This window comes from Bos taurus, chromosome 2 (genome assembly GCF_002263795.3).
Source record: "Bos taurus isolate L1 Dominette 01449 registration number 42190680 breed Hereford chromosome 2, ARS-UCD2.0, whole genome shotgun sequence".
Taxonomy (NCBI): domain Eukaryota; kingdom Metazoa; phylum Chordata; class Mammalia; order Artiodactyla; family Bovidae; genus Bos; species Bos taurus.
In genome coordinates this window covers 129,769,355-129,888,463 of record NC_037329.1, presented here as the reverse complement: position 1 = coordinate 129,888,463, position 119,109 = coordinate 129,769,355, and the positions used below count along the sequence as shown (strand labels likewise).

At 43.3% G+C, this 119,109-nt stretch overlaps 3 protein-coding genes across 4 annotated transcripts; 1 reads left to right on the top strand and 2 right to left on the bottom strand.

Annotated features, from left to right (window-relative positions):
* Nucleotides 1–9,313: 9,313 nt before the first annotated feature.
* LACTBL1 (lactamase beta like 1) lies at nt 9,314–27,436 on the bottom strand. The gene is made up of 8 exons (XM_002685780.6): nt 27,182–27,436; nt 26,667–26,738; nt 24,875–25,010; nt 22,286–22,395; nt 18,252–18,409; nt 16,549–16,787; nt 12,950–13,055; nt 9,314–11,442 (listed from the first exon to the last, which is right to left on the bottom strand). The coding sequence occupies exons 2-8, from the start codon at nt 26,685–26,687 to the stop codon at nt 10,461–10,463; spliced, it is 1,752 nt and encodes a 583-aa protein (XP_002685826.2). The 5' UTR covers nt 26,688–26,738; nt 27,182–27,436; the 3' UTR covers nt 9,314–10,460.
* Nucleotides 27,437–40,594: 13,158 nt separating this feature from the next.
* On the bottom strand, nt 40,595–44,793 carry TEX46 (testis expressed 46). The gene is made up of 2 exons (XM_024982737.2): nt 44,516–44,793; nt 40,595–42,312 (listed from the first exon to the last, which is right to left on the bottom strand). Exons 1-2 carry the CDS (start codon nt 44,705–44,707, stop codon nt 42,016–42,018), a joined length of 489 nt encoding a protein of 162 aa, XP_024838505.1. The 5' UTR covers nt 44,708–44,793; the 3' UTR covers nt 40,595–42,015.
* Nucleotides 44,794–52,183: 7,390 nt separating this feature from the next.
* On the top strand, nt 52,184–118,529 carry KDM1A (lysine demethylase 1A). Of its 2 annotated transcripts, XM_005203319.3 has the most exons (20): nt 52,184–52,666; nt 63,152–63,317; nt 77,652–77,711; nt 84,445–84,578; nt 87,725–87,803; nt 88,450–88,542; nt 89,800–89,906; nt 91,447–91,528; nt 94,602–94,696; nt 104,491–104,633; nt 105,011–105,101; nt 106,131–106,265; nt 106,956–107,029; nt 107,802–107,913; nt 112,005–112,137; nt 114,036–114,223; nt 114,554–114,668; nt 116,214–116,341; nt 117,008–117,154; nt 118,021–118,529. In XM_005203319.3, exons 1-20 carry the CDS (start codon nt 52,313–52,315, stop codon nt 118,204–118,206), a joined length of 2,622 nt encoding a protein of 873 aa, XP_005203376.1. In that variant the 5' UTR covers nt 52,184–52,312; the 3' UTR covers nt 118,207–118,529. The 2 variants fall into 2 exon arrangements, with proteins under 2 accessions (XP_005203376.1, XP_002685763.1); XM_002685717.5 differs by lacking the exon at nt 77,652–77,711.
* Nucleotides 118,530–119,109: the final 580 nt, after the last annotated feature.

Sequence of the window (119,109 nt, the reverse complement as noted above, 5' to 3'; positions counted from 1 at the left end):
CCATCTCATCCTCTTCCACTCCCTTCTCCTTTTGCCTTCCATCTTTCCCAGCATCAGGGTCTTTTCCAATGAGTCAGTTCTTCCCATCAAGTGGCCAAAGTATAGGCGTTTCAGCTTCAGCATCAGTCCTTCCAATGAATATTCAGGGTTGATTTCCTTTGGGATGGACTGGTTTGATCTCACTGCAGTCCAAGAGGTTCTCAAGAGTCTTTTGAAAGTGAAGTGAAATTGTCAGCCGCCCAGTCCTGTCTGACTCTTTGTGATCCCATGGACTGTAGCCCACCAGGCTCCTCTGTCCATAGAATCCTCCAGGCAAGAATATTGGAGTGGGTAGCCATTCCCTTCTCCAGGGGATCTTCCCATCCTAGGAATTGAACCCAGGTCTCCTGCATCGCAGGTGGATTCTTTACCATGGAGCACAAGGGGAGCATACAGGAGTCTTCTCAGTACCACAATTAGAAAGCATCAATTCTTTAGTGCCCTGCCTTCTTTATGATCCAACTCTCACATCCATACATGACTACTAGAAAAACCACAACTCTGACTATACAGACCTTATAAAATAAACAAGATACAAGGAAATAATATACAGCACAGAGAGTATAACCAACATTGTATAACAACATTAAATGGAGCATAACCTATAAACAGGGCTTCCCTGGTGGCTCAGAGGGTAAATCGTCTGCCTGCAATGCAGGAGACCCGGGTTTGATCCCTGAGTCGGGAAGATCCCCTGGAGAAGGAAATGGCAACCCACTTCAGTACTCTTGCCTGGAAAATCCCATGGATGGAGGAGCCTGGTAGGCTACAGTCCATGGGGTCGTAAAGAGTTGGACACAACTGAGCGACTTCATTTAACCTATAAAAACATGAAATCACTACCTTCCACACCTGAAAACAATATAACATTGAAAATCAACTATGTTTCCTTTCTTTAAGTGAAACAACAAAGGCTTATGTTAGAACTTTGCTTGCTCCACAAGGACATGGGCGACTTCTCTGCTGAATCAGGTAATAGTTTTCAAATACTGCAAGAATATTTCTTCAGTTTTTTTGTGCTATTATTCACCATGTCACATTTTTCAACTTAATCTGCATTAACATGTCATCCATTACTTTCTTAGGCCTAGACAATCAACAAACGATAAATAAATCAAGCCCTGATGTGTAGTAACGGCCATTTTCCACAGTATAAATGGCCAACAAGGTTTATTTCAAAGTGTGAGTCACCAAACAACAGACTTTGGAAGAGATGCTGGGCAGCATATCTTTTTTTTTTTTTGGCTTTTAAATAACAGAAATGTGTTTCTCACAGCTGCGGAGGCTGCAGGTCCAAGATGAGGGTGCCTGCACGGCCGTAGTTCTGCGGAGGGCCCTCTTCTGGGTTGCAGATTGCCCTGGCAGAGAACAGAGCTCATCAACACATGGTTACACAATGTTCCCAAAATTCAGATACGACAGATATAAACAAGCTCAAGAACACAGATAACAGTACACACAATAAAATAGCTAGAAAAGTGATTTGAGTGTATTGAATACATTTTATGCTATTGTAAATTTATATAATTTCATTTTTTAATGATGGCATCTAACAACAGCTTCACAAAATTCCTGAAAACGTAACAGCTGGCTCTTGCCAGCTGGTGGGAACTAGCTCCGGCACTACCCAGGGCCTTCTTCCTGTTTTACAACAGTGGAAATTGAGGCTCACAGAGACAGGGGTGTCTTAACTGCTCAAGGTCAAGATGAATGCAGCTTGGTGGGGTAGCACTCAGGTATATTTTACACTAAAACTGACTTTCAAACTCCCTCCTTGAGAAGACCTGGCATCTTCTCCGCCAGCTCTTTTCTGCATCCCTCTGGCACTTCAGCACAATTTACAGAATTTCTTCTTCCTCCTCCCCTCTCCTCAATATCAATCCTGAGACTGGACCCTTCCTTCCATTCCAGGAACACTAAACCCCGGAGCCTCTGATGCCGAAGAAGGAGCCCTCGGATCCAGGGGAGGGTGAGAGATACCCAGCCCAGCTAGCAAGTATTCGAGTGACCTGCCCCCCAAAAGCTCACCCTTGGTTCATATCTAAGTGGTAGGAAGAGCTGTGGCCCCTGCAGAGACTCGGTGGAGCCCCACTGATACATTTCTGACCTTGGGCAAGTCACTTCACTTCCTGGAGTCCATGGGCTATCTAATCTCTACCCTCAGGGTTGCCAGGACCATTATCTAACTGCTGCCTGCCTTCTCTCCCAGTTTCCTTAAATGGTGTGAGGGTGGATACCAGGGAGCCCCCTGATCAACCCTAAGCCTGCGATTCCATCCTGAAGGGTCTTACCTTGGGTTTCCAGCATTGCCCTCTTCCAACTGTTCTTTTTAATTCCATTAGGCTTGGAGGAACAGCTGATCAATTTAATCGTCAAGAAGGAGTTTGTTCGGGCTTCTTCCCTGAGACCCTGGGCTCTTCCCCTCTTCCCTCTTTCTTCTCCTGTAGGCAAGAAAGCTGTGGCCTAGCCTCCCCAGCCTGAGGCCCACAACCAGAGGCCCTGGCTTGGGTCTTCCCTTCATGAGTCTTGAGCTTGCTGGAAGGGAAACCCCACCATATTACCCGCAGTCACTCTGGGTTATTCTGAGAGGTTCATGGTTCTCTGCAACCAGCCCTTCATGTGCCTGACCAGTCCTGATCCCCCCTCAGCTGCCCACAGAGGTCACTGTAGCCAGACTGATGATGGAAGATGTCGGATGACTTGACCTTCATCCTGGCTCTGCCCTACATGCCCGAGTGACCTCGGCAAGTTGCTGACCCTCTGAGCCTCATTCTTCTGTCGGAAAACAGTTTCTGAGTGTATTTTTACACCAGGCACTGTGCTGGGCACAGGTTACACCCAGAAGCAGGAGAGACAAGGCCCCTGCCTTCATAAACTCTGCGGCCCTTACTGAAGCAAATAAATGGAATAAAGGCAAATTGTCACAAGTCCTGAGAAGGAAACCAGCAGATCTCCGTGACACCAGCCCAAGAGGGTGACAGACTTTAGACAGAGCAGCAGGGAAAGGGGAGAATCTGAGTAAAGAGCTAAGGAATGAGAAGGGGCAGTCATGTGAAAACCAAAGGAAACAGACATGCATAGGCCCCAGTTCCTCACCACGGAAGGAGACTTAAACACTGTACCTCACAATCCTGGGTTCCAAGGAGGTACCCAGTGGACCACGTACAGGAAAAAAGCGAGGACCTAAGCTTTGCCTCCCAACTCCACCTCCTCCAGAATAATTCTGCTTCTGTTTTAAAGATTGGATTTGGAGCTTCTCCGGTGGTCCAGTGGTTAAGAGTCCGCCTTGCAATGGAGGGATCACAGGTACTATCCCTAGTTCCGAAAGATCCCACATGCTGCACAGTATCTAAGCCCATGTGCCGCTGCTACTGAGCGAGTGCTCAAGAGCCTGTGCTCCACAAAAGAACCACCACCGTGAGAAGCCAGCGCACCACGAAGAGCAGCACCTGCTTGCTGCAACTAGGGAGAGCCTGCATGCAGCAACCAAGACCCATCACAGCCAATCAATAAATAAATAAATCTTAAAAAAAAAAAAAAGATTGGAATTGGATGTTTTCAAAACAAGAATGACAGCTGAAAGATGTTCAGAAACTACTAGAAACTCATCTCACTCACGATGAGATAATGGCTGAGGACTCTCTCCAGGCTTGGGATGTCCTCCATCTCTCCTCCCAGAGATGCTCACTTCCCACCCCACCTGGCACAGGCTGTGCCTTTAAGCATCTTCTGGTTTTCACTTACCAAAAGTCCCAGAGAGAGAAGAAAAATACTAAATCTCTGGATTCCTTTTGAAAACTGGAGAGAAAAACATGATGAGCACAAACATAAGTTAATTTTTAATATATTATCCAGCCCCACACTCATGTCCACAAAAACAGACAGAGGAGTACAAAGGCTCTGTGCAGTTTGTATCAGTGCGTTTTCAAACCATGGCCATGATTCAGTTTCCCTTGGGTGCCTCATGACTCACTGTTTCAGGTACCTCTTGCTGTGCAACAGAGGGCTCCAAAACTTAGTCACTTAAAATAATTATTTGATTTTTAATTAACAATTCACTGGTGAATATTATTTTATTGTAGTATTATGGATTCAATCAGTTATTCATTTTGTGAGTCAGGAATTCAGTCAGGGCTTTGCTGGTGTCACACAGCATAAAAGGGACTCATGCAGGGGTATTCAGCAGGTGGATCTGCCAGTTTGGACATCTAAAACAGATTCACTCACAGCTCTTTTGGAGTCCTGGCAGGGATGGCTGGGAGCCTGGGCTTGGCTGGAAGTCTGAGCTCTTCTGGGACTCTAAACCCTACGTGTCTACATGTAGCCCCCAGTATGGCAAGTCCTAGTCAGACTTTAAAAGCTCAAGGCCCCAAGAGAGAGTGTCCAAGAGAGGAAGAGGAAGCTGTTGGTGTCTCAAGCCTTGGTCCAGAAACTGGAATTTCATCACCTCTCTTACACTCTTCTGGGTTAAGCAGTCCCAGGGCCCACCTGGATACAAGAAGCAGAGACAGATCTCAGCTTCCAATAAAAAGAACAGCAAGGGATTCGTGCTCATCTTTTATTTGCTAACCTGACTTTTTTTTTATTAATGTAACAATTTAAAATGACAGGATTTAGGACTTCTCTAGTGGTCCAGTGGTGAAGAATATGCCTTCTAATGGAGGAGACACAGGTTCAATCCCTGGGCAGAGAACTAAGATCCCACAAGCCTCGGAGTAACTCAGCCTCAAACTGCAACTAGAGAGCCCACATGCCACAGTGAAGACCCAGTGTGGCCAATAAATACATAAATAACAGGATTCCCAACTTAGTCTATAGATTCAATGCAATCTAATCAAAATCCTGGCACATTATTTTGTGGCTATCAACAAACCGATTCTAAAGTTTACATGGAGAGGCAAAAACTCCTCAATAGCCAACTCAATATTGAAGGAGAGAGACAAAGTGGGGGGACTGACCCTGCCCAGCTTCAAGACTTAATGCAAAGCTACAGTCACCCAGACGCAGTGTGGTGCCGGCAAAGGGACAGACAAACAGATTAGTGGAATAGAATAAAGAGCCAAGAAACAAACCCACATACACACAGTCAGTGGATCTTTGACAAAGAAGCAAAGGAAATGCAATGAAGACAGTCTTTTCAACAAATGATGTTGGAACAGCTGGATACCCACATCCAAAAAAAAAGAATCTAGACACAGACCTTACTTATTTCACAAAAAAATAACTCAAAATGGATCACAAACTTAAATGTAAAATGCAAGATTAGAAAACTCCTAGAAAATTATATAGGAGAAAACCTAAATGACCTTGGATACGGTGATGACTTTCTTGATACAACACCAAAGGCACAATCCATGAAAGGAATAACTGATAAGCTAGACTTCATTAACATTTAAAACTTCTGCTCTGCAAAACACAATGTCAAGAAAATGAGAATGCAAGCCACAGACTGGGGGAAATATTTGCAAAAGACACATCTGATAGAGGACTGTTACCTAAAATACACAAAAACCGTTAAAACTCAACAATAAGAAAAGAAACAACCCAATTAAAAAAATGGGCCAAAGACTTTTAACAGACACCTCATCAAAGAAAGTATACAGATAGCAAGTAAGCATATGAAAAGATGACATCATATGTTATCAGGGAAATGCAAATTAAAATGACAATGAGATAGCACCATATAGTGGTTATCTATTAGAAAGGCCAGAATCTAGAACGCTAACATCATCAGATGCTGACAAGGACGGGGAGCCACAGGAACTCTCATTCACTGCTGGTGAGACTGCAAAGTGGCACAGCCATTCTGGAAGACAGCTGAGCAGTCTCTTACAAAACTAAACATACTCCTACCATACAATCCAGCAACTGCGCTCTTTGGTATTTACCCAAATGAGTTAAAAACATGTCCACGCAAAAACATGCACATGGATTTTTATAGCAGCTTCATTCAAAATCGCCAAAACCTGGAAGCAAGCAAGACGTCCTCATTAGATGAGTGGATAAACTGTGGTACACCCAAACAATGGGATATTACTCAGTGCTTTAAAAAACATCTACTGAGCTGCAAAAAAGACATGGGAGAAACTTAAATGTGTATTACTACGTGAAAGAAACCAATCTGAAATAGCTACACGCTATAAGATTCCAAATGTATTATGTTCGGAAAAAGGAAAAACTATGGAGACAGTAAAAAGGTAAGTGGCTGCCAGGATTTACGACAAGGGAGGAACGAATGGGCGAAGCACAGAGGAATGTTAGGGCAGGGAAGATACTCTGTACAACACTGTAATGATGGATGGCTGTCATTATATATGTGACTTTACCCACAGAACGTACAATACCAAGAGGGAAAATGGACTTTGGGTGACAATGATGTACCAAGGTAGGTTCATCAATTGTTCACAAATGGAGCACTCTGGCTGGGGATGTTGATCATGGAAGAGGCTATGCATGAGTAGGGGCGGGAAGTAAATGGGAAATCTCTGTTTCTCCCTCTCAATTTTGCTCCTCTAAAAAATTAAGTCTTAAGAAAAAATAAAAGAACCGAAAAGATTAAACTCCAGCTGCATGTGACAAGAGTAAACATTGTTGCATTAAAATTATTTCAGTTATATTATTGTGTATGTGCGGAAATAAAATCTATTTTCCATTGAGGGTGTAGGTCAAAAAAGTTGTAAAAACTGTGATCTAATCCGCATGTAGCATTCAAGCTAATGAGCACACATGAAAAGCTGCAAAACTATGCAAAATGAAAAATCACAAATCGAAAAGAGAAATAGACAAATTCACCATTGTAATTGGAGACTTCAATTTCCCTCTCTCAACAATGGACAGAACAGCTAGATGGAAAATCAGTGAGGGCAGAGAACTCAACACCACCAACAGGTCTAACTGACCTCTATATAACATTCCACCCGCAACAGCAGAATACACATCCTTTTCAAGTGCACTTGGAACAGCTATCAAAAGAGACTACATCCTGAGCCACACACACAAAAAAACTCAACAAATGTTTAAAAAAAAAAAACTGAAATCATACCAAGTGTGCTCTCTGACCAAAGTGGAATCAAATTAAAAATCAACAGCAGAGGGACTTCCCTGGTGGTTCGGTGGTTAAGAATCCACCTGTCAATGCAGGGGACACAGGTTCGATCCCTGGTCCAGGAAGACCCCACATGCCGTGGAACAACTAAGCCCCTGCATCACAACTACTGAAGCCCATGCGCCCTGGAGCCTGTGCTCACCAACAAGAAAGAGAAGCCATGGCAATGAGAAGCCCTGTGCACCACAACTAGAGAGTCAGCCCCCACTCGCCGCAACTAGAGAAAGCCCAGGCACAGCCAAAGGAAACCCAGTACAGCCAAAAATAAATAAATAAAAATTTTTTAAATATAAGTTAAAATAGAGACAATACCAATGCAAGCCAAAATGTGCAGAAACCAGATCACTCATCCAGTGCTGGCCAGAATATAAAATGGTACAACCACTCTGGAGAACACTTTGGCAATTAAAAAAAAAAAAAAAAAAAGGCATCATTCAACCTTCAGTTGCCCTCCTGGGCATTTATGCCAGAGAAATAGACTTACATGCAGACAAATACATGTAAACGAATGTTCCAAGCAGCTTTATTCCTAATAGATTAAAACTGGAAACAACCCAGACGTCCTTCACCAAGTGAATGGTTAAATAAACTGCGGTGCACCTATTCTATGCAAGCACCGCTCTGCGACACAAACAAACAAACTTTTGACACTTGCAACAGTTTGAATGAATCTCCAGAGAATTGGGCTGAGTGTGAAAAAGAATCCCCAAAGACTACATACTGTATGACTCGTCTCTGTGGAAATAATCAATAACCAACATGTAATAAGAGTAAAGGAGAGTTTTAATCAAGTCAAACTGAGAACCAAAGCCCAGGAGACAGCCTCACAGATCTGAGAAACTGCTCCAGAGAAGCATGTTTTCAGCACCACTTTTTTTTCTTGTCGGAACAAAGAACATCAAGCATGACAGGGGTACCTTCCTTCAAAGTATCCCCCAAAATACAGATTTGCACACAAAGAGCAGGTCAGTATGGCCTGGGCACCGAGGGAGGGAGACTTGCTGAAGTACTAGTGGCACTGACATTCCAGGAAGGGAGGCAAATATGTCTTCAAGACAGACATTTTTTAAACTTTCATTTATTTACTTACTATTTTGGCTTTGCTAGGTCTTCATTGTAGCACTCAGGCTCTCTAGTTGCCCCACGACGTGTGAGATCTTAGCTCCTCCACCAGGGATCAAACCCAGGTCTCTTGCACTGGAAGGCAGATTCTTAACCACTGGACCACCCAGGAAGTCCCCAAACGGGACGTTCTTAAGGTCTAGACAATGCACCCTTTTCTTCACCGCTTAGAGAAAAGCAACAGTGTATGTTAGGCCACAAGGCAACCTGTTCTAGTTAGCACAAAGTTCAAGCTAAACCAGGTAATAGAAGTAGAATGACTTCCCCATTCCTCAGTATGTGAAAATTTCTTCCATCGCTCCATTTATATAATATTCCTTGTTAAAATTTTTAATTGGAGGACAATTGCCTTACTGTGTTGCGTTAGTTTCTGCTGTACAACAATGTGAGTGAGCTGTAAGTCTACATAGACCCCCTCTCTCTTGAGCCTCCCTTCCATCACCCCCCCATCCCACCCCTCCCCTCTCTCCTGAGCCTCCCTTCCATCACCCCCCCATCCCACCCCTCCCCTCTCTCTTGAGCCTCCCTTCCATCACCCCACCCCCATCCCACCCTCTAGGTCATCACAGAGCACTGAGCAGAGCTCCCTGTGCTGTAAGCAGCAGCTTCCCACCAGCTAGTTCATACACGGTGGTGTATCTATGTCAATGCCCCTCTCTCAGTTTGTCCCACTCTCTCCTTCCCCTGCTGGGTCCACACTTCCATTCTCTACCTCTGCATCTCTATTTCCTGTTATATAATATTCCTGAGGTGACAAAATTACAGAAATGTTGCCGGGGTCGCCAGGCGTTAAGGGCAGGGTGCACTGGTAAACAAGTGGATGTGAGCAGAAACGGCAACAGGAGGGATTCTTGAGCTGATGGAAAGGCTCTGTATCTTGATGGCATCAATGTCAATACCTTGCATGTGATACTGAACCCTAGTTATGCCAGATGTTTCCATGGGAGAAAACTGGGTGAAGAGTACGCTGATTATTTCTTACAACTGCATGTGACTCTACAATTTTCTCAAAAGTAAATGCTTAATTGTTAAAAGGAAAGGCAAGCCCAGATTCTGTATGCATTCAGATTCATCAGGCATAAAATTTATTAAAATTTTATAACTTCTGCTCTTCAAAAGACATCATTAGGAAAAGGAAAACGCAAGCCAAAGACTGGGAGAAAATCTTTGCAATATTTGTATCTGACAAAGGACTTCTATCCACAACATTTAGAGAACTTTTACAATGTGATAAATACAATGCAATTAAAACTACGGTGAGAGAAGACTTCACAGCTACTACCACTAGCGTGACTAAGACTGAAAAGGCTGACAGTGCTAAGTGGTAGCAAAGATGTGGAGACATCGCCGGTGGGAACATAAAACGGTACCAGTGCTTTATAAAACTGCATGGCAGTCACACCTAGGTATTTACCCAAGAGATACGAAACCATGTATTCACAAAAACAGACTTATACAGGAATGCTGTTTCATAAAGCCCCAATCTAGAAACAACCCAAATACCCATCGAAAGATGAAAGGATAAACCAATTGTGGCGTATCTGTACAACCCAACACCATTCAGCAATGAAAAAAGCAAAATATTGATATACACAAAGACATGAATGAACCTCGAACACATCCTGCTGAGCGAAAGCAGGCAGACACGAAAGAGTACCCTCTGCGATTCCACTTACACGAAATTCCAGGCTAAAACTAATGTAAAGTGACAGAGTCGATCAGTAGTTGCCCAGGGCTGGGAGCAGGGAAGGAAGCTGGCTGCAAAGCAGCAGGAGGGATGTTTGGGCGAGTGATGAAAATTTTCTATTATCTTGACTGTGGGGAAGGGTATACATATCCGTCAAAATCAAACTGTGCCCTGGTAATGTGTTCATTTCCTTTTACATAAAAGTATAACTCTATAAGGTTGATTTTTAAAAGATACAATGATACTCTGTCTCAGATTCCACACACACACAAAAGTACTCTGTCAACTCGCTATTACAGTTTCTAAATGCTTACCTAACTCTTCCTCTCCCACGGATAACTTAACAGCTGGCGAGCGGCGGTGGTCCACGAACCACAACGTTGAGGGGCACTGCCCTACCCCACGCTGCCAACTCCTCGGGTTCTCCAGCAAACCTTCATGCAGCCTTACTTTGCAAAACTAGGTTGGACAGCTGGGAGGCAACAGCAGGGAAAACGGAGTCCAGGGTCACTGGGTCTTGAACACCGGCTTGTGCGACAGCCGCAACACCCTGTACGTGTTGAGGCCCGGCACGTCGAAGCCCGGGGACAGCCCGTGGCGGTCCAAGGGGTAGAAGTTGACCAGCTGCCCGTGCTGGGCCTCCAGGGACAGCCAGGAGTCGCCGAGCGGCAGGGCGCACGGGAACTCGCGGGCCACGTGCAGCTGGAAGACGCGGCCGCGCACGTGGCGCAGCGTGAGCGTGCGGAACGCGGCGGGCACCAGCGCCTCCACGCGGGGCCCGAACTGGCGCAGGCGCAGCTCGCCCGCCGGCCCGGGGCGCACGTCGTAGAAGGTCAAGTTAGAGAAGGTGAAGTAGCCGGTGAAGGGGCGCGTGCTGGGCGGCGGCGCCGGGCTGAGCTCGGCCCCCCGCAGGGCCCTCTCCATGGCCGGCAGCAGCACGTCGTAGGCCTGCGCCACGAGGTCAGGCCCGGGCGGCCGCGGCCCGGCCAGGAGCAGCGTGAGACCCAGGCGCAGCGGCGGCACCAGGGAGAAGGTGGCAGCGTAGCCGTCCAGCTCGCCGTCCTTGCGCACCACGCGGTAGCCGCGCTGCGCGTGGAACTCCCATGGCGTGCCCGTCTCGTTGGCGAAGTAGGCGCCCGGGCAGGCCAGCAGTGGCGCCAGCAGCGTCTTGGACGCGTCTGGCCGTAGGAGCCGCTGGGGCCCACCTCCCAGGAGCACCATGGCCAGCTTGGCCAGGTCAGCGGTGGTGGAGTACATCTGGCCCGACGGCCGGTACCAGCCCAGGTCGTACAGAGGTGCCAGCCGCCCACTGCCATAAAAGCCCACTGCCAACCGGGCACGCACAGGAGGCGTCAGGTCGAAGCCCGTGTCTGCCATTCCCAATGGCTCCAGCACCTTCTCCAAGATCCAGCGCTGGTAGTCACCCTGGACGGTGTGGGCTGCCAGGACGTGGGCCAGAAGCGAGAAGGCCAGCGTGCTATAGTGGCACCTGGAAGAGGAAGGGTGGAAGCTGGCCTGCAGCCTAGGATGGGCATCGTCAGGCCCCAGATAACCCCTTCCCACCTGCTCGGATTGTCTGAAAAGCCTTCCAAGTTTCATTTCATCGGGTGGACAGGAAAGGAACCCGCTTCACGGCATCGGAGATGGTCAGACCTAGCAGAGACTTCAGAGATCATTGAATACAGCTCAGTATTTATTCTTCCTTCCAGAAAGAGGAAGGCCCAGAGAGAGGCAGAGAATTGCCCAGGGTCACACAGCAGATTGGCAGAGACCTAGGCTTAGCAGTGCACCTGGGAAAGTGGTAAAACAAATCTACTTTACACATTAGTATAATTTACTTTATCAGGAAAATGAGCCTCGGATTGCTGGGATTGGGTGGCGCAAGTAACGATAGTGATCATGTAGCTCAAGGATAGCAACTAGGGGGCAAGATCTCACCGCCTTCTTCCCAGCCATGGCAGACACCAATAATCAATAAGGAGTCGCTTTTCTTTCCCAAAGGGCAACCCACTCCAGTATCCTTGTCTAGAAAATCCCAGGGACGGAGGAGCCTGGTGGGCTACAGTTCATGGGGTCACAAAGAGTCGGACACGACTGAACGACTTCACGTCACTTTCTTTCCCAGAGCAGATGCTGTTTCAGAATCTCTAAAACAGTGCCTCAGGAAGGCACAGGAATGGGTGAAAATGCACAGATACTATTAGACATTCCTGAACTCTAGTCCAGGCTCTTTTTTTTTTTGCAGATAAGAGAAGTGAAGTTCACAGAAGCAGATGCTTCCTCCAAGGTTGCTCAGGAAGTTAGTGTCAGAGCTGGAAGGAGGACTCTAGCCTACAGACGGCTAAGTCTTAGATCCTTTCTTCCGTAAGAGAGGTGGGCCCTGAGGTTCAGGATTTGGAGAAGCAGAGGGGCAAATTTGGAAAAAGGGCACTTGCCCAGGGTCCAGAAGGGGGCATCTGAGGCAGGCGAGTGCCCCCTGTCCTCTGTCCAGCTCACAGCCCCACTGCTCCAGGAGCCCAGCTTCTGTGTTCAGTGGCTATCCCAGCTTTCCACTCCCTATCCCATCAGCATCCCGTTTATTTTCCAGCACTTGGAAAAAGCTGTATTTATGTTGTTTATCTGTTTAGCAATAAGAATGTTCACTGGCAAAAATGCAAACTCCATGAGGAGGCACCAAGTGGATCCGTTCGCTGCTGTTTCTCAGGTTTGCACATTCTAAGCACAGAGTTGGTGCTCAATAAATGTTGAGTTGATTCATTGAAAGAATTTGAGATTCAAACAGAGCTGGATCTGGGCCCGGCTCCCCCACTGCCTTGCTCTGCCATCCGTCCATGGACCTCAGTCTCCCCAAATGTGGAACAGGAGTTGTCAGTCATCCCTGAGGTCTTTCCTGGCTCTGACCATCTAGGATATGGTTACACGGGCTGTCTCCCAGGACGAGTGTGTGCCCTTGTAAGGTTCCTGGCATTGGCGGGGCATCAGGGCTCACCCCTCACCTGGTTCCTGGATCCGCCACCAGCACATCGTCCTTGAGCAGGCTCAGGGCCTCCTGGGTGCTGCCCCTCCACAACAGCGAAGTGGAGCGGAGCCTTCGGGGCAGCCCTAGGGAGGAACCACGGTCAGATTTGCTGGGTCAGCTGAGGGTGGGATGGGGGGGCCCTGGGTGCACCCCTCCCCCACCTTCCATGGGTTGAAAGATAACGATAAAATTAGCTTTAAAAAAAAAAGCCTCTAGCATGGACTCTAATCCTGCCCGTGTTTTGTGTCCTTTGGGTTGTTGTTGTTGTTTCTGCACTATGCAGCATGTGGGATCCTTAGTTCCCCAACCAGGGATCGAACCTATGCCCCTGCAATGCAAGTATGGAGTCTTAACCACTGGACCACCAGGGAAGTCCCCTGCCAGTGTTTTGTTGGGCAAGCCACTTAACCTCTCTGAGCCAGAGTCCCCTCATCTGTAACAGAACGGAAATAATTCCCATCACGGGGCTGGTGTAAGGCTTCAGTGAAATAAAATGCTGAGCATGATTGTCATCAACCGTAGACCTTTGATTCCTTAAAGTGTTTGACGTTGCTGCCCAAATATGTCTTGTGGAACTGACTCCTCTGACCACTTGGGGTTTTCTATTTTGGATGTGACAATACGGGAAGGCTCGCAGGTTTAGGATTCTTCCCATCCATTCACTCAGCAATAGTGTTCAAGCATCTGCTCGGTGCCAAAGGCTGTTCTGGGTGCTGGGACTCGGGTGAGCCACACAAAGTCCCTGCCCATGCGGAGTCTGCATTCTAGCAGAGGAGACAGACTAGCAAATAATACTCGTGCTATGGAGGAAATAATTACATGTGTGAAAGGAGGGGTTGTTATTTTATACAAAGTGGTCAGAGGAAGGCATCACAGGGAAAGCAACCCTTGAGCAGGTGAGACCTGGAAGAGGTCTCACACACTTCATGAGGAAAGAATGTCTCAGGCAGAGGGAACGGCAGATGCAAAGGCCCTGAGGTGGGAATGTTTGAGGATCAGCAGGAAACAGCCAGTGTGGCTGGAGAGGAGTGAGAAAAAGGGAGGCTTTGGAGATAAGAGAGATTGGAGGTGCAGGCACCAGACCTGTAGGGTGCTATAGGATACTAGAAGGACTTGGTCTCTTCTCTAATTGGGACGGGGCTAAAGCGTTTGAGCAGAGCAATGATATAATCTGACATCTATGGGTAGCTTGACTGCTATGTGACAGCAGACTCTGGGGGGCGGAGGCGGGTGGGCAATGGCAAACAGAGAAACCTGTAAGGAGACTTGCAAAAGTCCATGTTTAAATGATGGTGGATTGGGCAAGTGAGTAGGGGTTGGGTTCTGAACATATTTTGATAGTGGAGCCAACAGAATTTGGTACTGGAAGGGATATAGAGGGTATGAGAGTGAGAGGTTCCAGGGATAACTAACTCCCAGGCTTTTGGCCTGAACAACTGGGGGCTGAAGTCCCAAGTCCTGGGTTTAAATGCTGACTCTAGCACTTCTTGCTGTGTGACCACAAACCGTGCGCTTTACCTCTCTGAGCCTCTATTTGCTCACTGTAAAGTGGGCTGAAGCACCTGCCTTGATCTCCCTGGGAGTTGTTGCAGGGCCTGACTAAGAATGCCTGAAAAGCTCAGAATGGAAGAAAGCTCCAGACTAGGGTGAAGGTCAATCATAAAAGACACTGGGAGCCTGTAAGTTATCCAGGCAGCCCTGTGGTCAGCTGGTCCCTTCGGGACTGAGAAAAGACATGTAGGGCGTTTTTAAAATGACCGCAAACATGGAGCCCTGTGCTCGGTTCCTTGGCTATAGATGAAGAATCCACAATGTACCCCTAGAGGGAGCCCTAGGTTCGGGTTATAACCAGGCGTGGATTTAACAGGAGGTTCATGGAGCAAAAGCCTGACCCCTTCCAAGGCCTGTATCTAAGTTTGAATTTATAATATTGTGAAAGTGAAAGTCGCTCAGTTGTGTCCCACTCTTCATGACCACATGGACTATACAGTCCAGGGATTTCTCCAGGCCAGAATACTGGAATTGGGTTAGACTTGTCCTTCTCCAGGGGATCTTCCCAACCCAGGGATCGAACCCAGGTCTCCCGCATTGCGGGCAGATTCTTTACCAGCCGAGCCTCAGGGGAAGCCCAAGCTTACTGGAGTGGGTAGCCTATCCCTTCTCCAGCAGATCTTCTTGACCCAGGAATCGAACCGGAGTCTCCTGCATTGCAGGCAGATTCTTTACCAACTGAGCTATCAGGAATATTTTTTAAAAGGACCCCCAAATTGCATCAGGCCCCAATAAACCTAGGTCTACCCCTGACTGTAATAACCAGAGCTACTTTGAAAAGTACCTGCTGTCAGCTAAGTGCTTGACATTCATTAGCACACTTAATTCCCCAAAATAGCACGAACTAGTCATTTTACAGAGGAGAAAAACAAGGCTCAGAGAGGTTACATGACTTGCCCTAGATCACACAGCTAGGAGGCAGAGTTGGAATTTCAGTGCTTGTCCCCTTAGCCACTGGGCCACCCTCCCCGATCCTCTCCTGCCTAGGCAATTTCAGGAGGTTCCATTCTCTGACTGAGCCTCAGGTTCACCCTCTGCTAATGGGAATGAAAACCAGCCATGTCCATAGATTGAGACCTCAGGCCTGAACACACTTTGTCAAATGATGAACTAGTAGGCACTTGTGATGCATTCCCACCATCTAGATGGGTTGATGCCTAAAAATCTGAACAATAGAAGGCATTTTGGGGTGGTTTAAGTGGTGCCTGCCTTCTCCCCTTGGCTGGGGCAGTCGCCACAGATCACAGACTCCCTCCCACCCATTCCTCCCCAATTCCTATCCACTGGCTTTTGTCTTCGAGCATCCCAGCCTGCCCTTGCCCTTCCACCGTAGAGACTTCATCTTGTCTTGTTAGGACATCTTTTATCATTATTCATTTTATGTAGTTTTTAATAAATAATTCATTTACATGATTCAAAATCCCAAAGACACCAAAGGGTATACAATGAAAAATGTCCCCCCCCCCCGCCTCTTCTCCCCAGCCACCAAGTTCCTCTCCCTGGAGGCAAACCAATGGTTTAATTTCTACTTTCCTTCCAAAGATACGTGATGCACATTCATATATATACATAGACACACACACATAATATATGTGTATATGTATATATGTTGTATGATATGTACATTACACGTGGAAACAGAGCAGAGAGTGGGCCCAGCCTGGCTGGGTGAGAACATGCTTCTTGGTGCCCCCACCTGAAATGGTTTGGGCTAAGCTAGATCATTGGAAAAGGCAATGGCAACTCTGCTCCAGTACTCTTGCCTGGAAAATCCCATGGACGGAGGAGCCTGGTAGGCTGTAGTCCACGGGGTCGCGAAGAGTCAGACACAACTAAGCGACTTCATTTTCACTTTTCACTTTTATGCATGGGAGAAGGAAATGGCAACCCACTCCAGTGTTCTTGCCTGGAGAATCCCAGGGACGGGGGAGCCTGGTGGGCTGCCATCTATGTGGTCACACAGAGTCGGACACTACTGAAGTGACTTAGCAGCAGCAGCAGCAGATCAAGTTCAGAGCCACTCACCTGACAGCTGGCTGGCCATCCTTCGGAGGGTGACGGGTGAAGGCCTTGGGGCTGGGCCCACCTCCTCCAGCCCATCCACCAGACTCCTTTGTTGGGAGGCTGATGCCATACCCAATGGGTTGTTAATGGTGAAAGCGCTGGCATACCGCTCCAGAGGGTCATCTAGAGAGGCCACGATGCCCTCTTCCCATAGGCGGTACAGCATCAGGACAGGAAAGATCTTGGAGACACTGGAGATTCTGGACAATGAGAGGCACAAGGGTTCAGTGGGCATCATTGGCTCCACAACCCACCTCCACCCTGTACCCGCAGCCTCCGACTTTCTGGTATAATCAGGAAAGCGTTGTGTGTATGTGAGCTCAGCCGCTTCAGTCGCATCTCTTTGTGACCCCATGGGCTGTAGCCTGCCAGGCTCCTCTCTCCATGGGATTCTCCAGGCAAGAATACTGGGGTGGGTTGCCATGCCCTCCACCAGGGGATCTTCCTGACCCAGGGATCAAACGTGTGTCTTCTGCATCTCCTGCGTTGCAGCCAGATTCTTTACCCACTGAGCCAGCTGACAAGCCCAGGAAAGCACTGAGCCCACTCTTATTCACCGTCTCAGGTGGAAATCCACAAGCCTCTGTGGAATGCCATCGAGATGCTTGAGAACATAGCACAGGCAATGAGGCAGGGCCAGATGGACACCATGAGCATCTCCCCGACACCAGGCCCTCACCAGGAACTCCCCACTCTGGGACAGACCCGGGTTGGGATCATACCTCTGTCTCTCGCCAGCTGAGTTGCCTTAGAAAAAAATACTAGACTTTTCTGAGATGTAATTTCATTGTCTTGTTTCATGGATTTTAGAAAGGTTTGAACAAGATTATGCATGCAAGGTACTTAGCAACATACCTGGCAGGTAGTAAGTGCCCAGTAGGTGATTTCTTTTTGTCTAGTCGCTCAGTCGTGTCCGACCTGCGACGCTATGGACTGTAACCCACTAGGCTCCTGTGTCCGTGGGATTTCCCAGACAAGAATACTGGAGTGGATTGCCATTTCCTTCTCAATGGGATCTTCCTGACCCAGGGACCAAACCCATGTCTTCTGCTTGGCAAGCAGATTCTTTATCACTAAGCTACAGAGAAGCCCTCAGTAGGTGATAGCAAATATAATTGTTGCCCCCTGGCTGGCACATAGCAGCTGCAGCCTGACTGGAACCCCTGGAACCCTCACAAGTATCCCTGGCAGCGAATGTATTCACTTCACACCGTGAGGGCCGAGGATCCCACAGGCAGCACTGGGTGGGGGGGAGACTGAGGGTGTGTCCCATGTTGCTTCCATCCGGGCCACTGCTGCTGGCTGTCGGAAACCTGGCTGGAGGACCCAGGAACTGGTTACAGCTCCTTTGTGTCGCATAGAGTGGGGTAGGGTGGAACACAAGGGGGTCTTTTCTAGTTTGGGAGCTTTGGGGCTAAGGACTCTCCAGAAGGGATTCCTTCCTGACCTGTTACCCTGTGGTGTGATGTTAGGCACTCACTGGTCCACTCTGGACCTCAGTCTCCTCATCTATGAAATTGCCAAGGCTTAAGAAAGGGCCCTGGTAGCTCAGATCCGCGCCCCCTCACCCAGTCATAATTCTCATGAGTCCTCCTGCCTCCCAAGTGCCCCTCGTCGTCCCATCCCTCGGCCCCGCCACAGACCCTGGTGGTCCCCCAGCTGACCGGTACATGGTGTACTCGTTGGGGGGCCCAGAAGCTGGGTCTGAACCATTCTTCTTCCCAAAGTTCCCAGTCCAGAGCACGGTGTCATTGTGGATGACAACTGCAGACATGGCAGCCAGGCCCGGGGCAGACAGGGCCTGGCGGAGGATCCGGCCCACCTGGGGAGAGAGGAGCGGGCGGCTTAGAGCACACGTGTCCTTCTCCCCACCGGGCCCTTCCACCCCCTGTACACAGCACGCCCTGTCTCGCTCCCCTCTGTTCTCCCTGCCAGTGGCTGGAAGGGAGCCCCAGTGAGCCTCCAGACCTCAGGCTGTCAAACTATGTCCCGTGGGGTTGGCCACCACTCAGCTGAAATCAGAGCAGATCCCCTGGAATCTGTTTTGTATGTAAAGTTTCCTCATAACATTTTCGTTCAAAGAAACATTTCCTTGGAAATATATAAGAGGAAGGAGGGGTTAAGACCACTGATCTAACCAAACCCTTGTCTGATGCCCTAGAAAGCCTTCAGTAGGCCTCATCCAGGGCTTTCCCTGGTGGCTCAGCAGTAAAGAATCTGCCTGCAGTGCAGGAGATGTGGGTTCGAGCCCTGGGTCAGAAAGATCCCCTGGAGAAGAAAATGGCAACCCACTCCAGTATTCTTGGGAAATCCCATGGACAGAGCAGTCCATGGAGTCACAAGGAGTCGGATACAACTCAGCAACTAAACAGCAGCAAAAGCCTCGTCTGACCCCTAGCATTGGAGAATTCAGTATTTGTAGAGGGCCCCTAATGCTCTCTTTGAACATTTGTTGGAAATATTAATACTTCATTATTTTCGGTGATGAAGTTTAATGATGATTAACTGCTAACACTTATTGGACATTTAGAATGTGTCAAGACACAATACAAAATGATGTTCATACCTTGTCTCGCTTAATCCTCACAGTAAGTCAGTGCTGATTTCCGCCCCACTTTACAGGTGAGAAAATCTGAGATATGAAGCGACTTGCCCCAGTGGCTCATGGCTGGGGGAAATCGGGATTGGAACCCCATGCTCATTCCAGCATCTCCTGGCCAAGAGATCTGACATCTCCTGAACTGAGTTCAGTCTACCTGTAGTTTCCACCCCTGGACTAACTTTTCCTCTAATTTATGTATTTTTGGCTGCACTGGGTCCCTGTGGTCGGGAGGGCTTTCTCTAGTTGCGGTGCTCCGGCTTCTCGCTGCGGCGGCCTCTCTAGTTGGGGAGGATGGGCTCTAGGTACATGGGCTCTGTTGCTCCCGGGCCTGTGGGGTCTTCCTGGACCACGTCTCCTGCATTGGCAGGCGGATTCTTAACCACTGGACCACCCGGGAACTCCACCTGTGCTAACTTTGCCGCAGTTTCCTCCTCTTTGGCTAGGGCTTCACAAGGAGATAACACAAAGGGAAGTTAGCATGCTGCAAGGCGTTTGCCAGGTTCTCAGGAGAAGGCAGCTACAGTTATTATTGTTGCTGTATTGTTTCTAATTAGTATCACCCCTGGGAGGCAAATAGCAGCCTTCTGCTCTGTCTCCCTCACGAAAGCTTCTTGTGTATTTGCAGGCAGGGATTGTGTCTCTCCGCGCTGGCCCACGCCTGCTCTTACATGAACACGTCACCCTCCTTTCCTTCATCTGTCCCACAGACCGAATTTCAAACCCTTCCCCATTGCCGCCACCCCCAGACTGCTGCATATACACTCCTTTTTTTAAAAAAAATTTATTAGGGTATAGTTGCTTTACAATGTTGGGTTAGTTTCTGCAGTACAGCAAAGTGAATCAGCCATACCTATACATGCTGCTGCTGCTAAGTCACTTCAGTCGTGTCCGACTCTGTGTGACCCCATAGACGGCAGCCCACCAGGCTCCCCCGTCCCTGGGATTCTCCAGGCAAGAACACTGGAGTGGGTTGCCATGTCCTTCTCCATATGTATACATATACTCCCTCTTTTTTGCATTTCCTTCCCATTTAGGTCACCGCAGAGCACTGAGTAGAGTTCCCTGTGCTATACAGTAGGTTTTCACTACTTATCTATTTTACACATAGTAGAGTATACATGCCAATGCCAGTCTCCCTGTTCATCCCATCCCCTTTATCCTCCTTGGTATCCATATGTTTGGTTTGTACTCAAAGTCTATGTCTCTATTTCTGCTTTGCAAATTAGTTCATCTGTATCATTTTTCTAGATTCCACTTTCTGATCTTTATGTCTGTTAAGGTGAGATCAAACTAGTCAATCGTAAAGGAAATCACTCCTGAATATTCGTCAGAAGGATGATGCTGAAGCTGAAGCTCCAATACTTTGGCCACCTGATGCGAAATGCTGACTCATTGGAAAATACCCTGATGCTGGGAAAGAATGAAGGGCAGGAGGAAAAGGGGACAACAGAGGATGAGATAGTTGGATGGCATCACCGACTGGATGGACATGAGTTTGAGCAAGCTCCGGGAGTTGGTGATGGACAGGGAGGCCTGGCGTGCTGCAGTCCATGGGGTCACAAAGAGCGGACACGACTGAGCAACTGAACTGACTGCTTGAAGATGTGTGACCCCAGTGAGTGGGGTCTCGAAGGCACAGACTAGACCTGACTGACAGCGCCCTCTAGTGTCGGCCATCCTGCAATGGTAAGTGTAATGTGGGGTTGTTCTTGTTCTTGTTCAGTTGCTGAGTTGTGTCCAACTCTTTACGACCCCAAGGACTGCAGCACACCAGGCTCCCCTGTCCTTCACTATCTCCCAGAGTTTGCTCAAATTCATGTCTATTGAGTCGGTGATGCTATCTATCTCATCCTCTGCCACCCCCTTCTCCTTTTGCCTTCCATCTTTCCCAGCATCAAGGTCTTTTCCAATGAGTTGGCTCTTCACATCAGGTGGCCAAAATATTGTAGCTTCAGCTTCAGCATCAGTCCTTCCAATGAGAATTCAGGGTTGATTTCCTTTAGGACCGACTGGTTTGATCTCCTTGCAGTCCAAGGAACTCTCAAGAGTCTTTTCCAGCCCCACAATTAGAAAGCATCAATTCTTTGGTGCTCAGACTTCTTTATGGTCCAACTCTCACATCTATACATGACTACTGGAAAAGCCATAGCTTTGACTAGATGGACCTTTGTCGGCAAAGCGACGTCTCTACTTTTTAATACACTGTCTAGGTTTGTCATCGGAGAAGGCAATGGCACCCCACTCCAGTACTTTTGCCTAGAAAATCCCATGGATGGAGGAGCCTGGTAGGTTTCAGTCCATGGGGTCGAGAAGAGTCAGACACGACTGAGCAACTTCACTTCCACTTTTCACTTTCATGCATTGGAGAAGGAAATGGCAACCCACTCCAGTGTTCTTGCCTGGAGAATCCCAGGGACAGGGAAGCCTGGTGGGCTGCCGTCTGTGGGGTCGCACAGAGTTGGACACAACTGAAGCGACTTAGCAGCAGCAGCAGGTTTGTCATAGCTTTTTTTCCAAGGAGCAAGCGTCTTTTAATTTCATGGAGCGTCTTTAATCATATTACAATGGCTCTGTGATCCTCCCCACCTCATCTTTCTCCACCGCCATGTATGGCCCCCAATAAACTGAATTTCCTCGTAATTCTCTACATGTGTCTCATACTGATTCTGCTGCCTCTGGGCCTTTGCACATGCTGTTCCCTCTATCTGGAGCACACCCTTCACACCCCCAAGCTCCCTTACTATATACACACATATCCTCTGGGTATCTCCTACCTGCTCAGCTCTCAGTTTAGACACCACTTCCTCCAGAAGCCTTCTGTGACTCCAAGTCCTGTGACCCCTAAACTTGCCCTGTCCTCACTCTTGCTCTTGTGATAAATGTTTATTATATTGACTGTTCTCCTCACTCCAGACTAGTAGCTCCTTCAGAGCAGGACAGTGTCTTCTTTCTGCCATAACACTGGTATGTAGGACAGAACGAGTGCTCGAGAATTGTATGTTGAATAATGGATGCAACCCCAGTGCAGAGGGTGTGCCCTCCCTCCCCAGCCTGGCCTAGCCCACACGGTCAGTTCTCTCCTGGGCCATCACTGACCTTTTCCAGGGCCTCCTTCAACACGGGGAGGGGGTGGGCCAGGGGCACAGGCTCAGGGTGCTGGGGACACATCCTCACGGGGGCAGAGGTCACCTCTGGTCCCAAGGAACCTGGAGGGAACATCACAAAATGAGTGAAGGACAGAGATCAGGAGTCTAGGGGTCATCGTTGAGGAGGGGGGAAGGTGGCAGCAAGTGTCAGGCAGGCTCATGCCCTAGGGCCAGCCCTCCAAGCTGGCACCCCCTCACCACAAGGTACCAGCACTGGGCAGTCAAGAGCAAAGGGCAGAGCCTGCCTGGGAGGAGACAGCACAGTCCCACACTCACCACCTGCGGCTTGGCCTTCGAGAGACAAGTCAGGCCACAGGTGCCCATTGGCAGCCCTTCTGTCTCATATGTCCAGCCTCCTCCCTCTGTATACTTAGGTCCCACCTCTGAGGGGCAGCCATAGCAACATCTCTATCTGTCCCCCTTTCTGCAGCTCTGATTATATATCTGAATGGAGAAGTGGATTCAGGTCCCTGCTGAGGCTCCAGGCTTAAACTACCTGGACTCATTCCATCCCCAGAGCAGTGCATCCGGGCATCTGGGTTTGAGTCCCATTCTGCTTTTGTCCTGGCGTATGCTTCCTTGCACCCTCAGAGGGAAGGTATGGAAGTTGGCAGGACAGGATTCAGGCTTGAGACCATCTCTACGGCCCCCAGACCTCCCCGCATCCTTTAAGGACGGTGTGGGGTGCTAAGATTGTGAGAACCCCCCAAGTGTATAAGAACCACCTTTTCCTAAACCTTCCAGGGACTTCCCTGGTGGTCCAGTGGTTAAGCTTGCACTTCCACTGCAGGGGGCGCAGGTTCGAGCCCTGATTGGGGAACGAAGATTCTGTAGACTGTGTAACGCAGCCAAAAACAATAAAAATTATTTTTTAAAAAATGTGCCAGCAGGTCTTGTGTCTGGTGAGGTGCTTCAAAAATAAAAAAGGTTCACTTAAATAAACCTTCCACTGCCTCCCAAGACCACCCAGAACTGGGAGAAGGCTCCCTGATGGAGGTTCACTGTGGCCACAAGCTCTTGAGACCCTCCCACTTCCTGAATCAGAGGGGCTGCGTGACTTGTTTTGGCCGAAAGAATGAGGTTGAATTGATTGTGCACCTCCCAAAGCTAGACCTTAATCCGCCTTTGCTGCTTTGGAACACTTCCCTCTCGTGGACAAGCCTGGGATAGCGACCTTGAGAGGGAAAATCCACATGGGGGAGAGGTCCACAGAACTTGCTTGCATTGGAGAACCCAGGTTAGACCAGCAGGAGAACTGCCAGCCAGCCCATAGAATCATGAGAAATGATCAATCACTCTGTTTGAAGCCAGTGGGTTTAGGTGGTTTGTTACCCAGCATCAGATGACAGGGTCCCAAGCAGGAAAATCACAAACCCTCAGAAGATCTCTCAACAACTTCATCCACATTGTTATTAATAACAACCTCTCAGGTGATGCCTATGTGAGGATGAGGACGCAGATCACTGTAGTTAGTGGACCCAGGAGAGTTCCATAAACTGTTTCCCATTTGTGACAAATTACGTACAAAATTGGAAAGAAAACATTTAGAAACTTTTATAGCAGTTTCTCAGAGTAATCTTGTGAATGTTGAAACTAATTACTGAAAACCTGGGCTTCTATTTTGCAGTCTTTCTTTTTCACTTATTTCCCTAATATAATTCATTTTTTAATTTATTTCATAAGGCTGGTCTGCCACAGATTGGTAGTTTGATAGTTTGAGAAGCACGGCCCTGGAGAACAGGCCAACCTACCCACTCGGGGACTGTTTGCTAGAGGGACTAAGAAGCCCTTGATAAAGGAATTTACTCTAGAAAGAAAGGGTTGGCTGGGAGAGGAAGAAGCTGGCAGGAAAATAAAAGGAGGCATTTCTGCAAAAATCTGCAGGATTCTGGGAGCCCAGGCCACCTTGTTGAGCCATTGGCATCTGTAACACAGGATGACTCAGAGAAACAGAGAGAGACATTCTCCCCAGCTGCAGCAGAGACCTGGGACTCTGGACCATCCGGGATCCCAGCAGGCCGATGGGCCCAGGGGTTGCTATAGCAACAGAGGGCCAGGGTGTTACCTGCCCTGGAGGTTCATTTGCTGAGCCTTAACCAGCCCAGGATGCAGAGTCAAGAAACGGCAGCTGCTGTCCCCGTACACCGGCACATGTTCCTCCCAGGGTCTTAGCTGAAGCTGGAGGAGTGCCTTTAAAGGGAGGTAGAGCCTGGAGATTCCACCCTGGGGGCTAAAGGCAGAGCAAGAGAAACTACACTTTATGGGAGGGCGGACCCTGAGTTTTATGCAGCCCCCCAGAGTCGGTGGCTTAAGAAAACCCCAGGGGCATTAGGATCCTCAGGTTACACAGAAGGGCATCGAGGCACAGAAGGAGCACAAGACCGGCCCAAAGGTGCACAGTTCGTGAGCGCTAGAGTCCGCATGGAGGCCAGAGCTCCTGAGTCTGAATCTGTGGTCCTCCCTCAGATCAGCAGTGGCGGCCCAAAGCCCACAGGGACCTCCAGGGATGGGGAGCAACTCAAGGAGGCTTGGCACTCACCGCTCTTCAGCTTCGGGAGGTAATACTGCCAAAGGAAGCAGCCAGTCATGAGCGCAGAGAGCACGAAGAAAAAGCTGCAGGAAGCCGGCAAGAGCCACTTCTTCTTCACCTTCAGCAGACTGAGCTGCCGGCCAGCCTGGAAAGGGAAGGGCAAATCAGGCCCACACAGGAGGTCAGCAACAGGGAGGAGAGAGGGACTCCCCCGGCCTGGCCCTTCCTATGCCTTCAGTTCAGTTCAGTTGCTCAGTCATGTCCGACTCTTTGCAACCCTGTGAACCACAGCGCGCCAGGCCTCCCTGTCCATCACCAACTCCCAGAGTCTACCGAAACTTACGTCCATTGAGTCAGTGATAGCATCCAGCTATCTCATCCTCTGTCGTCCCCTTCTCCTCCTGCCCTCAATCTTTCCCAGCATCAGGGTCTTTTCAAATGAGTCCTATACCTTAGGTCCACCCAGACATCAGGTGAGCCTACAGCTTGGGGTGAGTTTCGCACCTGTAAAACCAAGCACCTCCCCAGTTCGGCCCCTCCGACAGTTCTGCCCCACAGACCTCCATGCCTGTGCCTCGCCTGTTTCCTCTGCTGGGCATGCCCCCTCTCTCCTATGTATTTAGCGAGATATCTAAGACCAGCTGAAATGCCACCTCCTCCATGAAGCCTTCCCCAGCTCTCTTCACCCAGGTCCCTCCAAGGGCACTCAGCCTAAGCCTCCACTGCAGTGCAAATCCAGCTCTCTCTCTAGGACAGCAGTTGTTCTACGATTATCAGTGCGATAGGGTTCGATCCCTAGTTGGGGAACTAAATCCCACATGCCGCAACTGAAAGAACCTGTGTGCTGCAACTGAGACCCAGTGCAGCCAAATAAATAGAAATAAATATTTTTTAAAACGTTGCAGTGAAAAGGGACCTGCCTGGAGAGCTCAAGGAAGGGTGAGGGTCAGAGAAACAGGGGCCTTCCCCTCAGACAAGCGTGGGGGCCGAGACATGCTTGGGAGGTGGGCGAGGGCAGGACACAGGGGTTGTAAGATGAGACCAAGGCCTGAAGACACACAGAGGGTGAGGAAGAGGCCTGGTGGGGAGGTGGGAAGGAATCTAAGGAGTCACTGTGTGCAGTGACCAGGCCCCAGGAAGAGCTACATGTCCCTCAAGGCAAACTTAGTCTCCTGGAAACACTTCCAGTTAGTGCTGCAGGCACTGTGCCAAGCCTTTTCAGAGGCATATCGCACTGCCCTGTTGAGGCAGATGCCCTTAGTGCCCTGACATCACAGATGAGGCTCAGAGAAGTTAAGTGACTTGCCCAGAGTCACACAGCTAGGTGCAGAGCTACTCAACCAAAGTTCTTGACGAGCCTTCGCAAGCATTCGTTGAAACTTCTTAATTCCAGGTGGGCAAACTGCAGTTACAGGAAGGAAAGGACTCGTCTAAAAAATGGTAAACGTCGTAGCTGATGTTGTTATAATCATTCCTCCGGGAAAGAGATGTAAACAGATCATGCCACAGGGCTCTGGGGGCTCTGAGATGCCGCTGAGCTCGGCCTCAGGGTGGGAGCAGGAGGAAAGTTTCATTGAACAGGTGGTTGGGACTGAGTTGGGGACACTCCAGCCAGGGCCCCTGAGACAGGAAAAATAGGAGGCTCCATTTCTGGTTTGTTTTGAGAATTTGATAAGTTAATACCCAGAAAACATGTGAAACGGTTCCCGGCCTGCCGTGCAAACTCTAGAAATGTGAGTGATGACAAGGAAGGTGATGTAGGGGTGATTTATGAGCAAGGTTTTGTGGGGCTATGCCTCACCTGGTTCTTCAGTCTCTCCATGGCGTCAAAGATTCCAGCCCTTGAGGAGTCAGATCTATAGTCCAGGAGACCCTGTGAGTGGGGAAATTGAGTCAGTGGAGAGAAGAGAGTTCCTAGAGGCTGGAAAAGAGAAGAGGGAGCCGGAGGAATGCCAGAAGACGAGGAGGGAAGATGAAGACCCAGGAGCCCTCGCGGTTTCCAGACATGAATACTTCTCCCACGTTGTCTCCCCCGCCCACCAACACTACGAGGCTTTCCAGGGCAAGGACTGCGTCCCCATTTTATGAAGCTCCGCTTCAAAGGCAAGGGGAAACAAACTCAGGGAAAACCCTGGTTGCCTAGGCCTGCCCCGTCTGTCCTGATTTCAGCACGAAAGCCCCAAACCCCTTCCGTCCGGGGGGATCCGGGACAGTCGGTCGCTCTCCCTGCCACTGTCTCTACCTCCAGCTCCTCCTCCCGCTTCAAGCCTCAGAAACAAGCCTTGTCAGAGCCCTTGGGGCTTGCCCCCGACTCACCCTCTCCTGGCAGGCTCAGGAGGACGGGGCAGCTCCGACCTGCGCCTCCCGGAGCCCCCGTGTTCCTGGGTACGAGGGTGGCCCTGCACAAGCTCCCTGCCGGCTCCCCGGAGGCTGCCAGATGTGGCTCCGATTTCCCCGGCACTAATCCCTCCGTGTGTCACACGCCAAGGGGATTAGTTTCTGGGGTCCCCGAGCAGCGGGGAGGGGGGCACATCTGTCAGGGAGACTGCGTGGCACCACGTGACCCGAAATGCTCCGGGCCCAGGAATGCTCTCTCCAAGAGGAGTGTCTGCCCAGCCCCGTGTAGGGAGGAAAGCCGATGGGAACTGCCAGGAAACAGCCTCAACTCGACCCTAGGGCCTCCCAGAACTGCCATCACCCACACCAGCCCCTCCAGCGACCTCTGAGGAACCTTGGGCTCCGAGGAACACAGTTTGAAGACCACTGGGGTCAGCCTCGCTGTTACATATTCATTTGTGTGTATGTGTGCTCAGTCGCTCAGTTATGTCTGACTCTTGGCCACCCCATGGACTGTAGCACCGGGCTCCTCTGTCCATGGGATTTTCCAGGTAAGAATATTGGAGTGGGTTGTCATTTCCTTCTTCAGGAGATATTCTCAACCCAGGGGTCGAATCTCACCTCCTGCAATGGCAGGTGGATTCTTTATGGCTGAGTCACCTGCGAAGTCCATACATGTTCACATAACTCTGTTCAAATCCCAGTTCTGTAACTACCTTGGGGCCCTCTTTGTTTTTCCATCTATAAAATGGGTATGATGTCTATGTTATTGTGAGGATTAAACTGTAATATGTGTGTGCAAAGGAGGTAGCCCAGAACCTGGCCCCTAGGAAGGGTTCCGTCAAAGTTACTTTCTTTTTATAACTTGGCTTTTATGCCACACTTCCTACTCAGCACCTGTGGCAGACATAGATCTTCCCCAGTGAATATTCCAGAAAGTTGCTACTGTTGATTTTAGTTGACACAAAAGAGAGAATGCGTTTGCCTTCTTTACACTAGATATGGCTGCACATTGGAATTACTTGGAGAGCTTATAAAAACCACCAGTGTCTGGGTCCCACCCCCCACAGGTCCCCAGGGATACAGCCCAGGCATCACAGTTTTTGAAAAATCCTCATTGATTCTGCTGTGTGGTCAAGGTTGAGAACCATTACCCCAGAGCACTTTCCAATTCATTCTAGATGCAGGTAGGGAATCCAGTTAAACTGCAGGTGCTGAGTCAGTGGGTGGGGGTGGGACCTAAGGATCTCCATCTCTAACAAACTCCCAGATGACATTGCTGCTGGTCCGTGGACCACACTTTGAGGAGCAAGGCTCCTCTGCAGTTCATGGATTGCACCAGCTTTCACATCAGTATCTCAATAGAACATCATAATTGCCTCCCAATCACCCCACGACTGGACAGGACTTGAATTCTTCTGTTCGGCCAATGCTCAAGATCAAGTATGTGAATGGGTGGAGGCAAGCCTTCTGAATCTTCCTCTTTGGCGACTAGAATTCTGGGCTGACCCAGAAAAAGGGCTTGATAAATTAGAGTGAGAAGAGATCTGAGTTAATCTTGTCCAAGCTCCACGTTGTATGGCTGGTGAAACAGACAATGAGCAGGGAGGGAGCTGACTTGCTAAGGTCACATAGAGAACTCAGTGACAGCAAGGGACCTGGGACCCAGGATTTCTTTCCCCTTGTACCTGGCTGCTTTTTTTCGTCTTTATTGAGGCTCTGAGCAGGCTAGACACACAGGTGCTTAGTGTTTTCTGTGTTACATCCGTGGTCCTCACAGCAATCCCACAAGGCAGGTTTTATTCCCCAGTGAGGAAAATGAAGCTCTGAGAAGTGAAGTCTGCAGGAAATGGCAGGACTGGGATTCGAACCCAGGAGTCTTCGCTGTTTCCCAGACACTAATGCCTCTCCCATGCTATCTCCCCATCAGACTATGAGGTTTTCTAGGGTAAGGATCTGGGCTTCACAGGTGGCCCTAGTGGTAAAGAACCCACCTCCCAATGCAGGAGATGTAAGAGATGTGGGTTCGATTCCAGGGTTGGGAAGATCCCCTATAGGAGGTCATGGCAACCCAGCAGTCTTGCCTGGAAAATCCCATGAACAAAGGAACTTGGTGAGCTACAGGCCAGAGGGTCTCACAGAGTCGGACACAACTGAATCGACTTGGCACACACGCAGGGAAGGATCACTTCTCATTCTGGTTTGCGCCGGCAAACCAGGGCTCAATATCTTAGTTAATCCAGTATTCTTGGACTTCTCTTGCAGCTCAGCCGGTAAAGAACACACCTGCAATGTGGGAAACCTGGGTTTGATCCCTGGGTTGGGAAGATCCCCTGGAGAAGGGAAAGGCTACTCACTTCAGTATTCTGGCCTGGAGAATTCCATGGACTGTATAGTCCATGGGATCAAAAAGAGTCATACACACCTGAGCGACTTTCACTTCACTTCACTTTAATCCACTCCAGAGTTCTGCATTTCTGCTGATAAAGACCCTCACCCCCAGGACACCAGCTCCTCTCTGGGAGCTCTTCCCTTGCCCTTTTAGTTCAGTTCAGTCGCTCAATCGTGTCCAATTCTTTGCGGATCCCACAGAGTGCAGCACCCCAGGCCTTCCTGTCCATCACCAACTCCTGGAGTTAACTCAAAACTCATGCCCATTGAATCGGTGATGCCATCCAACCATCTCATCCTCTGTCATCCCCTTCTCCTCCAACCTTCAATCTTTCCCAGAATCAGGGTCTTTTCCAATGACTCAGTTCTTCGCATCAGGTGACCAAAGTATTGGAGTTTCAGCTTCAGCATCAGTTCTTACAATGAATATTCAGGACTGATCTCCTCTAGGATGGACTGGCTGGATCTCCTTGCAGTCCAAGGGACTCTCAAGAGTCTTCTCCAACACCACAGATCAAAAGCATCATTCTTCGGCGCTCAGCTTTCTTTATAGTCCAGCTCTCACATCCATACATGACTACTGGAAAAACTGTAGCCTTGACTAGACAGAACTTGGTTGACAAAATAATGTCTCTGCTTTTAATATGCTGTCTAGGTTGGTCATAAATTTCCTCCAAGGAGCAAGCATCTTTTAATTTCATGGCTGCAATCACCATCTGCAGTGATTTGGGAGCCCAAAAAACCAAAGTCAGCCACTGTTTCCACTGTTTCTCCATTTATTTGCCATGAAGTGATGGGACCCAATGCCATGATCTTTGATTTCTGAATGTTGAGTTTTAAGCCAAGTTTTTCACTCTCCTCTTTCACTTTCATCAAGAGGCTTTTTAGTTCCTCTTCACTTTCTGCCACAAGGGTGGTGTCGTCTGCATATCTGAGATTAATGATATTTCTTCTAGCAATCTTGATTCCAGCTTGTGCTTCCTCCAGCCCAGCATTTCTCATGATATACTCTGCATAGAAGTTAAATGATCAGGGTGACAATATACAGCCTTGACGTACTCCTTTTCCTATTTGGAACCAGTGTGTTGTTCCATATCCAGTTTTAACTATTGTTTCCTAACCTGCATACATATTTGTCCAGAGTTCTGTTCCCTTGCCCTTTGCCCCAGCCTTAAAGCAGTTTCTCCACCCAGACCAGGCCACCTCTACCAAATTTAGCCAGACCAGAATCCATATCATGTCATACAGCAAGATGACCACATGGTGGCAGCAGATGACCACCTGTTAACTCTTCCAGCCCAACCTGGGTGCCCCGCATCTCTCTCGGCATTTGTCCACCGGCTTCCCATCCATGAACCAAGATAATCTCCACAACAACCCGGGGCATTCATCCTCTTTATAGATGAGAGATCATATTAGTCCTTTGCTTAAATAACTTTTCATGGCTGCCCACTGCTCTCTGGAAAAATAAAAATTCTCAACGTGCAGTCTAAAAACCTGCCCAGTGGACCCTTGCATTAGACTGCTGGGGGCTCAGATCCCAGCTCCACCACTTATCATTTATGTCACCTTGGTCAGATTCCTTGGCTACTCTTGGATCTCAGTGAGCATATCTGTAAAACCAGGTAATGGAATAGAACCTAGTCCTTCGTGGTCCAGTTGAGGATTACATACGACATGCAGACAGCACACGGTTCTGTGCTGCACATAGCACATGCTCGGAAAATGATAACCACTCGTTACCATCAGACGGGGGGCTCCCCTCACGGTCCCTAGGGTCTCTTCTCTCTTTCCTTTTCTCCACTCTCCTTCTCCCCCCTTTTTTCTGTTCTTACTCTCTCCTATTCCTTTCCCTTTATTCTAGTAGGGGCAGCATATTAAACAGTATATTAGAAAGTGATAAACGCAGGACTTCTCTGGTGCTCCAGTGGCTCAGACTCCGCACTCCCAATGCAGGGGAGGGGGCCCAGGCTCAATCCCTGGTCAGGGAACTAGATCCCACATGCTGCAACTAAGAGCCAGTGCAGACAAATAAATAATTTTTTTTAAGTGATGCATGCTATGAAAAAGTAAGTAGAACCTAGTAAAAGGGGGTAGATTGTAGTATTAAACTGGGCAGTCAGGATGGCCTCCTTGAGAAAGAAACATTTGGCAAGTCACGGAAGGGGAGTAAGGGCCTATTGACAACAGGAAGAGAGGCCATGGCAGAGCCTTAGTAAGAGTGTGCAGAACAGCAAAGAGGCCAGTGGCTGAGCAGGTTAAGTGAGGCACAGAGTAGAGGCGAGGTCAGAAAGATAGAGGAGGGCGAGGTTATAGGGAACCTCACAGGCCGCGGGAGGGACTGTGATTCTCACTCTGAGTGAGATGGGAGTCATTGCAAAGTTTGGAGCAGAAGGGCGTGACCTGGCACTTTTTTCAAAAGCGTTTATTTTCGGCTACGCTGAGTCTTTGTTGTGTAGTTGCGTAGATCGGGCACTCCTCTTTGCTGTGGGGCACGGGCTTCAGCAGCTGCGGCACACAGGCTCAGAAACTGCAGCTCACAGGCTCTAGAGCGTGGGCTCAGTAACTGCGGCACACCAGCCTAGTTGCCCGCAGTGTCTGGGATCTTCCTGGACCAGGGGTCGTGCCTGTGTCCCCTGCATTGGGAGGTGGATTATTATCCACTGTGCCATCAGGGAATTCCAACCTGACACAATTTTAAGGAAGCAAGTATTCCGGCTTCTGTGTTGAGAGAGGACTAGAGGGGAAGGGCAGGGGCAGGAAGACCGTGGTCTCATTCAGATGAGAGATGGTGGTGGCATGGAGCTGCAGGGGAGGCGGTGAGAATAGAGACTCTAGATATGCTTGGAAAATGAAAGTGAAAGTCACTCAGTCATGTCCGACTCTTTGCGACCCCGTGGACTATACAGTCCACGGAATTCTCTAGGTCAGAATACTGGAGTGGGTAGCCTTTCCCTTCTCCAGGGGATCTTCCCAACCCAGGGATCAAACCCAGGTCTCTCGCATTGCAGGCAGATTCTTTACCAGCTGAGCCACCAAGCCTGAGAAAACTGGAGTGGGTAACCTATCTCCAACGGACCTTCCCAACCCAGGAGTTAAACCGCTTGGAAGGTAGAGCCAATAGCACTCGCTGATGAATTAGAGCTGGATGTGAGAGAAGGAGAGAGGAGTCAGGACCAGCTCCAAACTTTTCAGCCTGAGTAACTGGAAGCGGAGGGCTGACTTTTACGATGAGATGGGGAAGCCCGCACATGGTAGAGCGTTTAAGAGGAGGCAGAGTTCAGGATGGACTCTGGATTTTGAGATGTCCGAGTGAAGGTGTAGAAGCAGGCAGTTCAACATTAGAGTCTGGGACTTAGAGGTCTGTATCAAAGATACAGTTTAGAAAGTCACTGACATGTACCAGTAGATGATATTTATTTATTTGGCTGCAACGGGTCTTAGTTGCGGTGTACGAGATCTAGCTCCCTGACCAGAGATTGAACCCGGGCTCCCTGCATTGGGGGCGTGGAGTCTTAGCCACTAGCCCACAGAGAAGTCCCAGTAAAATGATATTTAAAACCACCAAGAGAGTGAGAAGGAGTAAAGAAACGATCTGAAGACTGAGCCCCAAGGTCCAGGAGATGTGAGTAGTGAAAGTGAAGTCACACAGCACAGAGGCAAATCCGGCTTTACTGGGGAAACTTGGAGGCATTGGGTCATCAGTCCAACCTCTTGTCTTTGTGGAGAGAGACATGGGGGACGAGATATAGCTGGAAACCTCCTAGAGTGTGCTGCGGGAGATGGACCCCTCACCCCCATCCCCTACTCTACATTATTTTTGGCAAATGAAAGATTAGTCTTGCAAGTAAAAAAAACATGATCTGAGCTCAGACCCCAGGGGAATTGTTTGCGGTGCTGAGGGTAGGAGCCGCCCGTGGGAAGTAGAGACTGTGTGGAATCATTTCTGCTTTGGGAAGGGAGGCCCCTCTGGAGCCCATCTGCTGCTAGAAACTTGGAGTGTGCCACTAGGGTCTTCTAGTACAGTCCAAATTGTTTTTCCAAGGCCCATCCTCTGGCCTAGGGGCTCATGAAACATAAGCCTACCAAATGGGAGTAGAAATCAATAAGTATAGGGACTTCGATGATGGACCAGTAGCTAAGAGTTTGCTCTCCCAGTGCAGGGAGTCCAGGCTCAATCCCCGGTCAGGGAACTAGATCCCACATGCCATAAATGAGAGTGTCCATGTTGCAATTTAAGCTGAAACTGAAGATTCTGGTTGCCGTAACTGGGACCCAGTGCAGCCAAACACATAAATACATATTACCAAAAAAAAAAAAAAAACAAGAGTAGATTCAACTGAGCTGATAAGTCACTTCCAAACAGGCAATGATGGATTAATGCTGGAGGGAGGCCTGGAGCAGTAATCGTGCAAAGCCCATCACAGAGGCCTGAGCCATCTGGCCATGGAGTCCATGCCAAGTCTAGAGAGAAAGCCCCAGGTTCAGATGGAGAAGTAGCCTGGGGACATTGGGCTTGCTGCCACAGTCACTGCATGGGCTTCTTGACTTGGCTCAAAGTGTTAACCCAGAAACAGCAGGAGATGTTGGCCGGTGTGGTTACTCCCCTAGCTGGCCAGCAAATCGTCCAAAGCTGTGTGGTTAGATCCTGAGCTATGGAGTGATGATAACCTTGACAGTGAGAGCCCTGGCTGTCCCCAGGGTGACTTTCTTCCAGAGAGGTTGTGGATCATTGGGCTCCAAAATCACTGCAGATGATGACTGTAGCCATGAAATTAAAAGACGCTTACTCCTTGGAAGGAAAGTTATGATCAACCTAGATAGCACATTCAAAAGCAGAGACGTTACTTTGCCAACAAAGGTCCATCTAGTCAAGGCTATGGTTTTTCCAGTGGTCATGTATGGATGTGAGAGTTGGACTGTGAAGAAGGTTGAGCGCTGAAGAATTGATGCTTTTGAACTGTGGTGTTGGAGAAGACTCTTGAGAGTCCCTTGGACTGCAAGGAGATCCAACCAGTCCATTCTGAAGATCAGCCCTGGGATTTCTTTGGAGGGAATGATGCTGAAGCTGAAACTCCAGTACTTTGGCCACCTGATGCGAAGAATTGACTCACTGGAAAAGACTCTGATGCTGGGAGGGATTGGGGGCAGGAGGAGAAGGGGACGGCAGAGGATGAGATGGCTGGATGGCATCACTGACTCGATGGACGTGAGTCTGAGTGAACTCCTTGAGTTTGTGATGGACAGGGAGGCCTGGCGTGCTGCCATTCATGGGGTCGCAAAGAGTCGGACACGACTGAACTGAACTGATGGGAGGGAAACCTGCATAAAATGGTGAAAGCCATGTACTTAATATCCGGGAACATGCTGTGTCAGTGGCACTGAGGTTGGTGCTGGAAAATGTTGCCTTGCCCACCAGTCTTGTGTGATCATGAAAGTTTGTATGCAGGTGCCATTAGGTCCAAGGAGAAAGCAAGGAAGGACCGATATCCAGAATGCAGGACAGTTTAGGGGTTACAAAGGGCACCACGGCTCAATATTCTTCTGGCAGGCCTCAGCATCATCCATGGGGGACTTCCCTGGTGGCCCAGTGGCTAAGTCTCCGAGCTCCCAATGCAGGGGGCCTGGGTTTGATCCCTGGTCAGGAAACTAGATCCCACATGCCTCAGCTAAAGATCCTGCATGCTGCAAATACGATCTGGTGCAGCCAAATACTCTTGCCTGGAAAATCCCATGGACAGAGGAGCCTGGTGGGCTGCAGTCCATGGGGTCACTAAGAGTTGGACACGACTGAGTGACTTCACTTTCACTTTTCACTTTCACACATTGAAGAAGGAAATGGCAACCCACCCCAGTGTTCTTGCCTGGAGAATCCCAGGGATGGGGAAGCCTGGTGGGCTGCCATCTATGGGGTCGCACAGAGTCGGACACGACTGAAGCAACTTAGCTGCAGCAGCAGCCAAATAAATAATTTTTAAAAAATCATCCACGAGGAGGATGAGAACATGGTTGTAAAGGCCCCAGGTACAGCAGGTACTAGTAGGCTGTGGGCTGCTGGGAGCAGGGCCCCTTGCCATCGTCAAAGAGTGAGACACCGATAAGGTTTCCCATAATTGAGCACGGTGAGAGCAGGTAGGAATGGTCTATTACTGTGACAGATTAATGCCCTGGCCCTGGCACGGGCAGCTGATTGAGGCTGTTTAGCATTGTCTGTTCAGGTCTGGAAGAAGAGGAGAGAGGGTATTTAGCCCTCTACCCCGGTCTATTTCCTGAGCTCACTGTGTATATTCTTCCTAGATTTGCCAGAGTTTGTCGTGTGCCTGGGATGAGGTAGTCGATCTGTCCTTTCCCGGAACCTTTACTTCCGTAAGCACCCAGGAGTCGTCACACTTGCCTGACCCATCAGGGGGGTTTGTCCACCTCCTCAGTGCCCACGGAGGATCTTGAGAGGATGGCTACTGTCATTGCTCCCCAAACCAGCCTTGCCAAGCCTCATTCATACCCCCCACCTGCAGGTAGCAAGTGTGGAAGAGCAAGTGAATTTCGTGTGGACAGCTGGAAGGAGTGCCATCGAGATCATTTCATCAGCAGACTGTATCATAGCAGGGAAGTCCTGCACGTGACTAAGGTACTCATCAGGGTCCTGAGAGTCTCGCTGCTGCCGGCTTGGTGGAAGAGAACAGCCACTCCATACACCTAAACCACGTTCACGGTGGTCAGAACCCAAGACAACCCCTTTGCCATTTGGTCAGATCCGGAGGCCACTGTGCCCCCTGGAGCCTCGGGTCAACGTTCCTGGCAAGTAATGCATATTCCCTGAGCACGAGTGACTTCATAAGTCAGACAGATCCTCGATGGGCCCTCCCAGACCTATAATAGTGGCTTCACTGTTATGGCAGGTCCAAGTGTGGATCTAGTGCACCAAAGCGGATGTGATAGCCACACAATCTTTTTTTTTTTTTTTTTTTTTTAACATTTATTTATTTATTTGGCTTTGTTGGATCTTAGTTGCAGCACATGGAATTTTTGTTTCATCATTCAGGATCTTCCTTGTGGCATATGGACTCTACGTGTGTTACCGAAAGAAGTGTGTGGGTCCAGCTGCTCAAAAGCCAATAAATAGGCCAGGTGGGTGGAAAGGAAAGCTTGCCTTATTTCAGATGCCAGCAACTGAGGGGGGAGGGGGGCGGATATCTGTCTAAAGTCTTCCGCCACCCCCCACCACCCCCAACTGCTCCAACACGTAGGGAGTGAGAGCTTTCATAGACAGAGTGAGGGGGAGGGGCTACGTGCAGGAACAGCACAGTCAGCTGACCGTCACCTTCAAACTGGTCATCACTGGTCTGACCAGCCTCATCTTGGTTGCTTTAAGTACAGTCAATCTTCGGTTCCAGGGCCCATTTGTTCCCATTTCTTTGTGGTCAGTTCTCAGAATTATGGCAGCTTATGTCCTGGGTACAGTCTGGTCATCATGCAGTTAACTTCTTCACCTGGTGTTTTAGTATCGATAAGACGGCTCACAAGATATGGCTCAGAATAGTATCTACAGCCTTTGAGATAGAACCAGAGGTTCTTGAATATACTTAATGACTACATTGTTATTATTATTATTTAGTCTCCTTTGACTGTTTTCTTTCTTTCCACATTTCTCACTTTTCTGATTAAACTTGTTCTTTGACTAGAGTTTTCCACAGACAAAAGGCAGGCAGAGGACACGGTGGGAGAGGCAAGGGCCATCGGCTGTTGCTCCGTTTCACGTGCAGCGCATACACCTTGTTGCTCCAAGGCATGTGAGATCTTGATTCCCAGACCAGGGATAGAACCTGCATCCCCTGGATAAAAGGCGGATCCTCAGTCACTGAACCACCAGGGAAGTCCCCATGGCCACAGAGTCTTTTAATCAGCATTTTCATTCCAGATGCTCTCTTTAAGATGCAGGGCCTTACTGTAGGTTCATTTATATGGTAATATTAGATTGAGTTTGTTGTTGCATTGTTGAATCGATCTCCACAACAAGGGTTACCATATGGACATTCTCCTAACGGTCCAGTTCTGGGTGGCTCAAAGACTTGGCCCTACAGCAAAACCATTAGCAATGGGCCACGAAGCTGTGTAAAATGGACTATTCACAAAGACGTGAACAGGCCATAGAGAACCTACGAGGCGGCGCAGTACCCCTGGGCGGTAACTAGGGGGCACTATTGCCCTTGGACTGGAAGGGAATGGGAAGGAAGAAGGTCTTGTCGAGAGAGCGTCCTCTGTGATTACCCAGCCAGCCCTAAACCAGCCAAAGGCAACCCCACAGGAGGCAATAAGCACCCCAACCCCCTCCTTCCCTCGCATCCTCTTCAGGCTTCCCTCTCGGCCGAACTCAACTGGAAGACAAGGAACAAAGGAACCTGACGATGCAGGCTGGCTCCCTGGCAGAAAAGGCAGTAGGATGGAGAGTGGGCCTGGAGGGGCAAGTGGGAGATGCCGACACACAGGGAGGGTGTGATTTTAGATCGGGTGGCCTAGTCCTCACGAGGAAGGGGTCATTTGAGCAAAGACCTGTGATAATGTATCTAATCCTCACGACAATTGATGAGGCCGTCTTACAGCCGAGGAAACTGAAGTACAGCACTTAACTTACTCGTCGTCTGGAATCACACAGCGAAGAGTTGCTCGAGTTGGGATCTGACACCAGGGAGTTTAGCTCCAGGGATCCTGCTCTTAAACAAAACAGCATATAGGAAAGTCATCACAAAATGAAAAGGGCAAAGAAAATGTCAGGACATGCACGGCTGTGATCAACAGTCATACTTGTTATATATTGAGCGCTGACTGTATGCTAGCCACGGTGTTAGGTGCCATGGGTGGGTATACAAGATATACAAGTACTGTGCTTGCCTTCAAAGAGTCCATAATCCAGTTGAAGAGTGCTGGGGAAGTATAGCCATCTGTATGAGCAGGTTGTGATCCATTCTATGGTAGAGATCTCGTCAAGAAAATTAGAGATACCAAGGGAACATTTCATGCAAAGATGGGCTCAATAAAGGACAGAAATGGTAGGGACCTAACAGAAGCAGAAGATATTAAGAAGAGGTGGCAAGAATACACAGAAGAACTGTACAGAAAAGATCTTCATGACCCAGATGATCACGATGGAGTGATCACTCAACCTAGAACCAGACATCCTGGAATCTGAAGTCAAGTGAGCCTTAGGAAGCATCACTATGAACAAAGCTAGTGGAGGTGATGGAATTCCAGTTGAGCTATTTCAAATCATAAAAGGTGATGCTGTGAAAGTGCTGCACTCAATATGCCAGCAAATTTGGAAAACTCAGCAGTGGCCACAGGACTGGAAAAGATCAGTTTTCATTCCAATCCCAAAGAAAGGAAATGCACAGAATGCTCAAACTACCGCACAATTGCACTCATCTCACACGCTAGTAAAGTAATGCTCAAAATCCTCCAAGCCAGGCTTCAGCAGTACGTGAACCATGAAATTCCAGATGTTCAAGCTGGTTTAGAAAAGGCAGAGGAACCAGAGATCAAATTGCCAACATCCACTGGATCATCAAAAAAGCAAGAGAGTTTCAGAAAAACATTTACTTCTGCTTTATTGACTATGCCAAAGCCTTTGACTGTGTGGATCACAATAAACTGTGGACAATTCTGAAAGAGATGGGAATACCAGACCACCTGCTCTGCCTCTTGAGAAATCTGAATGCAAGTCAGGAAGCAACAGTTAGAACTGGACATGGAACAACAGACTGGTTACAAATAGGAAAAGGAGTACGTCAAGGCTGTATATTGTCACCCTGCTTATTTAACTTATATGCAGAGTACATCATGAGAAACGCTGGGCTGGAAGAAGCACAAGCTGGAATCAAGATTGCCGGGAGAAATATCAATAACCTCAGATATGCAGATGACACCACCCTTATGGCAGCAAATGAAGAACTAAAGAGCCTCTTGATAAAAGTGAAAGAGGAGAGTGAAAAAGTTGGCTTAAAGCTCAACATTCAGAAAACTAAGACCATGGCATCCGGTCCCATCGCTTCATGGCAAATAGATGGAGAAACAGTGTCAGACTGTATTTTTCTGGGCTCCAAAATCACTACAGATGGTGATTGCAGCCATGAAATTAAAAGACGCTTACTCCTTGGAAGGAAAGTTATGACCAACCTAGACAGCATATTAAACAGCAGAGACATTACTTTGCCAACAAAGGTCCATCTAGTCAATGCTATGGTTTTTCCAGTAGTCATGTATGGATGTGAGAGTTGGACTATAAAGAAAGCTGAGTGCCGAAGAACTGATGCTTTTGAACTGTGGTGTTGGAGAAGACTCTTGAGAGTTCCTTGGACTGCAAGGAGATCCAACCAGTCCACCCTAAAGGAGATCAGTCCTGAGTGTTCATTGGAAGGACTGATGTTGAAGCTGAAATTCCAATACTTTGGCTACCTCATTCGAAGAACTGACTCATTTGAAAAGACCTGATGCTGGAAAAGACTGGAGGCAGGAGGAGAAGGGGATGACAGAAGATAAGATGGTTGGATGGCATCACTGACTCAATGGACATGAGTTCGGGTAAACTCTGGGATTTGGTGATGGACAGGAAGGCCTGGCATGCTGCAGTCCATGGGGTCGCAAAGAGTCGGACATGACTGAGTGACTGAACTGAACTGAACTGAATGGTAGCATTACAGATAAAATGCTGTAAGAGAGGCTTCCCTGGTGACTCAGTGGTAAAGAATCCACCTGCCAATGTAGGTGACGCAGGTTCAATTCCTGGCCCGGGAGGATCCCACATGATGCAGAGCAACTGGGCCTGTGTGCCACAACTCCTGAGCAGCAACTACTGAGCCCATGACCCACAGCTACTAAAGCCTGTGCCCCTAGAGCCTGTGCTCTGCAACAAAAGAAGCCTCCACGATGAGAAGCCTGCCCACCGCTGCTCCCGCTTGCCGCAACTAGAGAAAGCAAAGAAGACCCAGCACAGCCGAAAATAATGTTTTAAGAATTTTTTTTAATTGCCATAAGAAGACTAAGGAAAGAGATTCATTACAGCTCGGTTGAGGGAAGCTTTCTGCAGGTGGCGACTGTGGAAGAAGCGTAGAATTGTAATAGCAGAAAAGGGAAGATAAGGGATTCCAGGGGAAGAAACCACGTGAGCAAAGATGTGACTGCATTTGGGGGATGGCTGGTCAACCGCAACTGAGGCGAGTACAAGAAACTTTTGGGGAGAGAGATGACTTATTGCATTGATTTATTTTTACCAACAACGTTTTTAATATTTATTTATTTGGCTGTGCCAGGTCTTGGTTGTGACACACAGGATCTTTGATTTTCACTGCAGCATGTGATCTCTTAGTCATAACAAGTGGGGTCTAGTTTCCTGACCAGGGATTGAACCCGGGTCCCCTGCATTGGGAGCATGGAGTCTTAGCCACTGGACCACCAGGGAAGTTCCAGAGAGATGATTTTAAGTGAGATACCCACAGGGCATTAAGTCACCCCGGATCCCACAGCAAGGTAGAGACTTCCTTCCTAATTCTCCTTTGTGGAGAACCGTCTCAGCTGAGGGCTGCATATCTTTCAAGCGCTAACACTCGCTAAACTCCCTTTTTAACCCAAATTTTACTGATTCAGGCCTTCCAAGTGGACAACTAAGCTCTCTGGATGGAACTTCATAACATCGTTCTCTTTTTATTGTCTTTATTTTGATAGGTTCTATTTCGAGCAAATGGTACTGTTTTTTAATTTATAGATTATTTATTTGTATTATTATTTCCCTTTACAGGCAAATTTATTAAGGGAAAAACAGTCGATTCAAAGGGACAATATTGAGGTCAACATTCAGGTGGCTTACAGCTCTGGCAAAAATACAAAGGTAGCATACCAGTGATTGATGCTTAGAATACTCTGGTATAGGGAAAAAAGCAGGCAAAAGGGAGAAACTGCGAAAGAAGGCTGGGAAGGGGGTCAGATCGTGGGGGGCCTGAACACCGTGGTGAGGAGTTCTGTCAACTGTGGCCAGGCATTGGCCCAAGAAAAGGTAGTGGCCGGTATCAGAGCTGTGCTTGGCAGGGCTGGCTGTGGCCTCTGAGCCCAGCGGGAGGGGTGACTGGAGGCTGGGATCGCACTGGGGAGGCGGTTATAAGACTCAAGGTGAACAGGAAGAGAGGGCCCTGGACCAGGGTGAAGGTGAAAGAGAGGAAGGGCTGGATTTGAGAGCCCCCAGCAGGCGGTGTCATAAGGTGCGATCTGGCTGCCCTGGTGAGTACAGATTTCTTTTCTAGAGGCGACCGATCTCTCTGCCTCCAATTGTCCTGTCCACCGTGATTCACTAAGAAAATTCAGTAGTCTCTGATTGGGCTTTACTGAGGAAAGATAACATCAGAAGAGGCCAGCCCACCGCAGTCTCTGCGGCCTCATCAGGGGGAATTGGAAGTGCAATCAGAGAGGATGGAGAACAGGGACTCCCGCCTCCGCATTCTGTGTTTTCCTCCTGGAAAAGTCCGCCGTCGGCTTGACTGCTTGTGGTGATTCATCCTATTCCATACGATGAACATCTGATTTTCCAAGACCTTCAGCTTCATTTCACTGAACATAAGCCGTTCGAGGATCTTGTCCTGGAGGGCAAAGCAGGCGTGCAACCTCTCCACTTCTTTCGTGTTTAGGCTGTTGCCGTTGGTTTTGGCTTCGCAAGTCCTGGATTGCTCGGCCTCTTCCTAAACTCCCCATGGCCACAAACAGAGGAAAAGTTTGTTAATAAGGGTCATCCTTTCCCATGCCAGGTGAGTTACAAACATGATCTTGGTCAATTTCATGACCAGCATCTAAGGACCTGCCTCTTTGCCTCCTCTCGTGAGTGAGAGAACGGAGGGAGGAAATGGCCCTTTCTCAGCATCACCCAGCCTGCATGAGAGTCCCCAAACTCCCAGGACCTAGGGCTGCCTTTGGTTCATAGGAATAAGCGAAATGGCCCGCTAAGCTGTATTCACAGAGGACGTACAATCCTTAACCCAAACATGTCTGTCTCTAGAGCTGTGCTTTTCCCAACATGCCTCTTAAAAAAAAAAAAAAAAAACTTTTTATTTTGTATTGGAGTATAGCCAATTAACAATGTTGTGATAGTTTCACGTGGACAGCAAAGGGACTCAGCCATACATATACACACATCCATTTCCCCCTAAAATCCCCTCCCATCCAGGCTGCCTGAGAAATAAGTGGAGTTCCCTGTGCTATTATTAGTTCCTTGTTGGTTATCCATTTTAAGGATAGCAATGGGTACTCGTCCATCCCAAACTCCAAAACCATCCCTTCCCCGACCCTTCCTCCCCTCGGCCACCTTAAGTTCGTTCTCTTAAGTCCCAGCGTGCCTCTCTGAGAATTTAGTCGGGCCTGGTAAAACCTCCAAGCCTCAGTGTTTCATGTACTGCTCTGATCTCTGTCATCTTTATCTGTCCCGCCCCTCTCTGCATGCAGTTGATAAGAATACAATTTTTTTTTCTTTTAGTATTCAACTACAAATTCCTGGTCTTTAAAACCATTTAAGAATCAAGTACTTCAGACATGTAGAAAAAGTAAATATCACAACAAATACCCATGTTCCCATACCAGCTTAAGAAACACAGTATCACAAAGGCGACTGAGGTCCCCTGTGGCGTCTGCGGCAGTGTTCCCTTCCATCCCTGAGCCTCATCTCAACCGTAATCCTGAATCTGGTATTTATTTTTTCCAGGAATTTCTTTACTCCATTTGATACCAGTTCTCAATGGGAGGCTATTCTGCCCTCTCCTGGGAACAACTGGCTACGTCCGGAGAACTTTTTAGCTGTCACAAAAGAGGTGAGGGGTGATCTTGCCACCTTGTGGGTAGAGGGATACTGACAAAATTCCAGCATTGTGCAAGACAGTCCCCTCTTCATGGAGAATTATCCAGCCCCAAACATCAGTCATGCAGAGGTTGAGAAATCCTGCCTTAATGTACTTTCACTGTACACAGGCATCCATACCCAAGGCAGGATATTGTTTTGCATGTTTTTTTTAACTTCATATAAAATATGTCATAATCTAGATATATTCCTGCTGTCTTTATTATTCAGTTTGAGTGACGTATCTATGTTACACATGTTTTTAACTTTACCCATTTTAATTTCCCCCCTTTAAAGTAGTTCTTAGAGACTTCCCTGGTAGTCCAGTGGCTAAGACTCCATGCTTCCAATGCTGCTGCTGCTGATGCTAAGTCGATTCAGTCGTGTCCGACTCTGTGCGACCCGAGACGGCAGCCCACCAGGCTCCCCCATCCCTGGGATTCTCCAGGCAAGAACACTGGAGTGGATTGCCATTTCCTTCTCCAATGCATGAAAGTGAAAAGTGAAAGTGAAGTCGTTCAGTCGTGTCCGACTCTTAGCGACCCCATGGACTGCAGCCTACCGGCTCCTCCATCCATGGGATTTTCCAGGCAAGAGTACTGGAGTGGGGTGCCATTGCCTTCTCCGGCTTCCAATGCAGGGGGCCCAAATTCCATCCCTGATCAGGGAACTAGATCCCACATGCTGAAACTAAGAGATCGCATGCCACAACTAAGGATCCCACATGCCAGAACTAAGACCCAGTACAACCAAATAAAATAAAAATAATTTAAAAATACATACAGTAGCTGTTAGCTGTCAAAGCCTGTTGTCATTAAACATGAAGTAGAGGAGTCTGGGATGGGCCCTAGTTTTCAGTCGAGGCAACTGAAGCTTCATGAAGAAAATGCTTTTGTCCCCCATCACCCAAGAGGGAGTTACAGAGCAAGACTCTTAGACCAGAGTCGGATTTCTCCGTCTTGCCCAATTCTCCTGACACCTTACCTGTCTCCCCACCCCACAATCTAGCTGTGACTCTCCCATCACCCTCAGTGGAAGCTAAGGTCCCTCTCGCTCACCTGCTGGGGCTCTTGAAGGGTACGTTTGAGTTCATGCTTGACCAGCCAGTTGCTAAGCAACAGCAGAAGGAATAGAAAACCAAACAAGGCTGGCTTATAGCTGATCAGCCAAGCCATCAACGCTCCTATGGTGCCTGAGGAAGCAAGTATTCCTTGGAGACTCCAAAAAAGAGACATGAGGTCCCCCAGCATTATGGCTTGAGAGCACCCAGGCCCTGAGGTCCTGCCTCAGTCCCCCCATCAAGGACAGTTGCCCTCCATGACAGGAGTCATGGCTGCTCCCCACTCTGAGTCATAACCGGCCCCTATCCCCAGCTGCCGCATAACAATAATATTAACCCCTCTTATGTCTTAAGTAGCCACAATGTGCCAGACTTTGACAGGCAGTTTACAAGCATCATCTCATGACATCCGCACACCAGCCAAGTGATGGGGGCCTCTCTGATACCTCAGCCATTCAGCCGTACTTCCAGGCCGCCTAGTCGCTGGGGATATAGTGGTGAGCAGCACAGAGCCCCTCCCCTCACAGAGAGTGAGACTGCAAAGAAAAATCATCCAAACCTTGGAAATAAGGCAAAAAGATTTCTGCGGGCTTGTTCGCAGTCATACCAGGATATTGTCTAACTGGCCCACTTGTTGGTCACTTGCTGCTTTATTGGATTTAATATTGATTAGGGTCCTGACTCTTAAAGTCAGATGGAAAAGTTGCTCCAGCAATTTCACTTGGATATATCCCAAAGAATCGAAACCAGGGTCTGGCAGAGATATTTGTATACCTATGTTCATACCAGTATTACTTATAATAGCTAAAAGGTGGAAGCAACCCCCAAATCCATCAACAGACGAATGGATAAATAAAACTTATTTATGGTATAATAATAAAAAAAGTTGTATATCAATACAGTGGGATGAGATTAAAAGGAAGGAAATTCTGATACATGCTACTACATGGATGAACTTTGAGAACATTATGCTAAGTGAAATCAGCAAAAAGTAAAGGGTGTTTGACTCCACTTATGAGCTAAATAGTGTGATCAGAGTTATAGAGATAGGACTTCCCTGGTGGAGCAGTTGTTAAGAATTTGCCTGCCAGTGCAGGGGACATGGGTTCGATCATTGGTCTGAGAAGATTCTTCATGTTGCAGGGAAGCTAAGCCCCTGCACCACGTCTACTGAGGCTTCACACCTAAGCCTGTTCTCCACAACAAGAGAAGCCGCCCAATGAGAAGCCCATGCATTGTAACTAGGAAGTAGCTCCTGCTCTCTGAAACTTGAGAAAGACGGTGAGCAGCAACAAAGACCCGGCACGGCCAAAAAAATTTTTTTTAAAAATTTATAGAGACAGAGGTAGAAGTTTGGTGGTTGGCAGGGGTGGCAGACAGAGGGGAATGATGAGTTGTTTTGCTGAATGGGTACAAAGTTTTATAAGATGAAAAGCGTTCTTGAGACTGTTTGCAGAATCATGTGAACTGTACACTTTAAAACACTTAAGATGGTGAATTTTATGCTATGTGTAATTTACTCCAATTGTTAAAAGTTAATTTAAAATGAATTACAATTTCAAAATGAGTTAGTTATTTCTGGAAAAAATGGCTAATTTGCAAATGATTTTTTTGGTAAATAGATGCAAATGAATTCTGATAGAAAAAGTAACCTCAATGTTTACAGTTTTACAGCCTTGTAGGACTTTTTTTTTTTTTTTTCTTATTCAACTTTACAGTCTTATTCCAGCATTCTGCGTTCTAATGACTGGTGACTAGTTATCATTTTCTTATATTTTCCTTTGAACCAGCTTTATCAACCTGCTGGTCCTCTCAATAATTGGTTAAATACATCTTCGACATATGCTCACTATTTTGTATGAGAGTTCTTTATGTTCGAAAGTAAATTTTAATGACTATATTATTCTAATAGTATATTCAGTTAGTTGCCACTTGTTGGGCCTGTAGGAACCTGAGATAAACACATTGAAGTTAAATCTTTGTACATATACTTAAACATTTTCCTAGAATGTTTTTCGGAAAGTAGGGTTGCTGGGTCCAAGGATATGCATATTTTAAAATCTAATTTTGTGTGTGTGTTAGTCAGTCAGTTGTGTCTGACTCTGCAACCCCGTGGACTGTAGTCTTCCAGGTTCCTCCGTCCATGGAATTCTCCAGGCAAGAATACTGAAGAGGGTTGTCATTCCCTTCCCCAGGGGAATCTTCCCCACCCAGGGATCAAACCCAGGTCTCCTGTATTGCAACTGGATACTTTAGCAAAATCTAATTTAAAATTTTATCAAATGACTGGGATTCCCTAGTGGTCCAGTGATTAGGACTCTGTGCTTCCACTGCAGGGGGCATAGGTTTGATCCCTGGTGGAGAAACTAAGATCTCTAAGCCCCTTGGCCTGGCCAAAAAAATAAATGTTTACAGGTACTAAGTTACTAAACTTTCAAGCTAGTCAGGTAAAACTATAGGGTTTAAAACAAACAAGTTTCCATCTCCTATCTCACTCCTTCCCATTCTCACATTCCACAACTCAAACAACCAATTCCAATTCTTTTAGCTGTTTCTTGTGATATTTATCTTGATATATCTAAATAGTAGACTTCCCTGGTGGCTTAGATGGTAAAGCGTCTGTCTACTGAAAGGCTGTTGTTGAATCACACGAATACACCGGGATTCTTGGCCCCCGGATTAGAAGAATCCCGGACGAGGGACCCCCCAAGATGAAAGGTTGTTGTTGAATCACGCAAATATACCGGGATTCTTGGCCCCCGGAGGAGAAGAATTCAATCCGGGGCCAGAGACGAGGCTTGATCGCTCAGAGCTTTTGTGTAATAAAGTTTTATTAAAGTATAAAGGAGATAGAGAAAGCTTCTGACATAGGCATCAGAAGGGGGTAGAAAGAGTACCCGCTTGCTAGTGTTGACAATGAAGTTATATACTCTCTAATGAATCCAAAGAATGTCTGGAGGTTGTAAAGACCTCATCAGACCTACTCCCATAATTTACATTTTAAGATAACAGAATTAGCCAGAAGGTTTAATCCAAAGACTGTCCTTAATCCAGAGACTGTCCTCAGGCAGGATACATTATTGTTATATAATCCTAAGGAATGTGGAGAAAGAAAAAAAGTTTGTCCTTTCTTCCTCCTTGAGAATTCCAGACCCCTCTCTCCTTGGGGACCCCTAGATTTTCTATCAACCTGCCTAGGAAATGACTCTCTCACTACGATGCAGGAGACCTGGGTTCGATCCCTGGGTCAGGAAGATCCCCTGGAGAAAGAAATGGCAACCCACTCCAGTACTCTTGCCTGGAAAATCCCATGGATGGAAGAGCCTGGTAGGCTACAGTCTGTGGGGTCCCAAAGAGTTGGACACGACTGAGCAACTTCACCTTATACCTTATCTAAATAGTAACTTATATGCAGAGTACATCATGAGAAATGCTGGGCTGGATGAATCACAAGCTGGAATCAAGATTCTAGGAGGGAAAGATCAGTAACCTCAGATATGCAGATGACACCACCCTTATGGCAGAAAGTGAAGAAGAACTAAAGAGCCTCTTGATGAAAGTGAAAGAGGAGAGTAAAAAACTTGACTTAAAACTCAGCATTCAGAAAACTAAGATCATGGCATCTGGTCTCATCACTTCACGGCATCCCATCACTTCATGGCAAATAGGTGAGGAAAAAGTGGAAACAATGACAGACTTCATTTCTTGGGCTCCAAAATCACTGTGGACAGTGACTGCAGCCATGAAATTAAAAGACGCTTGCTCCTTGGAAGAAAAGCTATGACAAACCTAGACAGCATATTCAAAAAAGAAACATTATTTTGGAGACAAAGGTCCACCTAGTCAAAGCTATGGTTTTTCCAGTAGTCATGTATGGATGGGAGTGTGCATGTGTGCTAAGCTGCTTCAGTCGTGTCTGACTCTTTTCGACCCTTTGGACTGTAGGCTCCTCTGTCCATGGGATTCTCCAGACAAGAGTACTGGAGTGGGTTGCCATTTCCTTGTCCTGGGGGTCTTCCCCACCCAAGGATCAAACCCGAGTCTCTCAGGTCTCCTGAACTGGCAGGTGGGTTGTTTACCACTAGCACCACCTGGGAAGAGAGCTGGACTATAAAGAAGGCTGAGCATTGAAGAATTGATGGTTTTGAACTGTGGTGTTGGAGAAGACTCTTGAGAGTCCCTTGGACTGCAAGGAGATCCAACCAATTAATCCTAAAAGAAATCAAACCAGAATATTCATTGGAAGGACTTGATGCTGAAGCTGAGGCTTCAATAACTTTGGCCACCTGATGTGAAGAGCCAACTCATTGGAAAGGATAGCAGGAGGAGAAGGGGACGACAGAGGATGAGATGGTTGGATGGCATCGCCGACTCAATGGACATGAGTTTGAGCAAACTCTGGGAGTTGGGGATGGACAGGGAAGCCTGGCGTGCTGCAGTCCATAGGGTCGCAAAGAGTCGGACAGGACTGAGCAACTGAAAAACAACAAGACATCTCAATAGTATGCTTATTCTGTTATTTCAGAATTTCTCAGTTTTGACATTATAAATGATAGTGGGGGTTAGACTGCTTGCCACTCAAAAGCCATTAAAGAGGCCAGGTTGGAAAGGAAAGTTTTGGATGCTGGCAAGAGGGGAATGTGGGGGGGGGGTTGATGCCAGCCTGAGTGGGGTGGCTACATGTAGAAATAGCACAGTCATCTCTGACAGTCATCTTGAAATTGATCATCGGTGATGTGACCAGTTTCATCTTGATTGTTTTAAGTACAATTAGTCTTCAGTTCTATGGTTGTTTTGTTCCCATTTCCTTGAGGCCAATTCTCAGAACTGTGGCAGCTTATGTCATGGTTATAATCTGGTCATTATGTAGTTAACTTCTTCCACCTAGTGGGAGTTTCAGAATCTTTAAGACAGCTCACAGGATATGGCCTCAGAGTATTATCTATAGCCTTTGGGAAGGAACTAAAGGTACTTACTTCATGGCAAATAGATGGGGAAACAGTGTGAGACTTTATTTTTTGGGCTCCAAAATCACTGCAGATGGTGACTGCAGCCATGAAATTAAAAGACGCTTACTCCTTGGAAGGAAAATTATGACCAACCGAGATAGCATATTCAAAAGCAGAGACATTACTTTGCCAACAAAGGTCTGTCTAGTCAAGGCTATGGTTTTTCCTGTGGTCATGTATGGATGTGAGAGTCGGACTGTGAAGAAGGCTGAACACCAAAGACTTGATGCTTTTGAACTGTGGTGTTGGAGAAGACTCTAGAGAGTCCCTTGGACTGCAAGGAGATCCAACCAGTCCATTCTGAAGGAGATCAGCCCTGGGATTTCTTTGGAAGGAATGATGCTAAAGCTGAAACTCCAGTACTTTGGCCACCTCATGCGAAGAGTTCACTCACTGGAAAAGACTCTGATGCTGGGAGGGACTGGGGGCAGGAGAAGAAGGGGACGACAGAGGATGAGATGGCTGATGGCATCACTGACTCGATGGACGTGAGTCTGGGTGAACTCCGGGAGTTTGTGATGGACAGGGAGGCCTGGCGTGCTGCGATTCATGGGGTCGCAAAGAGTTGGACACGACTGAGCGACTGAACTGAACTGAAAGGTACTTGACTCTGCTTAATGACTACACTATTGTTATTTGGTCTCTTTTGACCATTTTCCTTTGTTTCTGCATTTACTCACTTCTCTGATTAAACTTGTTCTTTGGCTAAAGATTTTCCACAGACAAAAGGCAGGTAGAGGACAGGGAGGGCAAGTACCATAGGGTCTTACTCGGTTTCAACATTATATACTATCATTTTATGATGGATGATGGGAATTTAGCTTTGATACAGAACCTCATCCACCCCCATTCTGACTCTTCTATAACCTCTCTCACCCCCTCTCTCCTCCATAAACTTTCTCCTTTCTCCATTCTCTCAATATAATTCTATCCCTTTGGTTAAAATAATTTTCATTGTTCATGTTATTTTGGACATGTGTCGCTCATGGCTGAACCATGTGCTGTACTATGATTTTCTTTCTGGCAAAGCTTTAGTTTCCCTGAACTTAATTTTCCTGAAGTTGATTTTTTTCTATGTACTTAGTAAAAAAAAAAAAAAATCAACTTCTTTAACATACAATCAACATAAAATAAAATGTACCTATTTTACATGTATAATTCAATGAGTTTTGACTCATGCATACACACTCCAGTCAAGATATAAACCATTTCCATCACTGCCAGCAAATTCTTTACGGCTCTTTTGAAGTCAAACCCCACCCTCATCCCAGGCAACCACTGATTAGATTCTATCACTAGAGGTCAGTTGGACTAGTTCTTGAACATCATGTAAGTGGAATCATTTTTTGAAAATTATACTTTGAAGACACAAACTTATAAGAAAAGCAATGATAACTCTGTGTCTTGATGGAAATAAGCTTGAAGAACACAAGGCCTGTTTCATTGTTAAGTCAGTGAAGTATTCCTGGAAGAATTAAAAGAATATACGACCTCCACCAAACAGCATATTAAAAAAGCAGAGACATTACTTTACCAATAAAGGTCCATATAGTCAAAGCTATGGTTTTTCCAGTAGTCATGTATGGATGTGAGAGTTGGACCATAAAGACAGTTGAGTGGTGAAGAACTGATGCTTTTAAACTGTGGTTTTGGAGAAGACTCGTGAGAGTCTCTTGGACTGCAAGGAGATCCAACCAGTCCATCCTAAAGAAAATCAGTCCTGAATATTCATTGGAAGGACTGATGCCAAAGCTCCAACTTTGGCCACCTGACGCGAAGAACTGACTCATTGGGAAAGATCTTGATGCTGGGAAAGATTGAAGGCAGGAAGAGAAGGGGACGACAGAGGATGGGATGGTTGGATGGCACCACCGAGCCAATGGACATGAGTTTGAGCAAGCTCCTGGAGTTGGTGATGGACAGGGAGGCCTGCAGTCCATGGGGTCACAGAGTCAGACACGACTGAGAGACTGAACTAACAATCTGGGCCGACATTAGAATTAACCTGGAGTGGAAAGCTGTCCTGTGCAATGGGGATGGGGAGCATAGGAGTGTGAGGAGGTGCAAGTGCTAAAGTGCAAATGTGGGCGGGGCGGGGGGGGGGGCGGTCCACAGAGAAGGAAGACTATGAGCAAAGTCCAGTAAGAAATGACAATTCCATTTGGACTCACTGTGGATTTCCTAACTTTTGTCCATTTTATTACCATGAAATTCATTTGCTCTCCAAGATTTTGCCAGTCCATCCAAGCAGGACAATTATGACTAGTAAATAAGTTGATCTACCAGCTACATTTCAGTGTCTTCCCCTCACTAGACTGTAAACTCTTTGAAAGCAAGAACTTCATAATTAAACTCTTGTCGCGTAGTAAGCATATTAATACTAGTTGAACTAATGAATGAGTAAATGAACGAATGAATTTATAAATACATGCAAGTCTCTGGAGGAAATGGTTGCCCTCGGATATACGGTCTGGCCCAGAAGCCCTAGAACGAGAACCGTCCCGGGACAGATCCCCAAAAGCTAAGGAGACGCTCTAGGAAAGCTTCGCGCAATTTGCCGTGGTGCCGCTCTAGCCTCTAGGACGGCACTCTATGGCAGCGGGGAGGGCGGGGCCGGGGGCGTCCGGGGCCTTATTGTCCGGGCGCGGCGGGAGCGCGCGCAGCGCGTGCGTACGGGGCGGCGGTTGGCAGCGCGCGGACTGTGTGAAGAGAGGCGAGGCGGCTTCGGACCCACGGACCGACAGACCGGGCGGCCCCTACGGCCGTCAGCGGCCAGGCGGCCCGACATGTTGTCTGGGAAGAAGGCGGCGGCGGCGGCGGCGGCAGCGGCGGCGGCTGCGGCTGCCGGGTCGGAGGCCGGTGCGGGGGTAGCGGGTGGCGCGGAGAACGGCTCTGAGGTGGCCGCACCGCCCGCGGGCCTGTCCGGCCCTGGCGAGGCGGGGCCGGGGGCGGCTGGGGAGCGCACTCCCCGCAAGAAGGAGCCCCCGCGGGCCTCGCCCCCCGGCGGCCTGGCCGAGCCGCCGGGGTCCGCCGGGCCTCAAGCCGGGCCTACCGCCGTCCCTGGGTCTGCGACCCCCATGGAAACGGGAATCGCAGAGACGCCGGAGGGGCGACGGACCAGCCGGCGCAAGCGGGCGAAGGTGAGGCCCGACCCCCCACCCTCGACACAGAATCCCGGTGCCTAGCTCCCCTGAGTTTGTCCAGCCCGCGTTACCCCGCCCCCACCTCCGCGAGCCTGGGTCTTGGGCCTTGAGCCCCACGCCCACCCCGACCTCCGGTCGCCGACCTCCACCCACCTCCCGGCTGGCTGACTGGGTGGGGTGAGCGAAGGGAAGGTGTTTGCCTGTGGTGAACGCGTCTTTGTGCAGGGACCCGGCCGTCCCAGGAAAAGGGGCATCTCGGAGGGGAGTCTTTTCACTCATATACTTTTCGTCTACCTTTTCGTTTTCTTGACTGGGGGGGAAAAATGGCTCCCTGACGTGGTGTTGTGGTTGGCCTTGTCGGGGACATTCATCCCTGTTTGTCCACAGATGTGTCTGGAAGCTGCTCGGCGATATTTATGTGTTTGAGCTGGGAGCACGTTGAGGCTGTAGGATGATGGTAAAGAAATTGTCTTAGCCGGAGAGATCGGGAGGGTGGGGGAAGGAACTTTTTTTTTTTTTTTTGAGCACTTTGCTTGGTGCTAGCGAGTTTTCCCCTTTTCATTCTATCAGTGATCTTTTGATGTGGATTTTTACAGATGAGGAAGCTGATTAATATCAATTAGTCAAGGCACTGTTACAAGGACAGTATATACAGACAATAGTTGCCTCACAATTCTGGATGCCAGATGCTGTGTTCAAAGCGTGACCAGCATTTTTATGTTTGTTAAAATAATAGTAACTGGCAGGTGTTGCTAGCCTCATTTCAGGAATGAGTAAGCTGAAACTCCCAGTTTAAGCAACTTGTCCAGAGTCAGAAAGCTAAGTAAGTGGTGGAACTGGAATATAAACCCTACACTTAGAACAGGGTAGGGTATCATCAACCTCTGAAACAAAGGACCACATGGGACACCAGTGAGCAGGGCACTGGGGCAGTGCGAGAGCGCAGACTTCAGGCGTGGGCCTTTTCTGGGATTTCACGGTACAGTTGAAAAAACTGGAAATATATAGTTCTAAGTAACTAAATATGTAAATCGTAGCTTATGCCTATGATATCTATAATTTAAATGGGTGAGCCAGTTCAGTGTGCACGAGGAGCTTCTTGAGTATTGCCTATACTGAGAGCCCTCAGAATAGATTGCCCAGTTTTGAGAGCTCTCTCACCAAGAATACCCTGCCCTAGGGATGTCTTGAGGGGAGAGGAAGTTTTAACCAAAGCACAGGTTGGCAACTTCCAGCTCTGAAAAGAAATAGAGGGCAGAAGCCCAATTGGGTTTTGATTTTACTATTTCAACAGATAATGTGGCCAGAAAACCAGAAGATGAGATTAAAAAAAATTTTATTGAGGGAATTCACAAACAATAAATTTACCATTTTTGAGTCTATTCAGTGATTTTTATCATATTCACAAAGTTGGCAACCAGCACAACAGTCAATTTTAGGATGTTTCATCATCCCCTAAAGACACTTGTAACATTAGCAGGCACTCCCCATTCCTCCTTAACCCCAGCCCCTGGCAATAACTAATTTCTGTCACTGTGGATTTGCTGTTTTCTGGACATTTTATGTAAATGGAGGCATATTTGGCCTTTTGTGTCTGGCTTTACCATGTTTTCAGAGTTCATCCGTGTTGTAGTACTTCCATTCAGAACTTAATAGTTCACAGGCCAAATAATATTCCAGTGTACGAGTATAGCACGTTTTGTTTATCCATTCATCATTTTATAGACATTTGGGGTGTTTCCACTTTTTGACTATTAAGAGTATTGCTGCTGTGAACATTTGTGAAGTTTTTTCTGTGAATTTTTTTTTTAATTAATTTATTTTTGACTCTGCTGGGTCTTCGTTGCCACACATGGGCTTTCTCTAGTTGGCAGTGCCTGGGCTTCTTATTGTGGTGGCTTCTCTCTTGGAGCATGGTCTCTAGGTGTACGGCCTCAGTAGTGTGGTTCCAGGCTTAGTTGCTCCGAGGAATGTGGGATCTTCCTGGACCAGGGATTGAACCTGTGTGCTCTGCATTGGCAGATGGATTCTTAACTTCTGGACCACCAGGGAAGCCCTGTGTGAATGTTTTTGGTTCTCTTGGATTTGATACCTAGGAGTGGAACTAATGGGTTGTATGGGATGCAACTTAGCAAGCATGGGTTGTTAACCTTTGGAGGAGCTGCCAAACAGTTTTCCATAGCAGCCTCATCATTTTACATTCCAGCTGTCGATATTTGAGAGTCCTAATTTCTCCAATCCTGTTTACACTTGATATTGTCTTTTTATTTATAGCCATTCTAGTGGGTGTGAAGTGGTATCTCATTGTGGTTTTTTTAATATGTAAGCTAAAGATGTTGACTTGAGTATTTTCCCATATACTTATTGGCCATTTGTATATCTTTTTAGGTGAAAGTTGTCTTTCTATCATTGGCTCTTTTTCTGTTTGTTTCTTTATTTTTGGCTGTGTTGGGTATTCATTGCTGGAAGGGCTCTTCTCTAGTTGCAGCTAGCGGGGGCTACCTGATGCAAAGAACTGACTCATTTGAAAAGACCCTGATGCTGGGAAATATTGAAAGCAGGAGAAGAAGGGAACGACAGAGGATGAGATGGTTGGATGGCATCACCAACTCAATGGACGTGAGTTTGAGTAAACTCCAGGAATTGGTGAGGGACAGGGAGGCCTGTCGTGCAGCCCATGGGGATGCAGAGTCGGACACGACTGAGCAGCTGAACTGAACTGAGCGGGGCTGCTCTCTAGTTGTGGTGCACATGCTTCTCATTGCAGCAGCATCTCTTGTTGCAGAGCATGGGCTCTAGGGCACACAGGCTTCATTAGCTTCGGCACATGGGCTCAGTAATTGTGGCCCCCAGGCTCTAGAGCACAGGTCAGTAGTTGTGGCCCAGGGCTTAGTTGCTCCAGGGCATGTGGAATCTTCCAGGATTAGATTAGGGATTGAACCCGTGCATTCTGTGTTGGCAGGTGGATTTTTTTTTTTTTTTTTTTTACTGCTGAGAGCTTCCTGGTGGCTCAGACAATAAAGAATCTGTCTGCAGTGCAGGAGACCCAGGTTTGCTGGATCAGGAAGATCCCCTGGAGAAAGAAAAGACAACCTACTCCAGTTTTGTTGCCTGGAGAGTTCCATGGACAGAGGAGCCTGGACAGGACTGTAGTCCATGGGGTCACTAAGAGTTGGATGTGACTGAGTGACTAACACTTCTTTATCACTGAGCCACCAGGGAGTCCCTCCTTGGCTCATCTTTAAATTGTGTTGTATTTTTATTGTTGAGTAGTTCGAGTTCTGTATATATGGTGATTACAAAAGTTTTAATTTTGGTTTCCAATTTATTAACATTTTTTCTTTTGTCCCTTTTGCTTCTAGTGTCCCATCTAAGGAACTGTTGCCTAATTCAGTGTCATAAAGATTTACTCCTGTGTTTTCTTCTAACAGTTTTATACTTTTAACTCTTTTAGGTCAATGATCATTTTGGAGTTAATTTTTGTAGATGGCTTTAGGTAGAAGTTCAACTTCATTCTTTTGCCTGTGTATATCTATTTGTCCCAACACAATTTGTTGAAGCTATTCTGTCTCCCTGTGGATGGTTGACACCCTTGTTGATTGACTATAAGTGTGAGTTTATTTTTGGACTCTCACTTCTATCCCATTGTTCTATATTTCTGTTCTTAAACCAGCAACAGACTGACCTGATTACTGTAGGTTGACAATATGTTTTGAAATCAGGAAGTATGAGTTCTCCAACTTTATTCTTTTTCAAGATTGTTTTGGCCATTCTTTATCTCTTGCATTTCCATATAAATTTTAGGATCAATATGTCATTTCTGCAAAAAAGGCAGCTGAAATTCTGATTGGCATCACATTGAATCTGTAGATTAATTTGGGTCATGCTATAAGACTTCTGTCTTGTAATTCTCCTGTGTTTGTTTTAATTTTCCTTTGTGATTAGCTCTGAAGCTCCCAAAAGAAAAATGAGTTGTGTGTGTATTTGGAGAGCACCTAGAAAGTAAAGAACTGGGGAAGCTGACCTATGTATTCAGAGCTAGTCTTGGGAGCCAAAGAAAACAGACTTCAAGGGATAGAGTGTCCAAAAAGGGGTAAAATGTAAGCTGAGTCCAGTGTAAATAGGCCTTGCTTCAAGAGTTCTGAGGTTTATCCAGGGGATATATATCTGTATTTTTTGCATGGGAGTTTATTCAGTTTTTCTGGGGAGATTTAAAAATTATATATACATAATATATAATTATATAAATAAGTAAATGTATATATAATTGTGTAATTGAAATTACACAATTGTATTGTATTGGAAGGAATCCAGGCAACTGAAGTTCCCTGATGCTCAGGTTTCATTAGTTTCAGAGTAAATTTACCTCTTGAATGTGTGTGCTAACATTATGGCAAACTAAGGTTTGAAATTGTTGGGTTGGACTGAGGCTTTGGGAACAACACACAGCTTAAGGAATGGCATCCTTGAGCTGAGCCTTGAGAAAGGACAGAATTTTTTATAGTAGTCTGGAAAAGGATGAACTTCTGGAATTAACTCATCCTCCTGTGATTGATTCCCTTTCCTCAGGAAAATAAATCTATCTATAACATTATTAGGTTTATGTATAATGTAAACAAAATGCTTATTTCAGTGTCTGGCACCCAGTGATTAAGTGCTACAAGCTGAGAGAAGGAGGTGAGAAATGCTTGGAATATAATAGGAAGTGGTCTGAAAAGCAGACAGGAAATCCAGAGTGGACAACTGAATGTTGGAAACAGTGGGCAAAAGAATTTAATTGCAAATGAGATTTTTCTAGGAGCAAGATAAGTTAGAGGGATTGTAGTCGGAGTGTTGTATAGAGTTGGGTCTAGGTTGTAGAGATCTGTACTGTGCAGTATGGTAGCCACTGGGCAGTTGTGGCTATTGAGCGCTTAACATGTGGCTAGTAGATTGCTGCTGCTGCTAAGTCACGTTAGTCGTGTCCAACTCTGTGTGACCCCATAGATGGCAGCCCACTAGGCTCCCCCGTCCCTGGGATTCTCCAGGCAAGAACACTGGAGTGGGTTGCCATTGCCTTCTCTGGCTAGTAGATTGAGGAAACTGAATTTTTAATTTTAATTTAATCCTAAGTAGCCACATGGTGAGGGGCTTCCCTGGTGGCTCAGTGGTAAAGAACCTACCTGCCAATGTAGGAGGTGCAGGTTCGATCCCTGGGTCAGAAAGATCCCCTGGAGAAGAAATGGCAACCTACTCCAGTATTCTTGCCTGGGAAATCTCATGGACAGAGGAGCCTGGTCACTACACTCTATGGGGTCATGAAAGTCAGACACTACTAAGCAACTAAACAGCAATAACAAGTGCTCAGTAGCCACGGTTAGTGCTACCTTATTGGAAGCACAGATGCACAACTTTACCATTATCACAGAAAATTCTACCAGACAATATTGCTAGATTATGAAGGGTAAGTACTATGAAAATTTAGAGAAGGGAAAGATATATTTGTGAGTGTGGAAGACTTAGGGAGTGATTTGCAGAGGAGGTGTTCCTTGGTGAGGGTAGCTTTTAGGGAATTTAGGGATGATTTTGACTAGTATGTTAGAAAATGATTAGAGGTAAGTTTGACTAGCTAGAGCCAGAGAGTTCTTACGCTGCTATGACAGTTTGGGCATTCATCTGTTAAACTGTGTGAAATATAACATATTTGGAAAAATTAATCTGGCAGTTGTGTCCTTAGGTGAATTACAAGGAAAAACTGTTAAAACAAAAGATGAGCTTTAAGGTGATTGGGAAGTGAATGAATCACTGTTGCGAGGGTGTGGAGGAGAGAAGAGACTAGAGATGTAAATTTGAGAGTCATGGGTGTACAGGTAAAAACAAGTACCCTTCTGACTCATATCTGCCTCTTGGGGCATCTTTTGTCCTTGAGTATAAGTAGTTGTAGAACCTCTGAGGTTCTGTTGTTGTTCAGTCTCTCAGTCATGTCCAACTCTTTGTGATCCCATGGACTGCAGCACGCTAGGCTTCCCTGTCCTTCACCATTCCCAGAGCTTGTGCAAACTCATGTCCACTGAGTCGGTGATGTCATCCAACCATCTTGTCCTTTTCTGTCGGCCCCTTCTCCTCCTGCGTTCGATCTTTCCCAGCATCTGTATTTTCCAGTGAGTTGGCTACTTCCCATCAAGTGGCTAAAGTATTGGAGCATCATCCTAGCCCCTCCAGTGAGTATACAGGACTGATTTCCTTTAGAATGGACTGGTTGGATCTCCTTGCAGTCCAGGGGACTCTCAGGAGTCTTCTCCAACACCAGAGTTCAAAAGCATCAATTCTTCGGTGCTCAGCTTTTTTTATGGTCCAACTCTCACATCCGTACATGCCTACTGGAAAAACCATAGCCTTGACTAGATGGACCTTTGTCCCCAAAGTAATGTTTCTGCTTTTTAATATGCTGTTTAGGTTTTGTCACAGCTTTTCTTCCAGGGAGCAAGGATCTTTTAATTTCATGGCTACAGTCACCATCTGCAGTGATTTTGAAGCCCAGAAAAATAAAGTCTGTCACTGTTGCCAGTGTTTCCCCATCTATTTGCCATGAAGTGATGGGATCAGATGCCATGATCTTAGTTTTTTGAATGTTGAGTTTTAAGCCAGTTTTTTCACTCTCCTCTTTCACCTTCATCAAGAAGCTCTTTAGTTCCTCTTTGCTTTCTGCCATAAGGGTGGTGTCATCTGCGTATCTGAGGTTATTGATGTTTCTTCCAATAACCTTGTTTCCAGCTTGTTCTTCATCCAGCCCAGCATTTCACATAATGTGCTCTACATACAAGTTAAATAAGCAGAGAATTTTACTTAAGGATAAAAGATTCCCAATCCTTTGTGTTCAGAGCATTCAGTCTTTTGAGTTGGTGCCGCTGGTAAAGAACCAAACTGCCAGTGCAGAAAACTTAAGAGATGCGGGTTTGATCCCTGGGTTGGGAAGATTCCCTGGAGGAGGGCATGGCAACGCACTCCAATAATCTTGCCTGGAGAATCCCGTGAACAGAGGAGCCTGGCAGGCTATACTCCATGGAGTCGCACAGAGTCAGAAACAACTGAAGCCACTTAGCACAGCACACAAATGAGTCCCAATTGTTTGTGTTCACAGCATCCATTCTTTTTCTCAGGGTGACAGTTTTTATTTTTTAGAGTTTGTATGATTCTTTCAGATGGTTTTTAAACTTTTTTTAGCAAGTGGAAAAATCCTTTTTTACAAAATAGAATTTTATGTTGTTGACCAGTTGCTCAGTCGTGTCCGTTTCCCTGTCCTTCATTATCTCCCAGAGTTTTCTCAAACTCAAGTCCATTGAGTCAGTGATGCCATCCAACCACCTCATCCTCTGTCCCCTCTTTATCCTCCTGCCCTCAGTCTTTCCCAGCATCAGGCTCTTTTCCAGTGAGTTGGCTTTTCACATCAGGTGTCCAGAGTATTAGAACTTAACTTTAATCTTGTATTCTTTTTTCCTTCAAAGGGCTTGATGTCTTAGGCAAAAGCTGAACTACTGCAGTAGAGAGGATCTTACTGTTGGTCTTTGTCTCAGAATTTGCATATTGCCCAGTTCCATAGTAGGCCCTTGTTAAGTGATTATTCATTGAATGTTTTGGACTGATACGCAGGGGGATTAAAGGGCTGAATTTTGGAGACAGAGGGGTCAAGCATTGTTGAGGGGTAAAAGGAGAAAGGAGGCTACATACTGTAAACATATATTACATTTTCTAACCCCTTCCCTCTCTGAAACTTTTTTCCCCTCCTTGCTGCTTTACCCATTACCCTGAGGTCTGTTCTGTAGTTTATCTCAGTCAAATAGGATAAAGTTTCAGTTCAGCTCAGTCAGTCAATCGTGTCCAACTCTTTGCGACCCTATGGACCTCAGCACGCCAGGCCTCCCTATCCATCACCAGCTCCCAGAGTCCACCCAAACCCATGTCCATCAAGTCGGTGATGCCATCCAACCATCTCATCATCTGTCATCCCCTTCTCCTCCTGCCCTCAATCTTTCCCAGCATCAGTCTTTTCATATGAGTCAGCTCTTCACATCAGGTGGCCAAAGTATTGTCAGCTTCAACACTCAGGACTGATTTCCTTTAGGATGGACTGGTTGGACCTCCTTGCTGTCCAAGAGACTCTCAAGAATCCAACACCGCAGTTCAAAAACAGCAGTTCTTCAGCCCTCAGCTTTCTTTATAGTCCAACTCTCACATCCATACATGACCACTGGAAAAACCATAGCCTTGACTAGATGGACCTTTGTTGGCAAAGTAATATCTCTGCTTTTTAATATGCTGTCTAGGTTGGTTATAACTTTCCTTCCAAGGAGTATGTGTCTTTTAATTTCATGGCTGCAGTCACCATCTGCAGTGATTTTGGAGCCCAGAAAAATAGTCAGCCGCTGTTTCCATTGTTTCCCCATCTATTTGCCATGAAGCGATGGAAGTGGATGCCATGATCTTAGTTTCCTGAATGTTGAGCTTTAAGCCAAGTATCTACATTTCTGGGAGATTTGATTGTAAAATCTCTATGAGATGTTTACCTGATCAAGTTTATTTTGTTTGCCACTAGAGTTTCAGCTTATTAAGGACAGAGAGACTCATTTACAATCATTTTCTCCATTGTGCCGTGTTCTCAATGTTTAGTGTTTGATAGATAAATTCATGTGTTAAATAAGATTCTTAGAGCACATCAAAACTGTTCAATTTATCCATAATTGTTTCCATTTTCTAATCCAATCCATGTTTTCAGTAAAACTCTTATGTCTACTCCCTTAGCTACTGACTCCCCAAATCTGTGGTCACGTCATTTAAAAAAAAAATAATAGCAGCCAGCCATCTGGAGCTATTTCAGAGATATTTAAAAATTAAAATAGATTATACTCTCTCTGATCCACAAGATTTCGCATTTCAGAAGCCTAATAAGTTAGCTGTGTTTATGTGGAAGCCATGTTGTCCTTGCCCTGTCTCCACAGCCAGTAAGTTGTTTATTTTATTCATTTTGTCTTTTCATTGAATCCAGGATAGAGAGCTGTTGTTTCTGTGGCTTCTTGAAATCTTTATTGGGATGGGAGTCGAAATGATGATTTGACAGTGTTCCAAGGTGTTTTTCCTATTTCCTATGGAATAGTAATTGGAAGTACAGATTGGCATTAGACAGACTTGTTATTCTAGTTGACTATATTTTTGTCTGACTGAGGACTATTTTAGTCTTTTTTCAAAGCTATGGTTTTTCCAGTAGTCTTGATGTGAGAGTTGGACTATAAAGAAAACTGAGCGCCAAAGATTTGGTGCTTTTGAACTGTGGTGTTAGAGAAGAATCTTGAGAGTCCCTTGGACTGCAAGGAAATCAAACCAGTCCATCCTAAAGGAAATCAGTCCTGAATATTCATGGGAAGGACTGATGCTGAAGCTGAAACTCCAGTACTTTGGCCACCTTAAACTGACTCATCTGAAAAGACCCTGATGCTGGGAAAGATTGAAGGCAGAAGGAGAAGGGAACAACAGAGGATGAGATGGTTGGATGGCATCACCGACTTGATGGACATGAGTTTGAGCAAACTCCGGGAGTTGGTGATGGACAGAGAAGCCTGTTGTGCTGCAGTCCATGGGGTCACAAAGAGTTGGTTGCGACTGAGCTGAACAAGGTTGATGACTGTTTGTAATATCACATTACACATTTTAGCAGAGAGATAGATCGATAATAATCTTCGCTATCCTAAATTGCTCTACCCCACAATAAAACATTCAGTAGGACTGCTTCCTCTTTCTACTTGTGACTGAATTTCCTCTTTATAACCAGTGTTAATTACTAGTAAGGCTTGTAGTCTCCATTTCCCCATGACTTACTTCTTAGTTTGTGTTCATATGGATTCTTTGCTGTGATCATTCGACTCTCTTGAGTCACCAGTGTTTTGTTTCTTTAAGCATAGGTACCTGTTTATTGTTTTTGACTGTTGCCATTTGCAGCTTTTATTCCCTGCCCACCATCCGCACCTCTGATTTGGTTTCTGAAATTCTTTTGCTGTTTTCCTATTTTTCTCTATTTCCTATGGAACAGTAGTTAGAAGTACACATTGGCATTGGACGGACTTGTTATTCTAGTTGACTGTATTTTTGTCTGACTGAGGACTATTTTAGTCTGTTGTTGAAACTTGCAGTATGTGAACATAACATATATGTACATACAAATGCACGCACAAACAGTTTGAGGTTGCAGAGAGCCTCAGAGTCGTTAATTTGAATTTCAGTACTATGATGTGAAAGTTAGTTTGGGCTAAATCTGAACTGACAAAAGATTGTTTCATGAGTGATTTTGTTTTAACGGTTACCTGTTAGGAGCTCACCTGTTCTTTGTTATTTGCTTATTTCCTTTTAAAATTGAAGATAGAAAGCAATTCACATTTACTTACAGTTCCAAATTGAGTTTCTGACTTTAGACGTCCACTGTATTTAGCTTTCCCTGGTATAATCTCCATATAGGTAGAGTATAGAGAGATGGATGAAAGTTTGGCCAACCTCTCAGAAGACGAGTATTATTCAGAAGAAGAGAGAAATGCTAAAGCGGAGAAGGAAAAGAAGCTTCCTCCACCACCCCCTCAAGCCCCACCTGAGGAAGAAAATGAAAGTGAGCCCGAGGAACCATCTGGTGAGTTGTAGTAACTAACCACAGTTTTGTTTTATCTTAGAAATAAGGATAAATGAATTTACTCTTATTCTGCAATGTTATTGATGTCTTTGGTTTATACTCTGATATTGGCCGTGTGTATTTTAGTATGTGTATATGTGCATATACATGTTTACACACATACATATACATACGTAATGGTACTGACATTCTTTTTGTGTGCATTTGTACATATAGGAGGAAAGTAAAGAAGGAGGGTAAAAGGATAATGGCTATGTAAGGCAGTTGGAAAGTTGGAGAAAATGAACAATTGGAGAAAACATACAAAAGTCAAACCCAAAGAACCAAACCTCTCACTGGTAACTCTGATTCAGAATTTAGAGGTAGAATGGTTCAGAAATTATTCTAGCTAAATTGTGCCACTTACTTTATGGTTAGATACTTTCTGATAAAACTGTCATGGTGTGTATCAGTTTTGAAGAGGGTCTTTCTGGTGAACGAATGTAAAATGTAGTCTAAAGTCAAAAAGAAAAGGCCTGAATGCCTGTCGTTTAGTTATTGAGCCCTGTACTCAAAAGAATGTGGTGAGAAAAGGCTATGAAGAGATTCTAAGGTCACAGTCTTCCTGTGACCTGGAAAGATTGCTGGAGTCTATGGTACTGTTTTCAGAGCTATAAACATCTTTAAAAATTCTCACTAACATCCCTTCATGAGTCCTGCTGAAGATACCCAGACCAATCAGGAATGCCCTTTTGTTTTGCAAGACCAGCCAAAGTAGAATCTTTGTTAATATTTCATATCTTCTGCCTTTAAAGGCATTTCATTAACTCCTCTTGACTTTGGATTTTTACTAGTTCTTCTCTTTAAAATATTTTCTGTATTTCCAGTATCAGCTCCAGGCCCATTCACCTCACCAATTCTTTTAGTTCTGCACCTTTTAAAAATAAAGTACTTGTTTCAGATCCCATCTGTTGTATGTTGCATCACTTTCATAGGTACCCTGATTAAGACGTACTATCTTTAAGAAATTTTATCATTTTTTTTAGTTTTTTTGTGGTTGTTGCTGTTTTTCTCCTTTATTATGTTATATAAATACCCAGAAGTTACTGTATTTTTTTTAAAGGGATTAATACTGATGTATCACTTGAGAGTGTAACAAATCAGATATTAATTTAAACTTAGAACTTATCAAACAGGTTCTGAGGTTAAAATTCAAAAATAAAAATTTATAATTTATAATAATTGTAAGTAAGTGTAATGAAAGTATACAATTTGAGTGCATTTAGAAAAAGATTCTGGGTTTAATTCTTCTTAAGAATCAAATTTTCTAAGAATGGTTTTCCTAAGACTTTCTTAAAATGACTTATCAATTACTTCCTAGGAGTGGCATATGGGAGTAATGTCCTTGTGGCAAATGTACCTCAGCAACACTGCCTCTCTTTTTGTTGATTTATTTTTCCTCTTCTTTCTAGTCTTTTACATTTAGCTCTCTCCCCTTCTTTCTGTCCTTACTCCCAACTCTCCCCTTGACTCTGCCCCTTTCTTCTATAACTTTCTTTGATTCTTGCCTTTCTTTTCTTCTGCCTTTGCTGTAGATTTGCTTATGCAACACGTGGTAATAATCAGATAATCTGATATCTCTGATACTGCCTCCCTCTCTTTTTTGTGTGGTTGTCAGTGTCTCCAGGAAGAAGCTGATTTACTGGTTAAGTTGATACACACTTAATCCTCTGAAAATTTTAAACCAAGTCTTAGGATTTTCTTTCTTGTAAAAGAGGTTTTTTATTTTGCTTTCTTTTCCCATAAATGTCAGGTACTGTTTCTACAAAAAGTAAATATCTTAGCAAAGGGATGTAGGATCTGTGGAACTCTTGTTATGCCTTTATGTTCTAGTCGTTTTAATCCAGTGGTTTAGTTTAAACAAGTTTTAAACTGTTTAATAATTTGGAGAAAGTTAATTTTCTCAAGTTTAGGGTATCTTCAGTGCTCAGAAGTTTGTTGATTACAGCCAAAACTTCTAACCATTTGTGCTTATGAAAGTAGTTATCTTTCCTCTAAAACAACTTAAATTTTTTAAAACATTGTAGGGTGTATTAGCAAAGTACTTTCCCTGGGAAAGTAGTGGTAACTTACTGGCCTGCAGAATTTAGAAATAGTTGGGGTCCTCATGGTGAATAATTAAATATTATCAGGGGAGTTCAAATACGTAGAAACTGTCCAGGTTTTCCAAATCTCGTGTCCTATCTGAACTAGTTCTGTCACTTAAGTTTTCATTCAGGAATGAGTGGTGGCTTTGTCCTATGGGTATCTTAAAATCTTGAGAGACAATGTGGGTTTGATTCTTTATATGTGTGTGTATATATATATATCTATATATGAAGATTTGTTTACTTACCTTTAGCTGTGCTGGGTCTCTGTTGCTGAGTGCCATCTTTTCTAGTTGTGGTAAGCGGGACTGCCCTTCACTGTGATGCGTGGGCTTGTCATTGAGGTGGCTTCTCTGTTGCGGAGCACAGGCTTAGGGCATACTTCGGTAGTTGCGGCCCATGGGCTCTGTAGTTGTGGCTCCTGGGCTCTGGAGCGCTGGCTGAGTAGTTGTGGTGTGCCTGCTTAGTTGCCATGCAGCATGTGGGATCTTCCCAGAGCAGGGACCAAACTTGTGTCTCCTGCATTAGCAGGTGGATTCTTAACCACTGTGCCACCCAGAGAAGCCCTAGGTCTGGTTCTGTGCCAAATCTTTTCAGTCATTTTAGGTGATAACTAGATATTAACTTGGAGGAGGAAATGGCAGCCCACTCCAGTATTCTTGCCTGGGAAATCCCATGGACAGAAGAGCCCGGTGAGCTACAGTCCATGGGGTCTCAAGTGTCGGACACAGCTTAGCTACTGCACAACAACAACAAGACGTTAACTTAGTCTCTTAAAATATAGCAGGTTTGAATACATTTCATTCTTACCAATTTTTAAACATGTTTAGAAAATTTGCTTTGCTTTCCATAGTGTTAATCTTTAGAATAAGCTGTTTTGTTAATTATGAAATCACAATGTGATATTCTGAAGTCAGTGGGTCAAATGATTTGATTGGAGAAGATTCCTCTAGGAGAGTTCTAAGAGGAGGCTAGAAGGGGAGGTTGGAGCCTTGGGTACCAGGCTAAGGAATTTGAACTTAATGTCCTTTGAACTCTGGGAGGATGTGGTCAGAGGTAGTAGCACTGGTCTTTTGAGTAAAGGATGTTTACCAAAATACATGTTTTGGAAAAATCAACCTATCTGCTATTTAAAGGGGAAGTAAAGGAGTAAAGAGACTGGGATTGGAGAGATGATTTTTAGACTTTTTAGTAATTTAATTTACTGGATCTTGATCAGAAGAACAATGCTGTCAATATCAAAGTTGAATTTCTGTAGAAATAAGAGGTTTGGGTTTTGGGAATTTCCTGGCAATCCAGTGGTTAGGACCCCACACTTTCACTGCCAGGGCCTGTGTTCGATCCCTGGCCAGGGAACTAAGATTCCGCAAGCATGTGCCATGTGCCCCTTCCCCCCAACCAAAAAAATAAAAGTTTGGGTTTTTTTCTCTTTGAACTTACTTGGGAAAAAAGCTTTCTGTTCTGGGTTAAACATTGTTTGTAGATTTGTCAGTTTTTAATTATAACTTAATGTGGCATGTAGTTCCGTGTAGTTACTTGGGTAAATGTATTTTTTGTACTAAATATTGCTGCTTATATTTAAAATTCACCTAATTTATTTTCTTAAAAATTTCCCATCTATTTTTACATTTGCTGTACACTTCTGAATATATTTTAACAAATGATGGTTTTATTTGGTTTTCTAGAACCTTTTCTATCAAGATAAAAGTGGTTTGTGTTTTGGGGAGTCATGGCAACTCAGCCTGAACAGGTTGTCTTTGGCATTGCATGTTTGGTTATTAGTGGTGTCACATAATAGTAGAGCTTTGATAAAATAGAATGAAATCTCAGTTGGAGTTTACATACTGATTTAAAATAATTGCCCCTCTGTTAAAGTAGCTTTCTGTTGGAGAAAAGATTTCTTCCCCTTTTGAATCAATTGTTACCCTCTGTACCTTAGATTATTCCTCAGTGAGGTTTTACTATGTTAACTAATTTGCTAGCACTTTGTTTTTTATTTTCAGACGAGATCGGGCGCCTTCAGGCTGATAGGGCCTGAGACTGTTTTTTATTTTCATACAAAAACATAATTTTTTTCCCCTTCACTGCTTTTCAGCAATTGAAATTTTCCAGGAAAATCTCACTAGTAGTTCCTGGATTTAAATTTTGTATTGGATTACTATTTAGGGACTCTGGTTTGAGATTACTGTTTAGGAACTCTGAACTCTTGAGGTTAGAGGTAGCTTAGTTGTATATAGCTTAAGACTTTTATTCCCCAAACCCAAACCCTTTTATGGAAACGTATTCTAAAATAAAATGAAATTTAAAATATGTTATTAAGTTGCCTGTCTTAAGATTTCTTCACGGTAATGAATTTCTCAATAGAAACATCAGAAGTATGTTTAAAATATATGTATGTGTGTGCATGTGTCTTTTGGGTACCATTTTTCCAGACTCAGTGCTACGCTAATACTCTATAATGAAACTCGAAGGCTTCCTTCCATTAACCATTGTTTAACTCTTTAAATCAATTTTGTTAGATATTGTTTGCTGGTCAGTGACTACTCTAAATGACTGGGAAGAATCACTTTACCTCCTTGTTTAAGGATTCTGGTAAGAACAGGAAGGAAAGTATTTCTCTTTATTGTACCTGGTAATTTTGGAAGTGTGTGGTGTGTGTGTTTGAAAGAGATGTAAGCTATTAAGCAAATTATAAAACATTGAGACACGAGAGACTGGTATGACAATTTTGTGTAGTTTTAATAATTTGAGGACCTTGATCTTGTAATAATCATGCTGTAGATTGAAAGTATATTTTAAAAATCACACAAAAGGAGATGTAACCTTAAGTAGTAAAAATACCCAAAAAAACCCACTAAATTTATAGAAAATATACCAAATGTATCTTTATGGGTTGACGAATTTAGCTTAAAACTGAGTGAAATTTGATCACAAGTAATAATATAATGAAAATATCCATATGACAAAAGATTGATGACCAAATATTTGGTGAATTGCTTTATTTGGTTCAGCAAAAATCCAAAAGACAGAATCTTTTGGATCATGCTTTAGACCTTGATACAATTAAATTTGACCAGAGAAGAGCTGAAGATGGACCTTCCTTCAAAAGGAAAAATCAGTGGTCAGTCCCAATGTTTGTAAATGGTCCTTAGGTTTTTGTTCTTCTTTGTTTACAACATGCCCTGGCATCTTCTCTGTGAGGCAGTCACACTGATTGCAATCAGTAAAAGTGCTGGATTCAGCAGCATGGATAGTTACAGTCAGAGTTCAGGTGAATATTTTTGTTTTTTGTGCTATAAGTGCTCTCAACTGGCTTATCCCAGGCTTCTCTCTGTCCATGCCTGCAAGTGCACAGCCCCCATACCCAGCAACAGACCCTCTTTTATAGATTTAATAGAAGTTGCTAGGAAATTCATTCCTGAAGAGTTGTATATGTTGCCATTTTGGCCTGTAGTGTCAACTAAGTGCCTGAAATCATTTGATTTTTCTTATCATATGACGTGTGATGCATACATTTAGAAAATAGACCTAGGATTAATTTTCTTGCCTTTTTTTTTTTTTTGTATAGCATCATTTCAGTGTTCTGATTTGGAACTATGCTCCAGAATAACTTACTAGAGATCTGGGGGAAAATGTCACAGCCTGAAAAGGTAATCTAGATCAATTCAACGAAATTTTTATATTTTGAGAGATGACTAAAAATGGACCAACGTGTATATTACTATCCAATACATGGTCCCCACTCTTAGATAATTTGTAGCTTGATATGAGATACAGCTGTATTATTGTCAATGGCAAAATACCCTTAAGTGTTACATTATAGAATAAGAATTTGGAGAGAGAGGCAGAAAGGGTGGAAAGGAAGGAAGTCTTCAGATTCTTCTTTACTTACTGGAAGAATTAAAAAACAAACAAACCCAACAAGGAAGGGGATTGGTAGTATAAAAGAGAAAAATGTATTACAGAGACATTTTCTACACAAAATAAGATTCCCTCAAATGTGCAACTGCTCATTCTCTGTATTTTACATACATTAATTGTAAAACTATAATGTTTTATTCCAGGCATGGTGCTAGATTCTGAGGGTTCAAGGCTGAAGACTAAGTCCTACAAAAAATTCACAGTCCAGTTTAGGTTTATAGATATATTAATCGACAGTAATGAAGAAACAATACAGTAAAAGTGTATTCAAAGTTTGATGAGATCTCAGAAGTTGTTTTCAGATGTTTTTCCCAAAATTGGATTTTGGAAGTTGTACTTTAAACATAAAAGAATGAAATTAGGCTTTTATGAAGCAGTTTGAGAGCCTTGATTTTTAACTGTTTACTGCTTTTGGCTGATAAGAACCTTTGAATGAGATGCTACCAAGTTACATTTGGTCTTTTAGAGATTGTGCTGCTTTTCTTAATGACTGGTTTTATTTTATTATTTTGCTTTATTTTCTATTAATGCAAAACAGTAATTTGTTTAGTTGAACAACTTTATTTTTATAATCTCCTTGTATTCTTTTTGCTGCCATGGTTTATTTGGTGTGATCATGGATAATAGAAGAGCAGGATAGTTTGTGAGGATTTTGTCATCTGCAAAATGGGTCTTGATATGAGGATCAGATGAGAACATATGCACTCCACTTTTGTGTACAAACATCTTGAATTTATTAAACACAGAGTTGAACCAGGAATAAAGTGGATTGGTGGAGGTATTTTTATTGAAGTATAGGTGATTTACAATGTATTAATTACTGCTGCGCAGCAAAGTGATTGAGTTATACGTACAAATATATATATGTTTAGTTATATGTATATTCTTTATTTAGTATTCTTTTCCATTATGGTTTATCACAGGATATTGAATATAGTTCTCTATGCTATACGGTAGGACCTTATTGTTTATCCATTCTGTATATAACAGCTTACATCTGCTAACCCCAAGCTCTGAGTCCATCCCGCCCTGAAACCCCATTCCCTTGGCAACCACTAAGGCTGCCACAAAAACCACACTGTTCTCAGTGTCTGCGATTCTGTTCCATAGGTAGGTTCATTTGTGTTATAGTTTAGATTACACATATAAGTGATGTCATATGGTATTTGTCTTTCTGACTTGCTTCACTTAGTATGATAATCTCTAGTTGCATTGGATTGGCATTTTAATCAGGAAAAAATCAGGTGAGGTTATGGATTAGGTTGACATATATATTCTGTCACTTTTGGAAACTGGAAAGTGTTTAAGCCCATTTTCAGTAATGTGAATAGATCTTTCTTTGCAAGATAGATCATTCTTTAAGCTTTCATATGTTAAATCATCAGAAGAAGGGCAAATCTTGACAATGTAAACCTATGTATCAACTATTGAGATATAACATGTTAAATTTTGCCATATTTGCTGATCACAGAGGTTTTAAACATTTGAAAGTAGGATTGTTTTTACTTTTGCTATTTTTTTAGCATTTTCTGATATTTGAAGATAGACGAGTACATATGATTAATTTATTTCTAAGAAGTTGTATGTTTTTCATAGTATCGTAGACTCAAATTATACTTCAGATGGAAGTATAATTTAATCTAATCATAACCCAGGAAGGTGCAGATAGCCAGAATTCTGAAAAACCTACCTGAGCAGGAAAAGGGAATTCTCCTATTGGGAAATACATTCATGGTTATCAGTTGTGTAAAGGTATAATGGTTCTTTTAATAGCCGGTCCAGAATAAAGTTCCATATTGGCCTTTATAAAAGCAGGTAAATAACTATAAAAATAAGCTTTGTTTTTAACTACTCGGACATAGATTAAGCTTGGTAGTTGAGGAACATAGCATCCAAATTGTAGATTTTCCTTGCAACATTTTGAAAAGTAAACTACAAACCAAGATTTTGCAACAAAATAAGGAAAATCTGCTGTATGCAATGTGGAGGGAAATAACATGTGAAGAACTCAGTTCTTGCAATTGGTTTCTAAAAGCTTTGCTTTCATCCCTAGCTTGTAGGGCTTTTACTTTCTTCTATGTAGGATCCCTGCTGCTGAGCTTCTCAGTTGATCCCACGTTTAAGTTCTGGAGCAAATCTGTGCTACACCTTTCCCAGTAGTACAGTGAAAAAATCCCAGGCAGGCTCCTACCTCAGGCAGCAGTTTTCTTGCTTTTCAGACTTTAAGGTTATCTATTCTTAGTTCATTAATTTAAATAACAGTGTAACCCTAGAATTGCTGCTCTAATTGGAGATTTCGTTTTGGTTAATTTTGTTGGAGAGTATTGATCAGTGTTTTGTGTGTGTGTTAGTCGCTCAGTCATGTCCAACCCCACGGACTGTAGCCTACCAGGCTTCTCTGTCCATGGAATTCTCCAGGCAGGAATACTGGAGTGGATTGCCATTCCTTTCTCCATCGGTCATTGTTCAGTTCAGTTCAGTTCAGTCGTTCAGTCGTGTCCAGCTCTTAGCGACCCCATGAATTGCAGCACGGCAGGCCTCCCTGTCCATCACCAACTCCCGGAGTTCACTTAAACTCATGTCCATCGAGTCAGTGATGCCATCCAGCCATCTCATCCTCTGTTGTCCCCTTTTCCTACTGCCCCCAATCCCTCCCAGCATCAGAGTCTTTTTCCAATGAGTCAACTCTTCGCAGGAGGTAGACCCCAAAGTATTAGTTTCAGCTTCAGCATCAGTCCTTCCAAGAACACCCAGGACTGATCTCCTTTAGGATGGACTGGTTGGATCTCCTTGCAGTCCAAGGGACTCTCAAGAGTGTTCTCCAACACCACAGTTCAAAAGCATCAATTCTTCGGCGCTCAGCTTTCTTCACAGTCCAACTCTTCACATCCATACATGACCCCTGGAAAAAGGTGTTTTTAAATACCTTTGATGTACTTCAAAGGAACCCCTGAGGCTCCTTTAGGCTAATTTAGATCTACCTTTCTGAGCCCTTATATTTCTTTCAGCTGCTATAGATCATTTATTCTTCTGCTGAAAATCATAGTAGAAAACTTAGCAAAAAATAGTATATACCATTTTTAAGCCACCTCTCACTAAAGCAAGGATAGAAAGGCAGCATGAAGTGGTTGGTGCTGGTCACCAATAACTCAATTTTTCTCAATTTTTTTTTTTTGTCATTTACATGGACCAGTTCCTCTTTGTGTCTTTCCTTATGAGATTAACATATAGCTGCTTCAGACTCTTTTACCTCCATGCTAATTTAAAATTTCTTAGTCCCATTCTCACTTGTGAGCTCCAGTCTTTAATTTCCCACCATCTTTAGAGTGAAGCGAAGTCGTTCAGTCGTATCCGACTCTTTGCGACCCCATGGACTGTAGGCTACCAGGCTCCTCCATCCATGGGATTTTCCAGGCAAGAGTACTGGAGTGGGTTGCCATTTCCTTCTCCAGAAGATCTTCCCCACCCAGAGATTGAGCCTGGGTCTTCTGCATTGTAGACAGACGCTTTACTGTCTGAGCCCATTTAATTTTACTAAGCTGTCTCCCAGATTTACTGTTTATACATTTTATTATTACTGAAGTCCATTCTCCTGAACTTTGGAAGCTTGCAGTCATCTTGAAATTCCCTTATCTCTTTCATCAAATCTCTTGAAAAGTCGTGTCTTCCTGTGCACAGTTTCTTCAACTTGTTATATGCCTCATCCATTTTTACTGTCTCCCTTTTAATTTTAGTGGATTTTGCTTCATATCCAAATTATTTCAGTAGTCTTTCTATTGAATCTCCTTCATCTAGATCACCTTTACCCTCTGATCTATCTGGTACAAAGTGACCAGATTAGTTTAATTAAAATGTCACTGTTTTATTGCTTTCTTGGTAAAAATCATACTGTTCTCCTGCATTACTAATAAGACCAAGTTTAAGTTTTGGCCCTGAAGTGGGTACATTTTTGCCTATCCTGTGTGTTTCCCACTGCTCTTTGAGATCATCTCCTTCATTAAGCAGCATGCTGTGTGCAGTTCTTTGCACATACCATATCTCTGCTTTTCTCCTTGCTTTTGTAAATGTTTCGGCCCATGCCAGTGGTTTCACTGCTCCCCCCACCCCCAGTCTCTCCAAATCTCTCTGGGTTTGTTCAGAAAAGCTTCAATGATTCCCCCAAGTCTGTACTTGTTTCCTCTTAAAAAATAAAAGTTTCTGGGTATTTTTTCATCTTTCCCCAAGTAGATCGTAAACCGTTTGAAAGTAGGCACTCAGGTCTTCCCGGGTAGTGTAGTTGTAAAGGATTTGCCTGCCTATGCAGGAGGCAGGAGAGACTCAGGTTAGATCCCTGGGTCAAGGATATCCCCTGGAGTAGGCTGGGAGGCTACAGTTCATGGGGTCACAAAGAGTTGGATACAACTGAGTGTGCCTGTGCCCGCGCGGGTGCACGCACGCGCGCGCACACACACACACACACACACACACACACACTATTCTACCTTTGATTTTGTGCATGGCAGTTTTTGTTTGGGTTTTCAGTAAACATTAAATTTGTGAGGTTATTAAGAAATTCAACTTGAGTGTTAATATAGTAGACACTTGTGTATTCAAAGATGGTTTATTGAAAATTTTTTTTTTCCTTTGCTAGTTTGATTGAAGTCAATCCTTGGCAGTCATTTTTATTCTGTAAATTTTGTAAAATTTTGATTAATTGATTTTCTGTTTAAAAACGATTGCTTCCTCTAAGATTTAGAAGTTTGTCAAAATGTTTATAAAAATTATCAATGTGTTTCCAAGAAACTAGTCAAAATATGATGAATATGTTGTTTAGTATGTTAATGGGAACAATAATCCAGTAATTCTCACTTCCATGCCTGGCTAAATGAAAATATTTGGAAGCAACAGACTTCCTCTGAAGATGTTGTAAGAGTATGAATTTTAAATTAACAGTTTTGAATTAAGATGAGAGCTTGAATTAAGATGAAAAAATACTCAGTAGTGTGACTATAACTAAAATACTTCACTGTTTTTCAAGAATAACTTAACATATTTGCAGATTTACTAGAGGATGACTGAAAGACTGCTATGTAAAATAAACCGAAAAGATTTTCAACTTGGAGAAAATATGCACAAATAAACTGTGTTAAGAGTCTGTGCTTCAGACTTGAGAATTGTGTGTGTGTGTGGTGGAGGGAAGTGAGGTAAAAACAACAGGAAGTATTCTCATGCAGGAATGCCAAATTAAGTTAATATTAAAAAGTTGCTTTGTGTAATTTTGTCTTCTGTTTTGGATTTGAGCTCATGGAAAACAAAAACCATATTTGCCTGATGTTCCATGTCTTTGTACCACTGTAAGAAGAAAAGTTCTAGGCCCGAAAGACCCAAAGAACAAATGAATACAGCATTTTACGTGTTCTAGTCAGAGACGCTACTTGGATGGAAAGTTAGCTGCAAACATTTTTCTATGTGAAAGTGTAAGTGTTAGTCACTTAGTCATGTCCAACTCTTTGAGACCCCCTGGATTATAGACCACCAGGCTTCTCTGTCCATGGAATTCTCCAGGCAAGAATACTGGAGTGGGTTGCCATTTTCTTCTCTAGGGGAGCTTCCTGACCCAGGGATTGAACCTGGGTCCTCCTACTTTGCAGGCAGATTTTTTTTTTTTTTTTTTTTTACCATCTGAGCCACCAGGGAAGCCCCATTTTTGTGTGTATTTTCTTAATGAAATGATTAATACTCTGTTAAAAAATAAAGGAAATTAATATGTAATTATAAAACTGTTTCTTATGCCAATTGTATTGCATGATTCTGTGCTTTAAATATTATATAGCATTCTGGCAAAATGAATCTGAGAGCTAGTAAAGTGCAAAAAAAAAAAAAAGAAGATGAAGAATTGGCCTAGAATACCACTAATAAAGATGATGCTGTTTTCTACTGTCTTGGAGAAGTATTCACCATCACAATACTCATGAGTATATTGTGATTAGAGAGAAAACAGCAACCTTATCTTTACTTTCAAACAGGTTATCAGTGTTTGTCAAGAGATGTATTGTTCATTTACCTAATTTAAAGCACTTTTTGTTTTTCATCATTTCTTACATGTTTATATCACCTTCTGCTTCGTTTTCTCCTGTTTTTCTGCTTAAGTAATACCCCAGAGTTTCACTTCTTTTTTTTTTTTTTGACTGCTGCTATAAGAGATACCTTTTAAAAATCTTTCTAGGATATTGAATATTTTCCTTGTTTCTCCTACAATTTTTTTTTTTAATCAAAGAACAGTCTCAAAAAAAAAAAAAAGAAAACAGTGTCTTTATAAGAATTTTGTTAGTTACTCTTCAAAACCAGAAGACCAAAAAGATTGCCTTACCTTGTTGACCTTCTGAGTACATAAGTCAGGGGTAAGAACTCCATATTTCTATGAAGTACCATTGATAGAAAAAATTGGTCAATAAAGTACATAGCATGTTGTATGACATGTAGTGGGAGAAGAAGGAAAATCATAGAAATAGGAAGGATTAAAATAATTAATACTTAATGGCAGGCTTGAAGGTGTTTTTTGTTTTTACTCATTAAGAAGTGATCAGATGCCATCATGACAAGAGATGGTTATTTTCATTCTTTGTTAATCCAGGAACATAATTTGCGAAAGAGCTATATTATTATTTCTAATACCTAAATGTTCTTCTTGGAAATGATTTCATTGTTTTGAGCCCCTTTCCTCTCTTTTCTAAAATATAGTTTAATTTTCTGATCTAGTTTGGTTCTATTTTGGAACCAAACAAAATTATGACAATAATTTTTACTCAGAAACTTTTCAACTCTGAAAGTTTTTTAAATTAATTAATCTGTGTTTATTAAGAATGAGCATTTTTTTACTTAAACTTTAAAATATTAAATGTAGAGCTTGCATTTTCAAGATAGGTTTACAGATTGGATTTCATAATTGGAGTTATCTCTTCATACGTATAAGCCCTTTTCCAAAGGCTGTAAACAATAGATCACACACCTTGTAACTTGTCTGAGAAGCATAATCCTCTGGAACCTAAAGGACACTCTTCATGCAAGAGCAATGTGAAATAATTTTAGAATGAGATTCTATTCTCCTTTGAAAGCAGATCATCTCGCAGCATATTATAACATTGTAAAAAATCATTTATGTCTGAATACCTTCATACACTTAAGATGAAAGTGTTACCACAGTCATAGGATCGTTCTTACAGTAAGGGGGTAATGTTAGTTGTATTTTCCTGCTCTCTCAACTCAAATGATGGAATACTCAGTCTGCTTTCTAGTTGAGATTCTTTTTAAACTGTTGAATGAAGCTTGTCAAGTTTTAGATTTTTGGGGGATGGTGTCTCATATCTTCAAAGATCACACTGGTTTTCCCATAGTGTATCAGGTGGCTGGAAGCTTAAGATGACCATTACATCTGTCTTGGTGATTGACTTTGGAAGAGTCTTGAAGATGATCTAACTTTCTCAGATTGAACTTTCAAGCTGTGATACTTTTCTTGAAGCTATTTGTACATTAATTAATACAGAAAATTTCTTAGCAGGCTTATTGTGTAGCTTGAGGTAGATGCTCCCCCACAATCTTCCCTGCTTCAGCCTTTCCCCTTGTGTCTCTCTCCAGTACTTGGCATATAACTACAAGCTGTCTTATGTTGTGTTTTAAAGTTTTCTAAGGAAGCTCTGGCATGTTCCCATCTGGCACTGTGTAGTATGTATAGCGAATGAAACTTCTTGTGGAACTGAATCTTGTAGTTAATATCCTTTCTTTGAAGTCAAGGGGAGAATTTCTCATTAAAATTACATCTTTTGCTTATTTTCTTATATATATATGTGTGTATATATATATATACTTTTTAGGTAGAAAGGTAAAGTTTAAGAGACATTGAGCGAATGCTGAATTGTTGCAACTCCAGATCCTAGAGCCCATACCACACCCACTCTCAGTCTAGCAATAAGTAGTAAGACATTTGGAAGCCCTTTTTCCCCATCCAGTCTTAACTGTTAAGACTGACATCAAGGATTTAGCAATGAGAAATACTATGTACTTTGTTCTGCTACCTTTCAACAAGAATCAGTATGCAAAGTTGACATTTCCTGACCAGAATTTGGAAGACTATAATGTGATTCCCTGGGCCTTGATTCCAGAAGAAAGAGCTCTCTGAATATGGGTTTACTAGTTGGTGGTGAAGTCATGAGTCACCAACTGTTAGGCCAGATATTATCCCAACTATATGTCCAGATATTATCTCAATTTATGGAGTAAGGTCCCTGAGTTCTCCTCTTTCCTTCCACAGGGCAAGCAGGAGGACTTCAAGACGACAGTTCTGGAGGGTATGGAGACGGCCAAGCATCAGGTGAGGGTGGCATTAGATGCTTGCCACTTAGCAAGAGCCGCCAAGTCAGGGATTGATGCTTGCTAGTGTCTTTGGCTGTGGTACCCACATTTTAGCCAGAAGCGCAAGGGAAGAACTATAAGCCACAGGATAGAGTAGTATAATAGAAAGTGTAGCCAGAACAAAGGCAAGCAAAATCTTTTGAAGTCCTCAGGCCGATCTCAGCCCTCCACTCTTCTTCATGTTTTTGAGGAGATGGCGGGTACTTTTCTCCCCAGCAGACTTTATAGTAACAGCAAACATGATATAAAACACAGCTTAGGAATCATGGGACCTTTACACAGAACTAGAACTTAATAATACACAGAGAGGGGAAGCCATAGACTGAAAAATAAGATGGAAAGGCATTCTAAGATTAGTCAAAGGAATTATGTGGGCAAGTGACTCTTTAGAAATGATTGTTAAGTGGTATTGGATACAGTTTTTTCAACTAACATTATTACATAGTTAATTTTTCAGTTTTAAACATTTTGTTTCTCACATGAAAATTAATTTTTTAAAAAAAGTCTGCTCAAAGTGCTCTTTATTTTCAGACCAAACTATGAGATTTTTAACTTCTAGGAAAAAGTAAAGGGTTAAATGATTTATAGGGGCCCATTTGGAACAGTTAAAGTTTGTTCCAGGAATCCAAAGTAGAGTTGTCTGGATTTCATCCTTTACCTCTTAAAGGATGTTATTGTATATGCCAGTGGTCAAAACTATTTTGCATGTACATTTTAATAGACTTGGAATAGGTATCATTTTTGGAGTTTGTCACTTTTCAACTCTTAAATCTACTTCAAAATTATTACAATTTGTGTACAGCAGGTCCAGGGAATATTTGTATTTTACTCTCTTGGATCAAAGATACTTCAGTGGTAGTATCTAGGGGATCCAGAATGTTAGAAGTAGACTTCTTTAAATGCTGTCCAAAGAATTGAAGTTTGATAATCAGTACATGGTTGTCTTAGAGGAGTTAAAATTCTCATTTATCTGGCAGATGAATCTTCAACAATGCTTTTCATCAAATGATGCATGATTGGATCTTCCATGGAACTGCCGAGGAGCAGGGATAGCTTTTAGAACTTTTAATCTTGAAGAAATAGAGTTTTCTTGTTGCTTTTTGTTTTTACGTGAATAATTAATAAATTTACTCTTTCGCTTAAGGAAACAGTGTGTTGTATTGCTGAAAGTAAAAGCAGACTTCCATACAAAACTGGTGCTACTAATTTAATACTAGTAGAACATGAGCTTTAGGTGTTTCCAGGAATGGTGGTGACTATTCGGAACCCGTCAAGGTCTCTTTAGATCTTTATCTTGTACAGCTTGTTCAGAAGCATGCATTTGTGATATGATCAGTCTGAGTTAGAAAAGTATGCTTATAAGTAATCAGTGTTCTTCTCTTAACAAAACCATGTGACCTTCATGAGTATCTTGGGACCAGTATCATATCTTGACCTTAAAAAATCACATCAAGTTGGTATTTACATCCTAAACCTTAAAAGTTAGTGGGGAACTTGAGGTCATCTTACCTAGTTTTCTGCCTTCAAACATATGGTATTTGTATCACCCCTGTTTTATCATTTAGGTCCTGAAACACAAAGTTAAATGACTCTGCCGGGAATATACCAGCAGTGGAGGAGTGAGAACCCAGGGGTCTTGTTTCTTATGCATATACTGTTCCTTACACTCTGCCTCATAGAATCATTTAAAGTGTGCATTTACCCTAAAAATTAAAAATCTAAAGTGTAAGAAATGCTCCCCTTTTTCTTCCTTTTTCTGTCTTTTTATTCTTTTATTTTTAAGCTATTAGTAGACTGGATATAGTGCATCAGGGCTTCCCTGATGGCTCAGACAGTAAAGAATATGCCTGCAGTGCAGGAGACCCAGGTTTGATCCCTGGGTCGGGAAAATCCCCTGGAGAAGGCATGGCTACCCACTCCAGTATTCTTGCCTGGAAAATCCCATGGTCACAGGAGCCTGGCGGGCTACTGTCCATGGGGTTGAAGAGTCAGACCTGACTGACTAACACTAACATGTGGTGCCTCTGTAGTTACTAATTTTAGGAAGTTCATATGTACTTCTTAGCAGGCTCTTGTTTCCATCCTTTAGCTAGAAATCTAGTTATAGGTAAATTTTATCTACTTTAATGAAGGTGGGAAAGCCAAGAAACTCTCATGGAGTTCTTCTTTTCTTTTCTGTTGTCATATCTCTGTTACTTTATTCAAGATGCTGCCTGTGTTCTAACAGAATTGGGGGGAAATGGTTTCATGGAGTGGAGGTCCTAGAGCCTCACTTTCCCCCTCCCTTTTTCTGTCTAATTAATAGATCCAGAAAGGTCTAAGTCATTCCCTTAAATATGTAACTACTTTTACTTTGTTTTCAGAGAAAGTATGAGCCAGTCAGACCCTTAGACAGGGCAGTTAAGCTTTAGCATGACTGCATTTTGAAAGGTGATGCTGGAAATATCCTGTGTTGAAGTGGTAAGACAAACAGAGGGCAAGACTGGTATGTAGGCAACCTTGGGGCTTTTAAAAATGTCTTTGAAACATTCTGAATTTCCAGAATACCAGGCTCTGTTAAGTACACACAGACACCAAAGTATAAAACTATTCCAGAGCCAAGTGTAAATTACTTGTGAATTGTGTGTACTACTGATACTTTTAATAATGATATTGTTAAAGACAATTGTATTCTGTAAGATTCTCCCCGTTAAAGGAGATAGCAGTCTGTTCATTTTGCAATATTTGTAAAAGAAAGAATGTTTTGATTTAGCTTCTGAGCAGTTTAATTTCCAAATTTTTTGTTTCTTTGGGGAAAAGTTAGATTTTTAAATCTTGTACTTTTCATCTTGATTTTGATAATGGTTTCCTTCTCTGAAATACTAGTCTCATCCTTAAAAGCTAGAAGGAAGGCAGTAATTACTGAGATTTTTAGTAATTTAGTAATTACTAAAGTAATTTTTAGTAATTTAGTCCGTTTTTCATGTTTTAAAACTTTAACTTTAAGAATAATTGGGTTTTTTTTTTTTAGCTATTATGCAGAAGTTAGGGATGGAGAATATTGTTATTCCACATGTACATTAATGTTACAACTTTGGGCTTCTTTAATTCCTTTTGTTAAACTTTTGATGTTTGATCAAAAGATAATTTAAAACTCATGACTGATATAAAATTTCTTGTTACATTTTCTCCAGATTTCTCAAATTATAACACTTGGAATGAGAAACCATATATAATGTAAAATTTAGTGGGTCTCCCCCCGCCCATCCCCACCCCCCCCACACACACACATGGTTTTTCTGGCTGTCATGACAGTAGTATTTTGCAATGGCATTGATAGTCAGGGACCACTTATTAAACATATGTATAACAGATATATATCTAAGAAAGAAAACTACCCTGTTTTGGGGAAGGAAAAGTAAAGTTTATAGAGTTCATTGGTTTTCTTGTTAATAATATACACTCGTGAAATATACCAAGATATAACCTATATTTGGTTCAAATACTCAGGGTAATTGAGTAGATAATATTTCTTATAAATGTAACATGTTTTTAGACTTGGCTTTATTTTTCGTTTAGTTTATTATGATTTCGGAATACAGGACTGGGGACTTGGAAGCTGTAAAGTATTGGAAACTTTCAGTTTACAGAAACTGTCAGTTTACTTCTGATAGTCAGCATTTCTTCTTTTCATGCCTTGATTTCCTGCTGTACCCTCCACAGTATGGCCGTTATTCTTTGTTTTTTTCTTAGAGAATAATTTCCCTGAGAGTCTTTAATTTTAGGTTGTGATTCATTGACTATGAGGATTGTTAATTTGATCTAATGTTGTGAATACATTATTTGTGCCCTCATTACTTACTGTGGATGAATGGGTTTTAATGTTTGTCTCCAAGAACAGCATTCCCTAATGTACAGTAGCATTGGGAATTTTTGCTTATCCTCTTGTTAATCATTGTTTTTTCTAAATCATGTTTAGACGTCTTTACGGAAACAGTGCCTCAGTAGCTTAACTGTGGTTCTCTGAGCCCCACCTTGCCTGCTTTCTTCTCTTTGTTCTCCTGATCTCACCAATGCCTTTTCTTTAGTGTTGCTTCCATCATCAGTGCTTTCAACTTCTTGTTTTTTTGTGCTTTTAAATGATTAAATATGGATATCTGGTACCTATTTTATTACTTACATAATTACTTCAATGGTACTGAATTTTTAAACTCTTTAAATTGTGTCTTGATATGTGCAGAAGCTGATGGTTAAGTGTATATTTATAAGATCACCCTAGATAGAGAGCACCAAATCCTAACCCCTGGACTAGCAGGGGAAGATCATCTTAGAAATAAAAGTAAAATATATGAAATGTATTTCTTAGGACATCTTATAAAGATGTACTTAACCCCCAGCTTATAAAAATTTCAATTTAATACCCAATTTAAGACTTACACTTGTTAAATAAATTATATATATGTATATGTAGTACTATCACTGACTTAGAGCCAGACATCCTGGAATGTGAACTCAAGTGGGCCTTAGAAAGCATCACTATGAACAAAGCTAGTGGAGGTGATGGAATTCCAGTTGAGCTATTCCAAATCCTGAAAGGTGATGCAGTGAAAGTGCTGCGCTCAATATGCCAGCAAATTTGGAAAACTCAGCAGTGGCCACAGGACTGGAAAAGGTCAGTTTTCATTCCAGTCCCAAAGAAAGGCAATGCCAAAGAATGCTTAAACTACCGCACAATTGCACTCATCTCACACGCTAGTAAAGTAATGCTCAAAATTCTCTAAGCCAGGCTTCAGCAATATGTGAACCGTGAACTTCCAGATGTTCAAGCTGGTTTTAGAAAAGGCAGAGAACCGGAGATCAAATTGCCAACATCCGCTGGATCGTCGAAAAAGCAGGAGAGTTCTATAAAAACATTTATTTCTGCTTTATTGACTATGCCAAAGCCTTTTACTGTGTGGATCACAATAAACTGTGGACAATTCTGAAAGAGATGGGAATACCAGACCACCTGACCTGCCTCTTGAGAAACCTATATGCAGGTCAGGAAGCAACAGTTAGAACTAGACATGGAGCAACAGACTGGTTCCAAATAGGAAAAGGAGTACGTCAAGGCTGTATATTGTCACCCTGCTTATTTAACTTCTATGCAGAGTACATCATGAGAAACGCTGGGCTGGAAGAAGCACCAGCTGGAATCAAGTTTGCTGGAAGAAATATCAATAACCTCAGATATGCAGATGACACCACCCTTATGGCAGAAGGTGAAGAGGAACTAAAAAGCCTCTTGATGAAAGTGAAAGAGGAGAGTGAAAAAGTTGGCTTAAAGCTCAACATTCAGAAAAGTAAGATCATGGCATCTGGTCCCATCACTTCATGGGAAACAGATGGGGAAACAGTGGAAACAGTGTCAGACTTTATTTTTTGAGGCTCCAAAATCACTGTAGATGAATGACTGCAGCCATGAAATTAAAAGACGCTTACTCCTTGGAAGGAAAGTTATGACCAACCTAGATAGCATATTCAAAAGCAGAGACATTCATTACTTTGCCAACAAAGGTCCGTCTAGTCAAGGCTGTGGTTTTTCCAGTGGTCATGTATGGATGTGAAGAGTTGGACTGTGAAGAAGGCTGAGCACCAAAGAATTGATGCTTTTGAACTGTGGAGTTGGAGAAGACTCTTGAGAGTCCCTTGGACTGCAAGGAGATCCAACCAGTCCATTCTGAAGGAGATCAGTCCTGGGTGTTCATTGGAAGGACTGATGCTAAAGCTGAAATTCCAGTACTTTGGCCACCTCATGCGAAGAGTTGACTCATTGGAAAAGACTCTGATGCTGGGAGGGATTGGGGGCAGGAAGAGAAGGGGACAACAGAGGATGAAATGGCTGGATGGCATCACCAACTCGATGGACATGAGTGTGAGTGAACTCCAGGAGTTGGTGATAGACAGGGAGGCCTGGCGTTCTGCGATTCATGGGGTCACAAAGAGTCGGACACGACTGAGCGACTGAACTGAACTGACTAATATAGTATATGCAGTAACATATTTTACTTGCAGTTAATAGTAAGGCATTTATAGTGTTTCTACCAGAAAAGATGGATTTCTTGCTTTCTTTTGTCTCTTCATTGTAGTCGCCTTCGTTTCTCTCACTGCTTGCCAGCAGTTGAATTATGAGAACTAGTGGATGGTGCTGTTAATGAGACCATATGTTCGTTATTAAATGTTAGATCCTCTTCATGTTCCCTGTTGTTGTCCTAAAAAAAGTATGTGATTGTGTTTTTCATTCCATAGCCTCTTTTGCTTTCTTGTTAGTCTTTTCTCCTTTACTCTTGTTCTTTAGTTTTAAAATTTATTGTATAATGTTAATAGTGCTAATTTTAGTTAAGAGTGTCCTCAAGTATTTTAAAGCTTTTTGTGGATGAAGAAAAGATTCTAAATGCCTTGTTACGTTTTTTAACGTATATTGTTTCTCTCATTAGTAAACTGATTTTAGGAATGTTAAGCTCAAAAGAATGACTACTTTTTAAGGGTGTTTCAGCTTTTGAGCAAATTGAAAGTTTGTTTTTTTTTTTAAAAAGGAAGTGAGATCAGTCTGTGAACAAGCCAAAGCGCTACAGAAGTTCTTCAGGCAGAAAAGGAGTTGGAGGCATAATCATTATCCCTAGTTCTATATTCACTTGCACGTTTCCCAGAAACCCGTTGCTTTTTTTTGCTAGGTGTGGAGGGTGCAGCTTTCCAGAGTAGACTTCCTCATGACCGGATGACTTCTCAAGAAGCAGCCTGTTTTCCGGATATCATCAGTGGACCACAGCAGACCCAGAAGGTTTTTCTGTTCATTAGAAATCGCACAGTAAGTTTCCTTGTTAGTTTTTTCCCACCTGAATTCTAAAAGGTACATATTATTTTATATAGAATACAGGGGGGAAAGTAGAGAGGAAAGAATTTTTAAGTTATCTATAATACTATTATCCAGAGATAAACACTGTTAAAAATTAGTTTTTTTCCTCTAGGTATTTTTTTAAATGTATATAATTTTTCTTACAAAATTGAGATCCTCCTTCCATGCATTCTTTGGATTCTTTTCATTCTTCAGTAGCCTTATAAACACACAATAAGAATCTTTATAAGCTTTTTAAAAATATACTTTAAAAATAATCACTTTGTCTTTCCTTCTCAGCATAAGAGAAGCCCTTATTCTGTTCTGCTCATCTGGGTCATCATCTTCCTCTGGCTAAATGATTGTTTTTAATATCTGTGTAATATTTATTTGATAGGTGGGTCATACTTTTAACTGTTGGGCAGTTAAATGTCCATTTTACTTATTAAAGTGAAGCTCTGAACAGCTTTATACATTGTTGACTCTCATCTCTGATTATTTCCTTATGATAGAATTCTAGATAGAGTTCTAGAAGGAAAACTACTTTCTCAAAAAGTATGAACACTTTTTAAGATTTGATACATGTTGTCAGATTACTTCCCCGAGAACCTGACCCAGTTAATGCCCTCATTGAGTGAAAGTGAAAGTGTTAATTGTTCAGTCATGTCCAACGCTTTGCGACCCCATGGACCGTAACCCACTAGGCTCCTCTGTCCATGGGATTTTCCAGGCAAGAATACTGGAGTGGGTAGCCATTGCCTTCTTCAGGGGATCTTTTCAACACAGGGATCTGAACTCAGGTCTCCTTCATTGCAGGCAGATTTTATGGTCTGATTGATGATAATCTTTGCTGCTGTAGTAGGCCAAGATCATTTCATTTATCTTCCATTTCTTTGATTACTTAGACTGATGGCTTTTTCATATTTGTTAGTCATTCGTATTTCTTCTGTGAATTTTTCTTTTACATTCTTTATTCATCTGAAGTTTTTTTTTTTTTTTTTTAAATTTGGCTGCCCTGGGGTCTTAGTTGGCCTGTGGGATCTAGTTCCCTGACTAGGAATCAAACCCAGGTACCCTGCTTTGGGAACACAGTCTTAGCCACTGGACCACCAGGGAAGTCCCATCAGAAATTCTTTAACTGTATACTGTCAGAACATATTTGTTAAACTCTGAAAGTGAAAATGTTAGTCACTTCAGTCGTGTCCAGCTCTTTGCGACCCCATGGACGTAGCCTGCCAGGCTCCTCTGTCCATGGAATTCTCAAGGCAAGAATACTGGAATTCTCAAGGCAAGAGCCATTCTTTTCTCCAGGGAATCTTCCCGACTCAGGGATTGAACCAGGGTCTGCTGCAATGCAGGCAGATTCTTTACCTGCTTGGCCGAGCCACCAGGGAAGCTCCATTAGTTATACTCCGGTGAAAGAGTAGAAGAAATTCATGTTGAATTTCAGCTATTTTGGATATAGCTGAATAAATACTCAGAGATGTCTTTTTATTCACCACTAACATCTTTATTTTGACCATTAGATTGTAGAACTACTGCTAAATTTGGATTGTTAGATGCCATTTAGCTAGAGTGATTGGTAGGTTTGTGTAGTAGTGAATAAAGGTTCTTTTTGTGAAGAAAAAATTGGGTGATTTTTTAAAAGTGAATGGAAAAGTCCTAATGTGCATTTTTGAGGCTGATTTGCCTTATAATTGAATCAGCTTCTGTGTATAGCTTGTTAACATTTGTTCTAAGTAGATTTCAGACAAAATTGTCATTTTGTTGTTTCACCTGAGGGAAGTTTTCACTTTTACTTGAATTTCAGTGGTAGATTTATAGCGATCTCTGTTTCCTCTGATTCATTCCCTGTGACAGAAGTCCAGATTTGGGGAAGGACTAAGCGCAGATTTAAAGTTGTGGTCTCTGGCTATAAAACAGAATTTAAGTTATTCTTTCCTATAAGAACTGTGTCACTTGTCTCATGTTAAATTGCATCCTTTGCTTCCAGATTTTAAAACCACAATTTTAGAATTATTCAACTGGAACCTGTGATGTGAGCTTTGTATTATAAGATGGAAGGAGGAAAAAGGCTTATGTTGAAGTTTGATGGGCTTGGGCCCACGGCATGATTGAGGAATTCCATTTTCCTTTTGACAGTAGCCACAGAGAAAAGCAGAGGGTCCATATGAATTTGGTCATATCTCTTTGTAACTGAATTTATTTACACATTAACTCCTTTGAAATTTGATGGAGCAGTATTTATTAACTTTTAGCTAAGATTTAAATATGATAGTATTCCGCTGGTCTTGCCTTTTGTAGGTATGTATTCAATTTGAAGAGAATTCATGTTAGAGGCCATTGATTGTACCTTAATATTTGTCATTCCTCATTTTACTGCTTTTTCAGCAGTATTAGAAATAATTGACTCCTTTCTTAAATACACAGCTTCCTTAGCTTAACACAGTATTCTAGTTTTTCTGTTGCTTCCCTGGTTGTTGTCTTCTCTGAATGATTCGTAGGGTTGTCCTTAACAACAGGCCAACTATGTGAACTGGTTGGAAGTCCTTAAGGTCCTCTCCTCTCTCCCCTGTTCTTTCCTGCTAGGAACCCTTCTTCTGCACACTTGACTTCAGTTATTCCCATAAGCAAGAGGCTCTAAACCTCAACTCTCTGAACCCCAGCTGCGTATCTAGATGCCAGTCTTTCAGCTCCTCTTATTGTCTTTAAACTCAACTCATGATCTCTTATTTCAGTGTCCCTCATTCAGTAAATGGTATACCAATTCATTTAGTTGTGCAGGCTAATAACTGAGGAGTTATCTTTTGCACACACACGTCACCACATATCTAAATGATCATTTAATTTTGTATCAACTCAGTATCTCTGGAGATATCTAATCCAGGTTTAAATCCTTGTTGCTCCCAAGCTGAATGATTTTGACAAGTTACTTGGTAGGCCACATATTTCCCAGCTTCTTTAATTATTCCCTCATTTGCCATGGTTTTGTGTTTCATTAGTTTCTTTGTCAGAAATAAAACCCTTACTGTTTCATTGAAAGGAAAACCCATATTTGAGGCAATCAAATAGTGTATGTCTATTTGTATGTAATACAATTTTCTGTCATTCGATTACAGTTGCAGTTGTGGTTGGATAATCCAAAGATTCAGCTGACATTTGAAGCTACTCTCCAACAATTAGAAGCGCCTTACAACAGTAAGTAGTATGTTCCATAGGACTGATCTTGAACTGGATTGTGAAAATTGATATTTTTTTGCAGAAGCTCATGGCTCCTTGATATTGAATTTGTTAATTAATTTTCATACATATATTCATTTTATTTCACACCTGTGCTGTGCAAAAGTGAGCCTTTTAGCAAAACTGTTTTGTGTGTTTGTAATTGTTCTTCTGAATTTTTATTTGTGATGACAGGTGAATGAGTTCAAGAAATTGCTAATAATCTCTCTAGACCTGTGTTCCAGCTTTAATCCACAGAGCACTTTGGTGGCATTCAATTGGCTGTATATTTGGCTTTTTCATTTGCCACTTGCCACCAATGGTGTTGTAAAGATTTTCCCAAAGTAAATGAGCATACTACTGCTATTTAAAGGGTTGGTTTTGTCCTTCATTTCATCTGTATTGGAATGTCATTCTTAAAAATTGAAGATTGTGTGATAGGCTTTTTGGACTACCACACAGACTTAACAGTTCTCAAAATCACTTTCCTAAAGGAGTCATATGACTTGAAGCTTATGGAAAAGATGAATAGAATGACTTCATGATGGAGAAATAAAGAAGAATCAGAGTTTTCCATTTAAAGTGCTAAAAAGATAAACATGTATTTAAATTCATTTTTCTGTAGGTGATACTGTGCTTGTCCACCGAGTTCACAGTTATTTAGAGCGTCATGGTCTTATCAACTTCGGCATCTATAAGAGGATAAAGCCCCTCCCAAGTAAGGACTAGCCAATGAATTTCATTGTTTTGGATTAGATTCCAGGAGGCTTTATTTTGATTTCTGATCCATATTTAGAGCCAGAATATTCCCAAGCTTATCTTCTTATAAGTCAAATTTAAACTAAAATCTCCTTATAAATATGAATTTCCTATAATTTCTGGTTTGATAAATACTTGGTAAAAGAGATGAATTTCCAATTTAAGAAAAAACAAAAATAGTTTATTAAAAATGAAAAATCAGTTATGAAAGTGGGAGGTTTGTTTTCTCTCATTGAGCAGTTCTTTAATGCAGTGATAGGGTTGCATTTTTATTTTTTTTTAATGCTGTTTACCCCTTTAATGGTGTCTGGATAATGTCTGCCAGGAGTCAGAAGATAGGGATAATCTGAGAATTAATACATCTATCTGTTTATTTGCACTTCCCTGGTGACTCAGATGGTAAAGAATCTGCCTGCAATGTGGGACACCTGGGTTCGATCCCTGGGTTGGGACAATCCTGTGGAGGAGGGCCTGGCAACCCACTCTAGTATTCTTGCCTGGTCCCTATAGACAGAGGAGCCTGGCAGCTACAGTCCATGGGGTTTCAAAGAGTCGGACACAACTGAGCAACTAAGCACACACATCTGTTTATAATACATTTATTTTTTTGCTTTAATAATTTTTTACAATGTATATATTTATCTGGCTGTGCCTAGTCTTGGTTGTGGCCTATGGGATCTTCAGTTGCAGCATTCGAACTCTTAGTTGTGGCACGTGGGGTCTAGTTCCCTGACCAGGCATCGAACTCTGCATTGAGAACACAGAGTTCCAACCACTGGACCACCAGAGAAGTCCCCTCTGCTTTAATAATTTTTAAGAAAAGGAAGGACTGCAGAAGTACAGCTTATAGAAAATAGCTTTAAGAATCAGTTGGTTGACTGCTCAAATTGTCCTAGTATAATTGTGAGGTAAATGTGGGAGATTATGCATAATAAGTTTACCAAGGATCACAGACACTGAAGCAAGCATGTGACTGAAGTAATGAGAAAGTAAATTTTAAGGTAAAGAATTCCATTTATAAATTTTAAACATTGAGTTAAAGTATAAGTCTCAGATATTTGTTAATTTGTATTCATATAGTTTTCCTATTTTGAAAATAACTAAATTATTTGTGAGACATCATAACGTAAAGAATTTAGAAATTTTCTTGATAAAAAATGATAAAAATATTAAAACTGTAACAGTGTTTTAATTTTTGTTCATTTTTTATTTTCAGCTAAGAAGACAGGAAAGGTAATCATCATAGGCTCTGGGGTCTCAGGCTTGGCAGCAGCTCGTCAGTTACAGAGTTTTGGAATGGATGTCACACTTCTGGAAGCCAGGGTAAGAATTTTAGTTTGGGTTTAGAAGCCCAACCTGATGAAAATATGGTAAGGAAATTATCTGTGGTAAATTAAGGAATCATACAAATTGAACTAAACCAAATTGATTTAAATAATACTCAAAAGTATTTTGATGGTGTTAATAACTACATCGAATAAAGCATTTTTGACAATAAGACTTTGAAAAGGGCTCAGTGAGTATTTAGAGTTTATATAATCTATATAGCCCTCTAGTGTATATTTTCAGGTCATTGTTTCCTACAATTAGCAACTTTCAATTTGTGGGCTTTGTTGAAATACCCTTTATAGAATGCAGTTACTTTTAGTGGTGGCTGTATTCTGTTCGATAGTAAAGGGAGAGGAGTTGCTTCTCAGGCAGCAGCTGTCTTTTACAGCCTTGGTAAATCCAAGATTCTGGCTCTTTACCATTAGTCCAGAGAGAGGAATGGAAGCTGAAGGAGGATGAGGATGATGGCACAGAGTAGAAAAAAAGAGTATCCCAATAGGACATCACTGTTCAAATCATTTTCATGAGTAATGTTTGAGATTTAATTATCTTTCAGTGGCTTAAAGACCTCTGTGGGCTCCTGCCACTTAAAATAGCAACAACAAAACACTTCTCACATAACCTAAATCATCTAAAATTTTATAAAAGCTTTCAAAATGTTTTGTGCAGTACAATCGAAATTTAATTTTTTTTAATGTTCTTTTCAGATAGTATGGGGAAATCAAAATAAACAATTTGTGATAGTCTTACTAAAAATAATATTTTATTCCTTAATTGGAAAATATCTGTGTGCCTGTGTATCCTATGTACTGAGAATACAGTAAAGAATAATGGAGGATCATTATGATTCCTACCCATGTGTATAGGTTTTTGTCTTGTTTTGCTTTTTTTCATTTGTTGGTCTGGAGTTTACAGAGTACTCACGTAACTCATGACTGAGGTTTCGCTGCAGCTCAGTAAGATTTCCCTATATTTGAAAATCTCCAGTCAGCAAAGATAACACTTGGGCCTTTTTAGAAATGAGAGGTATTGTCAACGGTTCATGTTCAGTAGACACTGCCCTTGGGCATGAGGCTACATTGAAGAGGCCTTTCTCAGAGAAGTTGTCTATCAAATCAGTCACACCTGACTTTGACACTGGGGGACAAGAGTCAGAACACGGTGGTAGAAAAATGACCTTAAGTGTTGAAATTTGTGTGCAGGTATTTTCTTTGTGGGTGGCCCTTGCTCAGCCTGTACAATAAGTGGTATTAGAGACATTGGGGTTGAGAGCTAAATAGTACCTATAACTGATATCTTCTGGCTATTAAATTTTTTCCTATCTCATAGCACTTAATTCTGTTCCTTTTATGTGTCATTATCTCCCATTCCCTCAAATAGTTAAACTTCATTTCCTCTTTGAGCTAACATCATACTCCCATGTAAACTCTACACCTTTTTCTTTTTAAGTTATCAAAGAGGCCTGAGATGGTATTTGCCAGGTTATTATGATTAAACTAGAATTAATTTTAGCCATTTAATTTTTAAAAAACAGGATCGTGTGGGTGGACGAGTTGCTACATTTCGCAAAGGAAACTATGTAGCTGACCTTGGAGCCATGGTAGTAACAGGTCTTGGTAAGTAGTTTAGTTTTGTGCTACGATTTCAGGGTCTGAGACTCATAAAATGGTTTAATCTTATAAAGTCATCGATGCAGTTTTTAAATACATTGGTTTGGATTCTGTTCTTAGTCTTACGTGTATGTGCTCAGTCGCTCAGTCATGTCCAACTGTTTGTGACAACCTGGAAGGTTCTTCTGTCTATGGAGTTTTCCAGGCAAGAATAGTGGCCTGGGTTGCCATTTCCTTCTCCAGGGGATCTTCCCCACCCAGAGATCAGACTTGTGTCTCTTGTGTCTCCTGCACTGGAAGGTGGATTCTTTACCACTACACAAGCTGGGAAGCCTGTTCTCAGTGTTAGTGAAAGGTAAATTGGCAAACAGTTCTCTGAAAAGATATATCAGTATGTGCATAATTTAAAATGTGTGTAGATTTTGCCCTGGCAAATCTAGTTCTAGGAAATTAACCTAAAGAAAATAGACAAGTGAACCATATTGTGTTCAAAACATTTTCAGTATGGGGTAACAATGTTAGAAACTGCAGATTAGAAGATTAAATTGTTATTCAGTGAGAACTCTCCAGCTGCTAAAAATTTCTAGCTCCATATTAACATGAAATTATGTTCACAATTTATTGCTAAGTTGAAAAATGATTATAAAACAGTGCATGTGTTATGATCCTTTTGTGTGTAATGTCTAATCTTACGCACATAAAATCTAGAAGGATCTGTCAGTTCATTCGCTCAGTCGTTGTCCGACTCTGCGACCCCATGAATCGCTGCACGCCAGGCCTCTCTGTCCGTCACCAACTCCCGGAGTTCACTCAGACTCACGTCCATTGAGTCAGTGATGCCATCCAGCCATCTCATCCTCTGTCGTCCCCTTCTCCTCCTGCCCCCAATCCCTCCCAGCATCAGAGTCTTTTCCAATGAGTCAACTCTTTGCATCAGGTGGCCAAAGTATTGGAGTTTCACCTTTAGCATCAGTCCTTCCAAAGAACACCCAGGACTGATTTCCTTTAGAATGTACTGGTTGGATCTCCTTGTAGTCCAAGGGACTCTCAAGAGTCTTCTCCAACTCCACAGTTCAAAAGCATCAGTTTTTTGGTGCTCAGCTTTATTCACAGTCCAACTCTCACATCCATACATGACCACTGGAAAAACTACAGCCTTGACTAGACGGACCTTTGTTGGCAAAGTAGTATCTCTGCTTTTGAATATGCTATCTAGGTTGGTCATAACTTTCCTTTCAAGGAGTAAGCATCTTTTAACTTCATGGCTGCAGTCACCATCTGCAGTGAGTTTGGAGCCCCCAAAAATAAAGTCTGACACTGTTTCCACTGTTTCCCCATCTGTTTCCCATGAAGTGGTGGGACCAGAAGCCATGATCTTCGTTTTCTGAATGTTGAGCTTTAAGCCAACTTTTTCACTCTCCTCTTTCATTTTTATCAAGAGGCTTTTGAGTTCCTCTTCACTTTCTGCCATAAGGGTGGTGTCATCTGCATATCTGAGGTTATTGATATTTCTCCTGGCAATGTTAATTCCAGCTGTGCTTCTTCTAGCCCAGTGTTTCTCATGATGTACTCTGCATAGAAGTTAAATAAGCAGGGTGACAATGTACAGCCTTGACGTACTCCTTTTCCTATTTGGAACCAGTCTGTTGTTCCATGTCCAGTTCTAACTGTTGCTTCCTGACCTGCATATAGGTTTCTCAAGAGGCAGGTCAGGTGGTCTGGTATTTCCATCTCTTTCAGAATTGTCCACAGTTTATTGTGATCCACACAGTCAAAGGCTTTGGCATAGTCAGTAAAGCAAAAGTAGGTGTTTTTCTGGAACTCTCTTGCTTTTTCCATGATCCAGCAGATGTTGGCAATTTGATCTCTGGTTCCTCTGCCTTTTCTAAAACCAGCTTGAACATCTGGAAGTTCACGGTTCACGTATTGCTGAAGCCTGGCTTAGAGAATTTTGAGCGTTACATTACTAGCGTGTGAGATGAGTGCAACTGTGCGGTAGTTTGAGCATTCTTTGGCATTGCCTTTCTTTGGGATTGGAATGAAAACTGACCTTTTCCAGGCCTGTGGCCACTGCTGAGTTTTCCAGATTTGCTGGCATATTGAGTGCAGCACTTTCACAGCATCATCTTTCAGGATTTGGAATAGCTCAACTGGAATTCCATCACCTCCACTAGCTTTGTTCATAGTGATACTTTCTAAGGCCCACTTGACTTCACATTCCAGGATGTCTGGCTCTAGGTGAGTAATCCCACCATCGTGATTATCTGGGTCGTGAAGATCTTTTTTTGTACAGTTCTTCTGTGTATTCTTGCCACCTCTTCTTAATATCTTCTGCTTCTGTTAGGTCCATACCATTTCTGTCCTTTATCGAGCTCATCTTTGTATGAAATGTTCCGTTGGTATCTCTGATTTTCTTGAAGAGATCTCTAGTCTTTCCCATTCTGTTGTTTTCCTCTGTTTATTTGCATTGATTGCTGAGAAAGGCTTTCTTATCTCTCCTTGCTATTCTTTGGAACTCTGCATTCAGATGGGAATATCTTTCCTTTTTTCCTTTGCTTTTCACTTCCCTTCTTTTCACAGCTATTTGTAAGGCCTCCCTAGACAGCCATTTTGCTTTTTTGCATTTCTTTTCCATGGGGATGGTCTTGATCCCTGTCTCCTGTACAATGTCACGAACCTCCGTCCATAGTTCATCAGGCACTCTATCAGATCTGGTCCCTTAAATCTGTTTCTCACTTCCACTGTATAGTCATAAGGGATTTGATTTAGGTCATACCTGAATGGTCTAGTGGTTTTCCCTAGTTTCTTCAATTTAAGTCTGAATTTGGCAATAAGGAGTTCATGATCTGTAATGTTAACTAATTTTTGGTAATAGGTTCAGTGACTGAGCACACACGCACACACTGTTTTGCTTTCTTCTTTATGCTTATATGTTTGTTTTACTTTGGGCATTTTTTTGGTATTAATTCATATACCCTAAGCTTTAATATTTTAAAATTTGAGTAAAAATATTTTTTCTTTGAAGTTTTTGTTGCCTTTTCATAAAGTATGTGAATTTAATTGTTGAAGTTTTTTCTAGGAGGGAATCCCATGGCTGTGGTCAGCAAACAAGTAAATATGGAACTGGCCAAGATCAAGCAAAAATGCCCACTTTATGAAGCGAATGGACAAGCTGTAAGTTGACAGCAAACAACTTTATGCAATTTCTTTGGTTCAGTTGAAAGCAATTTTGGAAAAATATGTGGATGAACATGCACACATACAAATATGAACTGAGGGTAGAAATAATGTGGCTTTATTCAGATTCTTAACTCTGAGCTATATAGGATGGAGTTATAATAGCTGCTTAGGTATTTAAATACTTAATGAAAGTTAGGCTAGCCAAGTGATTAATTTTTTTATTTGGCTGTGGCCACCTATACCCTAAGAGACCTGTAGAATGACCACCTGATTCTTCATTTCTTTGTGTTGTGCCTCCCATCATGTGCTTTAGCTTTGTGTGCTCTTCATGATTTCAGTTTTATGTTCATAGGATCAGGTTTCTGATGGGCTAATAGTGAATGGCAGTACTAAATTGATGCTTAGGTAGGTTAAAGTATTTGTTTATCAGAGGCATTTGTTGTTGTTGTTTAGTCACTAAGTCACATCCAACTTTTTGCAACCCAGGAGACTGTAGCCCACCAGTCCATGAAATTTCCCAGGCAGGAATACTGGAGTGGGTTGCTATTTCCTTCTCCAAGAAATTTTCCCAACTCAGGGATCGAATACACTGGGCACCAGGGAAGCCCAGATAGGAGCTTCCTATAGTTAGCATGGCAGTAACATGAAAGTGATGTTTAATATGGGAGAGTGGGAGTGTTTTAACAACTGCCTGATAGGTTATGTGTCAGTTCTAATTTTTTAGGGGTCTGTGAAACTCAAAAGTTTGTTTTCAGTGGAAGTTTGCCAGCTCCCCTGTTAGGAGTAAAAGAGACTGTAGTTCTCAGAATATAAACACATTGTCACCTTTATATTTCAAGGAAGAAAAGCTTCGCCATGTATATGGCAGTGTAGCTACTGTTATTGAAAGTGGTAATATTCCAACTCGAGAAGTTTTTGTCATAGGTCCTGTGGGACATCCTCGCCTTTTACTATCTACCTTTAGGAAAAGACTTTTTTATAGGGTTCATATCAGAGAAGTACAGACTTTCAGGGAATGCTTTGGTTCCCATCCCCACCATTCTGGATCCAAATTTACTTCTAGGGCTTTTCTGGGGGTGAGGGAAAAGGGCAAGCAGCCTTCTAACAATAAAATAGAAAAAGATGAAGTAGACGTTAATTCAGCAATTCTATAAACTTCTATTACTTGCAAAGATCTGTTAAAAAAAAAAAATGCAGAGATGAATAAGACAGTCCCTGCCATATAAGACCTACAGTCAGGTGGGACTTGTACACAAATTTTCAAACTTATATAAATGTAGAAAGAGTACTATAAAAGGCTCCCATTTTTCCAGTCTAGTTTCATCTATCCAGTCTTGTTGAGAGCGGAGGAAGTGACATGACCAGATAGATGTTTTAGGTGGATAGACAATAATATAGAGAATTGAATTGCGGAAGCAAGGTCTTTGAAGTTGATATTATATCCTCAAGAAGTAATGGAATCCAAGCCAAAGATTATCACTAGTCTTTGAGACACTATCTTTTTTTTTTGGTTTTCCCGAATGTAGAACAGGTTCATTTAGTCTTTCTAACAGTAAAGTGTGAGGTTTTTTCCCCTAGTAGAGATATCCAGAGGAATGGTCTGCTTTTGTGGTATTAGATAAGCTGTAAAACATTCTAGAAAACATTTGTTTCCAAATAAATGCCCTTCTCCAGGGGAATCGTCCCAACCCAGGGATCAAACACAGGTCTCCTACAGGCAGATTCTTTACCATCTGAGCCACCAGGGAAGCCCATAGTATAGCAACATTCACTCACATATGGCCTACAACCAGCTGCCAATTCATGAACTGTTGGTTACTGATATGGGATGAGAGAAATATCTTGTACCAGAATGTAAATAAACTGCATCCTTTTAACCACAGTGTTAGTTCAGATGGCTTTGGTAGCAGGAGTTTTCTCAGTGAAAGAAATGTTGCTTTAGTTTATGTTCTGGCATAAGCTCCTTATCTCACCAGGACCAGCTCTTTGAGTAGCATTCTAGTAAACAGTTGTTAAGCTGGTGTGTGGTTTTCAGCATTTTGTTGTTATTCAGCTCTGATCTTTACAGGATTTTTCTTGGTTGGTTTGTATTTGGTAATGCAGCTAAATGGTAAGGAGGATTCTTCAGGCATTACTAAATTTGAGGAAAGAATTTCTTTGTAGCTTTGAGTTCTGCTTGCCCTGTTAATGTTTCTGTATCTTGCTGTTCCCAGTAATCTAGTTCAGAGGACGAATGGATACCTATTGACTAGCAGACTGGCTTTTGGCTTATAGCCAGATTAATTTATACTCATAGTCAGATATGTTTCATGGCTTTAGAAATCTAAGGAATCTCACTCGGTTGCTTCCTTTCCTCACTTTGCAGGGGAAGAATCTAAAGCACACACATGTGTTTGCCTGACGTCACCATAGTCAATAAATTGTAGAGTCAGGTCTCTTGTCTGGTGTTTTAGCTTTTTTTTTTTTTTTAACTTAAAAAAAAAAAGGTTTTATTGGTATATAGTTGCTTTACAGTGTGGTGTTAGTTTCTGCTGTACAGCAGGGTGAATCGGCCACATGTGTGCATGTATCTCCTCTTTTGGATTTCCTTCCCAATTCGGTCACCACAGAGCACTGAGTAGAGTTCTCTTTGCTATACAGTTGGTTCTAACTAGTTATCTACTTTATACATAGTTGTGTCTATATGTCAATTCCAGGGTCCCAATCCATCCCACTTCCCCTGGTGTCTAATGCCGTTCTGCCTGGCTGAGAGCCCAGGGAAGGTTGGGGCAGGAGAGGTGTGCAGTTCTGTCAGTGTGACTGCATCAGCTGAGTCTCCTTCTTTTATTAAAAGAACTTTTTTTAATTGTTACTCTAAGGAAGCCCACCTAGAATACTCACTCAGCCATTGCTTTTTCTTTAGTAAACTGTTGTACAAAACGGGATGTGTTGCTCTATTCTCTCTGTATAGCATCAGTAGAAAAGAGGGTAATTAGATGGTTCTTTTGTTAGTACACAAAAATTAAGTACTTCATCCTATACAAGAGCAGCAGCAAACTCAGTTATAAATACCACTTGTAATATTGTCTTAAGGGCTTCCCTGGTGACTCAGTGGTAAAGAACCCACCTGACAATGCAGGAGTTGTAAGCTCAATCTATGAGTTGTGAAGATCCCCTGGAGAAGGAAATGGGAACCTACTCCAGTATTCTTGGCTGAGAAGTCCCATGGACAGAAGGACCCTGCAGGCTATAGTCCATGGGATTGCAAAGACTCAGACATGACTTAGTGAGTAAACAACAGTGTTGTCTTAGGAACATATTACCATATCCAGGCATTTTGCTGCTATAGGAAAAACATCATGTAGTAAGTAGTTTTTGTTACATTACCTTGTTATTGTTTTAATCACAGTCACAAGAATCCCTGAAAGAGCTTGCCTCTCCCTTCTCTCTGGTCTTACACTGGCAGCTAGGATGTTGAACTAATAGAAGTATCTTCCAAGCCTATAAAAACAGTCAGAGTTAATGAAGCAGCTGCCTTGCTCATTGTCATTATTAATTGATGATGGAGTCATACTCTGAATTATGCTGTAATTAGTTTTGAATGGATAAGGTTGGAAAATAGGGTAATTCATGTTTTCAGTAGCATTTTGGGAGTCACCAGTGGGAATCACAGTCACAAGAATCCCTGAAAGAGCTTGCCTCTCCCTTCTCTCTGGTCTTACACTGGCAGCTAGGATGTTGAACTAATAGAAGTATCTTCCAAGCCTATAAAAACAGTCAGAGTTAATGAAGCAGCTGCCTTGCTCATTGTCATTATTAATTGATGATGGAGTCATACTCTGAATTATGCTGTAATTAGTTTTGAATGGATAAGGTTGGAAAATAGGGTAATTCATGTTTTCAGTAGCATTTTGGGAGTCACCAGTGGGAAGTCTGAAAACCTGGATTGTGGGGGAGACTAGAGAAATGGCTGAGTGTTTTCTGCATCTCCTATACACCAGCTAGTAACTCAGGGGCTTTAGATTCTTGTTTTGTTTTCAGCTGTTTTTGAGTCATGAGTGTGAGAGAGAGGGGTATGTGTGTGTTGTTATTATCAAGTGAGATCCAAAGGCTCAGTAACTACTTGGAGAAACAGATCCTGATTTTCTACTTGGGAATGGCTCAGAGGAAGAAAGATAACTCTTGAAAGGTAATGCATACCAGGCTTCTTATAAATACCACTGATTGGGTACACTCAGTACCTATCGTAACTTACCAGGTATCCAGTTGTGTTCATATAGAGTGGTGTCTAGGTTATTATAGTTTTGACACAGGTGTCTTGGCCTTTTCAGTTTTCATCCTTTTTGGAAACATCTTTGGTATCTTTAAGGCAGTCTTTCTCTACCCTTGTAAATCATGACTGCCAGTCTCCGCTTTTTATGTAAAAATCTCATGCCCTTCTTTAATGTTTTTGAAGTTGCAAAATAGTTATTTTTCCCTCAAATATAGTTACAATACTGACTTTACTTTTCCAAACTATATTAATTTATTCATTTAACAAGAATTTACTGAGCACGTATGTGCTAGGAATTGCTAGAGTGTACTCCTTAGACATGCCATGTGTTCCGTCTCCATATGGCTTAGTCCCTGCTCTAGGAAGGTCAGTTATTTACATCCCCTATTCTTAAGAGAGAACGGGAGGGAGGCAGCAGTCTCCGTTTATAGAATCACATTGAATTTTATTGAGTTGGCCAAAAAGTTCATTTGGGTTTTTGTATGGTGTTACAGAAAAACCTGAATGAACTTTTTGGCCTACCCAATATTTAGATTACAGATATACCCCTTGCCTTATTCTCCCTTGGGGTCAACAACTATCTTTCATTTCCCTTAGCTATTTCAGAATCTGAGTTGGAAACCCCTCAGATGTAAATTTGTTCTTCCACGATTTACCAAAGGAACCAGTGTTTCGTTTTGTAGTTACAGAAGTGCATGGAGATGGGAGAGGTGGAGACTGACTGTAACCTCTGTTGGCCGGATTTGGCCATTACAACTTTTTTCAGGGTGTTACTTTTTCCTGAGAATTTCTCTTGCTAAATGTCAGAACTTTTCAGTACCTGGAACCTAGGTGTACCTTAACCCCATTTTTGCTCTGCTGCTAGAGAACTTATGCAGACTGGAAGTGTGACAGATCGGCAGTGTTTTTGAAGACCTACCAAGCTTGTAATGATAGAATGCAACCAGAGATAGAACTAAGAGCTATCTTTTCTTTGCGATGACTTCTTGCAGAATCTGGGACCCTGTCCAAAAAGTTGCTTGGCTTTCCCAAAATTTATTCTGCATGGGCCAGTCACATGGTCTCCCCAACCCATGACCGTGTTCAGGGATGCTCCGTATAATCTACAGGACCAAAACAGTCAGGATTATAATCCATTTACAGGAGTGAGACTCACCAAATTTTTCATCTGGAACCATTTATTTGGAGACTTTTGTAGAGAAATAAATGGTTTTGAAGAATCACAAAATCTGTTTCAAGTGATAGCATTTTTGTTTGATTCTTTGCTAGAAAACTGTATCAGTGATTCTTTCCCAAAAGAATACATGGTTTGTTGTTTTGTGTTCTCACTGTGGTGTAATAGAGAAATCCAGCTGCCAGCAGACATTTTGCTAATAACTCTGGTAGTCATTTGCTGAGTTCCTTTCTCAGAATGCAACTAAGAGTCTAGAATAGAATGCTCAAACTAAACTAAAATTATTGAGACTTGTATTTAAAGACTGCCAATATTTCAACATCCTTTCATAATTATTTGTGAAACTAACGGAGTTCAAGGGTTCTCACCAAAAGGAAAGAAATGACGTGAAACGGTATTTAAGGACTGCTTAAGGTAGTCAGTTGCTAAAATTCTTTCATTGTCTGAGTCAACTGGAACATAGGTAATTAGCTTAATTTTAGAAACAGATTCAAGGTTTAAATACATCAAACATTTTGGTTTTCTCCCAGTCAGTATTAATTTCCTAATGGACAAATATTTTATTTACTCTTTTCCAAATAATTTATTTAATTTCAAAGTGGAATTTTTAAATTAATGGGAAGACAGTCCAGGTATCAAAGGTATCCGTGGTCTCACTGCCAACATTCCAATAACTGCTTAACTAGCAGATGACGGATGGGGCCTTACTGCTGACTGGACCCCTGAGTCAGAGAGATGCGCTAGGGCTGCAGCCGTGTCATTCTGGTGTCGGTCAGATGTGGCAGTGAGCTTTTGGTTTGCTGTTTGTTTGTTTGATTCTGTTGTTCTTGTTACTGTTCAGTGTTTTTCTTTTTCTCTTTTATTGAATTTTACTTTATTCTCTGCTTTCTGGCACCATCTCCCTTGACCTCCCTACCCTCCACCACCACCAAAAGTGCCTTTCTTTTGCCCATTTCTCCGCCTTGACTCCCGTTTTAGTCTCTGTACAGTCTGTTCCTTATTTCTCTGGTGGTTGCAGCTTCTGAGCTAACAATGCTTCTGTCATGCTATGTGTTTAAAGCCTTGATTTTACAGCTGTCTCACAAAACTAAACTTGACGTGGCTGTTGGGCTGTTATTTACAGTTTATTTCTCTCTCTGCTGCACTGGTTAAAAGGACACTGTCAAGGTATTTTTTTTTTCATAATTTTTCAAGTCATTTTCCTCACTGTTTACAATAACCCATTAAAAGCTTGAAACTTAAATCTTTCGCTTCCAGAGATCCTCTCCATCATACATTCACACTGGTTTGTTGTTGTAGAGTTGCGCCTATATGTTGGACTGGTGCCATTTGAGTTTTTGTCATTAAAAGCGCATGTAAAAAGTCAAGTTTTTTGTGGTGGCATGGGTGGGCTAAAGGGGAAAGTGTAATGAATCAAGTGGGCTGCTCAGCAAACAGAGGGAAGAAAAAAGGTCAAATTTGGTCCCTCTAACCTTGACAGTGTCCCTTTAAATATTTCTCTACCACACACCCTAGAACCCAGTTACTGAGCCTTGAAGTGCTGTGTACTTTTTCAGTATGAACTTCCCTATGTGACTGTCACTCTAGCTGTAAAGATTAAAGCTTGTCTAAAAGCAAGCCACATAGTTGGCACTGGAAGAGCTTTAATCAGTACCATTTGCACACATATGTATTGGCACATTCTGCCCTATTGTAGTGGCATATGTGATCTGGCCCCCCTTGCTGCTATAGCATCCTCTTGCTAGGCATTTTAGAAGCCATGTATAGAAGTATCACCATTTGTACTCCAGGAAGAGCAGTCCTTCACATTGCATCTGTGATCAGTTAGGATTTCATAAATATGGAGGTTTCATATTGAAAATGTAATTGATTCCTTTTTAAAGGAGCACCAGATTTAGAGTTTTTAGAATCATCTTTTGTAACATCATTGAGGGAATTAACACCAAGCAAAATTTCAGCTTTGTTTTAAGCTTCTCTGTATATGACCTGTATACACCCTTATGCCAGAAAGTGAAGAGGAACTAAAAAGCCTCTTAATGAAAGTGAAAGAGGAGAGTAAAAAATTGGCTTAAAGCTCAACATTCAGAAAACTAAGATCATGGCATCTGGTCCCATCACTTCATGGGAAATAGGTGGGGAAACAGTGGCAGACTTTATTTTTTGGGGCTCCAAAATCACTCCAGATGGTGATTGCAGCCATGAAATTAAAAGATGCTTACTCCTTAGAAGGAAAGTTATGACCAACCTAGACAGCATATTCAAAAGCAGAGACATTACTTTGCTAACAAAGGTCCATCTAGTCAAGGCTGTGATTTTTCCAGTGGTTATGTATGGATGTGAGAGTTGGACTGTGAAGAAAGCTGAGCGCCAAAGAATTGATGCTTTTGAACTGAGAAGACTTGAGAGTCCCTTGGACTGCAAGGAGATCCAACCAGTCCATCCTAAAGGAGATCAGTCCTGGGTGTTCTTTGCAAGGACTGATGCTGAAGCTGAAACTCCAATACTTTGGCCACCTCATGTGAAGAATTGATTCATTGGAAAAGACTCTGATGCTGGAAGGGATTGGGGGCAGGAGGAGAAGGGGACGACAGAGGATGAGATGGCTGGATGGCATCACCGACTCGATGGACATGAGTTTAGGTGAACTCCAGGAGTTGGTGATGGGCAGAGAGGCCTGGCGTGCTGCAATTCATGGGGTCACAGAGTCGGACACGACTGAGTAACTGAACTGAACTGACCTTCACTGTATCATGTCGGTGAGGAAAAGTAACTGATGGGACAGTAAATGAAATTCCTAACAAGATCACTTCCATCAGCTCTGGTAGCTGTGAAAACAGAGCAAGTAGGGATGTCACCAAGAGCCCCCCTCTGGCTGTGGGATTGAAGGGGTAGGTCAGGTGTGTTTGATCCACCAAGTCCCAGGTACCACCCTGATACATAAATGGTACCAAGCTCCAGAGCCTGATTCACAGCCTTGTTTCTCAACATAAACCAGAAGATTCTCCCAGGTATCTATTTCTTAGGCTCAGGGGGATTCTCTAATTCATAAAGATTTCCTGATGTTTTCCATGTGTAATCTTTTAGAACTTGATGCTTTAAAATATTATTTTGATTGAGTCAGTTATAGTGTCTTTCATATTTACAGTTTGGAAGGAGAATTGCCATCCTTTCCCCTTTGTTTTGGTGCAGATTATACTTCTCACCATATTCTTTTTGCCACACCACGGCTCATCTGATAGAGTTACTTGTGTTGGCTCATCATTGAGAGGGCAGAGGCTAGTGCTTTGAAACCATCTGTTTAATTGTGAAGGGCACAAGTGAAGGTGTTTCAGATGAGAAGTGAGAGTTTTACTGTGATGGTCTGATCCACAATAATTACCTCTGTTCTTCCTCACCTTAGTAATTATTAGGACTTTCGTATTTTGTTCCTTATTACCAATTTTAGGTTGATTGTAAAGTCAAATTCCAAATTTGGAAACCCATTTCCCATGCCTAACTTATTATGGCAAGAGATGCTTTCTTTAGACATACTTTATTCTTCTCACTGTCCCCATGAATTCAGCAGTGGAACTGCAGATACAGTTTACTTTGGGGCTGAATTGAGTATTAGCAGAGGGATTTGTGTCAGCTAACTGATGGCATCACTATGCAGGGGCACAGCAGGGATTTAGGAGCATGTTCTTGCAGCTTAATGATCTGCTTTGCAATCTGTTCTCTTCCCCCACAATAGTGAGCCAGACTTGGTACCTCAGTTACTCGTAGTCTTAAGAGCTTTGGACATTCAACCTTGAACTTAATTGGTGCCATAAAACACGAGTACTCTGAGAATTAAGATGCTATTGTGTTCTTATTAATAGCCATGAATTTCACTTCTGTCTTCACTACCCCTATCTGAAATTGTTATCTTAGAGGGGAAGCAGATACCATGTTGTTCTTATTTTTTTCATCCTGCCCTTATTTACAAGGTGCTTGGGTGTGTTGACAGTCTTTGTTCTCCAGAACTTTTCCAGTGTGTTGTCTGCATGTCAGCCCGGCTTATCTCAGTGCATGTCAGCTCCAGGGCACCTTGTGCTCCACATGACTTCACTCACCACCAGTGTGAATCCTGTGGCTGTTCATAGAGGTGGAGTTCCAGCTCTGAGGGCCAAATCATGAGAATAGGGAATATCTGGGCTGAAACATTTCATATCTCATTTAATGGAATTGACCACTTCATAGAAAAGATAGTTTGAATCATTGTCCTCAAAGGCCTCTCCTTTGAGATACATATTTTGACCTTTTAAACTGTAGAGCATTTGTGTTTTCATGGATGGCTATGTTTAGTCTTGTAAGGACCAACTCTGCCCTACTTCGAATTTTCAGGTTCCTAAAGAGAAAGATGAAATGGTAGAGCAAGAGTTTAACCGGTTGCTAGAAGCTACATCTTACCTTAGTCATCAACTGGACTTCAACGTCCTCAATAATAAGCCTGTGTCCCTTGGCCAGGCATTGGAAGTTGTCATTCAGTAAGTACTTTGATACTGCTTATTGTATTGTGGATTTTGTTTATAGATTGCTGGGTAGTGTTTTAAGTTTCCATCAAGTCTTATTTGAGCTAGTTTTCACTTATTTTCATATGATAGTTAAATCTAAAAATAAAGCTTTTTAAAATAAGTCCATACATGATCCTTAAGGCTCTCTCAATTGTAAAATTCATATCTTTTATGGTATTGAATTGATTGTACTTAAATAACCTACAAAATAATTTGCCACCAGCCAACTTTCTTATTCCAAAGTCTTAGAAATTTTAGTGGGCCTTGATACCATCAAATGTTGTGGATGGGCACCTGTCTTACACAGCACGGGTAGCTGTGTGAGCAAAGCACATATATTGTCTCTTCAGGTTACAAGAAAAGCATGTCAAAGATGAACAGATTGAACATTGGAAGAAGATAGTGAAAACTCAGGAGGAACTGAAGGAACTTCTTAATAAGGTAAAATTCTGTATTTTTATCTGTCAGTCTTTCAGTATGACATTATTGATAATTGTTGCTGGGAGAAACAGATCTTTGCTGTAACAGATTGCCTTTGACTGTTGCAAAGCTGGTCTAGTGCCCTCTGCTGGAGTCTAGGATGAAAAGGGAGATCAGCTGTGCTGGGGTCAAGTTCCCACTGATGAAGACAACATGTCAGTAGCCAGGATCATAATTCGTTGGCCTAAGGATTTCACTTGAGGTGCCAATATGAGGATATTCCTCAGTGGTACGAATAAGGGGGCCCTTGTGTATTTCACCTTCCAGAGCCCCAGCTCCAGACTGGGAAACTGTTTCTCCGCATCCTGCCAGCTGCAAACTTGGAGGCTTTATAATTGCAAAATCTGGGTGCATCTTTTGGCTGGGCTCTTGGCCTCCCTCTTCGACTGTGCTTCATGTCTTTATCTTGTCAAATGAAGAGGTCTCTGGCACACCTCCTTCACGAACTGTGGTGTGGAGGACGCGAGAAGAGTGGCAGAGAACCAACGGCGAGAGCTGGTGTGGCGCTCCTAGTCTCAGGCTTTAACCTTCCCCTCAGAAACCTGGAAGAACTGACATTGGGAATGGTTCCTTAAGGTTCTTGATGTGATGATTTGACCTTTTACGTTTTTAAAAGACAAATCATGATAATTTGTTTCCCAAAACTGTTTTATTGTTGACAGTTTCTTTTACCTGGTAGTTAAATTTTGAATTAATTTGTATTTGGGGGACATTATTTTTATTAATGGGATACTCCTGGTTCTTCCATTTGTTTTGGAAGACAGAGTCAATCCTGCCTGTTTGATAGTGATTTGATGCCTCTGTGTTGAGCCATGTAGGATTTTTTCCCGTTTTAAATATCATCATTTGGAAGAGGTACTTAATTCCATACATGTTGCAGTGTAACCCTGTTTTGGTATAACAGCAGTTTAGGGGAGGAGCCAAAGTACATGCTTTGGTGATGAATTATGTCACTGTCTGTAATGGCAAATTTGTGTTTTTCTCTCTTAGATGGTAAATTTAAAAGAGAAAATTAAGGAACTCCATCAGCAATACAAAGAAGCATCTGAAGTCAAACCACCCAGAGATATCACTGCTGAGTTCTTAGTGAAAAGCAAACACAGGGATCTAACTGCCCTGTGTAAGGTATGATGTACATACATGCCTCCTGATTTTATTTGGAATCCTAAGTGATCATATAGATCTGGGAAATTTTGGCCATTAGCCAGTGACAGGCGCCTAGAATAGTAAGAAGAGGGTTTGGTACACAGGAGCCCTGGGGACTTAATGGGTTAGTTTTGTCTGCTTTTTCTGCAGAATTCCTACCTTGTTTTCACAATATCATCCTTTAGCTTACCTGCATCTCAGGTTAGCCCTCCGTGATAGTTTATCCATGACAGTTTAGAGTAATGTTAATGAAGGTGGACTTCAGAGTTATTGGAGTCAGACCGTCTGGTTGAAATCTCTTAACTTAGAATCTCCTAGCCATGTGACTTTCGACGCCTTAGTCACCTCATCTGTGACATGGTCTTAAGTACTACCTTACTTGTAGAGGGATCTGAAGGGCTTATTCATACTAGAGACACAGTAAATGCATGAGAAGTGACAGTCACTATTCTTTTTTATCCTTCCTGTGTAGCATACTAGTGTGTTTCTTCTTCATCCTCTTCCCCCACCACACCCCCCTGTTACATGCATCGTGACCCAGCCTTGGGCGAAGGCACTCTTGTAATTGACCTGAACAGGGGCGTGGTGCAGGCCTAACCCTCTGTGTTGCAAATAACTAGGTGCATCTCTGACTCATCCTGACCAACCTGGTTCTCTTAATTCCATCAGGAATATGATGAATTAGCTGAGACACAAGGAAAACTAGAAGAAAAACTTCAAGAGTTGGAAGCCAATCCCCCAAGGTAAATAAATGCTCCAACAGATAGCTTTTACTCTTCTCTCCATTAAATTTAGAAGGAAGATTACAAAGACCCTGGCCTCCTATGTATGCTCAGTGAATGCATTGTAGACTATTTCATGAATGGAAGGTGTCTGTGCATGCAGAACAGGGTCCTTAATACTCTGTTCTTATATGGTAATATGTAAGAGTGTCCTAGATGCTTAAATCAAGGTATCTTTCTTAAAACGATAGCTTTTTCCCATAAGATTTGATATTTGAATGCAAATTGTCTTTGAGTGAGGTAGAAAGTGGTATTGCTTTAAATTTCAAAATTCTGAGGATCAGAAAAGTGTTACACTTAATTTCTGACAGTGCACCCTTACATGGTGACAAGTGCTCCATGTGGCATCCGGCATCCACATACATTGCTCTTTTCTCCAGTCAGGGATGCCACCCGTCTTGCTTTTTTAAAAAATGCTTTATTCAAAATATAAAACACACAAAAAAAGGATACAAGTAAGCTTTTATAATACAAGGTAAATAGTATAAAGAAGACTTTTTTCCAGACTAATTTTTTTATCCGAATTACAGTTAGGCCTTTGCTTTATGTAGGAAGCTTGGCACTGCTCCTAGGCACTAGCAATAAAGGGTTTAATAAGACAGATGAGATCCTGTTTTTGACTTAGAATTTCTTCACATAAGGCATAGTCCCACTGATATCATCAACATCAGCCCATTGAGAATGGTAGTAATGCCCTTTAGTAACCTTGAGCTCCTTCGTTGTCATTTTGCAGTGATGTATATCTCTCATCAAGAGACAGACAGATACTTGATTGGCATTTTGCAAATCTGGAGTTTGCTAATGCCACGCCTCTCTCCACACTCTCCCTCAAGCACTGGGATCAGGTAAAAACTCCTTTGCCATGTATTTTGTTGCACATGTCTCTGAGAGGCTCCTAAGAGAGACTGTTAATTTATCTGATGTGTGTTTTTAAACAGCTTTAGTTAGTTATAATGTATATACAATAAAACCTATTTTAAGTGAGCAGTTTGATATTTTGCCAAACTTAAATGGTTATGAACCACCACCACATTTTAAGATATAGAACGTGTCTGTCATCCTGAAAAGTTCTCTCTCACCCCTTTGCATTCAGTCCCCAGCCCTTCAGCTCCTGGCCCTGCACAACCACCAATTTGCTTTCTGTCGTTACAGTTTTGCTTTTCCTAGAATTACATGTAAATTGAACCATGCAGCACATAATTGCACTGTCCGTAGCCTTTTGTGTGTGACTTTACATTTGGAGATTCGTTGTTGTATGTTTCCGTAGTTGGCTCCTTTTGTTGTTTAGTAATATCATATCCATTGAATGGATATGCCGCAATGTATCCATTCACTGGTACATATTTAGACATTTAGGTTGTTTTGTTTTTGGCTATAAATACTTGAAGCTACTATGAACATTCATGTCTTTCTCTTGGGTAAATATCTAGAAGTAAAATTTTTACTGTGGGAAGTAGATTTTTAAAGTGTTTTCGAAACTACATTCTCAACAGTAGTGTACATAAGTTCTGTTGTTCCACACCCTCACCAGCACTTGATACTCTGTCAGCTTTAAATTTTTTAACTGTTTTTAAGGTTGGTTAGTAATTTTTCATTGTGGTTTTAATTTGCACTTCTGTGATGACCAATAAAGTGAAGCATCTTTTCATGTGCTTACTGCTGCTAAGTCGCTTCAGTCATGTCCAACTCTGCTCGACCCCATAGACAGCAGCCCACCAGGCTCCCCCGTCCCTGGGATTCTCCAGGCAAGAACACTGGAGTGGGTTGCCATTTCCTTCTCCAATGCATGAAAGTGAAAAGTGAAAGTGAAGTCGTTCAGTCGTGTCCAACCCTCAGCGACCCCATGGACTGCAGCCTACCAGGCTCCTCCATCCATGGGAGTTTCCAGGCAAGAGTACTGGAGTGGATTGCCATTGCCTTCTCCGTTTTATGTGCTTATTGGCCATTCATATGTCAGTTATTTGGTGAAAAGGCTGTTAGATCTCTTGCCTACTTTTAAAAAATCTAGTTGTTTGTTCTCTTGTAAGAGTTCATTATGTTCTTAAAATCCTGGATATAATTCTTTTGTCAGATTTATGGTTTGAAAATTCTTTCTTCCAGTCTGCAGCTTGCATTTTCCTTTTCTAAGTGATATCTTTCAAAGAGAAATATTTTTAATTTTATAAAGTCCTATTTGTCGACTCTTTCTTTTAGGCTTTGTCCTTTTTGTATCCTGAAAAATATTTGTCTAAACCAGGACTGCAAAGATTCTCTATTTTCTTCCTAAAGTTTTATGAATTTAGCTCTTATGTTAGGTCTATGACTCATTTTCAGTTAATTTTTGTATATAGTGAGAGGTGAGCGTAGTTCATAGTTTTCTATATGGTTATCTTATTAATCTAGCACCATCTTTTTTCTTCATTTGTCACATTTGTTGAAAATCAGTTCTTCCATTCAACAACTGTCTCTCTCCGTGCCACTGTCACACTGTCCTGATCATGGTTGCTTTATAGGACAATTTGAAATCAAGTAGAACTTCACCTTTGTTCTCTTTTGAAAGTGTTTTTGACTAGTTCAGATCTCTCAACTACAAATCAGCACTTGCCATCTGCCTCTACAAGGATTAAATCTTGTGCTGCTGCAGCTAATTTTCAACACCCTCTGAAAGGAGTTTAGGGCAGACAGCAGAAATGAGGCACTCTGTGCTCTGGGAAAAGCTGGCAGAACAGGTCTTCAGATAGTTAATATTTTCCAGAGCTGATTAGCCTACCTCTTGTATCTCTGGGATTCCCAGATGGCTCAGAGCTAAAGAGTCTGCCTGCCAGTGCAGGTGACACAGTAGATGTGGGTTCAATCCCTGGGTCAGGAAGGTCCCCTGGAGGAGGAAACGGCAACCCACTCCAGTATTCTTGCCAGGAAAATCCCTGGCAGGACAGAGGATCTTGGCGGGCTACAGTCTGTGGGGTCCTAGAGAGTCAGACACAACTGAGCAAGTACGTACACTCGCATCTTCTCGTATCTGAAGAGCACTGAATGCTTCATGGTGATGTCTGCTTCTTGGGACTCGCAGTAACGAGACCAGCAGTAACCTTCTGTAAAAAATACGTGCTTTGATTGCATGTGCTCCCCAATTACCAGAATCAGTGTGTGCCGGCTTTCCTCCCTGCCTCTCTGAAGCGGTTTCTCAGAGCTGTCTGAAGTGCTGCCTCCCTGACTATAATCCTCATTTTGCCTCAGATAAAACTTGCAGCTTGTACATTTTTTAAGTTGACACCTCTATAAAATTTTAGAACCAGCATATCAGTTTCTATAAAAATTACCTTCTACGATTGTCATCTCAACAATAGTGAGTCTTGAAATGTTTGAACATGGTCTGTCTCTCCATTTATTTAGGTATAGTTCTCAGTGTACCAGTCTTACACATCTTTTGTTAAGTTATTTTTAGGTGTTTTCAGTGTGATTTAGTCTTGAACTTGTGACAAATCACAGCATTTCTTAGATGTTAATGAACCAGTCTCTAAATCTGAGACTTTGGCCAGACTTAAGGAGATCCAACCAGTCCATTCTGAAGGAGATCAGCCCTGGGACTTCTTTGGAAAGAATGATGCTAAAGCTGAAACTCCAGTACTTTGGCCACCTCATGCGAAGAGTTGACTCATTGGAAAAGACTCTGATGCTGGGAGGGATTGGGGGCAGGAGGAGAAGGGGACGACAGAGGATGAGATGGCTGGATGGCATCACTGAATCGATGGACGTGAGTCTGAGTGAACTCTGGGAGTTGGTGATGGACAGGGAGGCCTGGCGTGCTGCAATTCATGGGGTCGCAAAGAGTTGGACACGACTGAGCGACTGAACTGAACTGAAATGAAGATTGTATAGGAGTAAATATTATATTTTACCTACATATTTTCATTTTCATTATGCATTTTCCTAGTAAAATTGTTTTGACTTCCTCATCTTTAGAGCATGTCCTCGTGGTCTTTAGAATTTGAGTTATGGTAAGGATTGGACTTGTTAGTGGTACATATCTTGCAGAATTTCCAGTTTCCTTATGGTTTTTCATGTAAATACTGAATTACTCCTATCCTAGTCACTGATCTATCATTTGAAGTTTTGATATATATTAATTTCAAGTTGAATGTAGGTGATGATCCATATGGAGAACAGATGAGTCAGTCACTTAAGTAGTGAGTGTTCTGCTGCCAACCCAATATATTTTTTTATCTAATTCCTAAGAACTGTGGTATGTTTTTCCCAGAAGTTTAATGAAATTAGAAATATCAAATAACCTTCAAAAGTTTTTCTGTTTGGAAGATTTTTCAGTAAATTCAGAGACATGAAATCATTTTGGGAATTCTTCCAGGTGAAATCTTGACTTCTTCACTCTATGGATTATCTTGAGCGAGTCTTTATAATCCTGTATTGCCTTCATCTAGTTTGACCAACTTTAGTTTTGGAAGTTTTCCTCGACTTTAAAACTTGTACGTTTAGGGCATGAAAACTGATTTCGCTGTTAATGTAGCAGAAAATGTAATTAGGATGGTGATCCTAATGTCCTGCCAAATCTGTAGTGCAGGTGAAAATGATAACTGTTGTGGTAGCTAATCATCTGAACTTACTGAATCAGCTTTCTTCCCTCTCCTGCCCTCTAGGGACAGTCTGAGCTTGGTGGTGTAGGGCTTTGATGTTAGAAAGTCTGTCTCAGGAAAAAAGAAAATGCCCTAATTTCACTGCCCACAGTTAGCCGTAAGCGACATTTTGGCTTTTTTTCCCTTTTCCCTTCAGTTTCCTGGGGCAGCCGTAGTTGAAGACTGAGGGATTGTCCTTTAGTTTCTGTCTTAGAATACTAACTTTTCACAAGCTTGTGTTTTTCCAGTGTTGTTTTATAGGACTCAGTACAAATGACATCAGTTAGACTAAGAAAGTGTGAAAGAATGCCCTTTTCTGTCCTCCTTAGGATGATGACTTTGAGTTTACTGGCAGCCACCTGACGGTGAGGAATGGCTACTCGTGTGTGCCTGTGGCTTTAGCAGAAGGCCTGGACATTAAACTGAATACTGCAGTTCGGCAGGTTCGCTACACAGCTTCAGGTAAGTCTCTACTAGTAAGATAAATCTCTTACTCTGAAATGCAGTACTGGTCTTCTGTTGAGTTTGACCTACTGAAAAAACATTAGTTACTTTTCCTGATAGAATGTTTTATAAGCTATGATTCCTGAATTAAAATTTTTTCATTTACAAAAGTATTGAGCCATTAGAGCCTTTAGAGGTTCTGACCCCATCATAGTACAAAGCAGAAAATGGGGCAGTTTTCAGAGTCTCTGGTTTGAATGGATTAGCAGTTAGCGTGAATTTGTTTGTTACCGTTGTTCAGTTGCTAAGTCATGTCTGTTTGCAACCCCATGGACTATAGCATTCCAGGCTTCTCTGTCCACCATCTCCTGGATCTGCTCAAGGTCTTGGCCATTGAATCAATGATGCTACCTAACCGTCTCATCCTCTGCCACCCTCTTCTCCTTTTGCCCTCAGTCTTTCCCATCATCAGGGTCTTTTCCAGTGCGTCAGCTCTTTGCATCAGTTGGCTAAAGTATTAGAGCTTCAGAACCTTTAGCATCAGTCCTTCTAATAAATATTTAGGGTTGATTTCCTTTAAGATTTGCTGAATTAGTTTGGTATTTAGATCCAGTGAGTTTGGGTCTAATTTTGCTAAGTAGATTCTTAAATACCAGGAATTGGGCCCCGAGGCTCCACTGAGAGCCACCCGTTGCATTTTACCATCTGCACCTTCGTCTTTGGCTTTTCCTGTTCAGGTGGGCTAACTGCTTAGGCTGGTTTCTCGTTTTGGGAGCAGTTTTGCTGATAGGTTGACCTCGGAGCCTGAACTGCCCTTTGATTCCTATGGCAGTGGTCTCTGTGCTCATTTTTGCTGCTTTCAGGATACATTTCATTTGGAGTGCAGAGAACCCGTCATTCCAACCACTTTTGGAATTTACTTGAACACCTTAGAAAAGCTTGTTGATCCCCCTCTGTATGGACTCTCATGACAAGTGGAGATGTGGCCACCAATCTTGCCCTCCATGGCCCCTTTTCTAGAGTTGCTAAGATCACCACAGATTTTTTTTTTTTTTTTTTTAACAACAAAGGAAACAATTTTCCATTTAATTTTCTCTTCAGAGGCAGCTTTTAGCTGATGGTGTTAAGATCTGCGGCCTTTAAATAGCCATTTTCAGGCAGGTGGGGAATAGTGAGACCAGTTTCTTGTGTCATTTCCCTTAATTCTGCAGCCACAGAAGATGGGCGCGTATGGAGCACTCATTCTTATTTTGAGCTGTTTGTGTATGTTTTGGAAATTATGTGAAGAGGCATTCATTGAGGGAAAAAATGGAACACAATTGAGAGAAAACTACACTACCTGACTTACAGCACCTTTTCTGTGGTCAGCCTTGAGCTCGCTCACGTCCTGGCAGGCTCAGCACCACACCCTGGTGCGTCTCGAGCACAGCAGCTCTGGTGCAGGCTGCGCCCCAGGCCAGCACAGCGGTCTTCTGTCTGCGGGCGCCACTGGCCTCCTGATCCTCAGGAGCTCCCTAACCGCAGTGGAGAGGCATTGCTTCTGCTGGAATAGGCATTTTACTCTTATTTAATTTTGGTCTAAATTTATAAAACTTGGTAAATGATAAGGTCTTGTTAGTACAGAAGAGCACTAGGGTCAGTCAAGAAGGTGTGGGGGTGGTATGGTGGTGAAGTTCGAGGACTCTGAAGTTGACTGTTGGGTCTGAATCCTGGCACTTGTTACCTATATGGCTTCAGACAAGTTACTTCACTTCTGCCTCAGTTCTCTTTTGTAAAAAATGAGTAGAACTGATGTCATAGACAGGTAGTAAGAGCCGCCTGAGGCAGCATGTGGAGTCTGCTGTGCACGAAATGTTCAGTGCCCTTGTCAGTCTCATCCTATCACCAAGAAAGCCTTTTCCCTCCAACCTCTCTAGGCTGCGAAGTGATAGCTGTGAATACCCGATCCACAAGCCAGACCTTCATTTATAAGTGTGACGCGGTCCTCTGTACCCTTCCCTTGGGCGTCTTGAAGCAGCAGCCACCAGCTGTTCAGTTTGTGCCGCCTCTTCCTGAGTGGAAAACATCTGCAGTCCAAAGGATGGGGTTTGGCAACCTCAACAAGGTAACTGGGCACCTCTCTACATTCCCAGTGCGCAGGCACCACTCTGATGCCAGGGTGAGGGCTGTCCGTTCATGCCCTTTACGTCCTGATTATATATCCAAGCATCCACGAGGCCTGCCTTCTGAGGTCACTTCTCAACCCCAGGCCTAGAGAAGCGAGTGCTAAAGGTCCTCCTGAGTGGTTATTTATAATAGGGACTTCTAAACTTACATTGAGAGTCGAGTAGAGGAAACTTTCTGAGGAAGAAGTACTTCCCTCTTGGGACACAGCTGTGCTTACAGCCCTGTTCTCTGGGTTCCGCCACCAGCTCATGTGCTCCTCTCCCCACAGGTCGTGTTGTGTTTTGACCGGGTGTTCTGGGACCCAAGCGTCAATTTGTTTGGCCATGTTGGCAGCACAACTGCAAGCAGAGGTGAACTCTTCCTCTTCTGGAACCTCTATAAAGGTAACCGCTTTCTAGTTTTCATCTTTTTCACATCATTATAGGAACAGAGAATCAGTAATATTATACTCGCCTTCAAGGAGTGCACAGCTTAGTGGGAAGTATGCATAGTAAGGAGGTAGGCAGCCTCAGGAAGGGGCAGTAAGGAGAGGAGTGAGGGTGCGAGCCCCGGCGCCGCAGGAGGAAACGTAGGAAGGAGGACTCTGCTCAGCCAGGGGTCAGCCCCGGGAGAGCTTCTGGGGAAGGAAAACGTGAACTCCTCATGCTCAGGTGCTTGTGTCTGACCTGCCCGAGTCTTTGATCACTTCTTGTTTTATATTCTTATGTAATTGGGTTGCTCTTAGCTTTATTTAGAACTTTTTTTAAAAAAAGAAAGAAAAGTATATTTAGATACTACCTCATTCTAAGAAAAAGGTGTAAGACATGCTGTGCAGCAGTTTCAGGAGGCCTGGCCTTGACGGTGCAGACACACGGATTACCCAGTTTGACTGCCACCCTGGTTCTTGCCATCACTCCTTACTGCCTGATACCGAAGCATCCTGCACGTGGCCACCCTTCATCCTTCATTTGCTCCCTGGGCACGGCGCTTCCAACGACCGCTGAACGCTCTCTCTTTCAACTGCCCAGCTCCCAGTCCAAGCCACTCTTACCTGTGCATACCTGTCCAGTCACCAGTAACCACTGACTGCTATGCCTGCTTCTTTCTTTTGATGGTTTTCATTTTCATGGCCAGCATGAAGGGTAATTAATCTAACCCTTCTTTTCTATCAGCTTCCTCATTGTCCATCCCTTCCCCAGCCTCCAGGCACACTTGTCTGCTCCCCCGGAACCCTGAAATGCAGCATCCTGTCTGCTACTTCTGCATTGTACTGGGGCCTGGGCCTGGGCTGCTTTTCTTTTTCTCCTTTTCTTTCTTGCCAGCCTGGCATACTCAACCCAGCCTTCAGTCTTGACCTAAATGACTCTTTCAAAGAGACCTTCCAGGATACATCTGTCCCCACAGCCTCAAATGTAAATGATGTCCTGTGTTCTTTTCTCTCTAGTCTGTGTTTTCGTAGCTTTTATCATAGTTCGTAATTATATATCTGATTTTTTGGTTGCTCTTTGGGGTCTGTAGTTTTTATATCCCCAGCATCTAATACTGTGCCTATCGCATAGCCTGTTGCACACTGGGCCATGAAATGGGTGAGGAAGGGTAATGGTGAGTATGGAAGGCCTCGGACGACAGCTAAGAGGCTGCAGCCCTGGTCATGGAGATGTCTTGAAGGATTCTGTGCCTAAATAAAGGGCCACTTGTTAGCAGGGTCTGAAGTGTATCTTCAGGACTTCGGTATTCTGCTAGGTTACATGCAGTGAAGTACATGAGTCACATTTCACTTACAGCTCCCTTCAGGGGGCAGGATTCAAGTTGCTAGTTCAGAAACATGCGTGGCGCATATCTAGTCTGTTGGCCGTCATATTTCAAACAGCCACGAGTAATGTGGGACCTGACAAGGAAGTACTTGGAAAAAGTCTGTAGGACTCTAGAATCGTCCTTTGTTTCTTCAGCTCCAATACTGTTGGCACTCGTGGCGGGAGAAGCTGCTGGCATCATGGAAAACATAAGTGATGATGTGATTGTTGGCCGATGCCTGGCCATTCTCAAGGGGATTTTTGGCAGCAGCGCGGTGCCCCAGGTGAGTAAGCGGGGCGGGGCAGTCAGGGATCTGGGGCCGTAAGACTACAGCAGGGTTTGATGGATCTCCAGTTGCAGCATAGATTCTTGGTCAGGGCAGTTTCAGCCAGAATCAAGTGTGTGCTGGGTTTACTGTGTAGAGTTCATGTCCCAAGTAGTTTTGAGAAAAGCCCCCCAGTGCATGGGCCCGGGGATTGAGAAGGCTGTGTGCTGCCTTTGCTCACTTGTGTTGTCTGTTGTCTCTGTGTGTGAAATCACACTCCTCACCTGCCCCCCAACTTCCCCAACCACCTTTTAAAGTGGCCAAACTCCCTTAAGGAAGTTTTAAGAGATTATCTTGATACTTCTTTCCTATTATTTAGTCCATTGAAACACTCTTATGATTCCTTTGAGATGAGGCATATTAATGCTTCATGTGAATTTTAGAATCGAAGGGGAATACAGGTCAAGCCCTAGGTGGATCTCTGGATTCATAGCAAAGGCAGCCTGGAACCTCCTCTCAGCCTAAGAAGGCATTTGTGTTTTGTTTCCGAGCAGCAGCATTCATCACTTGGCCAGCGCTCATGTCTCACTGTATCCCAGCCCATCACAGCTTTTCCACCTTTCAGAAATGCATGATTTGTCCTTGGTGTCCAGTAATAACTTCCACTCTTATCTTTTTCTTTAGCCCAAGGAAACTGTGGTATCTCGCTGGCGTGCTGATCCCTGGGCCCGAGGCTCCTATTCTTACGTAGCCGCAGGATCATCTGGAAATGACTATGACTTAATGGCTCAGCCAATCACTCCTGGCCCCTCAATTCCAGGTGCCCCACAGGTGAGAAACTGGCAAACTCTACCTGAGCTTCTTTGGAAATAGGCCAGTATCCCAGGATTTCGGGGTAAAAATAGTGCTACTGGTTTGATTGTTTTGTTTTTTCGTGTGTGTTTTTTTTTTGTTTTTTTTTAAGATTTTAATTTTTTAAAAAAAGATTTTCTTCAGATTTTTAATCTGTTCTCGAACCTTTCAAGAGCAGAGGGGAAGGGAGGAGAAATATTTTGTGTGTCTGATTTGTTACTTATTGGCTTTGTCTAGTCTTTGTTCAGAATGGAAGAGTCCAAAGTATAGACCAGTTACTTTTTCCTCATTCAGATTGTGTGTTTTAATCTTTAATTGTGCCCCATTTTGTACTGGCTCATAGGATTGTTGCAGCATCCCAGTTACTTAGGGGGCTCCAGGAGATGCCCCTGAGAAATAACCTGAGGTCTTTATGAACAGTCATGGTTTCCCAGAACCCTGTGGCGAGTGAGGTCTGCTCTAGACTGAGGCAGGTGTCCCAGAATAAGAACAAGTACTGTGTTCTCTGTGGTACAGAGTAGTCAGGACACCATGCCCCCAGTACACGCTACCTCAGGCAAAGGAAGCTCCAGAACTGGGTGTTCCCCAGATTAAACTGATAAATAAGTCCAGCTGCATCACCCTAGAATAAGGCTGCACTGAGTTTTAGTGCCCCATCTCTACCTCTCTGTGCTTTGGGGAGTTGCCTGCTAAGAAGGGAGAGACCATTTTTGGTGGGATGATTGACCAGTAATGGAACGGAGGTAGTGAGCCTTCAAAGGCCAACAGGAGTTTGGCAGTTCAAATACAATAATAAGGCATACTTGCAGCCTGCTGATTTTCTCTAACTTTTTTTCCTGAAATAGCCTATTCCACGACTCTTCTTTGCTGGAGAACATACAATCCGTAACTACCCAGCCACAGTCCATGGTGCTCTGCTGAGTGGGCTGCGAGAAGCAGGAAGAATTGCAGACCAGTTCTTGGGGGCCATGTACACCCTGCCTCGCCAGGCCACACCCGGCGTCCCTGCACAGCAGTCCCCGAGCATGTGAGACAGACGTGTTAAGGGAAGAAGCCTGTGCGCGTGTCTTTGGCTGCATAAGCAAAGCTCTTCTAGCAATATAGATTCCACTGAGAAACTCACCCCGCATCTGGGCTCCAGTTCAGCTGCTAAAGCAAAGCCCATGATGGTCAGGTGACCGAGGAGGTTGCCTCCTCTAAGTGACTTTAGAGCCAGGGAGGCACTTGTTGCATTAGTATGAGAGTCTGTGTTCTTCATTAGGACTGAGGGAAGCAAGTACTGGGAGAGAACGTCTTAGTCTCTTTGTCTGTGGTGGTTTTTTATATTTTGAGAATAAAACTTCATAGAAAATCAGGACTGATTTTTGTTTCCCCTTGGGGTTAGAGTTCTCTCTAAAGCTGTTACTCCTTTGAAAATGCCAAGTTTATCCATGTTAAAATGAGATAAAGGAGAAAGTGGTTTGGTGTGATCAGAAGACAGGACCTAGGGTTTCACATGGGAGCAAAATGCTTATCTGTGGGGCTAGACTCACCCCCACTGGGACTGTGGGGTGACCCTGTGCCAGGGGTATGAACCTGCAGGTCATGCATATGGGTGTTAGGAAGCTGAATGAATTTTCAAGATAAAACACAGGCCTTGACACAAAGTTTGGCTAGGCCTCTGGCAGACCATTCGGGCTTTATTCCCCTAGATTCCCTCCCATGGGTATATGCTAACTTTCCATGTCTCTCCAAGGTACTGATAAAAAAGTTTAAGATCAAGGGTTTAGATAACAGCTACGCAGACTGTCGGGATATTCCATTTCCTTGCTCCTTCAGCTTCTACTGACTGTATTCCTTGGCTTGTGGCCCCTTCCCCATTTTAAAAACACATTACCCCAATCTCTGCTTCCATCATCACGCTATCTTGTTCTGGTCTCCCTCTTATAAGGATA

Excerpts from the sequence above, each read along its gene's own strand:
- LACTBL1 (XM_002685780.6), bottom strand. The coding sequence starts at position 26,687 with ATGGAGAGACTGAAGAACCAG. Across the intron at positions 22,396-24,874 it reads CCTCCCGAAGCTGAAGAGCG|GTTCCTTGGGACCAGAGGTG; the intron begins GTGAGTGCCAAG and ends TGTTCCCTCCAG. Across the intron at positions 16,788-18,251 it reads AACGAGTACACCATGTACCG|AATCTCCAGTGTCTCCAAGA; the intron begins GTCAGCTGGGGG and ends CTCATTGTCCAG.
- KDM1A (XM_005203319.3), top strand. The coding sequence starts at position 52,313 with ATGTTGTCTGGGAAGAAGGCGGCGGCGGCGGCGGCGGCAGCGGCGGCG. Across the intron at positions 63,318-77,651 it reads TGAGCCCGAGGAACCATCTG|GGCAAGCAGGAGGACTTCAA; the intron begins GTGAGTTGTAGT and ends TTCCTTCCACAG. Across the intron at positions 107,914-112,004 it reads CCCTCAAGCACTGGGATCAG|GATGATGACTTTGAGTTTAC; the intron begins GTAAAAACTCCT and ends TGTCCTCCTTAG.
- TEX46 (XM_024982737.2), bottom strand. The coding sequence starts at position 44,707 with ATGCTGGGGGACCTCATGTCTCTTTTTTGGAGTCTCCAAGGAATACTT. Across the intron at positions 42,313-44,515 it reads CCCTTCAAGAGCCCCAGCAG|GAAGAGGCCGAGCAATCCAG; the intron begins GTGAGCGAGAGG and ends TGGGGAGTTTAG.